We start from the raw sequence: 132,740 nt of genomic DNA, 5'->3' as shown, positions 1-132,740 counted from the left end.
TCCAAATATGTACTTCATGTGTTCCAACCATTGGCCACCAGAGGGCAGTACGAATCCGCCCAATAAACGGAACCACAGAAAAGACTCGACAGGCGTTCTGCAAAATTTTGCTTGGAGATTCTTTAAATTTTTTTTTTTAAGAGTCACTTCAAAAAGTTTAAGTAATATTTAATAAATTTCAAAATAAGGACATAATTTTTGTAGGTTATAATAAAGGATATAATTTCACATATATTTGAAATGCATATATCCAAAGGCAATAAAATACCATGGCAATTTGATACACATTATCCTCCATTTAAAAACAGTGAGTGGAGGGGAGGGAGGACCCCAGGTGGTTCCCCTCTACCTCTGCCCAGCCTGGTCTTATCCTTGTATTTAATTAATTAAACAATCTCTCTTTTTTTAACCCCTAAAAATTTTACATGGAAAATGCTTTCTTAAGCAATTAGAAAATATATTTTTTTCTATTTTCTTCTTAACTTGTATATAAATTCCACTTCAATCAAAATATATATATACTTGTAGGATTTTCTTCATCATCCTCTGCAACAAAAATTATAAATAAATTGAAATATAGTTTTTAAACATTTTAAGTGACCATAATTATAGTTATTACTAACATACAATTGATCACAATAGTGTAAGTATATTATAAATGTTGATAACTAATTATTAAAACTAAAAAGTAAAAATGAATTTTAAATGTAGATATTAATGAGAAGGATGAGGATATATCCATTTTAGAATAAAATAAATTCAGCATCAGTTTTATTTTTATTATGCTGACAAACTCAATCACATCATTAAGTAGTAGACGGAAAAGGAAAGATTTTTGTTTTGGCAATGTCACAAAGTTATTTGAATCCCCCCAGGTAATGTGAGGAAAGTCACATAGTTACTGATCATTGAAATGTTTTAATGATCTAATAGTTGATGACTGATTTAGGTCTTCCTAATTCGTGGTAAGAAAGAACTGAAAACTATTTGATTTGCTTTTTGCAAATGGTGCAACTAACAAGGGATTAATCTCCAAAATGTACAAACAGCTGGTGCAGCTCTATGTCAAAAAAGCAAACAACTCAACCACCAGATGGACAGAAGATCTAAAGAGACAGTTCTCCACGGAAGACATACAGATGGCCAAAAAGTACATGAAAAGATTCTTAGCCTAATTATTCAGTTCAGTTCAGTCGCTCAGTCGTGTCCGACTCTTTGTGACCCCATGAATCGCAGCACGCCAGGCCTCCCTGTCCATCACCAGCTCCCGGAGTTCACTCAAACTCATGTCCATCGAGTCGGTGATGCCATCCAGCCATCTCATCCTCTGTCGTCCCCTTCTCCTCCTGCCCCCAATCCCTCCCAGCATCAGAGTCTTTTCCAATGAACTCTTTTCCACCTCAACCCTTCTCATGAGGTGGCCAAAGTATTGGAGTTTCAGCTTTAGCATCAGTCCTTCCAAAGAACACCCAGGACTTATCTCCTTCAGAATGGACTGGTTCGACCTCCTTGTAGTCTAAGGGACTCTCAAGAGTCTTCTCCAACACTACAGTTCAAATGCAAATCAAAACTACAATAAGGTATTACCTCACACCAGTCAGAATGGTTACAAAAAGTCTACACATAATAAACATTAGAGAAGGTGTGGAGAAAAGAGAACATTCCTACACTGTCGGTGGAGATGTAAATTGGAACAGCCACTGCTAAGAACAATATGGCAGTTCCTTAAAAACCTTAAAATAGAACTACCAGATGGTCTAGTGATCCCACTCCTGGGGTATACCTAGAGAAAACCATAATCTAAAAGGATACCTGCACCCTGATGGTGGATGCAGCACTATTTACAATAGCCAAGACAGGGAAGCGATCCATCTACAGAAGAATAGATCAGGAAGATGAGGTACATATATATCAGATCAGATCAGTCGCTCAGTCATGTCCAACTCTTTGCGACCCCATGAATTGCAGCACGCCAGGCCTCCATGTCCATCACCAACTCCCAGAGTTCACTGAGACTCACGTCCATCGAGTCAGTGATGCCATCCAGCCATCTCATCCTCCGTCGTCCCCTTCTCCTCCTGCCCCCAATCCCTCCCATCATCAGAGTCTTTTCCAATGAGTCAACTCTTTGCATGATGTGGCCAAAGTACTGGAGTTTCAGCTTTAGCATCATTCCTTCCAAAGAAATCCCAGGACTGATCTCCTTCAGAATGGACTGGTTGGATCTCCTTACAGTCCAAGGGACTCTCAAGAGTCTTCTCCAACACCACAGTTCAAAAGCATCAGTTCTTCGGCGCTCAGCTTTCTTCACAGTCCAACTCTCACATCCATACACGACCACTGGAAAAACCATAGCCTTCACTAGAGGAACCTTTGATGGCAAAGTAATGTCTCTGTTTTTGAATATGCTATCTAGGTTGGTCATAACTTTCCTTCCAAGGAGTAAGCGTCTTTTAATTTCATGGCTGCAATCACCATCTGCAGTGATTTTGGAGCCCCCAAAAATAAAGTCTGACACTGTTTCCACTGTTTCCCCATCTATTTCCCATGAAGTGGTGGGACCAGATGCCATGATCTTCGTTTTCTGAATGTTGAGCTTTAAGCCAACTTTTTCACTCTCCACTTTCACTTTCATCAAGAGGCTTTTGAGTTCCTCTTCACTTTCTGCCATAAGGGTGGTGTCATCTGCATATCTGAGGTTATTGATATTTCTCCCGGCAATCTTGATTCCAGCTTGTGTTTCTTCCAGTCCAGCGTTTCTTATGATGTACTCTGCATATAAGTTAAATAAGCAGGGTGACAATATACAGCCTTGACGAACTCCTTTTCCTATTTGGAACCAGTCTGTTGTTTCATGTCCAGTTCTAACTGTTGCTTCCTGACCTGCATACAGGTTTCTCAACAGGCAGGTCAGGTGGTCTGGTATTCCCAGCTCTTTCAGAATTTTCCACAGTTGATTGTGATCCACACAGTCAAAGGCTTTGGCATAGTCAATAAAGCAGAAATAGATGTTTTTCTGGAACTCTCTTGCTTTTTCGATGATCCAGCGGATGTTGGCAATTTGATCTCTGGTTCCTCTGCGTTTTCTAAAACCAGCTTGAACCTCAGGAAGTTCACGGTTCACATATTGCTGAAGCCTGGCTTGGAGAATTTTGAGCATTACTTTACTAGCGTGTGAGATGAGTGCAATTGTGTGGTAATTTGAGCATTCTTTGGCATTGCCTTTCTTTGGGATTGGAATGAAAACTGACCTTTTCCAGTCCTGTGGCTCACTGCTGAGTTTTCCAAATTTGCTGGCATATTGAGTGCAGCACTTTCACAGCATCATCTTTCAGGATGTGGAATAGCTCAACTGGAATTCTATCACCTTCACTAGCTTTGTTTGTAGTGATGCTTTCTAAGGCCCACTTGACTTCACATTCCAGGATATCTGGCTCTAGGTCAGTGATCACACTATCATGATTATCTGGGTCGTGAAGATCTTTTTTGTACAGTTCTTCTGTGTATTCTTGCCATCTCTTCTTAATATCTTCTGCTTCTGTTAGGTCCATACCATTTCTTCCTTTATGGAGCCCATCTTTGCATGAAATGTTCCTTTGGTATCTCTGATTTTCTTGAAGAGATCCCTGGTCTTTCCCACTCTGTCATTTTCCTCTACTTCTTTGCATTGATCGCTGAAGAAGGCTTTTTTATCTCTTCTTGCTATTCTTTGGAACTCTGCATTCAGATGTTTATATCTTTCCTTTTCTCCTTTGCTTTTCACTTCTCTTCTTTTCACAGCACAATGGACTATTACTCAGCCATAGAAAAGAATGAAATAATGCCATCTGCAGCCACATGGATGGACCCAGAGATTATTAAAGTAGGTAAAGTAAGTCAGACACATGGCATATACACTCATATGTGGACTCTAGTTTAAATGAAAAGATACAAATGAACTCATTTACAAAACAGAAGCAGACTTACAAATACGAAAAACAAAACTTATGGTTACCAAAGGGGAAAGGTGGTGAGAGGAATAAATCAGGAGCTTGGGATGAACACATATACACTACCATATGTAAGAAAGATGACCGACGAGGACCCACTGCAGAGCACACAGAAATCTATCCATGTTCTGCGATAACCTATACAAGAAAAGAGTCAAAAAAAGAATGAGGATATGTATAACTGAATCACTTTGTTGTATACCTGAAACTAATATAACATTGTAAATTCACTATACTCCAGTAAGATTAAAATATTAAACAAAGTTCCATAACAAAAATAAACTATTTGATTTGCAAAATGACTGTTACCTATTCATTAGAGTCATTCACTTGCTTAAGTAATATTTTGAACTATGCCCGGGCTTGACGCTACAGAAGTTTTTCAAATCAGGGCATTGTTTCATGGTAAGACAGGATAGTAGAGGGATATGCATTTCACATGTTAATTGGGAGAAGAATGATTACGAAGAGGCAGTGGGCAAGAAGAAACAACATGATCTCCAGCTTAAGGGAGGGTTTCAGCCAGAATAGTTCCAAGAAATATTACCTATGAAACAAGAGGACCTGGAAATCATGTGTATGTATGTCTTAGAAAGTTTGCATTCATCAGCTGGAAGATTATTGTCCTTACTAACTTAAAGCAAAATAAATCTCACCTCTGGATATTTGCAATCAGTTGAGAGAATGTGATGAAAACTGAGAAGCACACACAAAATCTGATTTTTATCTAAGTGCCTGGTGGGCTGCCGTCTATGGGGTCGCGCAGAGTCGGACATGACTAAAGCGACTTAGTAGCAGCAGCAGCAGCAAACATACTCTTTTAAAGCCCAATGAATAAATTTTTTCTCCAAATCAAAGTGTTTTATTAGTCTATACCTTCTCCTAACTCTTGTTCCTATCATCATAGATATGACTTTGCATTCTCCATTTTATACTGCTTGAAATATACTTTTTTATTAAAATTAAAAACTCAAGCTATAAACACAGAGACACCTCCACAAAGCTTTTATGAAGAAGAACAGTTGGGTCTTACCCACTTCCCTCCAGCATCGTTTAGCTCCCTTTTTAAACTCTTGGTCCATTTTACGATTGTAACTGACATATACCATGGGTATTGCTACTGCTCAATCTTACAGTTGTAGGCATTAACTATCATAATTTTCCACTATGAAAGATGAGAATTCAGTTCGATTTTGCTTCCATCTGTGCCCTGCAGAGTTCCCAATCGTTCCTGAGTAGATACAGCTTTAAAGGGAAGCATGTGAAGTTCCCACATTATGAGAATCATGTAAACAGTCTGAGTCACATAGGCAGTATCCTCTGATGACTCTGGCCTGTACAACATTTTACTTTCCTCAGAATTTTTAATAGCTTTCTACCTACTCCATTCAGTTCCAAACTCCCTGAGTTATATAAATCCTCAGTTAATATGTTCGGACATGTTAGGTTTGAAACAATTTCATCGTCTTGAAGAAATCTCTTGCGAAGCCTTCTCACCTTTCCCATTTGGGGTGGGGCTCCCTCTAGCCTGCTGCATGGCCGCGGCCTCATTTATGAATCCTGTTGGCTTCTTTCCTGCGATAGATCCCCTGGCTCCTGAAACCCCGAGTTCCTCCTGGGTCAATCCCCTTATTCGGGTGGAACATATTCTCCTGTAGCATTCTGAGAAAAAAAATAAATAAGAGTTAAGTTTTTGAGAATGTATTTCTAAAAAAATTTTTTTTTCTTTTTCCAAATCTGCAATGTAATTGATACTGGAGAAGGCTTTAAAAATTTAGGTTTGAACTTAATTTTTCTTTTTTCAAACCAGTGGTTTAGTAGAACGTGTTGCTTTCCAATCCTTATCCATATGTGGAACATCTTCTTGTGCCAGACACTTACAATCTGACCTGGAAATTCTTTAAGGTCATATATGCTTCTACCTTTGGAATGAGAAAAAGCTCAAAAACTTCAAAAATAAATGGAATTTTCTAAGTCATCACTGAGGAAACAGAGAATTTCCCTGTGAATCACCTTTGCAGTCATTTTCCATTTCCCATATCCTAATTTCTCACTCTCAGAAACTGGTCTACTCACCACCCCCAAACTTACCTTATTTTCCATACGTTTGCATGTATATTTTCTGGGCCCTGAAATATATCTATTAGCAGTCTTACTTGTCCTTCAATTCTCACTTTATTTCCGATTTTCTTTGAGACATTTTCACCATTTACTTGTTAAAAAAAAAATACTTATTCCATTTCGAACATTTTATGCAACCTAACAGTGGCTGTGGGCCACTTTATATGCAAAGTTTAGCCACTAATTTTCAGGCAGATCAAAAGGCAAGAATTTATCACCCTTTATAAAAGGGGAACAATACTGAAGACATTAATTATCGTTGCTTCAGACCATGGGGGACAATGACGGCATGTGCAGTCTTCACAAAGCAGCACAGTGAGGCTCCATATCCGGGGTGTTTCTCCTCTTGATCTCTATTTTAATTGAATTAGAAAACCACATTCATGTATCATTAAGAATGGGAGAAACTATTTGATAATAATCAGTTTTCCATGTTTGTGTTTGCATATAAACTGAAGTTAGAGAGACTGCTCACTGAAAATGACTTTCATCACTTTGCTGGCCTGCAAATGAGTTATCACGCGGAAAACAACAACAGCAACAATGAAAACCTATAAAGCTGACGGCTTCGACATAAAAAGGTGAGCCTGTAGGTTTCACTTAGCTCTGGGACATTTCTTCAAGCTCTGTCTTGGCATTTAGGTGGAGACAGGTTTACACTATAATAGCTCATTAATTTCATTCTCTGAAGGATGAAAAAAAAGTCAAGTGCTTGCAAAGAGTCAAATTCAGCAAAGCAGTGATTTGAACAAAAATTTTGTCTTAGGAAAATTTATCTTCAACATTATTTTCATTCAAATGCCTATTTCAACCTTAAAACTTGTGCAATTTTGGTCTTGACTTATTAGATTCTGGCTATTCACTAGAGTAAAAATACAACATGAAAGTAAAATACCACCATTATTGGTATTTTCATGGTCACGATGAAGTGTCTTCACCTCTTCTTTAAAAAACTCATGAGAGCAACTTTTCTTTCAAAAGCCAGTTTACTGTGATATGTAAAAGCTGAATCATCTGCTTATTATTTCGTCACATAACGTGAAGAAAGCAGTTATAGTCATCACCACATTTAATTACATTAACAGTTTTCAGAGCTTCATTTAGTGTGAATCATGACTGCATGTCGTATTTTCTACATAACTGCTCTCTATAAATAAAGCGGTGTGTAAATTGGCATTAATGTATAAATTATTTGCGATTTATGTGTCTTCCCTCCTGCATATCAATTGGAGTGTTTTGAGATACATTTATAGTCAATGTATGGCAACCTTTTCCTATAAATGTCCAGAGAGAAAATATTTTAGGTTTTGCAGGCCTAAATGTAGCATCAAAGTAACATTCACAATATAAAGATGAAAGTGCCCATGTTAAAAAAAAAGTTCTATTTATGAACACTGAAATTTTAATTTCACATAACTTTCATATCAAGAAATTTACTCTTAAGTTTTTGTTTTCATTTCACATATCAGGAAATTTACTGTTAAGTTTTTATTTTCCCATGTAAAAATATAAAAGCTACTGTTGGCTGGAGGCTAACAGGTGAAGACGAGTCAGACTTGGCCTGATAGTATGCTAACACCTGGCCCATATCACAGCTCAAAGAGAAACCAATTAACAAAACAAAAAGTCAGTTCTTCCATAGCCTGGGTTTTCAGTAAAAAGTAAATAAACAGTAAATCATCAAATACTTCTACCTTATAAGTTCTGCATCGAAGCCTAAATCTATGGTCATATTTTGACCACTGGCGATTAACAATGAAGCAAATGATCAGCTAGCGCACAGATGAAAATGGCTGCTCTCCCGCATTATACGCCATTTATATTACATAACATCTAACAGCGTCGTCTGAATAAGGAATTTTACCAGTAGCCATTTGTTCACTGGTGGGCACATAACAACATTCAGTTGTTCGTGTTCAGGTTTCATAATACATTTATTACACACTTGTATTCTTTTGGAACAAATTGTAGCCAAACATAACTGCTCTTTAAGAAAAGTGTGTATTAGTGAGAATTCAAGAGAGGGTGTGCCTTGATTTAAGTCTTGATTCACTTCTTTCGTCAGTTTTAGAAAATCTTCAGCCATTATCTCTTTGAATATATCAAACATTTCCTCTAGAACTGGGTTTTACATATGATGGCCCTCATAGTCTATCAGCCATGCCTCTCTCTTAAGCATTCTTTAATCTGTTTGTTTTTTTTTTTACTATAAACTATTTTAAGCATAAAATAGAGAAATGATAGAAAACAATATAACTTACACCAGTAAGTCAATTTTGTCAGACCACAGCATTTTGCCATACATGCTTAAGTTATATATATTGAAAGATAAACTATTATAGCTATAACTGAAAACTCCTGAATACTTTCCCAGAATCTTTCCCTTCATTCCTCTCCCAAGTTAATAATTAATCATTTTTTAATATTTTTGTACACATATATGTTCTAAAATTTTCTATCAAAATTAAATAGTTCAGATGTATCAATCTTTTTTCGTGTAATTTGCTTCTTGTGCTTTTAGTATATGGTTTAAGAAATTCTTAACTTAAGGTTGTGAATCAATCTATATTTTCTTCTCAAATTTAAAAAGTTTTTTCTTTTGACATTTATGTCTTTAAATCATCTGGAATTTATTTTTGTCTAGAATGATGTAGATGAAAATAAATTCCAGAATGAGGACTTTTCTGGTGGCAGTGGTAAAGAATCTGCCTGCCAACGCAGGAGACATGGGTTCAATCCCCTAGAGAAGCAAACAGCAACCTACCCCAGTATTCTTGCCTGGGAAATTCCATGGACAGAGGAGCCTGGTGGGTTACAGTCCATGGATTTGCAAAAGAGTCAGACACAATTTAGCACTAAATGACAACAAAGAATTAGGTAAGATTACAGTGTCTTCTTTTGATATGAATAAGCAGTAGTTTAAACACATTTTATCAAGTATTTCATTCCTTTCCCACTGATTTGAACGATAAAGTCCACTATATATCAACTTCCTATTTATGCTTGGGTCAATTTCTGGCCTCTATTCTGTTTTCCTTGCTTATTTTTCTCATTCTGAGGCAGTTTCACACTGTTTTGTTTAGTGTTATATAGAGATACCTAGTGATCAGGCTGTTTGAACATATTTTTCTTCAAAATTATTCTGCTTTCTTCCCAATAAAGCACACAACATTGACCTTTTTTTGGTTTTAAAGTCTTCGTAGCAATAAAGGGAAAGAGATATATAAACATGAACAAATATCAGTCTGTCACATTGGTCATTTATCTGCCCTTAGGAAAAAAAATCCAGCAGTTTATGTAATGAATAGTATTCTTTTGCATAGCTCTGTAAAACTGTGATTGATTTTACAAGCACCGTCATCGTGCCAGAAAACCTCTAGGGCTATACGTCACTATCGACAAGTGTTTTAACAGGTAAAGCACTGGGACTGGCGGCAGTGAATCAATTTTCCAATAAAGTCCATTTATCTCATATTCATCATCACACTTAATCACGCGCTCCTTAATTGGCTGCTTGTGCAAAATCATCACACGTTTAATTCCCCCTACTCTAACCCCTGCAAATTCACATCCTGTATTTACCCTGGAGTTCTGTTCCCTGTCTACATTTCCACTTTTGTTCTTACTTGCAGTGTGCACACTACATTTTCATCACTCTTTTTTAATGATCTATTTTTAAGCTATGGATATACTTTTTTTGAATTAGAGTAACAGCAATAAAAAATGCAAATTTAACAAATTTAAGTAGTGATACTTAATTGACTTGAACCGCTGTGAGCACTGAGATAATATTTCAGTTTCGCTGAATGTCAAGCAAGAGTTTTTAATCAAAGAGTCCATATAGCATACGTACAACCTCTAAAAGTTTAGAAATCATTAGAACGTAATGAGATTTTAGCAAAAATTATGATTAATATTACATTTCAAATTTATAAAATATACGCAAACAGTTGGACTGTGTTTCGGAGAAGTGGAACTTTAACAATTTGAAGATAATGAACCCAGATACCAATAAGATCCCAGGTCTCCACTCAAAAACTGGCTCAGAGGGATAGCTTAGGATCCCCCAGGCCTTTCTCGATACCTGGTTTCTCTATTTCTGAACCTTTCAGACGTGCTGCTGGTCTAACCAAGGAGCTTCCCACTGGTATCTGCCTTTATCTTTATCTCCACTGGGTGTCTTCACTCTGGTAGGTGACAGTCCCTCTGTTCACTGATGACTTGGGCTTCCCAGATGGCTCAGCGGTAAAGAATATGCCTGCAATGCAGAAGACACAGGAGACCTGCATCCGCTAGGTTTAGAAAAAATAGATTTATCTTAGTATCATCAAGAACTGTGCTTCTGTTTCTTTTCTGTTCTCATTTTTGGGCTGATTTTAAAGTGGATAACAGAAAGATTTTTTTTTTGCCATTTTCTACCTGGGAATGAGATTAGTCTTCAGTTCAGTTCAGTTGCTCAGTCGTGTCCCACTCTTTTCGACGCCATGAATCGCAGCATGCCAGGCCTCCCTGTCCATCACCAACTCCCGGAGTTCACTCAGACTCACGTCCATCGAGTCAGTGATGCCATCCAGCCATCTCATCCTCTGTCGTCCCTTCTCCTCCTGCCCTCAATCCCTCCCAGCATCAGAGTCTTTTCCAGTGAATCAGCTCTTCGCATGAGGTGGCCAAAGTACTGGAGTTTCAGCTTCAGCATCATTCCCTCCAAAGAAATCCCAGGGCTGATCTCCTTCAGAATGGACTGGTTGGATCTCCTTGCAGTCCAAGGGACTCTCAAGAGTCTTCTCCAACATCACAGTTCAAAAGCATCAATTCTTCAGGCTCAGCCTTCTTCACAGTCCAACTCTCACAACCATACATGACCACTGGAAAAACCATAGCCTTCACTAGACGAACCTTTGTTGGCAAAGTAATGTCTCTGCTTTTCAATATGCTATCTAGGTTGGTCATAACTTTCCTTCCAAGGAGCAAATGTCTTTTAATTTCATGGCTGCAATCACCATCTGCAGTGATTTTGGAGCCCAAAAAAATAAAGTCTGACACTGTTTCCACTGTTTCCCCATCTATTTCCCATGAAGTGATGGAACCGGATGCCATGATCTTAGTTTTCTGAATGTTGAACTTTAAGCCAACTTTTTCATTCTCCACTTTCACTTTCATCAAGAGGCTTTTGAGTTCCTCTTCACTTTCTGCCATAAGGGTGGTGTCATCTGCATATCTGAGGTTATTGATATTTCTCCCGGCAATCTTGATTCCAGCTTGTGTTTCTTCCAGTCCAGCGTTTCTCATGACGTACTCTGCATGTAAGTTAAATAACCAGGGTGACAATACACAGCCTTGAGATTAGTCTTATCTGAGATGATAAAGCCTCTTTCAGCCTCTACACTGTCCAGAGCCAAATGCAAGGGTGCGTATCAACCCAGCACTGCCCTTGGGGAGTAAAGGACTCACTCAGGTTTATTTAGCTAGTCAACCCGGATGCCCATGATTTTCAATAATTCAAGAAACAATTTACAGCACACTGCACTAAACACCTCAAAAAGAATCCCTGAAACAATCATGGAGAAGCCATTCCTCAGTTCTCAGGACTCTTGGAGACTTGGGTTACTTATTCTCAGGCAGTGCACAGCACTATTAACCAATAAGATGTATGACTGAGGCCATTCACCAGGGCCGGCATGAACTACAGCCTGCTAAATAAAGAGGTGGGAAACATGCCCCACAGAAGGCCAGGAGGAAGGTGTGCCAGGGAGCGTCAGATCACCAGTGATTTCCCACCCAGGTTTAGCTGTCAGTGGCCTGGTTAGATCATAGTGTGTCTTAAGAACCTGAAGAATCCCATAAACACTTTCAAATCACTTTAATGTAAGTATATACATTTCTATGTCTGGTATATCTGACCCTACTGGGAAATAAAGATGAGCATTTAAGTAAATGTTCCAGTTAATTTTATGAGGTAATTGTTTATGGATTGCAATATATTTTCTTATTTTCCATAAAGACTTTCTGTAGATTAAGAGATACATATGATAGGGAATCTCTCAGTGCCAGCTTTTAATGATCTGTAAATGGATAGTGCATGCATAATTATGAGAAAGAAGTGAGTTAATATTTGTAAAGGGCTTAGAATAGCATCCAGCACACGGTGACTTCTGTACAAGCTTAAAAAAAAAATAAAACAAACGATAGGCTCAGTTGGTAAGAATCTGCCTGCAATGTGGGAGACCTGGTTTCAATCCCTGGGTTGGGAAGATCCCCTGGAGAAGGGAAAGGCTACCCACTCCAGTATTCTGGCCTGGAGAATTCCATGGACTGTATAGTCTATGGGGTCGCAAAGAGTCGGACATGACTGAGCAACTTTCACTTTTAGAGCAAGAAGATATACATTCAAAATGAGTGGGATGGGTGAGGCAAGTGGAAAACAAAAGGTACAGAATCAGAACACAGGGTGCAAAATAACGCCCTTCAAGTCCCTTCAGTGATGAGAAGTGGATCACAGTCTTAGCTTGTGCCTCCAGGTACCAAGGCAAAGGCAAGTTCTATGACTCACAAAGCCTAGAACTTAACAAGAGACAGCCTTATTCTCTACATTAAGAACAGAGACAATGCGTCCCCAGGTCTGAATATCTGTTGTTTCCACTAAGTGTCTCCCAGTTAATGAAGCCACAGGTTTCAGACAGATCACACGGTTCCCTGAGAGCCGTCTGGGGCTGCAGCGAACCTTCAGGAGAAAGAGCACTGGGGTGGTGACTCCCTATCTTTATGGCCTGGCTTAATCTAGGAGTAACTTTGAGAAGGTCATTAGGATTGAGCAGATTGCTTATCTTCCAGGCTGCAGTTATCTAAATTAAAAAAAAAGAAAAAGCAGGGGATGAAAGCCTCCTTGGCACATGGTAAACAGTTGATGTCTATTTCATAAAGGAATGAATGAAATCCTTTATTTTAGCTATTTTCATTGGAAAACTTTATGTGATGGGCAATACACATTCTGCCTTCTTATCTGGAATTCAAAATAATAGTTTAACCTTTTCCGGATGACTCAGTTCCACTGGGAAGTATGGCAGTGCTGCCTAAGGGGATGTTGTGAGTCTCTCACACTATGATGTATAGTGATGGCTCCTACATTCTGTTGTACATTTTTGAAGTTCTCACTTTTGCATCCAAAGCAGTTGTCAGGTTTTTTTTTTTTTTTTCCTGGTTACTGCCAGTGTACCTGTTTTCCAGCCATCTTTCTCCGCTCTGCATATTTGCTGCTTTTCTTGTGATGCTACACAGGAAGTTGGTTGAATGGCATGTCCGACTTGTATGTAAAGTGGGAGTAACTAAGCCCTGAGTTGGAGATTCTTCTCTGAGCAAAATGAGCAAGATTTTGTGTACACATTCTGTTAGTTTCCCTTAGTGGCTCATTGACTTTTTATCTTCCCATTTATTCTGGCCTGTGTTCGGAATAGTTGAGTTTGCCAGATCACTGATCTTGGGACAGATGCAACATTCATCTATATAGGAAACAATATTACGCTGACTAAGGTGTCAAAGGGAGAGCTGACTTGCAAACACCTTTGTGAGAAAGAGATTGCAGAAGTGTTGCTCGGAAAGCCATCTGCTGATACGTAATAGATTAGTTAAGCAAGAGCGGCATGTGAACAGAGACCAGACAAACCGGACTGTAACAGTGAGTTAGTCAAGCACAGGAGACAGAGGCGTTGAAGGCCCAGGGCTTGAAACTTGAATGTCCCAAACACTCATCTGTGTCCATCTGCAACTTCACCTGCCTGTCCCTGGAGCAAGAGGGTGGGCTTAGTCAATGCCTCTCTTGGTCACTTTCTTACTCCCTGGGTAGAGCGAAAAGAACACTCCTTTCTTATCCGAGATTTGAGCAAGTTGCATCTAATTTTCATTTAGTGGTTTTATTATCTACCCTAAACATTTGGGAGTGGTACAACAAAGTACATGGATAATGTAACACAACACAATCTTCAGTCACTCGGTCGTGTCCAACTCTTTTCGACCCCATGAACCGCAGCACGCCAGGCCTCCCTGTATATCACCAATTCCCAGAGTCCACCCAAACCCATGTCCATCGAGTCAATGATCAAGTCAATGATGCCATCCAACCATCTCATCCTCTGTCATCCCCTTCTCCTCCCACCCTCAATCTTTCCCAGCATCAGGGTCTTTTCCAATGAGCCAATGAGTTAGTTCTTCGCATTAGGTGGCCAAAGTATTGGAGTTTCAGCTTCAACATCAGTCCTTCCAGTGAATATTCAGGACTGATTTCCTTTAGGATGGACTGGTTGGATCTCCTTGCAGTCCAAGGGACTCTCAAGAGTCTTCTCCAACACCATAGTTCAAAAGCATCAATTCTTCGGCACTCAGCTTTCTTTATAGTCCAACTCTCACATATATATGTGACTACTGGAAAAACCATACAATCTTAGGAAGTCTATTTTTAGTAGCATGAACAAGGATATGGGAGGTCTATTTAGTATTTTTTTTTTTTTTTTGACCACTCAAACTACACCCTCTCCCTCTTACTCTCCAAAAGGAAGAGAAGAACGATTATCAGTGGCTAATAGCTGCAGAAGCAACACCGAGCCGGCTTCACACTCGGGAGAGAAAGCTGCATCTCCTTCTCATGGTTTCTGGTGCTCTGCAGGTTCAGAGAAACTTCTCCAGTAACGAACTATAGAAATGATCCCTGAACATATAGTTTATTTTTACTTTTTTTTTAGTAGATCAGTGTAATTCACAAGAGAACAAGGGGGTGTATAATCTGTGAAGAATAAGCACATCCTTGAGATTTTTTTTTTTTCTGGCAAAATGTTACTCAACATACTACTGATACCATCAGAAAAGAATGCATTGGGAGTATTTTAAATCTTATAAAATGTATTATACCTACTTGGGCATATTCTTCTTGCCATTTTAATCAGATAATCATTTACTAGCAATTGAGTTTGTTGATACCATTGCCAACTTGATTAATGAAATGGAGTGTCTGGAACATTGACCTATTTATTCCTCTAAAACACAAACCATTTATCTTTGTTTCTGAAAATGTCTTCCCACACATCCACCACCACCTTGGTCCCTATCCAGATCTTTCCAAAGACTTAATGCATCTTTTTTCCTGTAAAAAAAAAAAATGGGCTTCATAGTTGGTGATCACTGCATTGTCAATTGGCTTGTTCAATTCACTTTAAATTCAGGTTAAAATGACATGGTTCCAAGTATAAATAAATTGCTTAAATTGAGATCAAAGGCAGCTCAGGGAAGTAAACCTTCTTCACTGAGCCACCTGAGCCCACTCCCAGAATTCACTGACCTACCCTCACAACACGTGTCTGCAGTCGAGTCAAAGTGCTCTCTAGTGAACCAGGCTCCTGAGACTCCGTAGCCTCATCATTCAGAGAAGCTGGGGACCATCGGGACTATCCCTACTGATGAGTGCAATTTATTCTGGTAGCCATTTGGGGTGGGGACGGCGGTGGGGGGAAGAGCCAAAAGAGAAAAACACACGATAACAAAGGACACATCAGCTGCTGCTGAGACTAATCATGAAGAAGGGACAACATTTCCCTGCCCTTTGGCGTAAGTTGTAAATTCCAGGAAGACGTGGTTTCTGGATTATAAGCTTTTACACAGCCTAAAACACTTAACAGTATCATATAGATAATTTCAATAGATTAACGTCTGCTTGAATTGATGAAGAGCTGAAAGGACATGACACTCATAGATAAGCATTTTGATCTGTTATCACTGAAGACTGTCTGGATTTATTATCTTGCCCTGGATATTAAACACATGTTTCTGTGCTACATGGGGTGTGGGGGGTGTGTGGTGTGTCTGTTAGAGCCGAACTAGTACTCGACTCAGCATTAGAGCGGCATTCTTTCCCCAAATGTGGCATTTCCTTCTTTCCCTGAGGAAAGTGCAGACGGAAATAACCTTGCTTGCCAGATAGATATGATGATTTACTGCATTTGAAAGTTTTAATGCTTGGTTACAGAAATTTGAAACGAAACATTGCTCAAAACAATGGCTTTTCTCTCCGTGGCAGATGATGCTTTCCATAACTCTAATCCCACATTATCTTCTGCAATGTGGTTGTGATGTCCCTCATCCAGAGATGGTTTATTTCTCTATGTTCCTGAGTTTCGGCAGGTCCTGTGACTGCTTTGACTTGTGAAATACAGCAGAAGTTAACGCTGTGCTCGTCATTCCTGGTGCAGCCCTTAGTTGTTCTTGATTTATCGTAGCTGCTTTTGCATTATGTTCCCTCTCTCCGTGTTCCCTCTTAGAGCCGCCATCAGTTTAGTTCAGTTCAGTTCAGTTCAGTTCAGTTCAGTCTCTCAGTCGTGTCTGACTCTTTGCGACCCCGTGGACTGCAGCACGCCAGGCCTCCCTGTCCATGAGTAACTCCTGGAGTTTACCCAAACTCATTGAGTCAGTGATGCCATCCAACCATCTCATCCTCTGTTGTCCCCTTCTCCTCCTGCCCTCAATCCCTCCCAGCATCAGGGTCTTTTCCAGTGAGTCAGCTCTTCGCATGAGGTGGCCAAAGTACTGGAGTTTCAGCTTCAACATCAGTCCTTCCAGTGAACATTCAGGCTGTGCATGAAAAACCTGAGTCAAAGCCACGTGGAAGGCCCTGTGTAGGTGTTTAGTGCCTGGCCCAGCTCACCTCCCGCATCTTGGATGTCCAGCCCAGCTGAGCTTTTTGATCACTGCCCCTTTAACCTTTTTCCTAATTTGATTTATCAAAAAAACACTTTTTCTCAGGATAGTTTTTTTTTTTTTTTTTTTAATTGTAGCACAGTACCATGGCTTCCTTAATGACTTACTGGTAAAAAAAAAAAAAAATCCACCTGACACAGGTTTGATCCCTGGGTTGCGAAGATTCCCCCGGAGAAGGAAATGACAACCCACTCCATTATTCTTGCCTGGGAAATCCCATGGACAGAGTGGCCTGGCAGGCTACAGCCACGGGGTCTCAAAAGAGTCAGACGCGACTCAGTGACTGACCATGCATGCGCCGCCCGAAGACCTCTCACCACCACTGCATGGGAGATCCAGGGAAGAACCACCCAGCTGAACCCAGCAAGTCTGTAGAGCCATGAGAGAAAGTACTTTATTGAAACTGTTGGTTGATACTATAGAAAGAAATTGCACTTGCTGTATGAAAAACATATTAGCCCTTAAGACTTTCATTTAAAGTTGAGCACTGAGCGACATGATTGATCACAGTCCTGCCTGAAACCTTTACTGTAGCTTTGTGAGATCCTAAGCAAAGAACTAAGCTTTAATCCTAAGCTTCCCTGGTTGCTCAGAGGGTAAAGCGTCTGCCTGCAAGGTGGGAGACCTGGGTTCAATCCCTGGGTCGGGAAGATCCCCTGGAGAAGGAAATGGCAACCCACTCCTGTACTCTTGCCTGGAGAATCCCATGGACGGAGGAGCCTGGTGCATGGGGTCTACAAAGAGTAGGATATGACTGAGTGATTTCACTTTCACTTTTTTACTTTCAAGCAGAGGACACAATTAAGCCATGCCTAGACTCCTGGTCCACAGAAAATGTGAGAAAATAAATGTTGGGTTATGTAGGTTTTTTGTTAACAATCTTATTCACATGTAATACAACTCACCCATTTAAAGTGTGCGATTCAACCGCTTTTATTCTCTTCAGAGCACTGTGAAACTATCACCACAATCAATTTGTAATATTTTCACCACTCCCAAAAGAAAGCCCATATTTTTTAGCAGTGACTCACCATTCTTCTATTTCCCCAGCCGTGGGCTACCATTAACCTACTTTCTGTCTCTATACATTTGTCTGTAGTAGGCATTTCATATAAACGGAATCATACAAAAAAAGTTCAGCACTGAGGGTTTCCCATAATATTCCTTTTTGCTAAACTGTAAGTTCCTCTAGGTAAGGAAATATGAATATCTGGACTTGAATCTCTAGCATTCAACAGTATTTAAAATTTTTTTTAATTGGAGGATAATTGCTTTACAACTGTTGTGCTGGTTTCTGCCATACAACAAGGTGAAGCAGCCGTAAGTATACACGTGTCCCCTCCCTCTTGAGCCTCCCTCTCACTTCCGACCCCATCCCACCCCTCTGGGTTGTTACAGAGCACAAGGCTGAGCTCCCTGTGCTTACAGCAACTTCCCACCAGCTGTTTTACAAATGGTAACATATATGTTTCAATGCTACTCTCTCAATTTGTCCCTCCCTCTCCTTCCCCTGCTGTGTCCAGAAGTCTGTTCTCTATGCCTGTGTCTCTATTCCTGCCCTGCCAATAGGTTCATCAGTATCGTTTTTCTAGATTCCACATATATGTGTTATTGTATGATATTTATTTTTCCTTTTATGCAGTTCAGTTCGGTGGTTGAGTAGTATCTGACTCTTTGTGACTCCATGGCCTGAAGCACGCCAGGCTTCCCTGTCCATGGGACTTAACTTCACCCTGTATAACAGGCTCTAGGTTCATCTACCACACTAGAACTGACTCAGATTGGTTCCTTTTTATGGTGAGTAATATTCCATTATACATACATGCCACCACTTTTTATCCATTCATCTATTGATGGACACCTGCGTTGCTTCCACGGCCTAGCTATTAGGTTGGTACAAAAGTAATTGCGATTTTGGACCATGAATTTTAAATCATTTTAACTAGGCTCAAACACATCTTTATTAATCAAAATAGGAACCATTACAATCAACACATTTTTGCCAACTAGAAATAAGTTCGTTTATTCCTGAAGCATAAAAACCTGTGCTTCAGGATTCGATGAACTCGTAGAAAGCATTTTCTGCCTGCTGCTGGTTGTGGAAGTGTTTTCTCTGAAAAAAGTTGTCGAGATGCTTAAAAGAAGTGGTACTCGGTTGGCAAGAGGTCAGGTAAATATGGTGGATGAGGACTACAAAGAAAGCTGAGTGCCGAAGAATTGATGCTTTTGAACTGTGGTGTTGGAGAAGACTCTTGAGAGTCCCTTGGACAGAAAGGAGATCCAACCAGTCCATCCTTAAGGAGATCAGTCCTGAGTGTTCATTGGAAAGATTGATGTTGAAGCTGAAACTCCAATACTTTGGCCATCTGATGCAAAGAGCTGACTCATTTGAAAAGACCCTGATGCTGGGGAAGATTGAAGGCAGGAGGAGAAGGGGATGACAGAGGATGAGATGTCTGGATGGCATCAGCGAGTCAGTTGATGGACATGAGTTTGAGCAAGCTCTGAGAATTGGTGAAGGACAGGGAGGCCTGGCGTGCTGCAATCTATGGGGTCACAAAGAGTTGGACATGACTGTGTGACTGAACTGAACTGAACTGAGGTAAAACTTCATAGCCTAACTTGCTCATCTTTTGAAGCGTTGGTTGTGCGATGCGTGGTCAGGCATTGTCATGGAGAAGAACTGGGCCCATTGTGTTGACCAATACCAGCTGCAGGCATTGCAGTTTTCAGTGCTTCTCACTGATTTGCTGAACATACTTCTCAGATTTAATGGGATTCAGAAAGCTGTAGTGGATCAGACTGGCAGCAGACCACCAAACAGTAACAGTGACCTTCTTTTGGTGTAAGTTTGGCTTTGGGAAGTGCATTGGAGCTTCTTCTTGGCCCAACCATTGAGCTGATGTCATATATGATGACATCCCTGGTTGTCATATAAAATCCACTTTTTGTTGCAGATCACAATCCAATCAAGAAATGGTTCACTGTTGCAATAGAATAAGAGAAGACACTTCAAAATGACCGCTTTGGTTTTTTTTTGGGGGGGAGGGAGGGTCAGCTCATGAGGCACCCACTTATTGAGCTTTTTCCACCTTTCCAATTTGCTTCAAATGCTGAATGACCATAAAATGGATGACATTGAGTTCTTTGGTGACTTTCTCATGTAGTTTTAAGGGGGTCAGCTTCAGTGATGGCTCTCAGTTGGTTGTTATCAACCTCTGCTGGCTTGCAGCTATGCTCCTCATCTTCAAGGCTCTTGTCTCCTTCAGAAAATTTCTTGAATTGTAGCAGAGTACCATGAATCACCACTTCTTCAATCACCACTACACTACATTTGCTAGCCGTTCCTGGGCCAAATGTGTTGATGATGTTGCGAGTTGTCTCTGCAACTTTACAACCCATTTTGAGCTCGAATAAAAAAAATCACTCGAATTTGCTTTTTGTTTAACATAATTTCTATAGTTTAAAATAAATATAAACAGCAAGTAATAATTCATTAGCAAAAAACATAAAGCAAGAAATGTACATTAAAATGATGTATAAAATAACCACATTTCTTTAAGAATGTATTCCAACATCAAACGGCAAATTTCAACAATGCAAAACCACAATTATTTTTGCACCAACCTAATACTTCAACAGCATTTTGCATTTAGTAGATACTCAGTATACATTTGTTAAATGAATAGCTCTTCCTTTTCATACTGCACTCAGTCCAATTTTCCTTCTCATTAAGATTCCTCTTCAATGACAGTGAGTTATTTTACAAATTGAATTCATAATCCTATCCTAGAACTGCCAAGGAATGTGGTTCTGATGAGATGACAAGTTTTGGCACTTTTTCATGAGGTGATTAGTAATGTTAAAACTTATATAAGGTTTTATCAATGTTATACACATACATATGTGTTTATATAGGTATTTACACCTAAAACATACAAAGCATTCTTTAATTTTTGATCCCACTGATTCAAATAAGGATGATAAACTTCATTTTTGTAATAATTAAGTGAAATGTTTGATAAATAAGGTTATAGAGATACTGTTTACCTTCTTATGACAATATTCTCAAATATCTTAGGTGCCTCATCATTAGCAAACAATTAAAATAGTAATTTTTAGTAGTTTGTTGTTGGTTAGTTGCTCAGTTGTGCCAGACTCTGTGACCTCCTGGACTGTAGCCTGCTAGGTTCCTCTGTCCATTGGGTTTTCCAGGCAAGAATACTGGAGTGGGTAGCCATTCCCTTCTCCAGGGGATCTTCCTGACTCAGGGATCGAACCCAGGTCTCCTGCATTGCAGGCAGGTTTTTTTTACTGCTGAGCCACCTGGGAAGACACATAATTTGTAGTATTTCTATTCATAAATGAAAGTGTGAGTTACTCAGTCATGTCTCACTCTTTGCAACTCCATGGACTATAGCCCACCAGGTTCCTCTGTCCATGGAATTCTCCAGGCAACAAACAATACTGGAGTACATTGCCATTCCCGTCTCCAGGGGGTCTTCCAGACCCAGGATGGAACCCTAGTCTCCTGCGTTGCAGGTGGATTCTTTACTGTCTGAGCCACCTTCGCTATTCATAAAAGAACGTTTGTTTAATAGACTATTTAACCTGATGTTGTGAGCATTTCCCTTCAAGCAGGTACTATAACTGAGTGTAAACCATAGAGATTACATACAGAGGGCTTCCCAGGTGATGCTAGTGGTAAAGAACCCGCTTGCCAATGCAGGAGATGTAAGAGATGCAGGTTCGATCCCTGGGTCGGGAAGATCCCCTGGAAGATGGCATGGCAACCCACTCTAGGATTCTTGCCTGGAGAATCCCATGGACAGAGGAGCCTGGGGGTGAACAGTCCATAGGATCACAGAGTCGGACACGACTGAAGTGACTTAGCACAAACCATACAGTAACAGTTTAAGATTATTGGGCTCATCTCACTGGCAAGCATGGGCTTTCTGGTCCCAGGGAGCCTGGCTGCTAATCAGCTCCACCTCTCATGGCTTGGTGATCACAGTCTAACAGCTCAACCTCTCTCCTCAGTTTTCTCACGTCTCATAGAGTTTGCAAGGTGCCTGCCTTGTGTGGGGTCATAACAAACGATCAACAACCTCTAGACCTCTGTGGGACACAGGATAAGTCCAGTTCTAGAACTAGCTCCTCCCCTTTCACATGGCCTCCATCTCAATACTCCTAATAGATGTGTCAGGAAATGGTTACCATCTGCTTGAGGTCTTGCTGATTATAACAATCTTGTCTTTCAGCTTGTTCTCAACTCACCCATTTTTTATCTCTTCTAATTCCAGTCCTAGCTCTCCTCTTGAGGGATCATAATGTTGAATTTCAGCTTGTCTTCTCTCCTCCTTCCCTCTCTTCCTTCCTCCCTTCCTTCCACAGATATTCTATTAATATGTGCTGGGCACCATGGTCTTCTCTAGGGACAAAATAGTAAATAGGAAACAAACAAACAAACAAAAAAACACCTCTGTCCTTATGGAGTTTACATCCTAGCAGGGGAAGCACAATTAACACTTAAACACGAAACGCAGTATACTGTAAGACAGGGAAGAAACAAACCACGCAGAGTCTGGGAGCAGAGAATGAGGGAGGGGGGATCATTGTAGATAGGACAGTCATGTGTCCAGAATAAAGCGGGCCACACCACTGATACCCTAGAGCTCCCAAGTGCCAAAACTGCAGAAGGCTGGGTAGCCGCGAAGGAGATCTCTGTGGCCATCCTGTGTTATGCTTGCTTACCTGGCCTAAGTCAGGCCAAAGAGATCCCCCAGGAACATGAGCTCTATGCAGGTGGGTAACTCAGTTGTCCCACCAGGAGTTCCTGTAAAGTAGAGGAACCAGCATGCAGAGTGAGACAGAAGAAAGCTCATTTAGAGTCAGAAGCAGAGATGAGATTTCAACAGCTTTCCAGACTGTTTCCAGCCTTGTGGGCCAGGTGCCATTTCTGCCCCAGATCCATTGTGTGAAAGTTCAGTTGCTCAGTCGTGTGCAACTCTTTGTGACCCCATGGACTGCAGCACGCCAGGCCTCCCTGTCCATCACCAGCTCCCAGAGTTTACTCAAACTCACGTGCATCGAGTCGGTGATGCCCTCCAACCATCTCATCCTGTCATCCCCTTCTCCTCCTGCCTTAAATCTTTCCCAGCATCAGGGTCTTTTCCAATGAGTCAGCTCTTCACATGAGGTGGCCAAAATATTGGAGTTTCAGCTTCAGCATCAGTCCTTCCAATGAACACCCAGGACTGATCTCCTTTAGGATGGACTGGTTGGATCTCCTTGCAGTCCAAGGGACTCTCAAGACTCTTTTCAAACACCACAGTTCAAAAGCATCAATTCTTTAGTGCTCATCAAGTCTTCTTTCTTTATGGTCTATAAGATGTACTATAACTTAAAACAAGGCCCTCCTTTCTGCTTTTGTGCTTCGTAGTTTGAATTAGCTTTTGTTGATGAAATCAGACTCTTGATTCCATGTTAGTCCTTCCAATGCCTGAGGGATATATAACAAAATGTATAAGCAAATATATAACAGAAGGATGTGAAGGTTAATTTTATATGCCAATTTGATTGGGCTAAGGCATGCCCAGACATGATTTCTGGGTACGTCTGTGAACGTGTATCTGGAAGAGATTAGTGTTTGGTTCAGGAGACTGAGTAAAGGGACCATCTTCAGCAGTGTGGGCAGGCGTCAGCCAACTGGGGGCCTGAAGGGAACAAACGGGGGAAGTAGGCAGATTCTCTCTTCTTGAGCTGGGACAGCCAGCTCCTCCTGCCCTTGAATGCTGGAGCTCTTGGTTCTCAAGCCTCCAGACTCTGGGACTGCTCTGGGACTTACACCAGAGGTCCCTGCCAAGCCTTTGCACTCAGACTGAATTACAGTCAGGCTTTCCTGGTTCTCCAGCTTGTGCACAGCAGGTGGTGAGACTTCTCAGCCTCCACAACTGCAGAAGGCAGTTCCTGTAACAAATCTCTTCATGTGTCTGTTTTACTGGCTCTGTTTCTCTGGAGAACTAACTACATGGGGATATCCGATTCCTCCATGCTTTTCTTCAAAAATGCCTCAAGCACTTTGGTATCTCTAGTCTGTGTTTTATTCGCTGTCTACGAGTCTTCTCAATCACCCCTGCTTCACCCTTTGCTTCTTTTGTCGCGTGTTTCATTTCTCTTTCCTGTTTCTATTGCTTTTGCAGTTGTTTCCCACACATTTGTCATTAACTTTTTCTCCAGTGTTGTCTTTTTATTGAATGTCTGCACACACTTTCTGGCAATTCCTCTCCTCTTCTTAACATGTGAAAAAAGTCCTCACATCAGTAGGACTGGCTCAAAGTTCGCCAGCCACCACCGTGGCCTCCCCCTTTTGCTGTCTCCATGTTCCTCTACAAGCGATTCTGAGAAGACAGCCATTGTTGTCAACAAGCTGGCTTAGTCTGCACAACTAGAAGAGATGGATGGGTTAGAGTTAAGTTACTGAAGGTCCTGCTGCTCAGCCTTCTACATGCAACTGGACCTAGGACGACACTTCAGAATGTCCTTCTCCAAAGGTGGGTGCTATCTCCGTTGGGACTCCTACTTGCTAAGGTGTATATATATATGTATATATATATATATATATATATATATATATAGGACCAGAAATCTCCAGCAGTTATTTTATTGGTGGCAGAGTTCTTCCGGTCCCCAGGTCACTCTTAAGCCCTGAACTTCTGTCCAGGGCAAATGGTTGCTTACAAGTCAGGATTACTCTAGTGACTTCACTTTCACTTTTCACTTTCATCCATTGGAGAGGGAAATGGCAACCCACTCCAGTGTTCTTGCCTTGAGAATCCCAGGGACGGGGGAGCCTGGTGGGTTGCCGTCTATGGGGTCGCACAGAGTTGGACATGACTGAAGCAACTTAGCAGCAGCAGAATCCTTCAAGAATTGGCACTGAGATCTGAGTGGGGGGCAGGGGGTGCAGTGAGGAGGCATCTGGTATGCAAGGCTTTTGCTTTTGGTCTCACCCATTCCCCTAGTGAGAGACTTTATTTTGGGGGCTCCAAAGTCAGTGCAGATGGTGACTGCAGCCATGAAATTAAAAGATGCTTGTTCCTTGGAAGAAAAGCTATCACCAACCTAGACAGCATATTAAAAAGCAGAGACATTACTTTACCAACAAAGGTCCACCTAGTCAAAGCTGTGTTTTTTCCAGTAGTCATGTATGGATGTGATAGTTGGATTATAAAGAAAGCTGAGCGCCGAAGAATTGATGCTTTTGAACTGTGGTGTTGGAGAAGACTCTTGAGAGTCCCTTGGACTGCAAGGAGATCCAACCAGTCCATACTAAAGGAAATTAGTCCTGAATACTCATTGGAAGGACTGATGCTGAAGCTGAAACTCCAATACTTTGGCCACCTGATGCGAAGATCAGGTGGGAAGATCCCCTGGAGAAGCCTGGTGGGCCATAGTCCATGGAGTCGCAAGACAGTCACACACGACTTAGCAGCTAAACAACAACAATAGTAAACACACAGTTCTCCACCTCAGGTACATTTCTGTGTAATGTATGTTGAGGGGTGGGTCTGTACTAGGTGCTGTGCTGAGAACTTGCGATGTGGTAACATATTTACCTCTCACAGTGAATGTCTGAGATGTGAATTTCTATTGGGATCTTCATTTTAAAAATGAGGCCGTGGCTTGGGGTGTCTGAGGCTGAACGTCTAGTACAGCGTATAGATTTGTACTCAGAACTGGGTGACTCCAGCATCCGTAATCTTGACCAGCGGGCTATGCTCTCTCCTCTAAGGAAGAGGATATAAAACCCACACCGACACACGAATGAACCCTTAGGACTGGTTCTTGGCCACACATGCAGTCAGTATGCCCTCCATATTCATCCTTCTGGTTTGTGAGCTCCATCAGTTCTGTTACTGCCCTCCCTTTCCAGGCCCGCAGATAAAACTTTCACGTCTTACCCAGCCTCTAAATATCATCCAAATGTCCATCTTGACAGGACACTGAGGATCTTATATTTTGTGCTGCTGCTGCTGCTGCTAAGTCACTTCAGTCGTGTCCGACTCTATGCGACCCCAGAGACGGCAGCCCACCAGGCTCCCCCATCCCTGGGATTCTCCAGGTCCCAGGTTATTTCACCATTCTCTTCTTCCCAAGAAGGAAGACGAACATTCACACAGTGACTCTGGCCCTGAATCTTACCCTGAGAGCGAGCCCATCGATAGTTCTCCACGGACCTCACCACACTGAGGGCCAACAAAGCATTAATGGGACTGCTACTTGGCAGCTCCAGAGAGGGTCTTGCGAGAAAATGAATTTACTGTCCCTGTCAATCCTCCCCTTCAGTGACTCCTATCTTACTGCTTCCTGTTAGAAGCTCTGGAAGCCCTTTATGCCATCCAATAGCATCCTTTCCCTTGGCAGGGCTACATTATTGATTGAGAGAATCTGGGTTTTTAAAATGTCATTTAAGGTAGGTGCAATTCATACTTGGTTAATTTGTATGTGGTTTGGTCACCACTTCCCTGGTGGCTCAGACGGTAAAGCGTCTGCCTACGATGCAGGAGACCCGGATTCCATCCCTGGGTCGGGAAGATCCCCTGGAGAAGGAAATGGCAACCCACTCCAGTATTCTTGCCTGGAAAATCCCATGGACGGAGGAGCCTGGTAGGCTGCAGTCCATGGGGTTGCAGAGTTGGACACAACTGAGCGATTTCACTTCACTTTTTTGGTCTATATCCACTCTGGTAGCAGAATGTTTCCTCTGTTTTTCATTCTTCTTCTGGAGTTTTCATTATTAAACTAAAAATGGCCCTAGAACTGTCACGCATCAAGAACCTTCAGTTAAAAAACATTGCCTGGTTGCTTTCTTCTGGTTGGAGTTTTTGTTTTTTTTTTTTAATATAATTTTATTTATTATTTTTGGCTGTGCTGGGTATTCCCTGCCATCCAGGCTTTCTCTAGTTGCAGAGAGTGGGGCTACTTCTTAGTTGGGGTGCTCAGGCTTCTCATCGCAGTGGCTTCTCTTGCCGTGGAACACGGGCTCTGGGATGCGAGGGCTTCAGTAGTCGCAGCACCGGCTTCCTGGGGGTCGAGCTGCAGTTCCCAGGGTCTAGAGAACAAGGCTCAACAGCTGTGGTGCGCCAGCTTAGTTGCTGTGTGGCACGTGGGATCTTCCTGGACCAGGGATCGAACCCATGTCTCCTGCAGTGGATGGCAGATTCTTTACCAGTGAGCCATTAGGGAAGCCCTGGTTGGCGTTTGATGGACCTACTTTAACATTTTAGTTGACAAGGCTGGTCTGTTCAACTGGTTAGAATGTCATTTTAACGAGGCCAGTGGCATATGTAGGATCTGTTAGTGTATCCTCCTGGAGTCTGGATGCCCAGACTCTTTATAAACCCACACAATGCTCGCAAGGAAGAAGGGACACAAAGACAGCCCCTCTCCAAGCACACAGTCCAGACATCACATTTAGGGCACAAGGGACTGTGTGTTCTATTACTGAGTTGATAGTGTTAAGCATCGTGCTTACTAGAGGTACTCGGGTACCTCTTACTAGAGTACCTCTAGAAGAACAGTAAATTCAAAAGAAAATACCATCGAAATGAAAACGTGAATGTGACTCATCCAATTCAAAGACACGCTGAAAATGGATGCAGGCAGAAACAATATGGTAGGCTAGGGGGTGAGATAGCAAAGAACTGGGGCCTGCTCCCTGCTTCTTGAATGGCTGGGTTACATTCTCTATGGGGGAGATGTTCCTTGGTTCACGTACAAACAGATCACTGTTTGTGGGAACGGGAAAAACTGAGGAGAAAGTATCTTGGCCCAGAAGGGACGGCAGAAATCCCTGTGCTTTATTCCAGATTACAGGCATTAGGATGCTGCTAAATGCTGTGGCTATGAAAACAGAGAGAGAGAGAGAGAGAGAAACTGAGATAACAGGATTCTTAAAATCTGTTAGTCACCACTTGCTCTTCAAGAGCAAGCTTCTTTTTAAGGCTTTGGACAGCTGCTCAAATTTCCATCCCTGAAAAGCTGGAGGTCTGGATGTGAATACAGTGAAAAATGTTTTTCCTCTTAAGCACAGATTTCACGGTGACATAGATTATTTCTTAGTGTTCGTCAGTACAGACATAAGCACTCAGCGGCTGGAACACTGGCATCTTACTTTGTGTGGGTGGCTCAGTTGGCATCATTTTCCTTTTTTATTTGTTCTGAAAGGCCACACATAAACACCGCATGTAAGGGTTAACTTTCTCTTTTAAGAAATGACTATGTATGTCTCCCCAATCAGAATTCGCTCCATTTAGTATTCTACCCAGTGGCGTGAACAGTGCGTTTCTGTGTCTTCAGTTTGGGTTTAATTCTCTCAAGATTTTCTACCCTTTGGCATGTTTCTTGAACAAAGACCAAATTGTGATCTTGTGATGTCTCTTTCTAGAACACCCAAGAAGTGAGAATTTAAAAAAGTTTACCAGTCCAGAAAATCCTGCCCCAATATCCTCCCCACCAGGACTAACGAAGTTGCTACCATCCAAGCTGCCTTCAAAGAACCAAATGCAGGTTCCATGCTTGCAGGAGACAAAAACCAACACTAAAAAAAGACCTTTGGTATGATACCAGTGGACTAATCTCACAGATTCTGACTTATTTCCAATTGCCTAGAAATTAAAAAAGGAAAAACTATAGTAGTGATATAGTTCAGAAAATAAGTGAGTTTGTGGACAGGTTGAACGACTCACTGTCAGTAACCATGTAGGATTTTGTACACACACCCCCTCACTCCCTTTCTCCTGCTATTTCTCCACTCTTCCAGCAGGTGGCACTACAGTCACAGAACAAACATTCCACAGAAGGGTATGTAACTTTATTTTTCTACCATAATAATTTAAAGTATTTACACACTGCACACTCACTGTTTTACACAGATACTTATTCATATACCTATGAACCACATCTAAAGGTTTCTTTGTAAAGACTCGACACACTGTGGGGGTTTCCGAGCGTAACAAAGAGAAGGGAAGGACAAAAAAACAGTTTTGAGTCTTCAGACAGCCATGTGGTGCATCTGTGAAAACCAGTGTGTTCCCACAAGATTAAGCTCCCCCAGAAGACGTCCTACCTAACGTGTGAGTATGACCCAAAACGCTTCTGGTTAAGGGGGGGATTTCAAAAACCAACATGTGCAAGGAACATTTTTCTTTTTCCTCCCCAGACATTCTATCAAAGAAACAGAAGAAAATAAACCAGGCCCTTCTCTAGAGAAACACCTGTATTTCTGAAACAGTTATCCATGGGGAAGACTTCAGAGTCATAGAGAGACACTGACTGCAAAGGGAAAACAGCCAAATCCACTGGTACTAAGAGACGTGATGCAACCTTTCCAGGTAAATGATGCAGCAAAAAAAACCCAGTTTCCTCTTCCCAGGTATTTGGAGAGGCAGTTGTTTTGCTTTTGCTGAAAAGGACACAGGTATGTTACATCATGTACACACTAAACCCAGACATCGTAGAAAACCTCTACCGCTTTCCACTTTTAGACTATTTGCACAAAAATAGTGGTTAGAGGTACCCTAAATATTTTTCCTCCTGCATTCTACTCGGTTACATAACAGAAGTACTAGCTAACTACAGCTTCTGACCTGGGCACGTGATTCCATAAGGGAACAAGAGCAGTCACCGTTCAGAGCTGATGGCAGGCAGGCCCCCCTTCGGCTTTGATACAAGGATAACAGGTTTGGGTTCAGCTCTCTGGCGCTGCATCTTTGCCCAGTAAGAGGCAGGATGCCTCTGGGATTTTCCCAGACTGGCCAAGATCATTCTCTCGTACATTGGAAGATGGGCTAGAGAGAAGCTTTGCCACCTCTGGTGAGTCGACAGCTCCATGCTGTGACCAACAGATCAGTTCACAAAGAAACAGAACTTTCACGAAGCGACATCCTCTTTGCTACCAGTCTGGTAGTGCCACTCATCAAAAGGAAGAAATTAACCCGGCCAACTAAAACTACGCACAACCTTGACCCAAATCTCTGTGGCCTTTCAAGTTCACCGTCTGTTTGCATTTACGTAAATGACTCAAGTACAAACTCTACCACTAATTCTTAGAACCAGATATTTACATTTTAGGTATAATAGAAACCTACCTATCCTGGAGTTCATGTTCTCAGCTACTGCTCTTGCCTTTGGGTGGTGGTGGTTTCCTTTTTTCAAGAGGTGCCAACAACGATGGAATGGAAGAAGGAAGGAGCTGCTCGTGTAGCTCAGTGAAATCACTATCAAGTTACACGAGCAACTAATAGTCAACCTATGCATATTAAGAGGGAAAGTGACTACATGGAGAGGCCACGTGGGGAGCCTGGCCAGTGGGAATGACCAACCAGCACCCAGTCAAGCTGCATACAGGGTCAGGCCAAGGAAAAACGTCTGTTGTCAGGACCCCAGTCCATCCCATCACACACACAGACGCAAAGTGGGAGACTGGGGAAGACCACGGTGTGGGAGACAAGGAAGAGGAAATCTTTGTGATGGGGTCTGGGTCTTCACATGAAAGAATCTAATACACCCCAGAGCCTGGGCTCCCGGGCTCCAACACTGAGCCTGGGGAGGGCTTACTGGGTGTGGACATGGTGAGTACAAGTCCAGACAGCCAGAGAGGAGGCGGCTGAGAACGCGGGCTTGTACAAATCACAGAGGGAAGAGCGAGGCACGATCGCTGCACTTACAGGTTTGCACTTTCTTTGTTCAATGTAGAATGGAGTTAAAAGAAGGAAAAGTGACAGTTTGAACAGGGAATGAGGGATGACAAAAGTCTGAGAGGGCTCTTGCAAGATGCCTGGTATCTCCTTACCCATTGCCATCTGGAGCCCCTCCTGACCTAGAAAAACAGCAGTTCCATACGTTTAACCTACCACGCTCTAAGTGCTCAGACGCATCAATCCTAGTTAATAAGAACTGTGCTAACATTCTCCCCACCCTCTGAAAACAACTGGCAGCTGTCCAAGAGGGAGAGGGCTTCCCAGAATCAGTGTTTAACAGCCAAAAACACCTGTCGTGGGTGGGGTGGAGCGGTTAACAATCCTTCCACGTGGAGTGAGGGCAGGAGAAGCGGGCAAGGACCTAGTTCCAAGGAACGAGGCAGTGGCACCAGTTGAAAGCTGGGCACGCAGCGATGGCCAAGGCTGAAGGCCGTGAGGGCACCGCCAGCAAGAGCTGCAAACAAGGTCGCCGGTCCTCTTCCAAGGGCGCGCCGCATACGGTGTCTGTGCGCGTGTACTATATACGTACTGACCAGGTACACACATAAATATTTAATATATAAAAAATAAAGTGCTTTCTAACAGGTCCCCGGGCAGGGACGTTATAAAACATTTCACAAAACTGCATAAAAAAAAAAAAAAAGGTAACGGTCCAAGAACACTACTCCAACATTATGTGGAACATAGCCAAACGCGATATGTACAAATCAGGTGGGCATCCCGGGACACACGCATCCTGTCATATACATGGTATATACATATATACTCTTTTTACTCAATATATTATGACAATATATATTTTTTAAAAATTTTGTTATAGACAGGAGAAACGGAACAGAAAAAAAAAAAAAACGAAAAAGATAATCCCCTACAAAAACACAACTAGGATTAAGCATGTGAGTCCCAGACTGACAGACGACAGGGGGCGTCCACGGGGAGCCCCGCGGGCACTGCTCGGGAAAATATGCCAGCGTTCCTTCCTGGGGTGCAGCGCCTCCACGTCCTCCAGGGCGCTGTGCGCGGCGGCCGTGAAGTTGGCGTCGCCGGTGGTGAGCAGGTCAAAGACGCAGGACTGGAAGTAGATGTCCTTCACTGGCATCTGCTCGTGGCACCGTGCGCTGGCCGTCTCCAGCGTGTAGCCGGGCCAGGCCGGGGCCGCGGGGCTGCGGGGCAGGCCAGGCCCCAGGATGGCGGACACCTGGCCCTGCCCGTCGTCGATGCGCTCGCCCAGGGGGCAGCCGGTCACGCACAGCTGCAGGTCCTGGCTCTCCTCGTAGGCCATGGCCAGCGCCTCGGGCATGCGGATGGCCAGCGTCAGGTAGCGGCCCAGCTGCCGCACGAACACCGTGGTCCCCATGTAGCGTGCGTGCATCTCCACTGAGCGGCCGCTCTCTCGCTCCACGATCCGCAAGCTCTTGGGGTCGCCGTCCCCGCCACTGGTGCTGCCGTCCACGAAGGCGGCCGGCAGGTCATCAGTCACGGCTTGGTACACTTTCTGATCCGTACACTCCCGGTGCGCTTTGAAGATGATGGTGATCTGTGGGGGAAGGAAGGCGGACAAAGTTTTAACACAGATGGGAGAGATATGGGCGACAGCATCCTTGGGCCATGAGAGCTGCCCTCCAGTTCTGGAGGCTGAACCAGCTAGAGACAGAATCTCCCAACTCAGACTGTATCTGCTTCTGCCTTGCATGTGAATGGTGTCACTGTTAGGGACAATTTTGAAGACCCTGTGCATTCATTCACTGGAAGGATGGATGCTGAAGCTGAAACTCTAATACTTTGGCCATCTGATGAGAAGAGCTGACTCATCGGAAAAGACCCTGATGCTGGGAAAGATTGAGGGCAGGAGGAGAAGGGGATGACAGAGGATGAGATGGTTGGATGGCATCACCAACTCAATGGACCTGAGTTTGAGTAAACCCTGGGAGTTGGTGATGGACAGGGAGGCCTGGCGTGCTGCAGTCCATGGGGTCGCAAGAGTCAGACAGGACTGAGCCACTGAATTGAACTGATGTATTTTTTCTTGATGTGGACTTTTTTTTTTAAACTTTTTATTTTATATTAGAGAGCAGCTGATTAATAATGTTGCAATAGTTTCCGGTGGACAGCAAGACTCAACCATACATATACGTGTATTCATTCTGATGTGGACCATTTTTTAAAAGTCTTTATTGAATTTGTTATGATATTGTTTCAGTCTTGTGTTTTTGTTTTTTTGGTTTTTTTTTGGCCATGAGGCAGGTGGGATCTTAGCCCTCTCACCAGGGATCGAACCTGCACTCCTCTACACGGGAAGGTGAAGAAGTCTTAACCACTAGACAGCCAGGGGAGTCCCAAAGACCTACGTATTTAGAATGAAAAACTGACACAGATCCAGAGAGTGTGTATCAGCAAAAGAATTTCATTTTCCTAAGACAGAAAAATGTTGTTGTTGGGCTATAGGCAAGTTTTATTGATCATGTGTATCCTGTCTCCTTCCAAAGACAGATGAGTTGTGGTAGATAGCTCTGAGAAAAAAAGAAAGAAGATTCCTTTCTGAGTTATGCAGACGCTCTAAGTGGCTTCATTAATAATAAACCTACCAGAACTGTGATTTCTAAAAAGTTTCTCCCTTGGACTCTAAAACAATATCCTATGACTCATCACTACCAACTGAGCTATACACACACACTCAGGGAAGAGACAGAAAGCTGAAGAGGGGGCCAGCCCAGCAACAGCGATCAACCACGTGCCTCAGGAAAGATTCTCTAAGTCTCTTAATCAAACGTTTCACATGACTGGCTAATCTTTGGGACCGCAAAAGCACTTGGCAAGTGCACTCCCAAGCACTGGCAGGGAATAAATACCCTAAACCTAGTTACAGCAAATGTTTTCCCCAAAGAGCATGCTGGCCCTTCAGCTTCTCAGAAATCTGTTCCCCAGTCAACTCTCAACTCTCCAAATTAAGCAGAAAATTCATGGAGGGAAAAAAAAAATCTACTGATAATATAAAAAGTTCCCTTTAGTGAACTTACTTTCTTTCCTTAATTAGAACAGTACTTAGAAAAAAAAAACAACAACAACTCTGAGCACCTTCACCTCTAACATCCTCGACATCTCTGCTACAGGGGATAGAAAGATGCTAAGACAGATATGGGCTTCTGGATCACACAAGGTGGGAAAATGGTCCCCAAGCGGTGGGGCGGGGGGCGGGGGTGGGAGTGGGGGGGTGGGGAACGACAACATTTTGAGATTTGAGTTATTGTCTGTAAGTGAGGTAATGGCTTATTATGCTTTCTTCTTGAAAAAAAGAAAAAAGTATCAGGTGACTTCAGTCAAGGAGGAAGGGAGACAGGCCAAACACTCTACAAATTACTCTGGATGGAGGCAAACGGCCACCTCCTGCAAGGGGACTAATCAAAACAATAGACCCTTGTTAAAAAGGCCACGAGGGCCTCCCTCCCCACCCTTCTCCCTACAAGCCCTCCCAGCCACCCTCAGGTTTATGTCTGAAGGCTTTCCCCCTGGCTCAGCCAGCATTTGCTCATGCTATTTAATTCCACATGTTCCCACTGGTGTTACTTGACTGGAATTTTCCAGCCATTTCATTTCACTTCAGCCAGTTGTAAAGCCAGATCCGAACCAGCTGTGGCTGCAGCAACTGGTTAAATTCATATCCGTTGTTTGCAGCTGCAACCAAAAGCCAGACAATGCACTGTGAGAATGCCTGGTGTTCTCCCTGCCTAATTACTCTGAGCCACAATTTAATTTCATGACCAGCCTTCTCACATTTCAACACCTTCCTAACAACCTGAAGGAGGTGTACCAGAGATGATTTCAGGAAATTTGCTGTGCATCCAACCATACGACTTTCCAGAGCGAGTGGGATTTTTCGAGCTAGATATCTAATGGGACTATAAAATAGATTTATTTGGTGACTCTAAAGACAGTTTGACAAGTGCTTTTTAGAGGCAAGCTGGGATCTCTTGGAGGTGAAAAGATTAATTCAAGTAAATTCTGCACCTGACTGGACTGCAAGTTAATACAGATGGCTACAGTAAGAGTAACAGACTTCGCATACAGCCGCTGTCCTCATTTTCAACCAGAGCATCCACGCTCAGAGTAACTGAATTCTTCTACAACAGCTAAGCCATTTGTCCTTCCAACCTAACAAACCTCAAATTTAAACCAACTTGGCCTTATTTGTGACAATTTAGGACTTTTCAGTTCGCCTTAGGAAAAACACAGAGGAATTAGTTTTGTTGGGACAACACAGCAGAGAGATCCAATTCCAAACAAGTTTCCAACAAAGGCAAGCAAGGGTCAATATTAACATGAATGGAATAGTTCCCTGTCTCACCAAGTCTCCGCTGTTTTCATTAAAAACACCAATTCCAACTCAGGAGTCATTTCAAATGCCTCTCACCTTACTGTCCGCTGCTCTACCTGTGACACCAACAGGTAACTCCCACACCTCTGGAAGATAGGTGAAACTTAAAGCTTAACCTCTGTGTTACTGTCTACACTCACAAAATATTCCAGTTTACCTAATGCATTTTTGTCTATCTGTCAAATTTCCTAGGAGTGACTTTCTCTACAAGACAAGGAAGTTGATGTTTCTCTAGTTGTTTCTCTTTTAGGTGAGATAATTTGCTCTCAGAGTCTATGTATAGAATCAGCCCTTGAATCAAGATGTTGAGGGTAATGAATGAGAGGTTTCCTGAGTGGTCCTCTGTAGTTTAAGTAGATATTGAAGAGGTACCTAGAGATATAAGCAATGGAAATGTAGAAAACACTAGGAAACAGTCCCTGACAAGTTGTATAAGGTATTTTCATCCCTTATACAATTGCAACCTGAGGTCTTAAAAAGCAAGCACTTAACCAGAAAGGGCCAGAAATTCATTTTCCAATTCTATCCTCCTTTTCAGGAAAATTAAATAAAATTTATTCACTCTCAATAATTCTTCCTTTAAAAAACTCAAATGTTAATGGAAATGTTTGGAAATTCCACACGTTTTCTATTCCCAGCTAGCAGCTATCAGAGGGTCACAATAGGACATTCAAAATTGTATTCTAAAGCTTTTAAACAGATAATTTAAAAACAGCTATGCTCTTTACTTTTCCCCCCTCTACGAACTGATCCATATGCTGTAATAACTCAATTTGGCACATCTGTTCTATGCCACACCATTTATTATTGATGGATGGCATTTCTGTGCATTTAAAACATCAATGCCTTTTGTTAAACCTTCCCCGCCCAGCTCCTCCCAACCCCCACCTCAGACAACACTACTCCAGTCTCCTCATTCATTTTTAATGTTTCACTCCCTGAGATCTTTACCACCTACAGGGTCTCTTAGGAGAAGCAAGACAGCAGCTACAAATCAACCTTTCCACATGAGAAAGGCAAAAAGGATTTAGGGTTTGCTGTGAAATGCCAACACTGAGAGGCACCTGCCTCTCCTTTCCATCAGGAAAAAAAATAAAAATAAAAATGAACTAAATGAAAGAAAGGTCACCCACAGAACCAGGCACTGCCTTGCCAATGCACAGAGCTTCTCCAAGCTCAACAGCCTTGCACAGTGCTGTGAGGAGGTTTTCAAACAGCAGAATTCCCCACAGGCTGTGCCCTGAGCTATTTGTGCTTATCATTCTTTGGAAGAAATGTTTATCGGGGTTTAAATCAGACCATTTGGCACTGCATGTGTGGGACCTTACTGGAATTCTCTTAATACCAGAACTGGGACTTTTATAGACAAGGGGCTCCAGCTCTCGGGTTAAGATGGGCCAGCAAATCAAACTGAAAATCACAGGAAATCAGCCTGGAACACAGGGAAACCCAATGTTGACAGGTATCCAGTTAAAATTCTGCTTGCGTTAAGAAAGCTAAGATTAATTTTATTTCATGTAATTAGGTGATGTGTCTACTTCCTCAGATCCTCTGGGTGCAATTATAGGTTGAAAAAACAGATGACTGTGGGAGAAATCAGAGAACGCTGTGCCCATGGCCTTTGCTCTCACCAGGTCAGGGGCATACAGCCTCTGCTTAGTCCTCAGAGCTGAACACAAAGATCATTCCTACGAGCGCGTGTGTTTCAAAGAAATAAACACACATGCTCTATCACCAGCTCTAAAACACATCATCTTAACTCGAGTGGGCCAATGTTTCTCAATGTTGAGAAGTCCGAGACTAGGAAGCTCTGAAGCACTAAGGAAGGATCTCGGTTAGGCTGAGGAGAACTCTGGCTTTCACTCCTTTTTATGAGGTAGGAAATAAAAGCATATCCGTCTAGAGTAACTTTCTGGAGAGTACATGGACCATACTTAAGGAGGTCAGTAATTGATGTCATTGATCATTTTCCTGAAAAACTAAAAAAAAAAAAAAGAAACAAAAAAAATCTGCCAGGAAGGCATGAACTCAATGAAACAAGTGTAACTTTACCATTGCAACTCAGCCTAGCATCAGCTATCTACCTACAGGAAGTCTGAATTCAACATCTACAAAAGCACAGTTTAAGTCACTTTACTGGGCCAGGACAAGATAGCTAACAGGAAGAAAGTGGTACATGAGTTTCAGAGGAGGGTGGCAGAAGAAATTTCCCTCTAGATTCCTTTTCAGGCTTGAATGAGACTACACAAGTCTACAGCCTCCTAAAGATACCCAAATAGGTTTCTCTGTCCTCTCGAGTTTCTTTCCACCGAGCTCTGCGGTAGCAGCACTCACAGGATTCCAGAGACACAGAATGGATCAGACTTATTTATTCTTAGGGTTGCCCTAGGTAATACATGCAGGAACAAGGGCTGCCTTGGCTGCTGGAGGGGATCTTGGCAGCAGCTGGAGAAAGAAGAAACCAAACCAGAGGAGAAGGACACCCACAGTTGAGGCTGCTAGGGTGGTCCAGGGGGGAGCATTAAGCTCCGTGGCTGGAAACAGCATGCAAGAGAGAGAGAAACAGAGAGAGAGGGAGAAGGGGGGAGAGAGAGAGAGAAGCAGGCCCAGGATGATACATAAAAGCGACAGACAAAAAAAAAAAAGTTGACATCCAAAGAGTGATTTTTGTACATTTAAAACAAGGAAGGCTGGAAGCATAAATAGGCTCAGAGGGAAATGGGCCAGCTTCCTTGTACAGGCCAGAGGCACAAGGTGCAGAGTTTACAGGGAGGAGGGGAGGCCTGGGGTGCCTTGGCCTTCCCGGCACCCGGAGAACTCCAGGGGGACCTTCTTGCTTGTTCCGCTCCGTCTCTGCACTGTGAGGAGGCCCTCGCTAGACTTCTAGATGGGAAGTCAGGCGCGTGGGGACAGTATTTCAGGCCGAGGCTGCCGCTACGCTTTGGAAAAGTGAAAGTGAAGTTGCTCAGTCATGTCCGACTCTTTGTGACCCCATGGACTGGAGTCTACCAGGCTCCTCTGTCCATGGAATTTTCCAGGCAAGAATACCGGAGTGGGTTGACATTTCCTTCTTTAGGGGATATTCCTGACCCAGGGATCGAACCCAGGTCTCCCACATCGCAGGCAGACGCTTTACCCTCTGAGCCACCAGGGAAGCTGCTGCGCTTTGGACCAGAGGCTAAAATTACTGCAGTCACTCAGGGGTAGGAATCTGTCCCGGCAGGTCTGGCTTTCTGGGATCTCCCTCCTAATTGGGTGGAGGTGGGGGGAGGCACACAGATCCCCAGGCTCTCGCAGCACCCCGGGTGAACACTCTGGGCTGAGGTTCAGCACAGCTGTTTCCCAAACCGACCGGGATTATCAGGAAATCACAGCCCCTTTGATCGGTTTTCAGTTGGGGGAGGTAATTTAAAAAGCAAAAGGGCTTAAAGGTCTCAATGCACTCACATTCTGTCACTTCTAGGGTCAGTTTCAGGTTCCCAGGGCTATTAACAAAAAAAAAAAAAAAAAAAGCAAAGCCCAGTCAGGAACAAGGTGGTTAGAGGTGGTGACCATATATTCCAAGAAGCCAGTTAACTGGAAAGTTCCAAAACAATATCCTTCTGTCTTCATTTTCCTGAGGCAGGGAGCGGGGAAGGCATGGACCCCACATAAACACACACGTGTGCTTGTGTGTGTACTCACACCTTTAAAAAGGAAAGAGCAAACACTGACACCCTTTTCAGGGGCACATGCAGAGCAGATGAGAAGTTGGTCTTTAAATGCTGTCACATTAAGCCTATCCAGTGTACACAGTCAGCTCCAGCACTGAGACAACCCCACCAGCAGGAGCTAAGGTTCTCTGGGCTCCGACTCCTAAAAGAACCAGCTCACTTGGACATACTGAGCTCCCCTCTGCACAGACCCAATTTCATCTGAAGTTCTTTCTAGACCCAACAGCAATGGGTTTTCACTGCAAGGCTCCCCCGTTAAATTCTGCATCTTAGATGTGTGCGGCTATTCTTGTTATACTTAGGACAAGCTGAGCAGCTTAAGAAGTCCTGAAGTTACCGCACCCAGGAGAACACAAAATCCAAACCAGTGGAAGAGCAAGTTCTACTTGCAGTCAAAACAAATAAAGACGAAACGGGTAAGGTAGCAGCTTCATTGTTCGACACTGTAGGTATGACTCTTTTTACATGCCACATTCCGCAGGGGCAGAAACTGTTTGGTTAGCATTAATTGAAGCCAACAACCAAAAAAAAAAAAAATACCAACCATCCAATGTTTCCTGCTTGCCCCTTCCTCTCAAAATGTTGACTCAAAGAAAATTTAACAGGGCAGAGAGAGACATTTGGAAATGTGACAGAAAAACAAGTTCTAACGCTCAGCTGTGTATCAGACTTGGCTGGGCGCCTCTGGTTCAAACTATGGAGGACGGTGGGTTTGTTTTAAAGTAGCAAAGGCCCAGAGCACTCGGAGGGAATTCTGGCTGGCTCAGTCAGGCGCTGGGTTACTGTCACTTACACAGGGGGGATTCGGAAGGTCCTTTTCACCCTTCCAAACCACGTCTGGGACGGAGACACTGGCACACGCAGAGATTCGAAATGTAAAACTGACAAGGTATACAGAGACAAATTTTATACATTTTTAGACAGTTTTCACTGACCACCTTATGTATTTCTTCCTTCCAGGGAACAGAGAGAAGACAGAGGCCTACCTACCCAGAGTACATGCAATCTGTACGGACAAAATGAAGGCAGATCTTGTTCAAGTATGGCCTAAAGAATAAGCCAGATAGGCCTGTTTTCATCCCACAAAATGATCATTCACATTAAGGGTACATTATGAAGCTAAGAATGTCGCCCCCTTTTCTTCTGCTTCCTTTGCCCAAATATAATCACCCCCAGGCAGTCTGCTGAAAACTATATGAAGCGAAGGTGAAAGTTTCTGGGCCTAAGACCTTACAATCCAGTACAAACCAGAGCTATGCAGGAAGCAGAAAAGCGCCAACAGGAATACCACCACCTGGAACAACTGTAGCTGGTGTCTGTTCTTCTAGAAACTCTTCTTTTAATATTGTCTCTACAATAAAGAAATTCAGGGAGGATAAGGATTATCCAAGACATGCTTTTATGAGTCTTAAAGATGAGACAGAACCCTGAAAAATCAACTTAACTAAGAACTGGTGATTCTGATGCTCAACTACCCTAGCAAGCTTTTGGGTATTAAAAACAACTACCTTTCAACAACAGCAACCAGGATTCCAGACCCTGCTAGGGTATTTCAGAGGAGTGAGGAAATGTGGGTGTAGGTGAGGGACCACCTTGACGGTGGGATGTGAAAAGGGAGACGGTACCAAGTCCTGGGAGCGAGAACACTGACCAGCGACAGTGGCCGGTGGGCAGGGTTATGTCCAAGGTACAGCCGCCCATCTCTCAGGCCCAGCCTCCTGGTCCTGACCCCCGGAGGCAACTTGCAGCACTTGGAACCAGCCTATAGCATGGGCCCCCAGTGTTCTGAAAAGAAACCCTAAAAACGGCTTTCCCCTACCCCCCGACACAAACCCCACAATTCTCCATGACATGAAGGCAGCAAAGTTTAGTTATGAGCTTAGACTAAGGCAGAGACTACATTCACCTCGGCATCTCCCAGACACGATAGGCCCGTCAATGCTTGAGGTTTCCAATGCAACACTAAACAGTACATTTTATCCGACAAATGAACACAGTATACTGCGCAGGGAGCTATACAACTGCAAACTTCTTTCCCATCTGTTCTACAATATATCTCAACAATATAGCTCAATAGATCTTGCAACTTTTTGTAATTTTTAAGACATTTCTGCAAAACAAGGAGGACCAGGATGAGATGCAAAACTTAAAGATGGCAAGAGTTATCTGTATTAACAGATAATCATAACAAAGAACAATCTCAGATTTTAAGGGTTAGTTACAATGAATCTGCAAGGCAACTTGTGTGCTCCCGGAAGGAATCTATATTCTCAAAGAATAGTGTATTGCCTCTGTAACAGTGTTGCATGCAAGGACAGTGTCCCTGTATTCAAAACCTAATTCTGTACACAAGAGGATGAGGCATCTTCCTTAGTGGACAAAAATAAGAATGATCACCACTGTGCAGCTCACAGAGTCTCCATAAAGATACTAAAAACATAACTGGTTACAAAAACTTAGCTACAAAAAAAATCCACTAGGCTTAGGGTCAAAAGAGGACAGATTCCCAAAGCCTGATCCAGAGATATGCCTAAAAAAAAAAAAAAAGATCCTTGGAAGGCTTTGCAACAGAGGCACATCTGGCTCTGACTTTATAACCAACAGAGAATGACCCAGAACATTGGTTTACATGCCCACATTCTCCTGCTGAACAACAGGGCATGCTAAGGGGCATCAAAAGCAGGAGAGGACCCAACTCGTGCTCCAGGACCCTACAAGAGAAGGACATTTTATCACCAGGGAACACTGTGGGCAGCCAGCGAGAATGGAGCCCAGGAACTCAAGACTTCTTGTATCTCCAGTATCATCAGCCAGTGGTGATTTCCAGGAAAATCTCTCAGCAAGTAGCCACAGCTCCAGAAGTACAGATATTTATGGACTTTGAAAGACAGGCTCTCTTCTCATGCTTTGGATAGGCACAGAGCCCTGCTGCCCATGGGTTACCACAGCGGGTGGCCTGGGGCAGCGGCAAGGACGTACGAAGCACCTGAGTGTCCACTCGCCTGGCTTGGTTAAGCACAAGGAACACACCTCCTCCCCAAAACCAAACTGCCTGAAGGTAAACCACCTTCTCTCATTAACAGATGCAGTATAGAAGGGTCTGAAGATCTATAAAGGACTGGCTGTCATCTCAATATCCCCTCCTACTTGCAATGTTGTTTCCTTGACTTTGAAGAATAGGATAAGCAAGCTAGAATGTTGAAGAAAGGATATGATTACATTGAAAGGAAAGGTTTGAAAGACAAAGCAAAAGTACACAAGTTATTTGTATAAAATAATTGTTAAAAGTACTGCCACTGTTTGGTGGTTTAGTTGCTTAGTCATGTCCGACTCTTGCGACCCCATGGACTGTAGCTCGTCAGGCTCCTCTGTCCATGGGATTCTCTAGGCAAGAACACTGGAATAGGTTGCCATTTCCTTCTCCAGGGGATCTTCCCGACCCAGGGATCAAACCCTGGTCTCTTGCATTGCAGGCAGATTCTCTACCAACTGAGCTACAAGGAAAGACCCTTGTTTAGATGTGTAATAAATGCATCCTTGAAATTTTAGGGAAACCATTTTAAATGCACCTGAGAGATTGGAGATTTTCATACATGCTACTAGGACTCCATTTGGGAAGGGCAAAATCTTTTTATGAAATAATTCACACCAAAATTGCCTTCTGCAATCATGGCATATGCAATTCCTTCTTAGATCCACATAAACAGGGATACATAGTTACACAACATGAAGCTGAGACTGAGGGGTGGGCAAAGAGAACGTGGAAGACAAGGTACGCTGCCCAGCACCCTCCACGGATGATCTGCTTGTTTATCTGTGTGAGGATCAGGAGAGAAGACAGCACTGTATCCCCCTGGAGCCCCAAACACATAAACAGTGCTCCTTCCCACAGAACCAACCCTGCCCGTTCTCAGCCCATCCCCTCTCTCATATCTTTTCTGCAGAGCATTTGCAGGTCTGAAGCTGCCCGCCTCTTGTAGACAAAGATGGGGAAGGTGGCCCAGAGTGGACAAGCATCTTAGCAGAGATGTGTGCAGGTGTGCCAAGGAGCCCTGGCAGCCCCCGGGGTGGGGAGGGGGGGGAAAACAGCCCTGGTGTCCCCTTTAGGAACGCATCGAGCTAGCCAGGTGGCCAAGCACACAGACTCTGGGGAAGGGAGGGAACCAGACAGGCTGGCGCAGGGCACAGCCCGGAGCCTTGGCCCTGAGAAGGTGTACCTGTGCACAGCTGGGAAGGGGGAGAGGACGTGGACCAGGGGAGATGAGACCACACCATCAAGCACTGCAGGCCTGGTGAAGAAAGGCTTAGCTAGCAGGAGGAGAAGTGGACGACAGAGGATGAGATGGCTGGGTGGCATCCCCGACTCAATGGACATGAGTTTGAGTAGACTCCAGGAGTGGGTGATGGACAGGGAGGCCTGGTGTGCTGTGGTCCGTGGGGTTGCAAAGAGTCAGACATGACTGAGTAACTGAACTGAACTGAACTGACCAGAGATGACTTCGTTTTCTTTCCCTCTGTTGTTTAGATTTCTTTCCCCCCTAAGCTTTGTCTTTCTGTGATGAGGGAAACCTGGGTGTTCAGGGGGCAGGCAGAGCTCACAAAGGCAGCCTTGAAGATGATGGCCTGCTCAGGAAGCCCACGGTCCCAGGACTGAGTTGCCTGAGCCAAATACCTGAGTCCAGTGCTTTACTTTTGTGCTGAGGATGGTGGAATGAATGGCTGTTTAGACACAATAGTTTCAGCATCGCATTTTTTTCATGGTGTGTGTGTGTGTGTTAGCCACTCAATCATGTCCGAGTCTATGGGACCCCATAGACAGTAACCCACCAGGTTTCTCTGTCCATGGGATTCTCCAGGCGTGAGTACTGGAGTGGATTGTTTTCACTGCTTAGAAATTTTTAAAAAAGTTTTATTTTGGTCCTGAGTACAGCAGAAGGAATTGCAGTGCAAGATTTTAGGTCTTTGTTTGGCTTCACCAGCAGAGGCCATACCAACACGGAGACAGGCCCTCAAACAGTAATCTTCACACGCTTTTGGGCGGCTTTGGAGAGAGTTACAAAAAGAGAAAAGAAAAAAAAAAAAAAAAAAAAACAAGCACTGGAGGTCATGAAGCCATAGAGTAATTTGTTGCTGAACAGCATGGTCACCAGATGTGGGGGGAATACTTTCCCATAGGGCAATTAAAGACCAAACATTCTCATTGTCTGCTTGAATTTATGTTAAAAGATAGATAACTTTTCCCTCCTTTCTAGAAAGGGTAAAACCTTTGATCCTCACCAAAGTGAGGGAGAAAACAAATTGTACTTACGTTATTTGCTAAAAACTATGATAGGTTCAACCACAACTGAAATAGAATGATCTAAAGTACTTCAATGTCAACTGTCGCATTCATATACTATGCGTACTCATAAGGCAACCAGCTGTCCCCAGATATTTTCAACACGATCAGTAAAAAGTACATTTTTGAAAGGCTGAACACCAAATAGAAGTGACATGTGACTGGATAGAAGGCTTGGAAAATAAAACTCTGGGCTTGTGAAAGAAACAATATAGCTGACCCCTGAACAACAGGGGAGTTAGTTGCAATGACCCCTGGGCAGTTGAAAATCCACATATAACGTTATAGCTAACCCTCTGTATACAGGGTTCTGTACCCGATTCACCCAAGCAGGGATCACGTAGTACTGTAGCATTTACTACTGAAAAAAATCCACATATGTGGACTGGCTGGGTTCAAACCCACGTTGTCCAAGGGTCAACTGTAAATTTTCCCATGCACACAGCACTTATGAATCTCAAAAGTATCGTGTGAAAGCTACCCTTCCAAGCCCTCAATTATCTGCAAAATTGATGATTTTCTGCATTTTCAATGGAATTGCCTTCTTGAATTTTCAGTGCCATGTCTTTTCAAAAACTATTACCAGGTTTTATGCCCTTTGAGTCTGCAATGATGAATTGTTGCTCATTGCTTACCTTATGACTTTGCAGCTATCAACTTTATAACATATAGCAAATACATATTGTAATATAGAGACAGGAAAAATTATCTACTTGCAAAATCCAGAGGAAGAAAAGTTTATTTGAGACATAAGGTTTGGAAAGGCAACCTTGGGTTTTATTGGGAATTGAAGTGTAAATAGTTTTAAGTTCCCCTAAGATGTCTAGACCAATGTATAGTCTCCCTTGTTCAGGGTGATGACTTCTAATCTTAGATTTGTGACACCCCAGGGTGTCTCCATACAGTCTCTGGAAGTGTGCTAAAATTCCCTCCACAAAATGCCAAGTTAAATAATTTAAATTCACTTAAAAAACTATGCTACATATGTTTGGAGGCAAGGCCTGGAATCAAGAGAACAGTCCTTAAGTATTATAAAAGCGTGCTAGCTGTCAATTACATTTTAATCTAACCCAACTGATGAAAAGCTACAATAAACAAAATGAAATGATACAAAATAAGAAAACCTGTATGTGCGATTTTATAGTTGGAGAAGACAGCCAAGGAGCTGGTTCCTTGTTGTTACACTTTTTTTAACACTAGAAACATTTGAGAAAATTTGTTTATGGGTCTTCCTTGCTATCTGCAGGCCTTCTCCAGATGCCCAGAGTGGGGGGTGGTCATCTCCAGCTGTGAGGCCTCTCATTGTGGTGGCTTCTCTTGCTGGGGGACACGGGCTCTAGAGCTCTGACTCAGTAGATATGGTGCATGAGCTTAGTAGTCTGGAGGCATGTGGGATCTTCCTGGACCAGGGACTGAGCCCGTGTCCCGTGCACTGGCAGGTGGGTTCTTCTTCACCACTGAGCCACCAGGGAAGCCCCTGGGACACCACTTCTGTGGAAAACCCTTTTGGACCTCTTTGTTTACTAACGCCTGAATCAGTTTGGCCTGACAACTGGAAACCCAGTCACAGCTCCTCGCCACCTGTTTGCACTAAGACTCTGGTGCCTTAATGCTGGCTTTGAGGCTCCCTCATCAGTATCAGTTTCTTTAAAATGAACAAACACCAACCACAGACAATGGCAGCTAGACCCGGTAAGCTTAATTTTGTCAGTTTTCCCCTCTGGTTGACTTAAATTTTATCCTGAGGTTACAGAGAATTAGGTATTACTGCTCTGCAAAATCCACTTCTTAACTTCCCTGGTCACCACATTTTACTATAGCTTCCAAGTTTCCAATAAGGTTTCCTGATGAGTCGCTCTCTTAGGTTTCACGGCGTTCTTTGTTCAGAACACCCACTGCAGTCATCTGATAAATCTGAACGTGGATTTCTTCAAGAGCCACACACATCTGCACTCAAAAATGACATCACTGGAAAAAAAGAACTTTTTTTTTTCATTAAACAGGCCTGCCTTTTCCCTAGAGAACCCAACTTCACTGTTTCCTTTTTATTTTTCATATCATTGCCTATTTAAACTTAGACCTACAAGAATTCCAGTGAGAAAATTTTTTACCAAGTAACTTTCATTTAATCCTTTATCCACCTTCTGTGCCGAGCTGGCCAACAGAAGTTCCAGTCGTCTGAAGAATCAAACATCTGAAAGTTACAGAAGGAAAGAAGAAGGAAAAGAAAAGTACACTTGCCTTATTTGTCGCAGTAGCACTAGATCCAGGGACCACGGGCACGTTCGTCACTTGAACTGAAAGATAATTATTGTCTATGAGTGGCCAAGCACCTTCCACTTTGCATGTCTGGAAGTGATCCTTGAAAGTTCTAAGGTGAGGGTCTCCGAACAAGCCACAGAAAAGGTAATTGGGAGGGTTCTGGTCCCCGCCCCTGTGTTCTCTGGCTCCCGCGTGGCTGTGATAGTTACAAGGGTCATGGGTCACTTCTGGGTTGGTAGATGATGTGGGTCCATCCTTGGAACAGTTTCTCTGGCTCATGAGGTCGCTGATACCCAGCACAGCAGAATGGTACACTAGGTTACCACGGCAGGCTTTGGAAGTCCGCTGGGTGCAGCCAGCATAGGCGCGCAGAGCCTTGCAGAACTCAGAGTCAAAGCCATCGACGGCGGAGTTCAGGTGTGAGGTCAGGGACACAAAGTCCGTGGTGCATTTCTGGATTCGACACTGGGCTGGCTGCTGGCAGTCACCTAGGAGAAAGACGATTAAGACCAAATGTTTTTAAAAGGCTTCACAACTTTCTGAGCTGCATGAGAAAAGGACATTCTCCCCTGGGAACTGTTTGTTCTATTTCCTATACTCCTATTTTAAGAAGGCCTTCAGAAATAGGGTTGCATTGTGGCTTCTTGGTCTCTCACAAAGTAAGCCACGGGAAGAACCACTGCATGCAGCTGGTTAACTTAACAACTAAAGCGCGGGCCACTGCGAGTGAACAGGAGTTTAGTCAGGTGTTCTTAGGCTAAACTACAAGGGAACAATAAAGGAAATATTTTATCAACTTTGCTCTTGTTTACAGATTTTGAGAAAGATCCCTTTGCTCTAAGGCCAAGTCAAAGATGTGAACTTTGTTTTGATTTTGAAAACTGCATAAGTAATTTGCTTTGAAAAGCACAGTCTGTACACAAAATCATGAGTAAAGCCTGCACACTTCAGGGAGGGGAAACTCCTAAATTATAGCGTGATTAGTTAAAACACCTTTACCTGATTCTACTCTAGTACAGGGCAAGAATATCAGGAAAAAATCCAGGTACTAAGTTATTCTGTCTTTCTTGAGAAATATTTACCAACAAATTGCATATAGATTAACACACATAATCCCTTGGTTTCTACAAAGTGTAAATGATCATTTAAAAAAATAGAGTGACTGATTTGACCAAGCTAGGTATTCACTATCCCATAACATCAATCCCCCAGGATTCTAGCTCCTCAACAGTTCACAGTAAAAGTATGCTAACTCAAAATGTACACAACACTGACAGGTGATCCCACCAACTATGTTTTTTTCTAGAAACAGAACCAGAGACAGAATTCTTTGAGTATATATAAAACTACTTTTCCCCCTTAAATCAATGATTCACATAAACTTAATGATTTAAGCAAAGCTAACATAAAGTAATGAAAAATCACACGATTACTGCCCTACTATTTAAACAGTAAGTTTTCAAATTATGGTTTGCCCCTAGCTTTTTATACAAAAGTTTGTAAAATCTCTCAAAGCACAAAACCCACAATGAACTGCCAATACTAGGTCAGTGTGTATACTAATCAGTTTAATATTGTATTCCTTAAAAGGAGAACACCAGACACACGGAAAAGAAAAACAATTTTCTTTATTGTCCACCTCAAATTTTATAGAAATGAACTGTAACACGTTATTTGTGTTACCTGCACATTCTTTATAGGTACCTCAACTATGGAGGAGCCTCAATCTCAAGTCAGGTTCCTCATCTGAGAAATGAATAGGTTGTTCGAAAGTAAATTCTGTGATCTTTTCTAGGCATGAAATATCCGAGGGGGTGCATCAGTCAGTAGAGTATTATTAAATGTGTAATTATTCAAGATTTAGGCATAACAAAACTTCTGGATGATATCAAGATTTAGGACATTATCTGATAAAGACTTAAAACTAACTCTAATAATCATCGTAGAAAGATATTTTAGTCTTTTCAGTAGTAAACTGCTTTTAAATGAGTGAAATAGCCTGTAATCTTTGTTCCTGGCATCAGCTGGGGAAACGAGGAGTCGATGACAACCTCGTAAGGCACTCCCCCAACCATCCCTAAGTTTCCAAAACCAAAAAGGGAAAATGTAGTCAAGACTGGATATCTGACTTAACACAAGGAAAAGAGAAGATTAAAATATTTTAATATTTTGGAGCTGTGAATTTACAGCTGTTAAAGGCACTAAATAAAAATCACAGATGCATCTTTATGCATTTGGCCTCTTTCATGTTTTCTCATTCCAAAGTTGACAAAAGCAGCTCTAGTATTTATAGAATTCCTCTCTACAAAGTAGATCAAATCATCTTTCAACTGTTTTTACTCAAAAAGGCAAAAGTGGAAACAAAAAAATAAAACCAGCCAACAACCCCCAAAGTGGTATTAAAGCCATTTTACAGATGGGAAAATCAAGACAAAGGGACACTAAAGGGCTTGACCTGGCTGGACTGTAAACTGCCAGCATGAAGCCCAGGACATGTGCCTTTCCTCAAATCTCATTTTCATTCCCCCAACAAAATTTCTGATTCTCAAGACAGTACTTGATAGCTTAAAAAAAAAAAGAACACACACACACACACACACACACACACACTTCAGGAACAGCAACATCTTTTCTCTTTTTCTTTTAAAATCAGATTCATAGCAAGCAGTAAGCAAGAAAATAAATATATGAGCCAAGGCTCATTCAGTAACGAACAGCTTTTGGACAACACATAAATGACAACACAAGAACTTTCCGCTAAACTTGCAGGGCCTATTCTGTTCTTTTTATGGTCTATAAAATGTAGCCGAGCGTACACTTACTTATAATTATTTCAAATAGTCATAAAAATATCAAAAGTAAGACCAGCATGGAAATGCAGATGCAACTGTTTAGAAAGAAAAAGCAGAATCTAGACTCCCAGATTCTTTTTTGTTCCCTTCCTCCCTTCCCCACACCCTTTTTCATAGCAGGTAGGTGCTGATTCCTTTGAGAAATCTCACACAAAACACAGTTCCTTGGATTCCTTTGTTTTGGATGAGGTTTCTAACAGACTTTTTGAATAGAGACGGTGGGATGTCGGAGGGCTAACCAGAGAGAAAGTGCATGTGGGTCAGCAGTTTCAGCCCCATCACAGGCTCCTGTATATAATGACTAATTTGCAGCATACACCCAGAAATATCCAGGCTTCATGAATTTATAATGACAATGCACACTTTGCCTGTAAGAGGCGGTAAAGTAAGCCTCCTGTCAAAATGCCAAGACAATGCAGAGCAGAAGCAATTTCAAGGATGCAGCCAAGAAAACCATGAAGTATATGAGTAAGCAAGGAACTCCCATATTGGATCTCCATTCAGGAAGTGTAGAGGTTTGCTTAAGAAAAAAAAAAAAAAGAATAAAAGTATCCTTTTCATTTCCCAAGGGCAGAATTCAAAATCTGCAGCTACAGATCTATTTTTTCAAATCATACCATCTATGATGTGACCGTATTTTCATCCCAGTAAATGAAATTTACTAAAGGATTTGTCAGTCTAGAGCTCTCATGAATGATGCAGACATAAAGACCTCACCATTCAAGGCGGTTTCCGCAATGTCAGGCCTGCACGAGTGAATCTGCAGCCCAATCATCAGATTATAATAAAAGAAATGAGATATGCTGAAATGAATTAAGTGCAACGCAGAGCCATCTGGGGTGTGGAAGCAAATTATAAGGATCCGGGCATAAAACATATGGTGGCCCATCTGTAAAGAGCATGAGGTGAGGCTGGCTGCTCTGAGGAGACACAACCCCTGCATTTCAATAGCACCATTCTTCAAAGAACTCTCTCCAAAGGAGCCCTCTTTCCTAAAACCAGATTAATTGCTTCATTCCAACAATCTAGCCACAGATATCACTCACTACAGCAACTCTGGGTCGAATCTAATGGGGACTTCAGTGTGACCACATTAGGATACTGAGAGGAGTTTCACATTCCAAGTTCTTGAACTCAGGCACCTTAATTTTCTAAACCTTTAAACCAACTTCTTAGGCCTTTCAGAGGCCATCGAAGAAAGCTTCAAGGACCACATTCCAATCCTGTTACAGGACCCTATGGCAACTAAAGGAAACAACATCTAAGCAGTCAAGAGGGTCACAGTCCTGCCCACCAGCTCAATTTCCATTTCAAGAAATCTACACTTTGACATTATGGACACTTTTTTTTTTCCCACACAAAACACTCCTGAATATATTTTTTGACACGTCATAAAAAGTTTTCCACGCAACCGTGAGCAGACTGACTTTATTTTCTAAGGTTCTAAAATCACTAATTAAAAACCTTCATCATTGTAAAACTTGCTATTTACACTCTCTATTAAGACTTCAGTCTGTTTCCACAAGAGACAGTGTTAAAATGCAGCTGTTACATCACAATGCAAAGTTACGCAAAACTAAATTTAGTCGTCTGCTCAAATGTCACATTTTTTCCCCATTACTTAAAAGACCTCCCGGATTTTTAACACCGCTGGTATGACTTAATAAATAAATAAAAATTAACTCTGGCACAGTTGGGTGGCATTACAGTTCAGTATTCTCCAGATCAGAGTGTTGTGGTTGCTGTCCCACAAATACAGGACAAAAAGATCTCAAAGGATAACGTATCTAATGCTCTAGGTGCTCTCAAACTAAAAGATAGATTGTCTTTTTCAATTTGGCACTGAAAAAACTTTTTGTCTAGATATGCTGCTAGGAATGGTACTTATTTATAAAGGGCGTTCTAGATTTCCGCCCCCCCGGCTTTCTTGAGATATAACTGACATACATCATTGTGTTCATGAAAAGATATTAAAAAGAAAAACAGGCAAAACACGCAAGAAGGCTCATCGTCGCTAAGACAAAAAGATTTTTCTTCGCTAAGAACAGATTCCTCACTGCTGCTTCCACCGGGGAAGTTCCCGAAGGCAAGAGATCGGTCACACTCTCCTGGAACCCCCCAAAACACGCGGCTAGCCACAAAGCACCAAGTTTTTCCAAAGAGGGGGTGAAAGCTGAAATTAAAAGGGGCTTTCGCAAATATGAAAGTGATCCCAGTTTAAAGAAGTCTTAAGTGACTTCGAGATGAACCCCCAGGTTTTCAAACGGGTAGAATTATCTTCCCATCGGGTGCCATTTCTTCGCCTCGACGCCACCCCCAACTCCAGGGCGGCAGCAGCAACCAGGCTCCTGGTCTCCCCAGCCTAGGAGGCGGCGGCGGCGGCGGCGGAAACCTGATCCCAGCCCGACTTTCAGTAAAAACACCCATGCAGAGAGCAATAGAGCATCCGGAACGTTTGTCTCGGGAGCGCAGCCCCCCCCGCCCGCGCGCTACATCTTTGATAAGTGGCTGCGAGAGGAGAGATCCATCCACGGTCCGAGCAGAAGGCGGGGACGGCGGGCGGGCTGGCGGGAGGCAGGGCGAAAGGCCGCTCCCGTGTGCCCTGGGCGCGCCGCTCGGTTGGCGGGTGTGTTCCTGCCGCCGCGCCGCCAGCCCGGCCACAGTGCGGGTCAGGAGCTGGGGAGGCCTTTCCCGCCCCGGCCAGCGCCTTCTGCCCCCCGGGGGTGGGGGGATAGGGGAACCCAGCCCCCCGACCCTAGAGGCGGCTCCCCCACCGCCAACCCGCGCGCTTGCCCCCCATACCTGCATGAAGCAGCCCGAGGCTGAGCAGCAACAGCAGCAGCAGCGCCAGGGGCGGCGGGCCGAGCCCGGGGCGGCGGCGGGGGCGGCGGCGCGGCTCAGCCCCGGCGGCAGCGGCGGCGGAGGCTGGGGCGGCGGCGGCGCAGGAGGGCGATGCTGCTCTCAAGCCCATGCCCGTCCATGCAGCTCTCGTGGGCTCCGGCGAGGGCGGCGGCGCGGGCGCCGTGGCGGGTCCCGGGCCGGGGCGGCGGCATGGGCCGGAGGGAGCGCCCCGCTTCCTCTTCTTCTTCCTTCAGCCCCGCGTCGGACGCGGGCCGCCGCCGCCGCCGCCGCAGGAGCAGCAGAAGCGAGCCGAGCGCCGCGGGCGGAGCGCGTCGGCGGCGTCGGCCGCGGGGAGCGGAGGCATCGTGGCGGCCGGAGTCGGCGGGCGGAGGGCGGGAGGAGAGAGCGGAGGGCGGGGAAGGAAAAGACACAAAGACGGTGAGCGAGTGCGAAGCCCGGCCGGCAGCGCGCGCGCGGGGCGTCCCCGGGCCAGCGTGGGCTCGGCGGGCGCGGAAACGCACCGAACGGAGCCCCGAGCGGCGGCCCGCAGCCGCCGGCTGCCGAGATCACTCTGTGCCGCGGGGCCCCCCACGCTCGATCAATCTCAGCCCCGCACTGCCGCCCCGCCCCTCCCGATGCCCCGCCAATCCGCGCCGGCCCCGCCCCGCCACTCCCCGCCCCCTCTAGCTCCATTGGCAGGGAGGCGGGAGCTGTGGACGCAGTCGTCCACTCATAGGGCCCCAAGCGCCCGCCCCGCCCTCCGGACCCGCCCCTCCAGGCCCCCGCCCCCTGCTCCCAGCCTCCCCGGGGTTATTCGAGTTCCGCGTCCCGCCCTCCACCGGTCCGGTCGGCGGCGCTGCGGCCCAGCCTCCCTATTGCTGGTTGCGGCCTCCGCGCTCCCCTCCACCCTCTCCTGCAATGTACTATCGTCCCACGCCCAGTGGAGACGGGCGACGGCAGCTCCGTCGTTACAAAGAAGCCGGCCTTTGGCCTTTCCAAGAAGGAAAGTGATCGGGTTCAACGTCCCTCTCCGTAACGCATTTATTTAGATCACCAGCCCCCGACCCTGTCCCTGCCCTACAGCCCTGGATCCTCGGAGGAAACGGGCGCGTTTATGCCTAGCGCCCGGCGGTAGATCCCTTCGAGGCCAATCGCATTTGCTGAGCCGCGTTCTGAGCCCGCTGTGGACTTTTTTTTTTTTAAAGTAAGTTCCGTTCAGTTCAGTCGCTCAGTCGTGTCCGACTCTTTGCGACCCCGTGGACCGCAGCACGCCAGGCCTCCCTGTCAATCACCAGCTCCCGGAGTTTACTCAAACCCACGTCCATCGAGTCGGTGATGCCATCCAACCATCTCATCTTGTGTCGGCCCCTTCTTCTCCCGCCTTCAATCTTTCCCAGCATCAGGGTGTTTTCAAATGAGTCTTTTTATTTTTTTGGTAAAGCCACCGCCTTCTGAGCCGATTCGGGACTTTTGGTAAAGCCAGTCGCGTTGGAAATGCGAATGTGACCCGTGGTCCGGAACGAATCGGATGGCCTGGGAAGGTAGCCACCAGCTCCCTGGTGGAGTTCGCGGGCAGCTGGTGTTCCTGTCACTCTGACATTTTTCCCTTCCTGAAAGCAGTTGGGGAGGGGGTTCTGAGAGTAGGGGGAACGTCTACGTGTTCTGTTACACTGTAGTTAGATCCATGAGGATAGTGAGTTTTAATGCAGTGTAATTTTACACCATGATCTGTTGTTGTTCCGTGGCTTTTCCACAAATGTTCATCGTCTATTAGCAAATTAATTCAATAGCAGGTCCATTTCTACTTTTGCGATGGGATGGCTCCAAAAATGAGAGGGAAACCAATTGCTGGCGGGAAAGGAGACTTCCAGAGATACAGGAAAGCATGTTTTATGAGGTCGATGATAGGTTCCAATTTGTTATCAGCAGGTGTGAAGTGGTATCTAATCTCAAGAACGGCCTCAAAGGCCAGGAGCCACTTCATACTGTCCTGTCTTTGCCTTTCTCCAACACTCAGGTGTTCTTGCCTGGAGAATCCCCTGGACAGAAGAGCCTGGCGGAGCTACAGTCCGTAGGGTCGCAAAGAGTCCGACACGACTGAGCGATTTGGCACAGCACCGCAGCACCGCAAACGGCAGTGGGCTGTCATTTTAAATGAACTTATATCCAAGTCGCAGTCTGCAACTCTACCTGCTACATTACTCAGAATCCCTAATTTAGGAATTTTCGTATCAACCACGGACATGTTAGTATTCCACATGTTAAAAAGTGCCAGTCAACGGACCAGGATAATTGAGGGCAAACCTTCCATCACTCCAGCTTCCTCATTACACACGTTCTGAATTATACAAACCACTAGCTCCCTAATGAAGGATGCCTATCTATTTTTACTGCAACTTTTCATTACTTACTTATTACATACTATGATGACTCAAGTGGTAAACATACCTTTCACTGCCCACGATATAACCCAAGTCTTGTGTGTATCCATGATATGCTTAATAGTAGCTTCAGAGTTGCCTGGAGAAATGACTTTTGGGGGGGAGTTATGTGATATGATTTTTAGGTGATACTGTGAAGTAAATACTGTTAAGCCCCAAATTGATTTTCTTGCAATTACTACATATTACTAATGAAATGAAGTCAATGAAACCCTGGTAAACCTCTTTTTCAAAGTAATCAAATGTAAACAGCATCTTTCAAAGCATTTTGCTAACAGACTAATGTTTCCTCTTCCTTAACCCAAGATTTAATTCGACTCCTATGAAAGAAGAATCCCACTTTATTGACCATACTTTAAAACATATAACCAAGAGTTAAGGATCAAATTCAGGAGTTTTTTCACTCCTGATTTTCTATAATTTTCCTCCCTTTCCTCTTCTCCCTCCTATATCTTGTTCCTTAAGTACATGGTTGCTCTAGATTTTACCAACAGAGGGCACCCCCGAGTCATTGCACGTCCTAGCGTCCTGAAATGGAACTATTGTTCTTTAGAGGAAAAACTTCATTTCTTTTGAGGTGCTTTATTGCTCCTCTGTTGTAAACATTTGACAAGCCCAAGATTTATACGCCTAAGAATTCATTTTTTAATTGCTGCATAAGTGTTCAGTATGCTAGAGGAAAATGTTAATTTTCACAATTAAACCGCAAGGTGGTTCTTATTTTCAGGACATTAGGTTAGTTGACACATTCGCCGGGTACATGCGGACTGTTAACAAGATCCGAAGTCAGCTTGGGAAGCAAGAGCGTGGTGAATGGTCAATTATAGCGTACCTACTTCCCCAGCTAGTATGCCGCAAGTTAAGGAGTCTTTTAAGACTCTACGAAGAAAAATCTGGAGAGGGAGCTAGAACATAAACATAAAATCGATGACTTACAAAAGTTTTATATTTTAATAAAAAATAAAACCGTGACGTGACAGCTTGCACAATTCAAACAAATCCACCCCGTTTCTTGCCCCTTGTATTCTTCCTTCCTTCCTTTTTATTTTCAGGAAGAAAAGAGGAAACCAGAACAGTACAATTAGGGGACACAGGAAAGCATCTCATAGTATGAACGTGCCAAATGAGTAGAAATAAAACACACGCCAGCAACATTAATGGATTCTAAACAGACGTGGTTTCTTTTCGGGAACCTTTACATGATGTCTAAACTGTTCCCCTGTTAATATACAGAATCTCCATTTCCAGAAATCTACCAGGACCCTCTTCTAACAGACCACCCCGGGACAGAGGAGCCAGGAATCGGACCCAGGGCTGCGATGTGTGCCACCCATTTTAGAGGAAAGGTTCCCCACTGTTCCCCAGCAAAGCCGGGGAGAAGAAGCCCGGAGTCCTACAGCCCGGCGGCTAGCGGCTTGTGTATCGTACTTACATCATTCTTAACCCTTCCGCTCCTGGAGGGGGCTTGGCGGGATCGGGGGACCCCTGAGCTCCGGAACACGCAGCACCTGGGTGTGACAGAGGATTTCCAGGGCCGGGGGTAAGAGCTGCGCCCCCGGAAGGAGAGGGCCCAGGGCGTGCGTGGGGCTCATCACCCGCTCGAACCCGACTGGCCCCCGCGATCCCTGCGGGCTCAGCCGCGGCTCGCGCTGCTCAGAGCGGCAGGTGCAAAAAGCATTTGGGAGTCGCTTGCCAGCGCGCGGAGGTAATGCGCTTCCTGTCCATTTATCTCAGGAAACCAGCGCAGCCTTCCCTTCCAAACAGAATTAACCTCTCATTAGCCAGCCACTCATTCCCGAGCAGGCCTTAAAAGCTTTACCAGCCCGCTAATGTATTTAAGGCTTTTCTTCCAGGCAAACGCAGCCGTTGCCGCGTCTGCCATCAGCCCCTGGTGGCGGGGAGGTGAGGGGAGGGGGGTTCCTCTGGGCTCCCCCGGGAGCCAACCGCTTACCTTCTCCCTTCCTCCCCCCCGGCTTCAAGTCAGGGAAACTCTGGCCAACCCAGATCCCCAGACTGTAATCACGGGCAGACCCGACACCGCTGAACCGACTTGCTGCGGGAAACAGCCCCAACAAGTCCCCACTGATATCGCGAGCGCCCGTCGCATCAAAGCCTCCAGCTCTGTGAGCCTCACGGAACCAGCGGGGGTACACGGGAAGGAACTTCGACGGCCAGCTGGGCCCGGGTCGCGGGTGCTGACTCCCCTTTTGGGGCGCCAGCCCCGTTCTCAGCACTGAGCAAGGTTGGGGGTGGGGTGGGGGGGCAGTTTCGCCGGGATCTGGCGGATCCAGCCGACGCCGGGAGTGGGGAATCCAGTGCGGTTCTAGGTCTGCACGTGGCAAGAAGGGGCCTTTGCAGAGCTGGGCTTTTCTCACCCTGGCTCCCCGCCGCCCCGAGGCGGGCAGATTTATACCACACAGGTGGACGGAGACCTAAACAAAACAGTCCCGGTCGCTGCCTGCCGCTCGCCATCCCCCCAACCCCGGCCCTCTGGCCCACCACAAACTTCAACAAAATAAACAACTCACCACAGGCATTCCCTTGTCTGCAGCACGACGCTTGCCAGCTGGGAAAATAAGCCGCAAGCCACGCGGCCGGGGCGCTGAGCGAGGCAGCGCGGCGCCCGATTCTCTTTCCCCGGTGGGGGCGGCGGGAACCAGGGGGCTCCAGGGGGGCTCCGCCCCGGGATAGGGTTGGGGGCTCGCCCTCCCGGTTCCCCGACTGTGAGAGAGCGCCCGGTGAGGCGCTGCGCCCTTGCTGCCGCCGCGATCTCTCCGGCTCCCTAGGGGAGGCGGGCGGGAGGCAAAAAGCCCTTAGCTGCGTTCTCGCTTTCTCCAAGCTGCTGTCTCTTTCCTTTCGTTATCAAAGACCAAATCTAGGGGGTCTCCACCCCACCCCTCCACGTCTCCCCCTGCCGGCGCGCACCGGATCTGTGCAGTGCGGCAGCTGAGGGGCGCGCAGCGGCGGGCCAGGACCCCCAGCCTCCAGGTTTGCTCGCCCGCGTTCCCCTCACCCCTCGGGCCGGCACAAAGAGCCTTTCACTCGGCCAAAGCCACCCTCCTCGCCGGCTGCATTGCATTTTGCACCAACCCGCACCAACCTATTCCCGGTCGGTGGCTGTGCCAGCTGTCGCCAGGGCAGGGCGGCTGGGAACGTGGGCACGTGGTTCCTACTCTGCGCTTTGCCGCACAGACGCGGATGCCCAGCTTTCCACCCCTTTCTCTCGCTGCCCACCAGCGGCGTCTAAATGCCTTCCTCCCTTTCCATACACGACCTCTGAGTGTCTTCCTAATACGTCTAAACTAGGCGGGGGGGGGGGGGGGGGGGCAGTATTGGTCCTCTGGAGTTCCGCTGAAATAAGGAATCCAGCCATTTGTCCCGTCCCTCTAAAAGGGGTTTGAGTTTATAGCTTAAGACAAACCTAGGACAACGATTTGGGAATCACGAGGGGAGAGAGGGGATTCGCTGGTAGCACAGTTGGTAAAGAATCTGTCTGCAATGCAGGAGGCCTGGATCCGATCCCTGGGTTGGGAAGATTCCGGTGGAGAAGGAAATGGCAACCCACTCCAGTATTCTTGGCCTGGAGAATCCCATGGACAGAGGAGCATAGCGGGCTACAGTCCATGGGGGCTCAAAGAGTCGGACACGACTTAGCGACTAAACCACCACCACCACCAGGGGAGAGAGACACCTAAGACACAGGCGAGGAAGTGTGTTAGTTATAAAGAACAAGCCCAAGCGCACGCAATGCTCAAGGGAAGACAGTCCCTTGGGTAAGAGCAGAAGGCGGGATGGGGGGCTGGGGGCTAGAGGGAAGGGACTAGCTGACTTTCCAAAGTTGAAAATAAGCATCACTGTTATTCAGCAGTAGCTATGATTACTCTGTGCGATCAAGGCCTGAGACAAGCAGGCTGCGTCTCCTCGTTTGGGCAAATAGTCCAGCGTCTTGACCTAGGCACTTCACTTTTTGTCTCCTTAGAAGTTTCTCCGACCCTCTCTAGCTTTTCTTCGCCTTCTGCTGTTTCCTCTCTGGTGCTGCTCCGTCTGTCGCTAGAGGCAGCATAGAGCAGGGCAAAGAGGGCGGGGTGGGAATCCAGGTAGCGGGGTCCTTTAGGGACTTTCTGAAGAGGAGTCAGGCAACTGATGTCTTTGGCTCCTGGGTCACTATGGAGAAAGGGTGGGTTAGGGGCAGTGGCCGGGTTCCTTCTGGTTCTGAAATCCTATGATGAGACACGCCCCCTGGCACCCTCTCTGTAGGTTCCTTTTCCCCTTTTAAAGCATTTATCCACTTGGCTTTATCTTCTCCAAGTGCCAATCAAATTGGAAAAAAAAGAAAACCAAAAACTGGGGATGTTTCATGATAAACGTAAGATATATTGGAAAATGCTCTTTTTGCTACTGAGAATTAAAAAAAAATAATAACCCTCAGCTCCTGGTCCATAGAAACAAGGAATTTTAATGTCCTCACTTTGAAAAGCCACTCCAACAATCAGTAGAGCAGAGCTTTGATTTAAAACCTAAAGGCAAGCCTCCTGTGTTTTTCTTTTCCCTTCCACCAACACAAAGACAAGCTGCAACATAAAATAATGATGAACAAGAGTTCAAAGCAAGCCCAGGGAGCCAGCCCAGAGGACTTCTGCAATGCAGCCGGAGTCCTTCACCACAGCCCCTGCTAAAGCTGGCTTTGGACAGCACATAAATAGTAGGCAGGAGCTGCCAGAACCCCTTTCCCTTCACCCCTTCCCATAAATATTGGTCAGTGGAACCTGTATGCTAACTTGTCAGCTATCATGTAAATGCATTAATCAAATCAATACACTAAACTTTCCCTTTTCCTCATGGGAAAGCCCAATAGCTTCCCTGGTGGCTCAGAGGGTTAAGTGTCTGCCTGCAATGTGGGAGACCAGGGTTCGATCCCTGGGTCAGGAAGATCCCCTGGAGGAGGAAATGGCAACCCTCTCCAGTATTCTTAGCCTGGAGAATCCCATGGATGGAGGAGCCTGGTACAGGCTACAGTCCCTGGGTTGCAAAGAGTCGGACACACCTGAGAGATTTCACTTTCACTTTCTTTCATAATTCTTTCCAGAATTTTTGATTCACTACTCACTTTGGAATCTTTAGCCTTATTTCTCCCTCTGGAAAAACCTGACTGTTTTCTGTTAATCTTTTCTGAAACCAAGACAATAAAAGGTGAAATTTTATAATGAAGTATTAATTTTTAAACCATAAATCTCTTGCTTCTTCGGCTTCAACAAAAGAATTTTAGAACTGCTTAGCTTTCACACCAATGCACACTTAAAAATTATATATTGAAGAGAATTCTTAAGTATACTTTCATTGGGAAATATAAGTTATTGTTTAAATAATAGTGATGGAGGAACATTTTGAGCTTGTCTAATTCTGTTCATTTCTATCTGTCACACTACCATCATGACTGTCCCATTCATATATGCTAAAAATGGTTATATTTCTAATTAAATACCACACGGTAGGTTTCATTAGTAAAAGAACATGACTTATTTCCCATCCACCCCCACCCCCCAATTTTTTTTTTTTTTTTGGACTGGCGATTCGTTTCATATATGATATTATACATGTTTCAATGCCATTCTCCCAAATCTTACTCAATGCTCCATAACTTTTTTCTCTTATTTCATTTTAATCTCTTTTTCCTCATACCAGCCAGAATAAACCAAAGATGGGAATAGAAAAGAGACAGAAAAATAGCTTTCAGTGTTTGACTTAGTGTTTCTATATTGACTGCAAAGAAACCTTCTAATGACTCAATGTGCATTTGTACCAGCCTCTGAATTTCCACTTACACGTGCTAGAACTTCAGCATTTAAAATGTTCAGCTAATGTACACATTCAGCTCTCCAGCTGTCAAATTCATAGTTTGTTTACGTTTGATATTCCTAAGTTTTTCCTTTTGCAAATTGAAAGAGTAACCTCAATGATCAAGCACCAAATGAATCCAGTTTTCAGATTCTCTTGTTTTCCTTTCCTTTCTTTAAAAGGCTGCGCTGGTCTTTGTTGCTGCACACCGGCTTGCTCTAGTCGCAGTGAGTGGGGGCTACTCTTTGTCTTGCCCTTTGCAGACTTCTCACTGAAGTGGCTGCTTCTGTCCTGGGGCATGGGCTCTAGGCCCAGCAGGCTCAGGAGCTGTGGCCCAAGGGCTTTGTTGCTCTGAGTCATGTGGGATCTCCCCGGACCAGGGGTTGAACACATGTCCTTTGCATTGGCAAGTGGATTCGTAGCCACGGGACCACCAGAGAAGTCCTGTTTCCCTTTGCTTGCATGTGCTGTTGTAATTCTTCTCTAGTTTCAGATTAATGCTCAGATCTATTTACTCATAAAGTTTGAGAATTATTGTTATTGCTAATAAATCATGCTATTTTAAATATTAATAACACCAGTAATAAGATTGGTAAGGAACAGAATATTTATATAGTAATGCTGGGAGAAAATGCTACTTTTTATGAGTGATTAATAAAAATATTTTACTTAGTTAAATGTTACTGAAGTTTCTCAAGATCTTTTTTACTTTACAGGATCAATGTTTAAATTGAGTGACATCATAAAGGATCTAAGACCTACTTCTACTTGTAAAAGGGTGAGCATTTGCTTTGCTTTTATCCCCTCCATACAAAGATGTAAGAAAACTGTTCTGAGCCATCAGTTCACATGATGGTTGAGGTAAAGAATTCTGGTAAATTAGAAATTTTAAAATAAAACCCCTGAACACACAGCTAATGAGCAAAGAAAATTTAAAAAGAAAAAAATCCTTCAGAAGGTGAAAACTATTACAGTTTATCAGCAAGCCTGATTTTCTGGAGAAATCCTGCAATTCTAAAGTATTCCTACAGGATTTCCCTGGTGGTTCAGTGACTAAGGCCCTGAACTTTCAGAGCAGGGAGTGTGGGTTCAATCCCTGGTTGAGGAACTAACACCCTACATACTGCAAGGAGTGAGCAAAAAAACCCCAAATAAACAGTTTGAAGAGTAATCTAATTAAAAAAATAGAAGTATTCTCACATATGTACACAATCAAGTAGATATATAAATGCATATTGAGTTAATAAAGTTAATATTCTTGACAACATATGTGATAAGAAAGTAGACAATGATCTCCTTTAAGTGCTAAGAAAAGATGCTACAATTTTTTGCGGACTTGCTATTAGAAAAGCTCTTATCATGCATCTTTCAGCCGTTCAGCCCAGTGTAAGACAGTAGAACAAGGAACACGGACTGACCTTCTCTTTATTGTATTTATAAATGTTTTTCAATTGTACTCATTATAAACGCATGCACATTAAATTTTCTAGATTTCCTAATCTATCTTTTAAATTGTTTTTAAAATTTTATGCAATTTTAAAGGTTATTTTCCACTTAGAATTATTATAAAGTCTTGGCTATAGTCCTCATATTGTACAGCCTTTCTTACACCCAGCAGTTTGTACCTCCTACTCCCTTACCTCTGTGTTGCTCCTTCTCCCTCAACCCCACTGGTAACCACAAGTTTGATCTCTATATCTGTGAGTCTGCTTCTTTTTTGTTCTATGCTTGATTTCATCTTTCTTTGTCTGACTTGATTTCACGTAGCATAATGCCTTCCAAGTTCATCTCAGTTCAATTCAGTCTCTCAGTCGTGTCTGACTCTTTGCGACCCCATGGACCGCAGCATGCCAGGCCTTCCTGTCTATCAACAACTCCTGGAGTTTACCTAAACTCAAGTCCATTGAGTCGATGATGCCAGCCAACCATCTCATCCTCTGTCGTCCCCTTCTCCTCCTGCCTTCAATCTTTCCCAGCATCAGGGTCTTTTCAAATGAGTCAGAACTTCGCATCAGGTGGCCAAAGTGTTGGAATTTCAGCTTCAACATCAGTCCTTCCAGTGAACACCCGGGACTGATCTCCTTTAGGATGGACTGGCTGGATCTCCTTGCAGTCCAAGGGACTCTCAAGAGTCTTCTATGCTGCTGCAAATAGCAACACTGTGTTCTTGTTTATGGCTTTGAGTGGTACTTTGCTGTATGTATATTTGTATCTTCTCTATCCATTCATCTATTGAGGGACACATGTTGTTTCTTTATCTTAGCTATTGCAAATAATGCTGCTATGAACTTGGGGTATATGTTTTTGTTTTTTTTTTAATTTGTGTGTGTGTGTGTGTGTTTTTCTGGACATATATTCAGCAGTGGAATTACTGGGTCAGATGGTAGTTCTGTTTTTAGTTTTTTGAGAAAACTCCATCAGTGCCTGCACCAGTTTACATTCCTACCAACAGTGTACGAAGATTTTCTTTTCTCTATACCCTTGTCAATATTCATTATTTGTGTTCTTTTTGATGACAGCCTTTCTGGCTGGTGTGAAGTGATATCTCATTGTGGTTTTGATTTGGGTTTCTCTGATGATTAGTGATGTTGAACACCTTTTCATGTGTTTATTGGCCATCTGTGTTTCCTCTGTCAAAAATATGTTTGGTTCTTCTGCCTATTTTAATTTTTTTTTTAAATGTTGAGTTGTATGAGCTGTTTATATATTTTGGATATTACCCCCATCAGTCATATCACTGGTAAACATTTCCCCCCAAGCAGTAGGTTTTCTTTTTGTTTTGTTGACAAATTTCCTTTGCTGTGCAAAAGTTTTTAGGCTTAATTAGATCCCACTTATTTTATTATTGCTGTTTAGTCTCTAAGTCATGTCTGACTCTTTGTGACCCCATGAACTCTAGCTTGTCACTCCTCTGTCCATGGGATTTCCCAGGCAAGAATACTGGAGTGGGTTGCCATTTCCTGGACCCACTTGTTTGTTGTAATTAAATCTTAAGAGGCAACATATACATCCCCCAAATATTCACTTTCTTTTACATTACATTTGCTCTGTAAAAGGTAAAGCTCAAGAAATTGTAAAATAATCTTTTTAGAGAGGTAAAAAATTGTGAAGTTACTCTCCTGTAAACCAATTTAGACCTACCATGGTAACTCATAACTTCTTACAGAGGTGTAATCTCTTCCCACACTCACCTGTATACACAATGGTAGGAACGTTATAAAAATATGACACCATGGAAGATATGAAAATCCTTAAAATGCCATGAAACCTAAGACATTTGAGAAATTGGATAACCTCAATTCTAATAGCCAACATTACCAGTTAAGAGTTTAAATAATAATAAAAAAGTGTTCTCTAATATACAAATGATATGTTTATACCTACAGATAGGAGAGAAAATTCCAAGGAGATATATTTTAATCCAACTTTATACATTGAAAAAAACCATGGGGCCAAAGGAATCAATGTCAAATAATCACAAATGCAAAAAAACAGTATTTCCTTTTTTTCCCTCATATTTCATCATGCCATCATTTCAAGTTGTCTAACCACACAGAGAGACTCAGGCCGTGTTACTCCATGCCAGAAGGTTCAAGCCTGAGGATGAACCTAGAGATGGATGAAAACAGTGCATGTTCATCAGAAGTTTGAATGAAGTAAATCTGCCTGAATTCAAGAGTGGGGCTCATTTCAAATGAAGACTAGGAGAGGATTCTCAGAGGTCAGGCTCTTGCTGCTGAGTTGTTAATGTGCTCTTCAGCTGTCCCAGCTGGGGCTGTCCATCAACTAAGAATGTGAGGAATGCATGACTGGTGCGGGGATCTGTGTGAAATAGATGACGTTTCCCTTGCCCCTGCCCCCTGGAGGGGGTGCCACAAGGGAGATGGGCGATACACACCCCTAGGCCCCCTGAAGCAGACAGCATCCAGGACACTCGGCCTTTGTTAAAGAAAGGATCATGCACAAATGTAATTCCTTTCTCTTAATCCTTCCATTAAGCAAATACTTTTTAAGCACCCACCAATGAGCCTGGCAAGCTTCAAAATTTGTGGATATTGCTCAAAATAATTCAGACAGGGCTCTGAATGTACATTCTGATGGTGGGAACACAAACAAGTAAACAAGCCAATAAACAAAATAATTTTAATAATGCTATCGAGTTTAAGAAGTAGGCTTTTGTTAGTAACGAGGGTGAGAAGGAGTCACCATTAACAGAAAGGGCTTTCTGAGATATCATGGAAAGGCCTGGAATAATGTGGAGGGGAAAGGGTTCCAGGCAGAGGTCAGTGTCTCGAGGTATGAACAATCCTGTAGTGTTCAAGGAAGAAAAAAAATCTATGTCTAAAAAGTACCTTATGTGGGAGAATTTTAAGCAATCTAAGGTAGAGTTCTTTAATTCCCAGTTGGAATTTGAATGAGGGAGATGTCCTGGTTGTTCCCAAGCCTTAGGAAGGTAAGAAACAGAAGGAACATTTATTTAATTATTATTAGGAGTGACCACCCTGTGTCTGACTCAGAGGTGGGGGTGGGTGAGCTCTAACTGCCTCGTAACCTCTCTCTAAGCACAGATTATTGTTCATCTTTTGTAAATGAGAAAATTCAGATGGACAGATTGAAAAACCTGTCCAAAGGTACGTGACACGTGGTTGGTACAGGATTTGAACCAAGTCTTTCTGCTTCTAAAGTCCAGTTTTGTTTCTGCTAGACTTCACTGCTCTGTGTTATTTAGGGGTAGTCCTGGGGTTAGAGTGCACAGAGAGCGTTATAAGATTTTTGTGTCATCAACATATTAAATGAGTGTAATTAATAGAATTAAAAAGTGAGCTTATTGAGAAAAAACATTAAGAATTATTTCTAGAAATTTAAAATTAAACCTGTAGTCCTCATCTAGCCCACTCAAGAATCTCTCCTCAACTGTGCAAAGACCTGAAGATTTTCTCCACTCATCTGTCACTCTGTACAGCTCTCGTCAAGACATGAGTGAACAGTCTTCACTTGATAAAATGTCCAATAAGTAGCCTATGGCTTGATCATGGGACTGCGTGGCCGGATGCTCACTCCTACAGTGGGATGCCTGTATGTTTCTAGTGAATTCACAAACAGAATTATCTTATGGACATAATTGTGCCCATTTCACAACATAGCTTGTGCCATTTTCTTAGTAAGGTCTGTGTGATTATGGCAATGCTTGTGTGGTGTCCATGGTGCCAGATACACAGTAATATTAGTGGCTTCCTACCACACTCAGAACCTGGAAGGAGCACTAGAGGTAATTTTGTGGAAAAAGTCTGGTCGAATCACAATGGAAAAGAATCTGAGTTATTGGTGCACAGCTTCATTACTGTACTCATTATTGTTTTATCCCTATTTCATTCATTTCAGTCAGTTAGCTATTCGGCCCATCTGTCTTTCTACAAACATTTACTGAACTACCTACTATGTGCCATTATTCTTCTAGGCGTGCATGCTCAGTCACTCAGTCGTGTCCAACTCTTTGCGACCCCATGGACTTTGACCCACCAGGCTCCTGTTTCTATCGAATTTTCCAGGCAAGAATACTGGAGTGGGTTACCGTTTACTACTCCAAGGGATCTGCCTGACCCAAGGATTGAACCTGCTTCTCCTGCTTGGCAGGTGGATTCTTTACCACTGAGCTACCTGGGAAGTCCTTTTCTAGGCACTAGGGATATACCAATGAAAGAAAAAAAAAAAGACTTAGGAACTGAGACATACATTAATGCATGAATCATAAAAGTCCTCGCTGCTAGAGGGAGAGAGAGAAAATACACATAAACTTGCAGACAGTGTAGAGTATATTAAAAGGAGTAACATGCTCTGGGAAAAATAGAACCTGATAGTGAGGTGGAATTCTGATTTCTAGGTAAAGTTCTTAAAAGGGTGGTGAAGGTGGGCTTAGCTGAGAAAGTGACATCTGAGCAAAGACTTGGAGGATTTGACTGAGTGACCCAGGCAGCTATCTGAAGCAAGGGAGTTCAAGGCAATAGCCCGTGCAATGATTCTGAGGTGGGAGCGTGCCTGGCATTTTTGAGAAAGAGAAAAGAGGCCAGTTTGCTCAGAACAGAGTGAGCAAGGGAGACTTATGAGTTCAGATGTATTATGGGGCCCCAGATCTTTAAGGCCATTGTAAGGAGTCTGGAGTCTAACTGAATTTTTAGGAGAAATTTGAGCAGAGGAATAAAGAGTGATTTGATTTAAATTTTAGGAATTCATTCATGTTGTTTGGTTGAGAATTCACGATGACCAGGCCAGGGTGGAAGCTGAGAGTCCAGTGGGATGATTATTTCAATAAACTGTGTAAGAGATGATAGTGGCTTGGACCAGTAGGGCTGGCAAAGGAATTGTTTAGAAGTGTTTTGATTCTGGATATATTTTGATGTTTGAATCAAGAGAATTTCTTGATAGATCAAATGGAAGTGTTAGAAAGACTGGAGTCAAGGAATGCTCTCAGGATTTTGGCCTGAGGCACCGTCAGGATGTACTGCTATCAGCTGAGCTGAGTTGGAACAAGTTTTGGGTATGAAAAACAAAATGCACCAGTTAAGGAAATGATTTTATTCAGTCCGTTGCAATAAGGAGAAAGTTCATTAACGGGGGCCATCTCAAAGAAAAGGAAAGGACCTTGAGAGAGAGGCAGACACAAAATGGAGTCATCAGGTCATCTCATGGGAGTCATGAGGAAGGACGGGGCGGGCTTTTTCCCATCTGAGTCCTTTGAGGAAGAATGGAAGTGAGTTATCTTCAAATATTCAAGGGAAGGGTGGTGATTTTTGGTTAGCCAGTTCTTCAGACACAAAAGAGTGGGAGCAGAGGGCGCAGGTAAAGTTAAATATTTTCTGTGAGGAAAAGCAGAACTTTAGTTTTAGACTTATCAGCTTTAAGATTTCTGTTAGATTTCATAGTGAAAAATCCCTTCAACATTTCCTTGCCTGACATCGAGATGAGTGTTGTATCAAGCCCTGAATTCTCATGCTGCATGTAAAAATGTGCAATTTGAATAATCAATTTTATTTCATTTCAGTAAGCAGATGAAGTCTCGGAATTATTTTTCTCTTGTATAAATATTTTTGTTTTTAACAGCCTTCATATTAGTAAAATTACTTTAATGAAATTGGAACCAAATTTTCCTTCATCTGACACTTCAGATGTTTCACTTTTCAGTGATAGGATTCATGGATCATGAAAGATTGCAGGGTGCTGGTTATGACTGATTTCGTATTCATACCTATCTATGTGTATCTTATGTTCTGTCTCTTGTAGATACCCAGATGACCAGTAAATTTAAAAAAACATACCTATCTTTAGTAAATTTGCCTAAAGATACACAAAACCCTTTTTGATAATGATATACGATAAAATACATAAAATGATGCATTTGGTTATAGTGTTAGAGGTTAATAATCTAGGTTTTTCTCACATGTCCTGCCAACACCTAGAGTATCTCATATTTCATATGAAATTCAGGACAGCCACTTTGATCAAAGCAGCCAGAGAAGTGATAGGAAATGTAGGCCTTTTTGGAAAAAGACTGAAAAAAGTAGATTGGAAATCATGAATGTGGAATGAGCAAAGATGAGTACAGAGCGGTTTTAGGCAGGAAAGAACATGTTGAGTTTAGAAATCTTATCTTAGAAGTTAAAATTTAAGGAACAAAAGGTAATAAGGGTGAGAACAAAGTATAGTTTTGTCTAAAGACAAAAGTCACTCTTGAAATATAACAAAGTATTATGAACAAGCTTTGTTTGCACATTTGGGAATATGATTTAGACTATTGCCTTTATTTTGGGAAAAAAAAACTAGATTTAAAAATAATCCATAGTTGAGACCTGTTTTGTATTACTCGTTTTTGGCTTTAGAAAGGCATAATTGTAACTAAATTATCTTAATTAATGTAGGAAATTAGCTCAGAAACCAATGTAAACTACTGTGTTATCTCATTAAGTTCTCATAACAACCCTCCAATCTGTTACCATTATTTTCTGCATTGTACAGATAAGGAAATTAAAAGGTGAAGTCATGCTTGGTAGTTGAGGAGGTAGGATTCGAACATGTGTCTATAAGAGACTTCAGAGTCTGAAGAGCTAGTTGAACAGTATAGCTAATATCTGTGGAGAAGGAGATAATTAAAAATCACTGACTGACATGTCTCTTATAGAGTTGCCTCGTGATCCAGCAACCCCACTCCTGGGAATATACCCAGACAAAACTATAATTCAAAAAGATACATGTGTCCCAGTGTTCACAGCAACACTATTTACAATAGCCAAGATACAGAAACAATTTAAATCTCCATCTACAGGATGAAGGGATACAGAAGATGTGGTACATATATACAATGGAGTACTACTCAGGAATTAAAAAAATGAAATAATATGCAATTGGCAGCAACATGGATTGACTTAGAGATGATTGTACTAAGTGAAGTCAGAAAGAGAAGGATTAGGAACACATCACTTATACGTGGAATCCAAAATATGAAACAAATGAATCTATCTACAAAATAGAAACCGACTCACAGACACAGAGAACACACTCGGGGTTGCCACTGGGAATTGGGTGGAATTGGGCTGGATTGGGAGTTTGGGGTTAGCAGATGCAAGCTCTCATATACAGAATGGGTAAACAACAAGGTACTGTATCGTACAGGGAACGATATTCACCATCCTGTGCTGAACTATAGTGGAAAAGAATGTAAGAAAGAATGCATACGTAGGCGTAACTGAATCACTTTGCTGTACAGCAAAACCAACAACCCTGTAGATCAACTCTACCTCAATTAAAAAAAAAATAAAATCCCTTAAACGTTATCCCTAGTAGTATTTTCCATTTATATATTATACAAGAGTTCTATCTTTTTTGCTTTGTCTTCTTTTTCTTTCTGGAATAAAACATTTCTATCACTTTTGCATTGAAGTAATTTCTTTATTGACCTTTTAGTAATTCTTCTGTTTTCTTCTGAATGAAAGAATTTGTATCTCTTTTATTATGTAATACTCCCCAAGTGAATTTCACTTGTACTAAAACAAAGCATTCCAAGTGAAACTCACTCAGTTGTGTTAAATACTATATTTAATGAAGGATAAAGTGCATTCCACTACTCTTGCCTGGAAAATCCCATGGACGGGGGAGCCTGGTAGGCTGCAGTCCATGGGGTCGCTGAGAGTCGGACACGACTGATAGGCTTCACTTTCACTTTTCACTTTCATGCATTGGAGAAGGAAATGGCAATCCACTCCAGTGTTCTTGCCTGGAGAATCCCAGGGACGGCGGGGCCTGGTGGGCTGCCGTCTATGGGGTCGCACAGAGTTGGACACGACTGAAGTGACTTAGCAGCAGCAAAGTGCATTAAAGAATTTTTGTCTTAGTGACACATTATTGATATTTTTCATTTTTCTTTTGTTCTTTGTGTTCTGTTCTCATTAGTGTTTTACACTACTCACTGCTTTCTATGTGAATAACTTCACATTTTTCTTTACCAAATGAACTATTTTTATTTTTAACCCATTTTACCAGCTTTCAGGTTCATATTCTATTCTAATTCTAATTTTCTAAAAATATTGTTATATATATATTCTCCTAGTCATTTATAAATTTGATGAGTATTAAAATCTCCACTCCAAGCTTTTAATGAAAATATTGAAGATACTGGCTTCTAAAGGACTACTATAGAACTGTAAGTAGCAGTTTCTCCCAATCAGTTCAGTTGGAGTATCTTATATTTGCATATAATTACTTTCTGGGCTTGTTTTTTTTTGGTCAAATGGCATTTGTTTTTGGGCTTTTGTTGTTGTTTGTTTGTTTAGCAATATTTTCTAACCAACAATTTGATTTTAGTTTCTCCCATCTCTGGTTACGGAAGAAATTACACACATTTAGTATTGGCTTGAATAATAATTCCTAGAAAAGGAGTATGACAAGGCTGTATATTGTCACCTTGTTTATCTAACTTGTATGCATAGTACATCATGAGAAATGCCAGACTGGATGAATCGCAAGCTGGAATCAACATTGCTGAGAGAAATAGCAACAACCTCGGATATGCAGATAATACCACTCTAATGGCAGAAAGTGAAGAGGAACTAAAGAGCCCCTTGATGAGGGTGAAAGAGGAGAGTGAAAAAGCTAGCTTGAAGCTTAACATTAAAAAAAACTGAGATCATGGTATCTGATCCCATCATTTCATGGCAAATAGAAAGGGAAAAAGTCAAAGCAGTAACAAATTTTATTTTCTTGGTCTCCAAAATCACCGCAGACAATAACTGCATCTATGAAATTAAAAGACACTTGTTCCTTGGAAGAAAAGCTAAGACTAACCTAAACAGTGTATTGAAAAGCAAAGACATCAGTTTGCCAACAAAAGTCCGTCTAGTCAAAGCTATGGTTTTTCCAGTATGGATGTGACAGTTGGACCGTAAAGAAGGCTGAATGCTGAAGAATTGATGCTTTTAAATTGTGGTGTTGTAGAAGACTCTCAAGGGTCCCTTGGACTGCAAGGAGATCCAACCAGTCCATTCTAAAGGAAATTAACTCTGAATATTCACTGGACTGATGCTAAGCTTAAGCTCCAATACTTTGGCCACCTGATGCAAAAAATTGACTCATTGGAAAAGACCCTGATTCTGGGAAAGATTGAAGGTAAAAGGAGAAGGGGGCGCCAGAGGATGAGATTGTTGGTTAGCATCAGCAACTCAATGGACATGAGTCTGAGCAAATTCTAGGAGATAGTGAAGAACAGGGGAGCCTGGCATGCTGCCATCCATGGGTTGCAGAGTCTGAAATGACTTAGCAACTGAACAACAATGACGACAGGTACAGCTCTTTTGGCTGTCCATGCTTTTGGTCATCTTTCCCTCCAGCTGCCAAAATGCTCATGTTTCAAGGGTTGCTTACAAGGGCTGCTGCTGCTGCTGAGTCACTTCAGTCGTATTCAACTCTGTGCGACCCCATAGACGGCAGCCCACCAGGCTGCCCTGTCCCTGGGATTCTCCAGGCAGGAACACTGGAGTGGGCTCTTACAAGGGCTAACTCACTTAAAAAGCACACATCAGTCTATGTGCATTGGCAATACTCATAACCATGGCATGGTTTCACCCATGGATCCTGGAGCTAATCAACACTGGGTAATCCAGTAAGGGAGTGGTTAAAGAAATTACAGAGCTGGTTGAGAGGTGTAACTAAACTCTATGAGAAAGAGGTAAATAAAAATTTAACTTATCATTGAATTCACTGTCTGACATCTACCTAATACTTATCACAAGGAATCTGAGTTCCAGGGTATCCCTTAGCTTTTCTATACTTCTTTGCAAGGCCCTCCACGTTAACTCACTGATTTCTTAAACTGTCAAGGCTGATGTTAAACAAGATGCCCATCAAATCCCCCCCCCCTTTTTTTTTTCAATGTGAAACGTCTAGTTTCTGTTTGGGTTTCTGCTGGAATAGCTTTATTATTATATAAGTCCTCAAGTGAATCTTTCTCTTTTATTTTCTTGAAGATAACTCAATAAAATATACCTTGATGGGAATTTTTTTTTCTTTTCCTTTCTGTTATCCTTTATAGATGTTTCTAATCAGGAGGGTTAAAAGAAGTAAAATAATTTGACATTTTAAATTGAATAGGAGACCATACTCACCCTCTGGGACAGCCCACACTCTGTCTGTGAAGTGTGTTTCTCTGAATAAATTCACTTCTTACCACTTTATCTCTCACCAAATTCTTTCTGCGATGAGACATCAAGAACCTGAGCTTCACTAGGTCCTGAAATGAGGTCTATGATCTCTGTTGGAAGACTGTGGGGTTCCGGGCCCAGCCATGTGGGTTCGAGTCCCAAACTGGCTGTTGGCTGGGATCAGTCCTGAACACGTGGGTTCAAGTCCCAATCTGAGGTGAACGATTTCAGCTGGACATGGCAAGCCTGTGGTCTTTGGCAAAGTGAAAGATGTGAATACGGTGGAAGTGCTGCAGTCCAAGAAAGGCAAGACCAGCAGAAGATCACAATTGCTGACTGTGGACAAATCTAATAAATCTGACTTGTGGTTTATCTTAACCAAGAGACCATTCCCTCTGTAGCTCAGGAGAGCACCCTGTCACCCCCATAAATCAATAAACAAATTGAATAGGAGACAGAATTCCATTATGTACTTTTTATTACTGTCCTTTGTTCTGAGAATAAGCATCAAAACTGATGCAACACTTGAAGCTTTCCAATCATCTACCCTCCCGTGTCTGGTTTGACAAGTATGCAGTTTGCATGTTCATACTATAACGTACAGCTGTAAGAATTCATGGTATATTGAGGAGAACTGTGCTATAATTGTTTTTGGGCTTTTACAAAAAACTGTATCACAACTGTATGAATTCTTAACTGATTCACAGAAGAGTGCTAAGCTTGGTAGATTTTTTGTATATACGTTATATACCAGGGGTCTCCAACCCCCAGGCCACCGACTAGTCCGTGGCCTGTTAGGAACCAGGCTGCACAGCAGGAGCTGAGTGGCCAGTGTGCTAGCGATGCTTCAGCTATATTTACAGCTGCTCGCCATTGCTTGCATTACCACCGGGGCTCCACCTTCTATCAGATCAGTGGTGGCCTTAGATTCTCATAGGAGTGTGAATACTAACTTTAAAGTCAAGGTGGAATATCCTGAGATTGCCACAAACAGAAATAAAGTGTACAATGAATGTAGTGGGCTTAAATCATCCCGAAACCACCCTTTCCACCCTGGTCCCTGGAAAAATTGTCGTCCATGAAACCAGCCCTTGGTGCCAAAGAGATTGGGGACAGCTGTTATAGCCAGTGGATCATGGTATTATTTTGTAGTTTTTGGACATCAACAAAAAATATGTTGATTAAATATTTTGATAGGGAAAGTAGGCTTTCTGGTTTATTATGTTAAATACATTTTATTAATAAAACAAAATAATCACAGAATGATAGAAAAAGGAAATGAATGATGTCACAGCAGAAATATATATAACAGATGGAATGTAATATCTCTGTCAAATGTTTGGTATGCAGAGGAGCCGGAAGGAAAGATGTTCTTCGGAAAAATACGTGCTGAAAACGCTTGGTGCTGGAAGAGCTATTCACTTTTATTTTCTATTTATGTTTCTCAACTCTTTACACTTCAGTAGTATGTATTTTTATGAGTTTGCATTATGCAGCACGTTCACAAGACAGAAAGATGCATTGAAACAAAGTGATCAAGGAAGTGAATAGGTAGATACACAACAGAGATAAAAGGACTCAGAATATTTGAGGTTTTACTAATTAGGGAAACTGGTTGCATACTGTAGCTAAAATCTATGAGAGATAATTCAAAATTTAGTGTAAGCCTCACTTAGTGATAAAACATATCAAGATTAGCTTCAGTGTCCCAAAGTAACTTCCCTCTCACAAAAGCATATTTGCTAGCCTGCCATGGCCACACTTCTGCTCAAAATAAAATTCCTTTTAGTTGGCATTTTTCTGTGGCAATATACATTAACAGTGTGCCTAGATGGAATTCAGGGGAGAACAAAAAGACCTGAAACATTTTGCAGGTCATGAAAGTCAAACATAAAGTGTGTGCTCCAGACTTCAGAGCCTATAATTCGTGTGTTTCTTCCTCACTGGGTAGCTCAGTGGACCTCAAAGATTGGTCCCTGTACAAGCTATCTTCTGGGAAGTACCCCAGTACCACCTGGGGAGGTGTTAGAGATGGGTCTTGGGTCTCACAGCACCCTGAATCTGCTGAATCAGAATATCTGGGAGTGGGGCCCAATAACCTGTGTTTTAACAAACCCTCCAAGTGATTCTGGTATGTGTTGTGAGAACTTCTGGGCTGGCCCCTTGCTGATTCAATAGTGTGGCTTTTAAGCCAGTAGCAACGGTATCACTTGGAAATCATTGAGAGATTCAGATTCTCAGACTCTGCCCCAGACCCAGGGAATCAGAATATGTATTTTAACTAGATTCTCAGATGATAGCTCTGCACGTTAAGCTTCCCTCTCACAAAAGCATGTTTGCTAGCCTGCCTTTGTCACATTTCTTCTTCTCAAAATAAAATTTGGAACCCATGAGCTAGCCATTCTCTCATGGTTTTCAGCTTTTGGTGCATAATGAAACCACTTGGGAAGTTGAAAAGACTACCTCCAGAGATTCTGATTTACCTGGCCTGGGGTGATGTCTAGACACCATCTTTTTTCAAAGCTTCCCAGTTTGTGCAGGCACGGTTGAGAACCACTGTTTGAGCCCTCAGTGTTCATTTCCTTTTGTTTTTTTTTCAAAGCTTCCCAGTTGATTCTATTGTGCAGGCACGGTTGAGAACCACTGTTTTGAGCCCTCAAACAGCGTTCATCTACTTTTATTCTTGACAAATGTCTTTATATGAATATTTTCAACCTTGCTGGATGTCTTAATCTTCAGCTACATGGTAGAAGAACATCCCGGGTAAGAGAGGTGACTTTACTCCAGATGATCAGATCGCACCCAAAGCACCACCTTTAGCTCTGGGCTCCCTCCTGGAGAAGAATGTAGAAAAACTAGAGCATGTTTAGAAGGGTTGGACCAAGAGAAGTAATGCAAATCATTCCTGTGAGAAACGGTTACAGGAATTTGTGATGTTTGGGCAGCCGGAATGATCTTTTCAAACGTAAATCAGATTTTATCTCGTTCACACCTGTCACTTGCTTTTGGATTTGGAAGGAAATCTAAGCCTTTTACCAAGTCCCTACACGACATGGTGTTGTGTGCCTCTTCCACCTCATCTCACGCTCCTTGCTTCTCCCATTCCTCACCCTCTCCAGTGGCTGTTGTTTGTCTCCTTTACGTTCCTTGGACACTTTGAGAGTTTCGTTATCAAAGAGTGAATTCATGTTCTGTTCCTTCTGCCTGAACTGCTTCCCCCTTGGCTTTTCCCTTGGTTGGGCATCAACTTTCAGGTCTCTACTTAGAAACGGTGCTTCGTTACGTACTCAGTCTCTTCTAGTGCCTTTCTGGAACAAAACCCATTTAGGTTCTGCCTGATAACTCCTCTGACCTATAATTATCTTATTTTACTTATTCATTTTCTTGATATTATCTCCCTTGCTAGAATGTGAGTTGGATGAGGACAGGGACCTTATTGGACTTATTCATTGGTACATTCCCAGTGTCTAGAGCAGTGCCCCTCATCAAAGAAAGAAAGAAAGTGAAGTTGCTCAGTCGCGTCCGACTCGTTGCGACCCTGTGGACCATAGCTCACCAGGCTCCTCTGTCCATGGGATTTCCCAGGCAAGAATACTGGAGTGGGTTGCTATTTCTTTTTCCAGGGGGTCTACCTGATCCAGAGATGGAACCCACGTCTCCCGCATTGTAGTCAGACGCTTTACCCTCTCAGCCACCAGGGAGGCCCTGCTGCTGCTGCTGCTAAGTTGCTTCAGTCATGTCCGACTCTGTGCGACCCCATAGACAGCAGCCCACCAGGCTCCCCCATCTCTGGAATTCTCCAGGCAAGAATATTGGAGTAGGTTGCCATTTCCTTCTCCAAGGGAAGCCCTAGTAGGGTGTAAATAATGATTCACTGAATGAAAAATGAAGGAAGAGAGAAAACTTTGATAGTTATTTTCAAATATTCAAAAAACTGTAACTAGAAAGTTCAGATTTGAATGGCTATCATTAAAAGCAAAATATGAATATTGTAAGGGGATCAATAGATTAAAAAAAATTCACAAGGCTGAAAGGAGCTATATGCAGCCAGAAGATGAAGTCAGCTGTCCAGGTAGATGGGTCCAGGTTTCAGCTGGATGGCACTTGACAGAGTTGTCAATGAGCTGACACAAACATCTGGAAGGAGATTGGTTTCAGGGATCACTGGTGTCCTATTCAACCTCATGATGCTAAGAGAATGAAAATGAAGGTGGGCAGCCAAGGACAGGTGCACTGTCAGTGTTGAGAAGATGGAGCAGACAGCCTTACTGCCATGAAGAAATGCAGAAACATTTCAAAAGTCAGGTCAAGACCTGAAAAGGACTATATTAGAGCCTGATTGTTGTATGTGTGTTAGAGCAAATAGCACTATACTCATGAGTAGCTCCGAAGGTCACTATATCACCGCACGATATCTTTCACAGTACCGTTTATATTTTCCTTTTTAAAAAGTGTAACATATTCACTGTCATTTTTCACTTTGTAAACATATTGTAACTGTTGAATATTCTATTCATATTCTTTACTATTTCCATGGCTTTTGAGTATACATCAAATAATCATTTCTGAAACCGATCTTATATGAGTATCTTTGAAGTAAAATACTTGTATGTCTTTATGATTATGCTCTAAAGGTAAATTCCTAGTAATGACAATAATAGTTGGAAAGGGTGTTCAAGTATTGAGGCTTTAATAATTGTAATTTATAACAATCAGTTTGAGTCATTAATATTCTTTGTTTAAAGAGACAGGCAAAATTAGTGGTTTATTTTAGAAAAAATTCTACTCAACACAATTAAAAGAGTTTGGGTGCATAAATTATGAAATCAGCTTTCCAAAAAAGTTAACTATCCAGATATATCTTTTCCAAGGGTTCAGTAGCCTAGATGCTACCCTCCTTGTCGAATTTTTTTCTTTTTTGGCCACACTGCATGGCCTGTGGGATCTTAGTTCCCAGACCAGGGATTAAACCTGGGCCATTGCAGTTAAACCACAGAGTCCCAACCATTGGACCTCCAGGGAATTCCCCTGTCTAAATTTGTTACAGAGATTTATATTGCTTGAATAGAAGTGTGCTTAATACTACAGATAATATACATATAATCTCTTTGACCTTTTTGGTACTGTCCACTCCATCAATGGAAATGCACTGTCAAAATTAAGTTGAACTCTTTTCTAAGTAAGGAAAAAGAGGTTATTGGGCTAAATTATTTCATTTACTGATCTGTACTGTATCCATATACTGAATAGATGTTTCAGCCTTCGCTTCATTTTATTATTTAGACATTCCTCATGTTTCCAGTTGGCAAATCTCATCAAAAGGGTTCAGTGGACATTCCAAGAAGGCCTGGTACCAACCAAATATTGAGATTGTCTTTAAAGGGTAGCTTTACCTCACTTTGGATATTCAGCTGTTTCTTTTTTGCTGTTGCCATATGCTATGTGTTATCATTAAATTGTTTATCAATGAGCTCAATGCTTACAACTTAATTTGGGCAATTAGTTACTGGAATGGCTGATGGAGGCCCTAACAGAGAATTAGAGTCTGACTAATAAACATGTTCACAGCAGTTAAATTATAGTTTACCGCTGCAACTGCCAATTACATTGTTGGAACTTTGGAGGAGGATTTGTCAATCAGCAATAACATGGTCTGTGCTTTTTTTCTCCCTCCCTGCATCATGATGAAATCATCAGTGGTCTCTCAGTACTCACAGCTTCTAGATTACATTCAATTACATGTTTGTTTGTTCGTTTTTTTCAGTGCTTCACCAAAATTTGTTGTTTTACTTTATATTATCTCCTAAACTTGGTCTTCTTTTTTTCCTATAACTGTAGTTCTCTATCACATTCTCATTACCACTTGCTTGAATTATCAATTAATATAATGTTTACTGGGAATGGAGTTGGAAAAAACCAATAATTACTGAGGACTTTCTGTAAGCTAGGGATCATAGAGACATGTTTCAAGCAGTATCTAACTTTTACCACAAACTGTGAAAGTTATTCTTCCCATTTTACATATGGGGAAACTGAGGTACCAAGATGCTCTGTGTCTGGGCATGTGTGTTGGTCACTCAGTGGTGTCTGACTCTTTGTGACCCCATGGACTGTGGCCTGCTAGGCTCCTCTTCATGGATTCTCCAGGCAAGAATACTGGAGTGGGTTGCTATGTCCTCTTGTGGGGATCTTCCCGACCCAGGGATCCAGCTCAAGTCTCCTGCACTGCAGGCAGATTCTTTACTGTCTGAGCCCCAGGGAAGCCCTAAGATGCTCTATACTGTAGACAATATCTAGTTTAAATCTAGTTGTGCTTGCTTTACAAGTCTCTCCACAATGCCACACACACTATCTCTACAATTAGTTTGAGTGCCTACTATGTTCCAGAAGTTAAATTGTGTAAGATCTGTGAAAAGAATAAGATTATAATCCTTTTCCTGGGTGAGCATATTTTAGAAGGTAAACAGTCCTACACACACATAAGACCATTCTGAAACACAGGTACATTTGGGGAGGGGCAGAATGAGCGGGCTCACAGAAAACAAAAAGGATGGTTGTGAGGATCAGAAATCATTTATTGAAGACTGAAGAAAAGAGAAAGAGGTCCTTTTTCTTTGATGAAGCCTGGGTTTCAAAGTAGCAACTGACTGGCAGACATATGGTCCAGCTGGATATAGGGACTCAATCAATGCCAGCTGGGACTGGGATTTCTCTCTCTCTCATCTCTACATTGTCCTAGTCAACTTTGACCTCAGGAGGGTCCTCCCTCATGATCAGCAGCAGTTTTTAACCTTTTGTGGTCTAGTCTTCAAATGCCATGCAAAAAAGCTTGCAAATCTTTGTCCTTGAATTGCAAGAAGCATCTCTTGTTTCTCGTTGGATCAGGGGCTCATCACTGGTCAGTCAGCCTGGTCCAGGGTAATGTGCCATGCTGGTCGGTTTAGGCCTGTGTCTCACACCATCCCCAAGCTATCTGGGGTAGCTCACCTGGAACCTACATGTTGAGAGGAGGGAGAACTAGCATCAGGGCTCTGTGCCAAGAGAAACATGGGTGGGTCCTGGGTGGTAAAAACAGCCATTCACTGTCACTGTTCTCCACACCTGTTGGCTTTTCTAGTGGTCCTTTTTCACCTCAGATCCAGTTAAATGCATGCAAAAGACACAGATCCTATTTTCAGGAAGATCATATATAAGAAAACATCTAATCTCTCTTATCTCTCAACAGCTAACATGTATTTCCTTGTATTTTATTGACATAGTTAACTATGGCTCAGATCATGAACTCCTTATTGCCAAATTCAGACTTAAATTGAAGAAAGTAGGGAAAACCACAAGACCATTTCGGTCTGACCTAAATCAAATCTCTTATGATTATACAGTGCAAGTGACAAATAGATTCAAGGGATTGGATTTGGTAGACAGAGTGCCTGAAGAACTATGGACAGAGGTTTGTAACATTGTACAGGAGACAGTGATCAAAACCATCCCCAAGAAAAAGAAATGCAAAATGGCTGTCTGAGGAGACCTTCTAAATAGCTGAGAAAAGAAGAGAAGCAAGTAGACACCTATAGAAGCAAAGGCAAAGGAGAAAAGGAAAGATATATCCATCTGAACGCAGGGTTCCAAAGAATAGCAAGGAGAGATAAAAAAGCCTTCCTCAGTGATCAAAGCAAAGAAATAGAGAAAAACAATAGAATGGGAAAGACTAGAGATCTCTTCAAGAAAATTAGAGATACCAAAGGCACATTTCATGCAAAGATGGGCACAATAAAAGACAGAAATGGTATGGACCTAACAGAAGCAGAAGGTATTAATAAGAGGTGGCAAGAATACACGGAAGTACTGTACAAAAAAGATCTTCACGACCCAGATAACCACAATGGTGTGACCACTTACCTAGAGCCAGACATTCGTGAAGTCAAGAGGGTCTTAGGAAGCATCACTATGAACAAAGCTAGTGGAGATGATGGAATTCCAGTTGAACTATTTCAAATCCTAAAAGATGATGCTGTGAAAGTGCCGCACACAATATGCCAGCAAATTTGGCAAATTCAGCAGTGGCCACAGGACTGGAAAAGGTCAGTTTTAATTCCATTCTCTAAGAAAGGCAACGCCAAAGAATGCTCAAACGACCACACAGTTGCATTCATCTCACATGCCAGTGAAGTAATGCTCAAAATTCTCCAAGCCAGGCTTCAACAGTATGTAAACCATGAACTTCCAGATGTTCAAGCTGGATTTAGAAAAAGCAGAGGAACCAGGGATCAAATGTCAACATCCGTTGGATCATCCAGAACGCAAGAGAGTTCCAGGAAAACATCCATTTCTGCTTTATTGACTACATCAAAGCCTTTGACTGTGTGGATCACAACAAACTGTGGGAAATTCTTAAGGAGCTGGGAATACCAGACCACCTGACCTGCCTCCTGAGAAATCTGTATGCAGATCAAGAAGCAACGGTTAGAACTGGACATGGAACAGCAGACTAGTTCCAAATTGGAAAAAGAGTATATCAAGGCTATATATTGTCACCCTGCTTATTTAACTTCTGTGCAGAGTACATCATGTGAAATGCCAGATGAAACACAAGCTGGAATCAAGATTGCCCAGAGAAACATCAATAACCTCAGATATGGAGATGATACCACCCTTATGGAAGAAAGCAAAGAGGAACTAAAGAGCCTCTTGATGAAAGAGAAAGAGGAGAGTGAAAAAGCTGGCTTAAAACTCAACATTCAAAAAATGAAGATATGGCATCTGGTCCCATCACTTTATGGCAAATAGATGGGGAAACAATGGAAACAGACAGACTTTATTTTCTTGGGCTCCAAAGTCACTGCAGATGGTGATTGCAGGCTTCAAATTAAAAGATGCTTGCCCCTTGGAAAAAAAAGCTATGACAAACCTAGACAGTATATTAAAAAGCAGAGACATTACTTTGCCAACAAAAGTCCATCTAGTCAAGGCTATCAATAACCTCAGATATGCAGATGACACCACCCTTATGGCAGAAAGTAAAGAGGAACTAAAAAGCCTCTTGATGAAAGTGAAAGTGGAGAGTGAAAAAGTTAGCTTAAAGCTCAACATTCAGAAAATGAAAAAAAAAAAGAAAGAAAGAAAATGAAGATCATGGCATCCGGTCCCATCACTTCATGGGAAATAGATGGGGAAACAGTGGAAACAGTGTCAGACTTTATTTTTCTGGACTCCAAAATCACTGCAGATGGTGACTGCAGCCATGAAATTAAGAGACGCTTACTCCTTGGAAGGAAAGTTATGACCAACCTACATAGCATATTCAAAAGCAGAGACATTACTTTGCCAACAAAGGTTTGTCTAGTCAAGGCTATGGTTTTTCCTGTGGTCATGTATGGATATTAGAGTTGGACTGTGAAGAAGGCTGAGCGCCGAAGTATTGATGCTTTTGAACTGTGGTGTTGGAGAAGACTCTTGAGAATCTCTTGGACTGTGAGAAGATCCAACCAGTCCATTCTGAAGGAGATCAGCCCTGGGATTTCTTTGGAAGGAATGATGCTAAAGCTGAAACTCCAGTACTTTGGCCACTTGATGCGAAGAGTTGACTCATTGGAAAAGACTCTGATGCTGGGAGGCATTGAGGGTAAGAGGAGAAGGGGACGACAGAGGATGAGATGGCTGGATGGCATCCCTAACTCGATGGACGTGAGTCTGAGTGAACTCTGGGAGTTGGCAATGGACAGGGAGGCCTGGAATGCTGTAATTCATGGGGTCGCAAAGAGTCGGACACGACTGAGTGACTGATGTGATCTGATCTGATGATTTTTCCAGTGGCCATTATGGATGTGAGAGTTGGATCATAAAGGAAGGTGAGTGCTATAGAATTGATGCTTTTGATCTGTGGTGTTGGAGAAGACTCTTGAGAGTCCCTTGGACTGCAAGGAGATCAAACCAGTCTATCCTAAAGAAAATCAGCCCTGAATATTCATTGAAAGGACTGATGCTGAAGATGAAGCTCCATTAGTTTGGCCACCTGATGTGAAGAACTGAATTTGCTTATTTTAAGTGCATGCTACTAGATGCATACAAATTCATGAGTATGAATAATGCTATGATTCTACTTACACATAAGCATATATGTGCCTTTTCGTATTGTCCAACAGGTCCCTAAAATTCTAATCTCTTAAAAAAATTTTTAGAAGATTTTTCTGTTCTTCAGATTGCATTATTTCTATTGAACAAACTTCAAGTTCATTGGCTAGCTACTATCACTTTCATTCTATTAAACTATCCAAATATATATTTTTTAAAACATAAGTTTTTCAGTTCTAGAATTTCCAGCTTTTAAATTTGTTTATTGTGTACGTATTTTCCTTTATGTATTTGAGCATAGTTATAATAGCTGCTTTAAAAAACCTTGTCTGCTCTTTTCAATTTATGACCATCAAGGATTTGTCTCTGTTTATTAAATTTTTCTCTTGAAAATGGATCATATTTTCCATTGAGTAATTTTGGATGTTATCCTAGATATTGTGAAATGTTATGTTGTGCAAAGTCTGTTATATTCCTCCAAAGAGTGTTGATTTCTGTATTTTAGCAGACATCAACTTGGTTGCACTCAAATTGCAAACTCAGACTCCTGGGAAATAGTTCAAATCTTAGACCGGGTTCTTTTTTCTTTAGTGGAGTCTGTCCAACACATGCATGGTTCAGGGATTAACCAGAGATTTGTGCAGAGTCTAAACACAGAATTTGGGACTTTCCTTCTCTGTTTTCTTTTTTTGTTCTAGAATTCCCCTCTTTCCCACTTTCCGGTGTTTGTGGTTACTCTGAACTCTGTCCTCTGATTCTTGAGGCAAGACTGTGGTTTTTCTACTGAAGTTTTAGCCACCTTGTGCAATGTTAGCTTCCAGTTGCCCTTAGGCCAAAAGCTGTAAAAAAATGAGAACCTCAACCCTTGCTTGGTTTACTCTCTGATGCTTTCAGGTTGTTGCTTTTGGTATTTTGTTGAGAGTTTACGGTTGTTATATGCAGGGGAGTCAGATGTGGTAACAGTATACACCCACATCATAAAGGAAACTCTGATTAACTCCTCTTTATATGAGCTTAATCTTATATCCTTTGTGCATCATTTGGTGTCATGGTGTCTTGTTATTTCTGTGTGGATATTGCACCCTTATTTCTCTTTGAAATTCTCCAAATGCTATTTCAAACTCATTTTTATGTTGTATGAAATAAATTCCCTTCAAGTATAATTTATGTCCTCCACTGCTTCTTTTCCTCTTCTCATTTTTTTAAAATTTGTTTTAGAATTTGGAGATTTACTTTGAGTGCATTTGGTTTTGTTTTCTCTATCCCCTGTACTGTTGGTACGTTATGTTTTGTTTGTGTTTTGGCCACACAAGAAGGCTTGTGGTATCTTAGTTCCCCGACCAGGGATTGAACCTATGCCATGGCAGTGAAAGCTCTGAGGCCTAACAGCTGGACTGCTCAGGAACTCCCTGTTTTATGGTGGACTCCACTTAGCTTTCTGGCCCTCAGTCAAAAACTAGGATTTATTATCATACTTCAATAATATATGAGAATGTGGAAAACCTAGTAAGCAGTTTAGCTGAGCTTCTAGTAGCAAGGTTATGCTTTTCCTTGGGCTCAGAGCTACTGATAAGCTATAGCCCCTGCCAACAGATCTGCCATGTTTGTCTCACACATGAGAGAACTCACGTCAGGCCCTGATTTCAAGTAGTGACACAACTATCCCCCTCTTACACAAAGTACTTTCCTCTTCCTCCACAAGAATCAAATTCCCAATGGCTGTTCCTCTCTTTTGACCTAGATGGGAACCCCCATCTAGCCTTTGGGTAGCCTGGATATTATCTTTTCTACAAATCTGAGTATGTCTTTTTGGGTCTATCTTAATAGTTCACCTATTATTGCTATGGTTTGGAGTAGACCGTTTATAAAGCATGACCTCATTGCAACGTTTGACTCTGAAGTCAAGACAAGCGTTTCTATCTTGTCTACTATATACAACAATGCTTCTATGCCTTCTTTTGCTTCTCCATTTTGTGTTTACCAGAAAATACATTTAGTTTTCTTTTCCATTTTGTCCTGAAGCAGGTAGATGTAATCATATTTGAGTAAAGCAGGACTCCTGATTTTTAGAATTAAGGTCAGGAAGGTGGAGTTATTGAGTATTTACATGTGAGGTGGGATATCAAAAGCAGGAAGGAATGGTATTTTTGAAAAGGAAACATCGTAACTTGGGGGTTAAGATAATAGGATATGGCCAAGATGCAGTAGGAAGATCCTGTGCTCATTTCTTTATTTACATGCATTACCAAAATAATTATTTATAGAGTAACTGTTGATGAGACTGACCTGAAGATGAACAGAAAGGATTTTCTACAACAAAAGGTATAAAGAAGGAACCATAATGAGATGGGTAGGAGGGGCACAATATGGCCCAGGTAAAGTATTAGTCGCTCAGTTGTGTCTGACTCTTTTGTGACCCTATGGACTGTAGCCTGCCAGGCTCCTCTGTTCATAGAATTCTCCAGGCAAGAATACTGGAGTGGGCAGCCATTCCCTTCTCCAGGGGATCTTCTAGATCCAGGGATTGAATGCAGGTCTCTTGTATTGAAGGCAGATTCTTTACCATCTGAGCCATGAGGGAAGATCCAGGTAGGCAATCCACAAATAGGAGGTTAATCACCATGGCAGAGATCCTCCCCAAGGAGTGAGGGGTCCATTGGGCCCCCTAGGCCTGGTGCTTCTGCCTCAGGAAGATGAGACCCAAGAATGTCCAGTGGTGCTTGCATACAGGAGAGCTGAACAGTTCCAGAAAACAGAGAGCATGTGCCTTGCTCTTAAAGGGCACATGCAACATCTCACATATTCCAAGACCAAGGGCAGAAGCAGTCATTTCAAATTAGATCAAATCCACCTGCTGATCTTGGTTGTGTTGTTGTTTAATGGCTAAGTCACATCCAACTCTTTGTGACCCCCATGGGCTGTAGCCCACTAGCTTCCTCTGTCCATGGGATTTTCTAGGCAAGAATACTGGCATGGGTTGCCATTTCCTCCTTCAGGAGATCTTCCATACCCAGGGATTGAACCAGCGTCTCCTGCATTGGCAGGTGGATTCTTTACTGCTGAGCCACCAGGGAAGCCCCCCAGAAGGCAGGAGGTAACAGGGACTCCTCTAGGGACATAGACCCAGGTGGAATCACTTTGGGGCGCTCATTCTATCATGAAGATACTGGTGCTGGTAAGCCCCATTTTGGCACCCTCCTTCTAGTCCACTAGCACTGGAGGCTTGTCTATGTACCAGCCACTCAGCAGCAGTCCTGAGGCCCCTTCCCCCAGCCCTGGCCCTGCAGTAGTAGCTGCCCTGGGACTTGCTCCCCACCAGCAGGGGGCACTCTGGGCCCCAGTGCCAGCTGTGCCAGGATTTAGACTCACCCACCAGAGGGCTGGCAGCCTCCATACAATGCAGGACTGGCCACCAGCTGGACTGGGGCTAGAAATGCGTACCAGTGCACACACAGTAGCTGGCCTGCCATAACAGAGGGGTGAGCTCAGTTCATGAAGCCCTTATTGCAAAATTCAAGCTTGAATTGAAGAAAGTAGGGAAAACCACTAGACCATTCAGGTATGACTTAAATCAAATCCCTTATGATTACACAGTGGAAGTGACAAATAGATTCAACGGATTAGATCTGATAGACAGAGTGCCTGAAGAACTATGGATGGAGGTTCATGACACTATACAGGAGGCAAGGATCAGGACCACTCCCAAGAAGAAGAAATGCAAAAAGGCAAAATGGTTGTCTGAGGAGGCCTTACAAATAGCTGAAAAAAGAAGAGAAGCTAAAGGCAAAGGAGAAAAGGAAAGATATACCCATCTGAATGCAGAGTTCCAAAGAATAGCAAGGAGAGATGAGAAAGCCTTCCTTAGTGATCAATGCAAAGAAATAGAGAAAAATAATAGAATGGGAAAGACTAGAGATCTCTTCGAGAAAATTGGAGATACCAAGGGAACATTTCATGCAAAGATGGGCACAATAAAGGACAGAAATGGTATGGACCTAATAGAAGCAGAAGATATTAAGAAGAGGTGGCAAGAAAACAGAACTATACAAAAAAGATCTTCATGACCCAGATAACCACAGTGGTGTGATCACTCATCTAGAGCCAGACATTTTGGAATGTGAAGTCAAGTGGCCTTAGGAAGCATTACTATGAACAATGCTAGTGGAGATGATGGAACTCCAGTTGAACTATTTCAAATCCTAAAAGATTTTTGCTTTTATTTCCAATATTCTGGGAGGTGGGTCATAGAAGATCCTGCTGTGATGTATGTCGGAGAGTGTTTTGCCTATGTTCTCCTTTACGAGTTTTATAGTTTCTGGTCTTATGTTTAGATCTTTAATCCACTTTGAGTTTTTTTTTGTGTGTGTGTATGGTGTTAGAAAGTGCTCTAGTTTCATTCTTTTACAAGTGGTTGACCAGTTTTCTCACCACGACTTGTTAAAGAGATTGTCTTTTCTCCATTGTGTATTCTTGCCTCTTTTGTCAAAGATAACGTATCCATAGGTGCATGGGTTTATCTTTGGGCTTTCTATTTTATTCCATTGATCTACACTTCTGTCTTTGTGCCAGTACCATACTGTCTTGATGACTGTGGCTTTGTAGTAGAGCCTGAAGTCAGGCAGGTTAATTCCTCCAGTTCCATTCTTCTTTCTCAAGATTGCTTTGGCTATTCGAGGTTTTTTGTATTTCCATAAAAGTTGTGAAATTATTTGTTCTAGCTCTGTGAAAAATGCCATTGATAGCTTGATAGGGATTGCATTGAATCTATGGATTGCTTTGGATAGTATACTCATTTTCACTATATTTCGATCCATGAACATGGTATATTTCTCCATCTATTAGTGTCCTCTTTGATTTCTTTCACCAGTGTTTTATAGTTTTCTATATATAGGTCTTTAGTTTCTTTAGATAGATATATTCCTAAGTATTTTATTCTTTTCGTTGCAATGGTGAATGGAATTGTTTCCTTAATTTCTCTTTCTATTTTCTCATTATTAGTGTATAGGAATGCAAGGGATTTTTGGGTGTTGATTTTATATCCTGCAACTTTACTATATTCATTGATTAGCTCTAGTAATTTTCTGGTGGAGTCTTTAGGGTTTTGTATGTAGAGGATCATGTCATCTGCAAACAGTGAGAGTTTTACTTCTTCTTTTCCAATTTGGATTCCTTTTATTTCTTTTTCTGCTCTGATTGCTGTGGCCAAAACTTCCAAAACTATGTTGAATAGTAGTGGTGAGAGTGGGCACCCTTGTCTTGTTCCTGTCTGTAGGGGAAATGCTTTCAATATTTCACCATTGAGGATAATGTTTGCTGTGGGTTTGTCATATATAGCTTTTATTATGTTGAGGTATGTTCCTTCTATTTTTGCTTTCTGGAGAGCTTTTATCATAAATGGATGTTGAATTTTATCAAAGGCTTTCTCTGCATCTATTGAGATAGTCATATGGCTTTTATTTTTCAATTTGTTAATGTGGTGTATTACATTGATTGATTTGCAGATATTGAAGAATCCTTGCATCCTTGTGATAAAGCCCACTTGGTCATGGTGTATGTATCTTTTTAATGTGTTGTTGGATTCTGATTGCTAGAATTTTATTAAGGATTTTTGCGTCTGTGTTCATCAGTGATATTGGCCTGTAGTTTTCTTTTTTTGTGACATCTTTGTCAGGTTTTGGTATTAGGGTGATGGTGGCCTCATAGAATGAGTTTGGAAGTTTACCTTTCTCTGCAATTTTCTGGAAGAGTTTGAGTAGGATAGGTGTCAGCTCTTTTCTAAATTTTTGGTAGAATTCAGCTGTGAAGCCGTCTGGACCTGGGCTTTTGTTTGCTGGAAGATTTTTGATTACAGTTTCAATTTCCGTGCTTGTGATGGGTCTGTTAAGATTTTCTATTTCTTCCTGGTTTAGTTTTGGAAAGTTGTACTGTTCTAAGAATTTATCCATTTCTTCCACGTTGTCCGTTTTATTGGCATATAATTGCTGATAGTAGTCTCTTATAATCCTTTGTATTTCTGTGTTGTCTGTTGTGATCTCTCCATTTTCATTTCTAATTTTATTGATTTGATTTTTCTCCCTTTGTTTCTTGATGAGTCTGGCTAATGGTTTGCCAATTTTATTTATCCTTTCAAAGAACCAGCTTTTGGCTTTGTTGATTTTTGCTATGGTCTCTTTTGTTTCTTTTGTATTTATTTCTGCCCTAATTTTTAAGATTTCTTTCCTTCTATTAACCCTGGGGTTCTTCATTTCTTCCTTTTCTAGTTGCTTTAGGTGTAGAGTTAGGTTATTTATTTGACTTTTTTCTCGTTTCTTGAGGTATGCCTGTATTGCTATGAACTTTCCCCTTAGCACTGCTTTTACAGTGTCCCACAGGTTTTGGGTTGTGTTTTCATTTTCCTTCATTTCTACGCATATTTTGATTTCTTTTTTGATTTCTTCTGTGATTTGTTGGTTATTCAGAAGAGTGTTGTTCAGCCTCCATATGTTGGAATTTTTAACAGATTTTCTCCTGTAATTGAGATCTAATCTTACTGCATTATGGTCAGAAAAGATGCTTGGAATGATTTCAATTTTTTGAATTTACCAAGGCTAGATTTATGGCCCAGGATATGATCTTTCCTGGAGAAGCTTCTGTGTGTGCTTGAGAAACAGGTGAAATTCATTGTTTTGGGGTGAAATGTCCTATAGATATCAATTAGGTCAAACTGGTCTATTGTATCATTTAAAGTTTGTGTCTCTTTGTTAATTTTCTGTTTAGTGGATCTATCCATAGGTGTGAGTGGGGTATTAAAGTCTCCCACTATTATTGGGTTATTGTTAATTTCCCCTTTCATACTTGTTAGCATTTTCCTTACATATTGTGGTGCTCCTATGTTGGGTGCATATATATTTATAATTGTTATATCTTCTTCTTGGATTGCTCCTCTGATCGTTATGTAGTGTCCTTCTTTGTCTCTTTTTACAGCCTTTGTTTTAAAGTCTATTTTATCTGATATAAGTATCGCTACTCCTGCATTCTTTTGATCTCTATTTGCATGGAATATCTTTTTCCAGCCCTTCACTTTCAGTCTGTATGTGTCCCCTGTTTTGAGCTGGGTCTCTTGTAGACAATATATATAAGGGTCTTGTTTTTGTATCCATTCAGCCAGTCTTTGTCTTTTGGTTGGGGCATTCAACCCATTTACATTTAAGGTAATTATTGATAAGTATGATCCCATTGTCATTTACTTTATTGTTTTGGGTTTGAGTTTATACACCATTTTTGTGTCTCCTGTCTAGAGAAGATCTTTTAGCATTTGACGGAGAGCTGGTTTGGTGGTGCTAAATTCTCTCAGCTTTTGCTTGTCTGTAAAGCTTTTGATTTCTCCTTCATATTTGAATGAGATCCTTGCTGGGTACAGTAATCTGGGCTGTAGGTTATTTTCTTTCATCACTTTAAGTATGTCTTGCCATTCCCCCCTGGCCTGAAGAGTTTCTATTGAAAGATCAGCTGTTATCCTTATGGGAATCCACATGTGTGTTATTTGTTGTTAGAAATTATACACAAGGTGAAAAGACAGCCTTCAGAATGGGAGAAAATAATAGTAAATGAAGCAACTGACAAACAACTAATCTCAAAAATATACAAGCAACTCCTGCAGCTCAACTCCAGAAAAATAAACGACCCAATCAAAAAACGGGCCAAAGAACTAAATAGACATTTCTCCAAAGAAGACATACAGATGGCTAACAAACACATGAAAAGATGCTCAACATCACTCATTATCAGAGAAATGCAAATCAAAATCACAATGAGGTACCATTTCATGTCAGTCAGAATGGCTGCGATCAAAAAGTCTACAAGCAATAAGTGCTGGAGAGGATGTGGAGAAAAGGGAACCCTCTTACACTGTTGGTGGGAATGCAGACTAGTACAGCCACTATGGAGAACAGTGTGGAGATTCCTTAAAAAACTGGAAATAGAACTGCTATACGACCCAGCAATCCCACTGCTGGGCATACACACTGAGGAAACCAGAATTGAGAGACACGTGTACCCCAGTGTTCATCACAGCACTGTTTATAATAGCCAGGACATGGAAGCAACCTAGATGTCCATCAGCAGATGAATGGATAAGAAAGCTGTGATACATATACACAATGGAGTATTACTCAGCCATTTAAAAGAATACATTTCAGTCAGTTATAATTAGTTGAATGAAACTGGAGCCAATTATACAGAGTGAAGTAAGCCAGAAAGAAAAACACCAATACAGTATACTAACGCATATATATGGAATTTATAAAGATGGTAATGACAACCCTGTATGTGAGACAGCAAAAGAAACACTGATGTATAGAACAGTCTTTTGGACTCTGTGGGAGAGGGAAGGTGGGGATGATTTGGGAGAATGGCATTAAAACGTGTATAATATCATATAAGAAATGAATCACCAGTCCAGGTTCGATGCAGGATACAGGAAGCTTGGGGCTGGTGTACTGGGATGACCCAGAGGGATGGTATGGGGAGGGAGGGGGGAGAGGGGATCAGGATGGGGAATATGTGTACACCCGTGGTGGATGCATGTTGATGTATGGCAAAACCAATACAATATTGTAAAGTAAAAAATAATAATAATAAAAAAAAAATCCTAAAAGATGATGCTGTTAAAGTCCTGCACTAAATAAGCCAGCAAATTTGGAAAACTCAGCAGTGGCCACAGGACTGGAAAAGGTCAGTTTTCATTCCAATCCCAAAGAAAGGCAATGCCAAAGAATTTCAAACTACCACACACTTGCATTCATCTCACATGCTAGTAAAGTAATGCTCAAAATTCTCCAAGCCAGACTTCAACAGTACATGAACTGTGAACTTCCAGATGTTCAAGCTGGTTTTAGAAAAGGCAGAGGAGCCAGAGATCAAATTGCCAACATCCACTGGATCATCGAAAAAACAAGAGAGTTCCAAAAAAATGTCTACTTTTGCTTTATTGACTATGCCAAAGTCTTTGACTGTGTTGACCACAACAAACTGTGGGAAATTCTTCAAGAGATGGGAATACCAGACCACCTGACCTGCCTCCTGAGAAATCTATATGCAGGTCAAAAAGCAACAGTTAGAACTGGACATGAAACAACAGACTGGTTCCAAATAGGAAAAGGTGTACGTCAAGGATGCACATTGTCACCCTGCTTATTTAACTTCTGTGTAGAGTACATCATATGAAATGCCAGGCTGAATGAAACAGAAGCCTGAATCAAGATTGTCCGGAGAAATATCAATAACCTCAGATATGCAGATGATACCATTCTTTTGGCAGAAGGCAAATAAAAACTAAAGAGCCTCTTGATGAAATTGAAAGAGGAGAGGGAAAAAGTTGTCTTAAAGCTCAACATTCAGAAAACTAAGATTATGGCATTTGGTCCCATCAGTTCATGGCAAATACATGGGGAAACAATGGAAACAGTGACAGACTGTGTTTTCTCAGGCTCCAAAATCACTGCTGATGGTGACTGCAGGCATGAAATTAAAAGACACTTGCTCCTTGGAAGAAAAGCTAAGATCAACCTAGAAAACATATTAAAAAGCAGAGAGATTACTTTGCCAACAAAGGTCCATCTAGTCAAGGCTATGGTTTTTCAATAGTCATGTACGGATGTGAAAGTTGGACTATAAAGAAAGCTAAGTGCTGAAAAATTGATGCTTTTGAACCGTGGTGTTGGAGAAGACTCTTGAGAGTCCCTTGAACTGCAAGGAGATCCAACCAGTCCATCCTAAAGGAGATCAGTCCTGAATATTCACTGGAAGGACTGATGCTCAAGTTGAAGCTCTAATATTTTGGTAAACTGATGTGAAAAGCTAACTCATTTGAAAAGATCCTGATGCTGGGAAAGATTAAAGGCAGGAGAAGGGGACGACAGATGATGAGATGGTTGGATGGCATCACTGACTCAGTAGACATGAGTTTGAGTAAGCTCTGAGAGTTGGTAATGGAAGGGAAGCCTGGTGTGCTGCAGTCCATGGGGTCACAAAGAGTTGGACACGACTGAGCAACTGAACTGAACTGAATAGCCAAAAACTTCTCTCACTGGGGAAAGGAAACAATCATCCTGGTCCAGGAAGAACAGAGAGTCCTATACAAGAGGAACCTAAAGAGATCCAGACTAAGACACATTGTAATTAAAATGAAAAAAATTAAAGAAGGAATCTCAAAAGCATCAAGGGAAATACAACTCCATGGAAATCACAAACCAAAAATCTATAATAGATACACAAACAAAAGAAAAAAGAATCTAAACATAACACTAAATATAGTCATCAAATCACAAGGAAAGAAAGACAAAAGAAGGGAAAGAAAAAAAAGAGAATACAAAACCAGCCAGAAAACAATCAGCAAAATGATGATAAGTATGTACCAATCGGGACTTCCCATGTGGCATAGTGGTGAAGAATCCATCTACCAATGCAGGAGACAAAGAGATGAGAGTTCAATCCCTATGTCAGTAAGATGCCCTGGAGTAGGAAATGGCAACTCATTCCAGTGTTCTTGCCTGGAAAATTAGACCCCCTGGAGTAGGAAATGGCAATTCATTCCAATATTCTTTCCTGGAAAATTCCAGGGACAGAAGAGCCTGGAGGGCTACAGCTCATGGGGTCACAAAGAATTGGACACAACTGAGCACACAGCACATATATCAATCAGTAATTACTTTAAATGTAAATCGAATAAATATTGCAATCAAAAGACAGAGTGGCTGAATGGATAAAAACAAGGCCCATCTATGTGCTGTTTCTGAGGCTCACTTCAGATCTTATTAAAGGTAGATAAATAAGTGCATAGTGCATAGATTAAAAGTGAGGGGATGGAAAAAATGCAAATAGAAACTCAAAGAAAGCTGGGATAAAGTACCTCTATCAGATAAAATAGACTTTAAAATAAAGACTGTATCAAGAGACAGAGAAGAGCATTACATAATGGTAAAGGAATCAGTAGAACAAGAAGATATAACAACTGTAAATATATGTACACCCAACATAGAAGCACCTAAATACATAAAGCATATATGAACAAACATAAATGGAGAAATTGATAGTAACACAATAATAGTAGGAGACTTATACCCCTTACATCAACGGACAGATCATCCAGAAAGAAAAATCACTAAGGAAACACTGGCTTTGAAACACATTAGACCAGATGGATAGCTATATATCTTTACCTATCTATATCTATAATGTATATCACTATGTATTCCAGCAAGTCCACCTCTGGGTATGTTTCTGAAGAAAACAAGAATACCAATTTAAAAAAAATATATATGTACCTCTATAAAAGTAAAGAGTCTGCCTGCAATGCAGTAGACCCGGGTTTGATCCCTAGGTTGGGAAGATCCCCTGGAGAAAGGAATAGCAATCTACTCCAGTATTCTTGCCTGAAGAATTCCATGGACAGAGGAGCCTGGTGGGTTATAGTCCCTGGGGTTGCAAAGAGTCAGACACGAATGAGCAGCTAATACACACACATGTTTATCACAGCATATTTTACAGCCAAGATATGGAAGCAACCTAAGTCCATCAAAAGATGAATGGATAAAGATGTGGAATATATATCTACAATAGAATATCACTCAGCCATAAAGAAGAATGAAACTTTGCCATTTGTAACAACACAGGTGGACCTAAAGAGTATTATACTAAATGAAATGTCAGACAAAGACAAACAGTACATAATTGCATTTATATACGGAATCTAAAAAACAAAAGCAAAGGACCAAACCTAACACAACAGAAGCATAGTCATAGATGCAGAGAACTGACTGTTGTCAGAAGGGAGTGGAAGTTTTTCAGTGATAGTGTGGCTGTAAGATATCGTAAGAATAAGAATGCACAGCATTCATTGTAATGTGGGTTGTTTACCTGAATTATGATTTTTGTCCTGTTTCCATAGGCCCCACACTTCAGGTGATAACACTCAACTTGTCCCTGGCTTATATGAAATTTATATGTATTTTCTAAAAAATTTTATTTTATTTTATTTTTTTAATTTTATTTTATTTTTAAACTTTACAAATTATATTAGTTTTGCCAAATATCAAAATGAATCCGCCACAGGTATACATGTGTTCCCCATCCTGAACCCTCCTTCCTCCTCCCTCCCCATACCATCCCTCTGGGTCGTCCCAGTGCACTAGCCCCAAGCATCCAGTATCGTGCATCGAACCTGGACTGGCAACTCGTTTCATACATGATATTATACATGTTTCAATGCCATTCTCCCAAATCTTCCCACCCTCTCCCTCTGCAACAGAGTCCATAAGACTATATGTATTTAAAATTTAGAGTGAGGCAGTCCATAGACTGAATAACATCATCAGAACCAGTAGAATGAATCAGAGGTGAGAAGAAACCATATAATCCTTGAGTATTTGTATCAATCCCAAGAGGGATTTCAGATGTCTATAGGGATTTGAGCTTGTTATATTAACTAGGAGATCTCAAGTTAAAACGTTATAGAAATGAGGTAGGGGTGGAAGGTAAGGTGATCAAAGCTCTGGATTGAGTGAGAGGTAGTAAAAGATCCACTGAGGGCAGCTATGCGATCACATGAAGTGCGACTTGATGGTGTTCCCATCACCTGATCATCTGCAGACAAATTCTGACCACAAGTATTTACAGAAGATTCTGGGTTTTTGCAGTGGCTTCCCCATTGGCTCAGCGGTAAAGAATCTGCCTGCAATGCAGGAGATATGGGTTTAATCCCTGGGTCATCAAGATCCCCTGGAAAAGGAAATAGCCACCCACTCCAGTATTCTTGCTTGGGAAATCCCATGGACAGAGGAGCCTGGCGAGCTACAGTCTGTGGGGTCGCAAAGAGTCTGACTTGACTTAGTGACTAAACAACAATAACAGCCACAACTGTTCTCTAAAGTTGCTACAAACCCTGAATTAATATGGATACTGATCTAGGGGAAAACAAGGTTATGTCCCTATGAGACTCTGGTTACAACATTGACCTGTGTCGTGACTGACTGATACATAATCTTTTATGGGAGTTTCTGTTTAAAGACACCTTATTTAATATACATTACTGATTCATTAACATTGAACTCATGGCCACCAGTACTATAACTTGGCCTGAAAGATGCTTGTCTAGTATATGCATTTTCTCTTTAAGAGATATTAAGCCTTTTCGTGCTCAGTAACACTAGACAGAGCTTTATTATTTCGCTCAAGGATATTTCACATAGTGAAATGACCAAGAAAAAGCACAAAAATGTGAAAAATGTGGCCCTGCATAGACCACAAAAAGGACACTTGTTTATAGTACTGAAATGGGAAGGCAGAATGTTGCCTTGTCCAGCCTCAGCTGGGATGTGGCCATTGGATGACTCAGTTTTTTTGCTTCTCCGCAGGTGTCTGTGAACAGCCCTCAAGAGCTCAGCGGGTATTGATTTTGGGGTTATGAATAACTTTTAGTAAGTAGGTAAATTCACAAACACAGACTCTATAAATAATGATGATTGACTGCATATTTATTTTGATAGGTGTCAGCACATGCTTAGGACTTGGCAGCCACAAGTAGAATCTTCAATTCTACTTTTAATATTCCAAGTAAAAAGAAAAAATAGAACATGAGCTTTAATTATATATTTTCATTCCTCTACATAGTCAGAGAAAATATGACTTGTCTGGCAACTCTTGTAGAGGCTGTGCTTTTGTGCAAAATGTGCATCTACCCCAGAAAATTGATGGAATAAGTTCCTAAAAAGTTAAAGCTCGTAAGTTTATTGCCTTATGTGTTTTTTTCTAACTGCACAAAAAATTGTAGAAAAATTTAGAGTAATTTGACACATTAAAATCAATTTTACTCTGCATTCCCAGAAGTCCCAATTGCTTTTGAAATTTGAGTACATAAAAGCATTTATGAAACTACAGTAATTACTAACAGAGTATATAAAAATTTGCAGTTACTAAAGATTCTCCCTTCACATTCTCAGCTTCAAACTCAACAATTCAGATTACATCGATGACATCAAAATTATAACATTTTCATAAAAAGCAATTTAAACATATTAGTGATAAAAAATATAGTATTAGGTACCTTACTTCTGAGAAAGAATCGTATTTTTTAAACTTTGGCAACCATCATCTGTCAACTGTTCTGGTGTCTGTGTCTTTCCTTCCCTTTTATTATTCTTGAGCAGCCAAGGTTCACTCAATATACAAGTTATTTACAGCAATGGGAAACCTTTGATTTTTTTAAAGAAACAGTATTTATATGAGGTATTCATTAGGGTAAGCTGGAAGGAAGGGAGTCAGCTTCTATTCATAGAAGGTGTCAGCATAAGAATAAGCAAGACTGCTGAGCACAAGGTAATTGAATAGTGATTGTTTTTTAAGGGTTAGAAGTGAAACTCCTAAATCCTGCCATATGGACTGCTTTTAATTTGACTAAAGTTTTAAAAAACTCAGAATTGTAGACACCTAATGTAGGGTCAGAATTTCTCTATCAGGTGGAAAAGAGAGTGGGTAGATGGCTTGTGTCTTTCCTTTAGAGGCCAGTAGCTCACCCTGAGGGTTTTGTCTAATGGACCTATAATCTCTTGCTTGTTCTTCTTTTTCTCCAAGGAGTGTATGTGTTTAATTGTGTAGTTCTAGGATTAAGAAAGCACTGTGTGACTAGATAATAGATCTGTATTAACTGAATGATACGGGAGCTGGATTTTACAAATGTGGCCTCTCTGGCCCCATACTTGACCTAAATAAACTAAATGTAGCATCTAATATTCTTGTCTGCTCATGGTAAGAAATGGAAGTATTAAGTGTTTAATGATATTAATTAAAGTGGACACAATACCTGGATTGAAAAAGCATAACCTATATACATATATATCTTTGCCTGTTTACCACTATTTGGATTATTAGATACTAGAGTGTGCGACAAATGAAGGGCATTAATTACATAAACAGGTTAGATACTAATTGATTTAGGACTTTTGGCCTGGTGAGAGACAGGATCATATAGTACAGAACATTTGGAGGCTCCTTTGATGATCCCATTTTATAGACGGAGATAGAAATAAATGTACAAACTATGTGACATGTCTATGAGAATTGAGCTTAATCAGAGACAGAAATTTATATGAAATGTACAAATCATAAACTCCTTTACCTTGTTATTTACCTGGCTCCTTTGTTTCTAGTCCAGGAAGTAGCTTTTTGTGTGATTTTAAGGATTCTGGTTGGAGCTTGTTAAAACCAACTGGACCAAAAGCCCTAGGGGCTGTTAACAAATAGTAAAATCCACGCTTTGACTTGGTTAGTAATTGCTTGGAACATTAATCATGCTCATCATTTGACTAAATTGTCTACCCCCTGCTTTATCTCAATTTCCACTCAGTTGTCAATAGAGAGAAAACATTTTGCAGTACGGTTTATTTTCTACTTGTCTGACTTCTCTTAATGCAGTCTGCTTTGTCTTTGAGAGATAAGTACAGAAATATACAATGATTTAAAGGAAGAGAGGAACTTCCTGATCAGATTCTATCCTTTCCTTTGTGACCGAGAAAGAGGGTAAACTCACAAAGGCAGGATTTAATATCCTAACAAATACCAGAGTTACCAATGCAGTTGATATTGTAAGCAGTCCATTTACTCACATAGTAGGCACTTCTCCTACCTTAGGACTCTCACATACACATGGCAAGAGCAGTTTAACTTTCTTACTGTGATCAGATATGACCTACCTTTCCTGATCATGCTCAGCATTGATTTATAGTTTCTTTTCTTTTTTTTTTTTTTTTGCCCCATAGTTCCAGTTATCTGAAGAAAGGTGAAATGAAGAGCAAGGAAAGGGAGGGACATAACATATTACTGAGTACTTATGTGATAGATCATATGCTGGAATATTTTAAGTATATTACCTTTTTTGATCCTCCTAAAACCCATGGAAGTAAATACTGCTCATATTTTTATGGTGAAATATTAAAATTAAAAAAATTAATTATTTGCCAAAAATGATATGGTTAGTAAGGGGAGATAGTTGCTAAATCTTGGCTCAAAACCAAAGAAAAGATGGCATAAAGAGGGCCTAGAAAAAGAAGCAGAAGGTGTAACATAAAGATTCAAACCTGCCTGGGGTCCTTGTAGAAAGCTTAGTCTTTCTTATCAGAATGTTCTGTCTTGATTCTTTTCCAGAATCAGGCGCATAACACAGTAATCTATATCCCTGTTCTTTTGACTAAATTCATTCCCTTCTCACAACATTGGAATTTTTTGTTCATTTAAAGGTCATGTTTTTAGAGCTATTGACCCAGAGTTGTCATCACATTCTTCCTACTTCAAATAGTCTGAGTAAGATAAACATATTCTCTATCATTTTACTGCTAACCAGATTGACTCTTCAAACAAAGAGGAAGAGATAACCATACATAATATGTCATAATACACTTGCCTCTATGATGGAAACTCTCTCCCTGAAATGTACATGGATTGGAGTATCCTCACTCTGGAGTAAAAGTAGTCCATAGGAGAAGGTGGGAAATCTAAAACCAGGGAAAAAAAGAGTTAAGAATGTTGAATACCATGGGTAAGGAGAAAAGGCATAAGGCAGCTGGGTCCAGGAGAGGGAATGGGGTGAAAAGAAGTAGAAAATTCCCCCGGGGACATTTTCAAGACATGCTAGAGGCACAGGGGCCCAGCAGAGAGGGCTTCTCTAAGTGAGGAGCCATTTAACCCACAAGGTTGGTCTTTCTGTTTCATGTTTCTCACGGTCAAGTTTCACGCTACAGGGCTCACACTTCTAGACTGTATGGTCAGCTGGGCAGGACCACTCAGGGAGCCAGTCACTGAAGATATAGCATGGCATATTATGCAAAAGTGTAGAGGATCATAATATGTAGCATGTGTAGGCCATGAGGGTCATGTGGGAAGCCTGGGGATTCTCCTGGGTCTCCATCCAGCTTGGAGAACCCATCAACTGTGTCAGTAAAGGCAGTTGCAGGATGGCCCAGGCAGTGATAGGTCTTTGGAAAGAACGAGACAGTAACACATTCTGAGAAGGTGCACAGGTTTGTGTTCATTAAGCAGGGCTGTCATCGTCTCCCCAAGGGTCATCTCCTTTCTAGCCAGACAGGAGAAGAAAGAACATAGATGAACGGATCTGGGGAGTTTTCATGAGATAGTCCTCCAAGGCATACGTCACTTCTGCACACATTTCAGTGACAACAATTCATCCACGTGGCCACCTTGACTTGCAAGGGAGGCTGGGAAATGTAGTCTAGTTGTGTACATAGAAAGAAGAGGAAAATGGGCATATGAAGGGCCCCTGGCATATCTGCCACATAAATAACAAAGTAAGGTCTAGAGGTGACATGAATGCCTGGCTAAAAGTTCACTTCAGTTCAGTTCAGTTGCTCAGTCGTGTCTGACTTTTTGCGACCCCATGGACTGCAGCACACCAGGCCTCCCTGTCCATCACCAACTCCCGGAGTTTATTCAAACTCATGTTCATTGAGTCAGTGATGCCATCCAACCATCTCATCCTCTGTTGTCCTCTTCTCTTCCTGCCTTAAATCTTTCCCAGCATCAGGGTCTTTTCCAATGAGTCAGTTCTTCACATCAGTTGGCCAAAGTATTGAAGTTTCAGGTTCAACATCAGTCCTTCCAATGAATATTCAGGACTGATTTCCTTTAGGATGGACTGATTTGATCTCCTTGCAGTCCAAGGGACTCTCAAGAGTCTTCTCCAACACCACAGTTCAAAAGCATCAATTCTTCGGCGCTCAGCTTTCTTTGTAGTCCAACTCTTATATCCATACATGACTACTGGAAAAACCATAGCCTTGACTAGATGGACCTTTGTTGACAAAGTGATGTATCTGCTTTTGAATATGCTATCTAGGTTGGTCATAACTTTCCTTCCAAGGAGTAAGCGTCTTTTAATTTCATGGTTGCAATCACCATCTGCCCCCCAAAATAAAGTCAGCCACTGTTTCCATTGTTTCCCCATCTATTTGCCATGAAGTGATGGGACCAGATGCTGTGATCTTAGTTTTCTGTATGTTGAGCTTTAAGCCAACTTTTTCACTTTCCTCTTTCACTTTTATCAAGAGGCTCTTTAGTTCTTCACTTTCTGCCATAAGGGTGGTGTCATCTCATAGACTTCACCATATTTTACCTCCTTTGGTATTTTAAAATATGTGATTATGGCAGAAGATATAATTTATATCACATTATAATTGAAGTTAGCAAGAATTGGTTATTTTAATTAATAAATAAAGAGAACTTCTTGCTTGACATTTCATTGAACCATTAAACCAAAAGGCTCAAATCATGGTCCCTCTGTGAGAATAAAGTTTAGGTAGGTACTTTACTTCTCTCAATCTTTGAAGAAAAACCAGGCATTCTAGTTTAGCCAGTATGAGTTAGACCAACACAAAATATGTAGCCACAAACAAATGTTTTAAGCAAAAATTTTCAAATATTATATAAGATAAATAGGAGTGATCTTTATAGTTCAGAATATGGACTAAACCTCAAAGTTGAAGCCAATGGACGATAAGTGGTTTATCATCTAAACGGATGTGCTGGGTACATCTTTGAGGCATACACCAAGCAGCTGACATATAGATCTGCAACCACCAGACAACTTTAATCCATATAAGAGGAGGGTAGAGATTAACCAAGTAAGTTACTGGAAATTTTTTAGGAGTAGAGAATACTATAGCATTTTTCTTCTCACATGAAAGAAGAGGAAGGGGAGAGTACGGGAGAGTAGTTCATTTCTTGTGTCTTAAGTCAAGTGCGTGCTCAGTCACTCAGTCATGTCCGACTCTTTGTGACTCCATGGACTGTAGCCCGCCAGGCTCCTCTGTCCATGGAATTCTCCAGGCAAGAATGTTGGAATGGGTTGCTATCACCTTCTCCATAAGCCAAGTGAGGGGGACTCAAAAGAATTATCTAGAACATGACACCTGTATGGAAAAGGAGGAGACTTGTGCTTATGCTTCCCTGGAAAACACTGAAGGCACAAATCAGACTGGTCTGTTTCCTCTGCTAGTGAGGCAAGGATTGGGGAGCCAGCGGTTGGTCAAGTTGTACTCTGCAATTTTGTGGGAGTCAAACATTTAAGAATCTTCTGTGGGTCAAGTGAGCACATGAAAGAGATGGATAGGCTTGAGTTTTCTCAGGACCCAGCCCAAACAGACTGAGTGTGTGTCAAGAGAAGCTGGAAGAAGGGCCTCAATTAGGAGGGTGTACTAGGCCTTGGATATATCTGAAGGACCCACCAACATACCCCGTGGAGATGGGTGGCGTCAGATAACACCCCCCACTTCTTGGAGGACGTCCTGGGGTTCTAGATTCTCTTCTGCTGAGCCTTCGTTCCTGGCAGCTCCCACACACCTCTCTCTTTCCTCTTGTCTCTCTGCCTTTCTTCCTTTGTCTGTGGGGGTAAATGTAGAGGTCAAAATTTAGGAATTCTTCCAAGAAACTCTGGTGCTTTCTAATTGCCATACCACAGATGACCTTCACAGAAGGCTTTCTAATTTGTTTTCATTTTAGATTATTAAAATCTTAGTGTCTTTGTTTTTCCCTTTTTTTTTAATTCAACTTTGCTAAGAATTTGCAGTGGGATACAAATTTGGGAGGGAAGTCACTACATAGGTCTCGCTTGCTTTTTTTAATGAGAGAAAAACGGATAATTTAGGGAGTTCTTTTGACTTCTGGTGTGTTATAATCTCTTTACTGTGAGGGAAGGGGTTTCAAGTCTACAAAGACATTCTTCATCCTTCGCCTTGTCATGGTTTCCTCCTCAGTAGAAAATATCCGTCAGACTGGAGGTTATCAGTGAGAGACGTATATGACTTCCTTCTTCTCAGTACTGCCTGAGGGAACAGGAAAAGGAGATGTATCACTCCCAGGATCCTTCACTTCCTTGAATACATTAGGGAATGTTCATTAAGATAGTCATTTTTAGATTTATAATAGCACCTGTTAATAGCTGACCCACATTTAGTTTGATTGCAAACTAAATCAATAAAAATTCAATCATTTTCTTGACCTTTAAGATTAGTAGGTGTGAATAGAACCATTTAACTCTGAGATGATTTAACTTGAATTAAAATGGACACTTTACATAATAACATGTGAAGACTATTCACAGAATTAAAATGTTCTTTTCAGAAAATGCAATTAGTACGTTAGCATGCTAAAAGTAAAGAAGATTCTTGTTGAGCTCTGGTAAATATACTAGCTGAAAAACAAAACAAACTAAACATCTTTTCTTCTTTTTGAAATGTTATCCTTGGTAAGAAAAAGTAGATACTTAAGATTTTCTCCCTCTTTAGTTCTTTTAATAATATCAATTCAGTTCAGTTCAGTCCCTCAGTCGTGTCTGACTCTGCGACCCTGTGGACTATAGCACGCCAGGCTTCCCTGTCCATCACCAACTCATGGAACTTGCTCAAACTCATGTACATCAAGTTGGTGATACGAACCAACCACCTCATCCTCTGTTGTCCCCTTCTCCCCCTGCCTTCAATCTTTCCCAGCATCAGAGTCTTTTCCAATGAATCAGCTCTTTGCATCAGGTGGCCAAAGATTTAGAGCTTCAGCTTCAGCATCAGTTCTTCCAATGAATATTCAGGACCGATCTCCTTTAGGACGGACTGGTTTGATCTCCTTGCAGTCCAAGGGACTCTCAAGAATCTTCTGCAACACCACAGTTCAAAAGCATCAATTCTTCAGTGCTCAGCTTTCTTTATAGTCCAACTCTCACATCCATACATGTCTACTGAAAAAACCATAGCTTTGACAAGATGGGCCTTTGTTGGCAAAGGAATGTCTCTGCTTTTTAATATGCTGTCTAGGTTTGTAATAGCTTTTCTTCTAAGGAGCAAGCATATTTTACTTTCATGGCTGCAGTCACCATCTGCAGTGATTTTGGAGCCCAAGAAAATAAAATCTGTCACTGTTTCTGTTGTTTCTCCATCTATTTGCCATGAAGTGATGGGACTGGATGCCATGATCTTAGTTTTTTGAATGAGTTTTAAGCCAACTTTTTCACTCTCCTCTTTCACCTTCATCAAGAGGCTCTTTAGTTCCTCTTTGCTTTCTGCCATAAGGGTGGTGTCATCTGCATATCTGAGGTTATTGATATCATGAAAGAATATGGAAATTGTATTCTGTTCAACTTGAAAATAAAAGAGTGATTGAAGGACTTCCCTGGTGGTCCAGTGGTTAAGACTCTGCCTTTCAATGCAGGGGGTGCAGGTTCAATCAATCCCTGATCAGGGAACTTAGATCCTACATGTCATGGGGTAAGGCCGAAAAGTAAAAATAAAGTAAAATAAAATACAAGAGTGATTTATGCACCTCATTGAGAAGAATAGTAGGAGGATGTTTGAGAAGGGAGATTCAGTGTTGTCAGATTTTTAAACTCTCTACACTTGTACGGACATACAGAATGGAACAACTGCGTTTCACATCTGGAGGCACCGTTCACATCTCAGTTTGTGTGAACGTTGTCCCATGTGGTTATGTGGTGTGCAGTCTAAGCCTCATGGCTGCGCATGGAGGTCATGCCTTAGAGTCTCTTTTATATTACCTTAACAATAATGATAATGATGAAAGGATAATTCTTCTCTGGTCCAGTAGATTTTAGCTTATTCTCAGTGAGGTATAAACAAATTAGGTAGGAAATCTCTAAAGGACTGCACCCCAGACACGGCAGGGAAAGCTGTTGGAAGGGCTGGTGGCTTGTAAAAATAACTGAGGGAGGCAAAGGAGATGTGTGGGCCTGGACGGAGAAGAAACAATACTGCCTGTGCCAAAATAGCGACAGCTGTGGCATTCCAGGGGTTTTTGCGATGGATGAGAGTACTCAAAACCAGGCTAGTTCAGTATCTTCAATTATGGGTGGGGGGAGGCCTTAATGATTAGCTGCCGGTCCTTCTTGACCAGATCAACAGATACACATTGTTCACTAATTATTTTTAGATCTATTCTCCCCCAACCCTTCTCCACAATTCTGACATTTCATATTGAAACACGGGCGAGAATAAATTCATTTACCTATAGTCGGCTAGATTGGTTTTTCCTACTCAGCTTTCAGCTTTGGTATGAAGATGAGGGAAGAAAAAAAGCTTAAACAGATTTGCTTTGATGTTTATGCAATGATGGCAGTGTAAATTCAAGATGTAAAATATCAACCTTAAATAAGCAACTTAAAATGTAACATAATGTAGAATTTTCCGTTTGCAAAATGTCCAAGACTAGCAGACTCTGGTTTATGAAAATTTTGTTTGTCTTATTTTTCTTCTGTGGTTCAGACTAAGTCCCTGCTAATGGTTTAGTTTTTTTTAAAAGATCTTGCTACTGGAACCTGTTCAGTAATGTCAATTCCAATGGCTTTTCTTCCCCCATACAATGTTCCCACAAAGACTACTGAGGGAAACACGTTCAGAATGCAGGTGTAGGGTCACATTTCATGTGTAGTGGGGTCAGATTATTGCAGGTCTTAGCTGTATTTCTTCATATAAAAGTTATATCATACAAAATCCTATTTATTTTGCTTGATGATACATGTAAGATGGACCTTTTGGTTACTGTAGATTTAAACTACCCAATACATGTATTTCAGTTGCTTTCCCAGGGAAGATGATGCTTTTTTATAGGACAGACCACATTTACTCTTTAGTTCTATTTGCTGTTCTGTTACCAGGATGATATGTGTGTGAGACAGCAGGGTTCATGTGAGTCTAGAATTCCTGGCATTACTCTCAGTATCATTCCGTTTGACAGATGACCTCAATTCCCTTTGGCTCTACGACTTTTAGAACTTTGGGTTTCACCTAACTGCTATTCTAGCTCAGTGGTTCCTTCACTTTGAACTTAAGACATCTGTAATACTTGGCTACATGTATTCTTGGATACACTATCCATCACTGTCTGTCTCATGGTTTTATGTTATTCTCTGTCACTTCTTTTTTCTATTCATAGGCCCCGCCCTAGCCTGTGCTTAGATTTCTTTGTTAGAGTTTAAGATTTCACATATTGAGAAATTTATCAGGATATAATTTTAATGGCAGTTAGGGTCAGGGAACTAGCCCAATTCTTTCCCGTCTAATCTGTGTTTCTGAAAAGAAAAGTAACTGCTCTCCTTAGCTGGAGCTTTCTTACTACTTGAAATAAGTGTAATAACAATGCAGACTATGCTCTGCACACCTCCGGCAACACACACGCATCCAACTCACTCTTATTAGTTCTCTAGATGGGGAATAATACTAAACATCCTATAAGAGATGACCAGAAAATCATTAGAAATGACCATTTAGAAAATAAATCAGACAGAAACAGTGGCAACAGGGACTCAGGGAGCCAGGAAAAGTGGAGAAGGAGGACCATATTTTGGCCCCAAAGAAAGCAAAATGATGTCATAGACAAATAGGAATGTTTTCTCTTTGTCTGATGTTTTCTTCTAAGAGAAGTTCAAAACAGTTTATGGGTATATATTAATAATTAGTTCTCTGCACATCCCTGTTGTTTGAACACTTAAATTGAGGCAGATGGATAATGACTGACTTATTCCAAGCACTCAGCATGTCAGTGGTTGGATTTTGTTGAGATTCCTCATTCACCATAGACCACACTGCTTCTATGTATAATTCATCTCAGCTTCATCCAAATTAGGAGCTGACATTTTTTGGTAACACAAATCATAGCTTCTTGTCAATAAAAGAACTCCACTGTGGGAAACTCAGACTGCTAGGAGGCTCAGTGTGTTGCTAACTGTTGTTTTTGTACAGGTTTAGAGAATCTAATAGTTTGCCACCTTTATGTTGGCACATGGAAACATATGTTTATTGATGAGGTTGAATTTTCTTCAACCCAGGTATTTCCTGGGCAGGCAGGAAAGGAGATCATTTTGAGGCTTTTCTCCTAGGTGACTCAACATGAATTAGCAATAAAAAGGCATTAAAAATGCTTTTGGTTCAATACTTTTTCAGTAATGATCTTAGAATGGTAACGATGAACCTAGTCAACAGAACCAGGCTGTTTTATTGCAAATTTTTAAACATATTTTTGGAATTTTAAAAATCTTTTCTCTCTGAGAGTTGTCTGACCCCTCTTTCTCTTTTAATCTCCTCCTGTTTTAAGAGTGAATACCAATGATCAAAGGTTCAGTTCTGCTTCCTTAGTATGCAGAAGTCATTGATTTCAAGACAATTTCAGATCCAGCTGAGACAGGCAGAGGTGAAGGGAAAACAAGATCCAGAGAGGACCAAGTGATTGAAAATGTATATGAACTTTGATTCCAAACATTAACCAAGGATTTCCCTTTATACAACATAAAAAGCAAATGTATCACATTTTGACATGGGTAGAAACTGCACAAGTCCTGAATACTGAAAATTCTAGCTAGACATGGTCCAGATGCCATATAACTTTGCTGCATTATATTTTCTACTACGTATAATCTCTAAAGAAATTTGGCTGGTTCATTACTAACAATATTAATGATTTTTTTCCCCCACAGAATAGCTTTTTATGTTATAGCCTGAGAAATATATATGGATGAGTTTTATTTAAATTTAGGAGTCTTTATAGACCCTGCTAATACTTATACTTGTTTTAATTTATTAAAAAATCATTTCAGTAAAATGGAACTAAAATAGTGATGGTTTAATAATGTTTGGAGTTTTAATAAGACACAGACTTTAGTCAGAATTCTTAATGAATGGGAGTTTTAAAATATCTTCCTGGAAAGAATCAAATCAACAAAACTGCTATTAAGAAGTAATATTTTAAAAACCAACTTACAAGACAAAAATCAAGATGCTTGTCTTGATCAGCACACATCCAGTACTTGTCTTCCGAATCTTCTACATCTGTCATTCTCTCTAAAATCATTGATGTTGACAAACATAACTCTGAAGGCCTGGAACATACAAAATCAAAAGAAAGATTAGATGATACATATATTCTACTGACTAAAGCAATATGAATATTAATATGCTTTTTAAAGACTTCAAATAAAATTGTTGAAAAAAAGAGAGGGGTTTAGGTTAAGACTAAGATAATCAGAGAATTCAGCAGCTATCATCATCCATGACATCAGCTCAGTTCAGTTCAGTTGCTCAGTCGTGTCCTACTCTTTTCAACCCCATGGACTACCAGGCCATGGGCCTGGCCTCCCTGTCCATCACCAACTCCTGGAGTTCACTCAAACTCATGTCCATCAAGTCAGTGATGCCATCCAACCATCTCATCCTCTGTCGTCCCCTTCTCCTTCTGCCTTCAATCTTTCCCAGCCTCAGGGTCTTTTCAAATAAGTCAGCTCTTCGCATCAGGGGGCCAAAGTATTGGAGTTTCAGGTTCAACATCAGTCCTTCCAATGAACACCCAGGACTGATCTCCTTTAGGATGGACTGGTTGGATTTTCTTGCAGTCCAAGGGACTCTCAAGAGTCTTCTCCAACACCACAGTTCAAAAGCATCAATTCTTTGGTGCTCAGCTTTCTTCATAGTCCAACTCTCACATCCATACATGACCACTGGAAAAACCATAGCCTTGACTAGACGGACCTTTATTGGCAAAGTAATGTCTCTGCTTTTGAATATGCTATCTAGGTTGGTCATAACTTTCCTTCCAAGGAGTAAGCGTCTTTTAATCTCATGGTTGCAGTCACCATCTGCAGTGATTTTGGAACCCCCAAAAATAAAGTCAGTCACTGTTTCCCCATCTATTTCCCATGAAGTGATGGGACCAGATGCCATCATAATTTTCTGAATGTTGACCTAAACAGAAGGACAAACTGAGGTATAGCATTTTCCAAAATTATTTTTTGACTCTCTAATTTATTATACTTATAGTTATGACAAATCAATAAAATGGACTTGTCTATTTCTTGTAGTATTATACAAGTGTTCCAAAATGGTACCAGCTAACAGCAATAAAAAAAAAATTCACTTGGGGTCATCTGTTATATTACTAATAGAGTGAAATTAACATTCAAAATCTATCTTTGTTAGAACCTTTTCCCAGAGCCATTGGGAACGCCCTCATTCTAACATCTAAATATATATTAAAGACCATATGTCAAAGAGTCAAGGTCTAATGCTATATATTATTTATTACACTGGAATTTTACTATTGCTGAATTGAGAAGTTTGGGACTTGAATATATTTGTTGGTGGTGCAGAAGTTATTGTTGAATTCACATCAAAATTATAGTGAAAACATCTAATTACTCACAGATAAAGGTTAAATGGCTCACATATTTTCAGAGATGACTGATAAATATAATCCATCTAACCATCCACAATTTTATCCATCTATTCAGTACTGAGAGTTTACTTTCTATATACTTCAATATTGATATGTACATTCTAATATCAAGAGGATTATAAGTGCTATGATAAACATTCAATGTTATTTTACCAAATTTGCTTTATGCTCACTTTGATGTGAAGAGCTGACTCATTTGAAAAGACTCTGATGCTGGGAAAGATTGAAGGAAGGAGGAGAAGGGGATGACAGAGGATGAGATGGTTGGATGGCATCACCGACTCGATGGACATGAGTTTGGGTAAACTCCGGGAATTGGTGATGGACAGGGAGGCCTGGTGCTGCAGTCCATGGGGTAGCAAAGAGTCGGACACGACTGAGTGACTGAACTGAACTGAACTGTGCTAGGCACTGGACTTAGAATTAGGCGTGTAATAAGAAGCAAACAAAAACAGACAAATAAAAGGCAAAAAACTTCAAATTCACCTTTGAGGAAGTACTAACAGAGATCTGAAGCAAGAGATTATCTGCAGTGGGCCATGACATGAGTTATTCATCCAAATACATGTATGATTTTTTCTATTAATTAGATAAAACATAAATTATTCTACTTTGTACAGTTGAGGAGAAGTCCTCAAAACAACGTCATGATTTAAGAATTGTTTCTGTGGCCTTCAATCAGTTCAATTCAGTTCTGTAGCTCAGTCATGTCTGATTATTTGCAGCCCCACTGACTGCACCACCCCAGGCTTCCTTGTCCATCACCAACTCCTGGAGCTTGCTCAAACTCATGTCTATCGAGTTGGTGATGCCATCCAACCATCTCATCCTCTGTTGTCCCCTTCTCCCCCTGCCTTCAATCTTTCCCAGCATCAGAGTCTTTTCAAATGAGTCCACTCTTCGCATTGGGTGGCCAAAGTATTAGAGCTTCAGCTTCAGCATCAGTCCTTCCAATGAATATTCAGGACTGATTTCCTTTAGGATTGACTGCTTTGATCTCCTTGCAGCCCAATGGACTCTCTAAAGTCTTCTCCAACACCACAGGTCAAAAGCATCAATTCTTCAGTGCTCAGCTTTCTTTATGGTCCAACTCTCACATCCATATGTGACTACTGGAAAAACCATAGCTTGACTAGAGGAAACTTTGTCGGCAGAGTAATGTCTCTGCTTTTTAATATGTTGTCTAGGTTTGTCATAGCTTTTCTTCCAAGGAGCAAGTGTTTTTTAATTTCATGGCTGCAGTCACCATCTGCAGTGATTTTGGAGCCCAAGAAAATAAAGTCTCTCACTGTTTCCACTGTTTCCCCACCTATTTGCCATGAAATGATGGGACTGGATGTCGCGATCTTAGTTTTTTGAATGTTGAGTTTTAAGCCAACTTTTTCACTCTCTTCTTTCACTTTCACTTTTCTGTGGCCTTAATTAAGCAAAATAATTTTGGTAGTTTGGTAGATACAGAGGAAATCCTCCATAAATTGACTGTTTCCACAATTTTATTAAGCACTCCATGGGGAAAGAGATGAGAAGGTGTGTAGGCAGAGAGATGAGTATCAGTTACATCTCAAAATGCCTAACGAAGCAGCATTTTAGCCAGATAATAGCTGATGACTCTCTTTTCCAAGATGTTTTACATTGCTAAAATATGACTTCGTTGTTAACATTGATTTTAAATTACACAGGACAATATGATACATTAATATCAAAGGGAAAGTACTGGTAATTATTTTTGTGGGTCTTCTTTACACTCATAATTAAAGATTTATGAGTTGTAATTAAAGTAAAATATAAAATTGTTTACTGGTAGGTCAAGTTGTCATTGCCTTTTGTATTTTACCACAAAGTATATTGATCATTTCATAAAATATTTAAAAGCTGAAAGCTTCAAATAATTTTTATTTTGCCAGCATGAGCAAATATGATATCAACCTTGAAGTTATAATCATAGTTTTACAAGTTAAACAGGCAAATCAAATTAATAAATATGTGTATAAAAGCATTTTGTATATAAACAATCTAATCTGTATACTAAGCACAAGTCAGTATAAATTTTTTTTATATTGACAAAGGATTTTCAAGTGGCCATGGATCCAAGATCAATAAAATTTTGTTTTATTATGGTGCTCTTCTCTTTGCTATTTATCTATGAGGTGTAGCTACCATCAAAATGGGAAGTTCAGTTCAGTTCAGTTGCTCAGTTGTGTCCGACTCTTTGTGACCCCATGAATTGCAGCACGCCAGGCCTCCCTGTCCATCACCAACTCCCAGAGTTCACTCAGACTCACGTCCATTGAGTCAGTGATGCCATCCAGCCATCTCATCCTCTGTCGTCCCCTTCTTCTCCTGCCCCCAATCCCTCCAAGCATCAGAGTCTTTGCCAATGAGTCAGTTCTTCGCATGAGGTGGCCAAAGTACTGGAGTTTCAGCTTTAGCATCATTCCTTCCAAAGAAATCCCGGGGCTGATCTCCTTCAGAATGGACTGCTTGGATCCCCTTGCATTCCAAGGGACTCTCAAGAGTCTTCTCCAACACCACAATTCAAAAGCATCAATTCTTTGTCATTCAGCTTTCTTCACAGTCCAACTCTCACATCCATACATGACCACTGGAGAAACCATAGCCTTGACTAGACGGACCTTTGTTGGCAAAGTTATGTCTCTGCTTTTGAATATGCTATCTAGGTTGGTCATAACTTTCCTTCCAAGGAGTAAGCGTCTCTTAATTTCATGGCTGCAGTCACCATCTGCAGTGATTTTGGAGCCCCCCCAAAATAAAGTGTGACACTGTTTCCACTGTTTCCCCATCTATTTCCCATGAAGTGATGGGACCAGATGCCATGATCTTCGTTTTCTGAATGTTGAGCTTTAAGCCAACTTTTTCACTATCCTCTTTCACCTTGATCAAGAGGCTTTTTAGTTCCTCTTCACTTTCTGCCATAAGGGTAGTGTCATCTGCATATTTGAGGTTATTGATATTTCTCCCGGCAATCTTGATTCCAGCTTGTGTTTCTTCCAGCCCAGCGTTTCTCATGATGTACTCTGCATATAAGTTAAATAAGCAGGGTGACAATATACAGCCTTGACGTACTCCTTTTCCTATTTGGAACCAGTCTGTTGTTCCATGTCCAGTTCTAACTGTTGCTTCCTGACCTGCAAACAGATTTCTCAGGAGGCAGGTCAAGTGGTCTGGTATTCCCATCTCTTTCAGAATTTTCCACAGTTTATTGTGATCCTCACAGTCAAAGGCTTTGGCATAGTCAGTAAAGCAGAAATAGATGTTTTTCTGGAACTCTCTTGCTTTTTCCATGATCCAGCGGATGTTGGCAATTTGATCTCTGATTCCTCTGCCTTTTCTAAAACCAGCTTGAACAACTGGAAGTTCACGGTTCACGTATTGCTGAAGCCTGGCTTGGAGAATTTTGAGCATTACTTTACTAGTGTGTGAGATGAGTGCAATTGTGCGGTAGTTTGAGCATTCTTTGGCATTGCCTTTCTTTGGGATTGGAATGAAAACTGACCTTTTCCAGTCCTGTGGCCACTGCTGAGTTTTCCAAATTTGCTGGCAAATTGAACGCAGCACTTTCACAGCATCATCTTTCAGAATTTGAAATAGCTCAACTGGAATTCCATCACCTCCACTAGCTTTGTTTGTAGTGATGCTTTCTAAGGCCCACTTGACTTCACATTCCAGGATGTCTGGCTCTAGGTCAGTGATCACACCATCATGATTATCTGGATCATGAAGATCTTTTTTGTATAGTTCTTCTGTGTATTCTTGCCACCTCTTCTTAATATCTTCTGCTTCTGTTAGGTCCATACCATTTCTGTTCTTTATCGAGCCCATCTTTGCATGAAATGGGAAGACTAACATGTAAATCTTGAAAATAATGCATACAAAATTAATATGAAACCAAGTATATCATGCAGTGGAAAAAATAGTGGGTTCATTTACACTTGGTACTAAATGATTATTGTGATGGTAAAACTTGCCCTCAGTTTCTCTATTTGTAAAATAAGGAGTTTATAATATCCTATGTCTGTTTGATAAATGTTATCTTGCAAATATGGCATAAAATCAGGAATATAACTGTAGGATTATAAGGTCTACCTAAATTTCTTTTATTTGGTCTTAACCCATAAATGATGACTATTAAACTTTTGTCCAAAATTTTCTACATATGCTTTTATAGCAGCCTAAGCAACATAGATCATCTTATTAGACTTTACTTGGAAATACAAACATTTCTTGAAAGGACTAGATGTATGTATAGCAAGTATTCTGTAAGAAAAAATTACCCCTGACATTCCGTAGTTTTGTCTGAATGCTTGGTGGACACTGTATTCAATAAAATCATAATTAAGCAGCTGCAGCATAAAAGCAGAGGGAAGAATTTTGTCATTTATGATTATTCCTGGTGCTACTCATGTCAATTGCTTTTTCATATAAAGAGGCATCTGTGGAATGGATGTATCTAAGACCCAATCTATCAGAAGTTCTTGAACATTTTGTGAAGTGCTAATTTTTATTTCCATGAAGATTTGAAATCTTTTTTCAGAGGAATAAGAAGGGAGGCAGGTAAGAAAGTCTTGAGTAGAAAGGTGTACAAGGTGTCCTCGTGGGTTATCTCTCTGTCTACTGGTAAATGACACCAAGAATGGCATCTGACTGGAGATCAGCCCAATAAGTCTTCAAGATCTTCCAGGAGAATGCGATTACTTGTTGGAAACTCTTGTCCCATGCAATGGCTGTACCATATTTTTGGCAATAATACTTTATTTCTAATGTGATATATATAAGGTCTTTGTTGAACACATTTTGTTAAATACATATTAAACAATACAAATCTGGAAAATTCACCTTTTCTTCCTCCCTCCCGTCCTTCCTTCATTCCTTCCTTTCTTCTACTATCATTTACTGAGACCCTATCATGTCCAAGAAATACTGAGTTATAAAGCATTCAGAAAGATCTAGCAGACACAGTTCTTGTCTTGAAGGGGGTATGGGTATGCAAATACCCGTGGCATGAAGCAGGCCATTCATTTCCACTAAATTAGTGCAAAGCACCATGAGGATTCAAAAGTTAGCCTCTAACCATTAGAGGGATCCTTTCTAATTGTAGTCAGCATGAATTAGTTCTCCAAGGAGTCCTTATTCCCTTTAGTGGACCAAGGCATTTAGAAAACAAGATTTGATATGGGATGCTGCTGCTTATTCCTGGTACCCTTCAGTGGCAAGGGTTAGGGAATATATGTATGAATATAAATAGATATTTTATATGTATATATATATGCTCATTAACATAGTTTCATCTCTATTTTTAAATCTATGTATGTAGGTATATATCAGTTTATACCAATACCTCTAATTCAAATTCAAACTATAGGCTTCATTCTAGATTTCTCACTTTTCTTGTAACTTCTTCCCCTAACACTGAGGAACCTGGCTCCCATTATCTATTAATATTATTACATTGGTTCCCCTTACTTGTAACTGTTCTCCCTTTGAGAGTCCTGGCCCCTTCCACTCACAGAGGTTTTCTTCATCTTTCTTCACCACGCCCTGACATTCTGTACCAGCTATCCTATCCCATGATGTATCCCTACTCACCCTGGTCAGACCACAATACCCTGCATCATCTAGTCAGCTGCCTATGTAGGTTGCTCAGTAAATATCTGATTGACTACTGTATCTCCATAGCACAATGTTTGGGGTTTTCACAGAACAGTGTATTGTCAAGGAACAAAAATGCTAACAACATTAGGCTTTACCTCTGTGTTAAAATTGCATTATGTTAGTGTGAAACTCAAGTCCAGTTATTTCATTCCAGATAGTAGAAATGAAGTCTGCAAATATATTTTGGATGATGAGGTTTGAAAGGGCTCAAAATCAATGAAGAAGGAAAAGGATTTTTCTGCTGACATTTTAAACTAATTCATTTAATGATTTAATTCTCCCTGGCTTGTAAAAGAAAAATAGATGCAGTGTTTGAAGATACAATGTAGAAGCACGCAAAGGACACAGAGAGAAGAGATTGAAAAAATTCTATGGTATTTCCTGGCCATAACTCCACATACAAGTAGAAAGGGGCAATAAATGAGAAACATTTTCATCTTAATTAATCTTGTAGAGTTTAAGCATGGGCAAAAGTGCTCTGCTACAAAAAAGATAGGAAATTAAGGTGTATGAAAAATATTTGTATATGACATATTTATTTAACTAAATTATAACTTGGAAGATAAGACCTAACTTAGGTTGCAATCACATACTAATAGCAATTAACCAGCAACTGTAAACCAGAGTAAGATCAGGCAGTTTATGTTATTGGTGGAATACCAATGACTTGGTAATGGCCAATAGATTCATGACAACTCATGTGGGTAAGGGATTCTAGAATTGCAGTTCTTTCATGGGTGTGTCCATTTTGCCTTCTTCCTTTCTCTGACAGTTTACATGGAGCATGATTATTAGTAACATCCTTTTTGATTTTGGAGTGTTCCAGCTTGAATGATTAATTGTATGGTCATCCTAACTTCAGACTGATTTGGAGAGTTCATCAAAGTCGAAGAATCTCAACTCTTATTTGTTATTCTGAAGGAAAGAAGGCAATTTTAAATAAATTCAAAGCCATATAGGGCTAGCTCCTCTCTGGACTACATATGAATGCAAATTGGACCAATCAGTGGCATTTTACACCAGCTGTAACTTCTGGGTGGTCTTCAAAGAAAACCCCATTTAGAGTGTATTTCAATGATGCAAGGGAAATTTCACAAACTGCTAAAATGAGGCTGGGAGGTCTGCATTTGAAAGAAGGGGTTTCAATTACTATATTATGGACAGCAGGAGAAAAGCTTTGCTATAGCTGTCACCGGAAACTTCAGCCACTAGTTACTTCATCAATATGCTTTGTTCATAGCATTCTACTACTTCCCCATAATATCTAGATGAATTCTGAATACCATGTTATTCAAGGTGGTGTCATGGATTAAAAATGTAATTTAGAACTCCTTCTCCCCAGTGTTCTATGTTAACAAAATATGCTGTCAATGCTGTCTTTTGTGAAATGAAGGGAAAATAAGCATTAACAGGATTTCATACTTCAGTTGTGTGATTCAATACTAATACGGTATGTTCAGGTGTAAAATTATTAGTAATATAATACTTTCACATTGAGTATTAAGATAGGAATGGGATTTATGTCTGTCAAGATTAATTGAAAAATTCAAGACTTGATTGTGAAATTAAAAGTTTTAAAGACCACCTTGTTTGCACACATTCTCCAAGAGAAAAAATCCAATGTTTATGAACACAGATGCCACACACATACAACACTTGATCATAAAGACACTGAGAAATCTTTAATCCATCTTGGATGAGGTGATGGAAAACATGATGCTGTGTCAAGATATGGAGAATAAAAATTAGTACAAAAGACTAGAGAAAGAAAAATAAAACCAGGAAGAAAGAAAATATTGTGGTTGCAAGTCTCCAAAGATGAAATAAAAAAGAAGGAAGCCACCAAGAAATCCAAAGGCCACTCCTCCAATAAAATGGTAATACAAAATTTACATTTTCTGATTTACAGAGAACTAACTTCTCAAGAGAGAGCTTTGGAAATAGGCTTTAGGCTCCCACCTCCATTTTGATCATTCCTTTGGGATATAGAGAAATAGGCGATGGGTTGATAGTCATCAAGGGTTACACGATACAAGCTTTGCCTACTACCTAAAACTTGTCAGTTCTTTCAGCAAGTTGGAGTTTTAGAGACAAATAGAATGACTGGTTTGGATATTGCTTGACTCTATTTCTTTTTTTTTTTTTTTTTACCAAAAATAAGTCATTTTGCTAAATACTAAACAGAACTTTTAAACTAGACACTTGTTTACGTCTTGGCAAACCACAAATAAGAGCTGGTAATACCCTCATTAAACACATCATGTCTTTCTGTCCCATGCGTTTGGACTCTAGCAGTGAATTACTCTCAGAAGTTATCCTGTAAGATGGGAGTGTCTTTGTTTACATCCCCTGTTCACAGAGTTTAGAATCACAGGATTTTAGAGGAGAGGATTGCTAAAATACCCCTAGTCCAGAAGTATTTGCCCACATAGTATTCATTCCATGGCTTCATGGATCCACAGTCTCCCACGGTTTGAGAAAACATGGAAGCCTTATTAACTTGGCTTGTGAGACAGACTGAAGGGTAGTGGAATATGCTACTTCCAAATCTGCCTCTTTAATAAATTTAATAAATCTGCCCCATATAAATTCTTTTGAGGCAAAGGCAGATGTAGGAAACCGTCCAAAAACCCAAATTTCCCTTTTATAAAGGACATTTCCATCTGTAAAGGTATCTATCTCCCTCTTCTATACCAGGAAGAGGACTCTTAGCAACTCTTATCAATGGAGAAGGCACTAATTTAAATTTGTAGAAGAAAACTTTATTAAACAATCCTTGCTACCATACTTTTTCTAGATTCCTTCCCTTAGCTTGCTTTCCCTGTCCAAAAGCTTAAACCTTTTTCCTTTGTTCAGCTGGAGATAGAGTACAAACCCAAGTTCTAACCAGCCCTTTGGTTTACTCATCACTGGGTGTCTTTGTAATTTGTGAATCATACTTGGATGCACCGATTGATAAACTTGTTTGTTTTTCTCTATCTTTTGACAGCCTAATTTATAGGATCTTGACTGGAGAACCTTAGAGGGTAGAGGAAAAAGTGGGTAGAGGAAAAAAATATTTTTCCTTTTCTACAAGGTTACTATTATTTACTTCTCCGTACATACCTAACAAAGTATCAGCAAAAGCTAATGATATCTTCCCACCCAAAGAACAAACTATTTTGTTTGGCAGCAAAATCAAGCTCTTTGCTACATAATAGTTATTCTGGCAGCTCTGTGAAGATTATAGGCCTGGTAGTAGTATAGGTAAGAGGTGATATATAGATATGGTAATATTATTTTTTAATTGAAGTATAGTTGAGTTATAATATTACATTAATTTCAAGTATAACACAGTGGAAATAATATTTAAAAATTCCATTTCCCTTCAAATACTGATAGGCTTAAAAACACCTTATTTTGAATGATTAAAGTACATAATTATAAGCCCAAACTGGTATTTCAAAGAAAGGACAGAAAAACTAAGCAATTTCAGCATATTTTTTTTCTTTGATTAAATCTACAAACCAAAGTAACAATATTTATATACAAATATATATCCTGTTTGTTTACTCTCTTAATGCTGAATAATCACTGGGGACTATCAGAGACCAAGAAGTGTATGAAGATAAAATGAAACAAGCAGTTTGATCATTGATGGCTTCCTTCTTTCTCTCCTCATCCTTTAACCACTAGTTCTTAAAATGTTAACAAATTAGAGATACCAAGGAAATATTTCATGCAAAGATGGGGACAATAAAGGACAGAAATGGTATGGACCTAACAGAAGCAGAAGATATTAAGAAGAGGTGGCAAGAATACACAGAAGAACTGTACAAAAAAGATCTTCACAACCCAGATAATCACAATGGTGTGATGACTGACATAGAGCCAGACATCCTGGAATGCAAAGTCAATGGGCCTTCAGTTCAGTTCAGTTCAGTCAGTCAGTCATGTCTGATGTTTTGTGACCCCATGGTCTACAGCACGCTAGGCCTCCCTGTCTATCACCAACTCCTGGAGTTTACCCTGACTCATGTCCATAAGTAGGTGATGCCATCCAACCATCTCATCCTCTGTCATCCCCTTCTTCTCCTGCCCTCAATCTTTCCCAGCATCAGGGCCTTTTCAAATGAGTCAGCTCCTTGCATCAGGTGGCCAAAGTACTGGAGTTTCAGCTTCAACATCAGTCCTTCCAATGAACACCCAGGACTGATCTTTAGGATGGACTGGTTGGATCTCCTTGCAGTCCAAGGGACTCTCAAGAGTCTTCTCCAACACCACAGTTCAAAAGCATCAATTCTTCTGTGCTCAGCTTTCTTCACAGTTCAACTCCCACATCCATACATGACCACTGGAAAAACCATAGCCTAGATGGACCTTTGTTGGCAAAGTAATGTCTCTGCTTTTGAATATGCTGTCTAGGTTGGTCATAACTTTTCTTCCAAGGAATAAGCGTCTTTTAATTTCATGGCTGCAGTCACCATCTGCAGTGATTTTGGAGCCCAGAAAAATAAAGTCAGCCGCTGTTTCCACTGTTCCCCATCTATTTGCCATGAAGTGATGGGACCGGATGCCATGATCTTAGTTTTCTATATGCTGAGTTTTAAGCCAACTTTTTCACTCTCCTCTTTCACTTTCATCAAGAGGCTCTTTAGTATTTCTTCACTTTCTGCCATAAGGGTGGGGTTATCTGCATATCTGAGGTTATTGATATTTCTCCCGGCAATCTTGATTTCAGCTTGTGCTTCCTCCAGCCCAGCGTTTCCCATGACGTACTCTGCATATAAGTTAAATAAGCAGGGTGACAATATACAGCCTTGACATACTCCTTTTCCTATTTGGAACCAGTCTGTTGGGCCTTAGGAAGCATCATTATGAAAAAAGCTCGAGGAGGGGATGGAATTCCAGCTGAGCTATATCAAATCTTAAAAGATGATGGTGTGAGAGTGCTGCACTCAAACTGCCAGCAAATCTGGAAAACTCAGCAGTGACCACAGGGCTGGAAAAGGTCAGTTTTCATTCCAATCCCAAAGAAAGGCAATGCCAAAAATATTCAAACTACTGCACAACAGCACTCATCTCACACAATAGCAAAGAAATGCTCAAAATTCTCCAAACTAGGCTTCAGTCGTTCATGAACTGAGAACTTTCAGGAATTCAAGCTAGATTTAGTAAAGGCAGAGATCAAATTGCCAACATCCATTGGATCATAGAAAATGCAAGAGAAGTCCAGAAACATATTGACTTATCCTTTATTGACTACACTAAAGCCTTTGAAAAGATTGAGGGCAGGAGGAGAAGGGGATGACAGAGGATGAGGTGGTTGGATGGCATCACCGACTCAATGGACATGAGTTTGGGTAAACTCTGGGAGCTGGTGATGGACAGGGAGGCCTGGCATGCTGCGTGCGGTTCATGGGGTCGCAAAGAGTTGGACATGACTGAGCAACTGAACTGAACTGAAAGCCTTTGAGTGTGTGGATCACAACAGACTGTGGAAAATTCTTAAAGAGATGGAAATACCAGACCACCTTACCTGCCTCTTGAGAAATCTGTATGCAGGTCAAAAAGCAACAGTTAGAACTGGACGTGGAACAATGGACTGGTTCCGAATTGGAAAAGTTCACTTGAGTTGCTCAGTTGTGTCTGACTGTTTGCAACCCCATGGACTGCAGCCTGCCAGGCCTCCCTGTCCATCACCAACTCCTGGAGCTTGCTCAAACTAGTGTCCGGCAAGTCCGTGATGCCATCCAAACATCTCATCCTCTGTCGTCCCCTTCTCCTCCTGCCTTCAATCTTTCCCAGCATCAGGGTCTGTTCCAATGAGTCAGTTATTCACATCAGGTGGCCAAATATTGGAGTTTCAGCTTCAGCATCATTCCTTCCAATGAATATTCAGGACTGAGTTCCTTTAGGATGGACTGGCTGGATCTCCTTGCTGTCCAAGGGACTTTCAAAAGTCTTCAACACCACAGTTCAAAAGCATCAGTTCTTCAGCGATCAGCCTTCTTATGGTCCAACTCTCACATCCATACAAGACTACTGGAAAAACCATAGCTTTGACTAGACAGGCATTTGTTGGTTATGTCTCTGCTTTTTAATACGCTGTCTAGGATTGTCAGAGCTTTTCTTCCAAAGAGCAAACAACTTTTAATTTCAAGCCTGCAGTCACCATCTGCAGTGATTTTGGAGCCCCCGAAAATAAAGTCTCTCACTGTTTCCATTGTTTCCCCATCTATTTGCCATGAAGTAATGGGACCGGACGTCATGATCTTAGTTTTTTTAATGTTGAGTTTTAAGCCAACTTTTTCACTCTCCTCTTTCACTTTCATCAAGAGGTTCTTTTGTTACTCTTCTCTTTCTGCCATAAAAGTGGTGTCATCTGCATATCTGAGGTTATTGAAGTTTCACCCTGCAATCTTGATTTCAGCTTGTGCTTCATCCAGCCTGGCATCTTGCATGATATATTCTGAATATAAGTTAAGTAAGCAAAGTTACAATATACAGCCTTGACGTACTTCTTTCCCAAGAAGAAGTTGATGTTGGGATGTTGATTGATTTCATTTTTTCTTGAACTTTAATTTATATTTAAAACATGACACTTAAAGATCATCTCTTATCATATAAGAAGGACAAATATGCATAGAATTTGTTTTCACAAGAGGTTTTAGTACTTTGTCCTAATTTATGTGTGTTCAAATATATCATGAGTCCATAATGTCCCCCAAGCATAACTTATAATCAAAGCCTCTTATCATATCTTCAGCCTGTTCTAGGCATATTAATTCTATTTACCCCACACACATTCAGCATTAATAAAATCATTAAGCTAAATTAATTAATTGCCCAGATTTGACGTCCCACCCTGCCCCTTTCCATGAGGTAAAGGGGGGAACTCAGGCTCCTGGTGCCACCTACTAGACCCCTCTAGCTGATTTTAGGATAAAATACAAATCATAAGATAAAATAGAAGTTAGGTAATATACAGGCTAAAGTGTATCATGTATGTAATATATTATTAATAAATTAAATAAAAACTTAAAAGTCAGGAAAACAATAGTACCTTTTAGGAAATAGTGCCAAATCTATTGATTTTATTCCAAATACGTGATAGGATCCACTGTTCTCTTCACCTCATTCAATTTTAATTGGGGTCTATATTGTACAAAATATCATATCAAGTGCTTAGAAAAAGTACCAGGGGAATTACAAATGCTTGGTAAAGCCAATATTAAATAATTCTCTGACACATAATAGGTGGCTAAGAAACAGTAGTTGAATGAATGACTGAGTTTCAAGATTTTTTCAATCTTAACTTACTTTTAAAACTTCATTTTACCCGCTTGCCTCACCTATATGCCTTCTGAGATAAGCAGGAAAGGAGCAAGTGGAAACAAAACACTCTGATTTCCTGACATAATGAGTTATATTTTACCTCATTAGAATAATTATAAAAGATATTGCTTTTTTTTCTAAATATAGAGGAATTTTCTACTTTTCAAGACCAGTTTTGCCTTAAAACTAATTGGACTTGCCAACCAACAAAACTAGACTACATAAATAAATTGGCCATGATATTCAGCGCTCTTTTATATTCCTGTCAAACTTGTTCATGCTATTTATGCAGCAATGTTGACTCCTCTGAGACCTCTCTGGTCACCCCATTTAAATAAGTCCCTTACCCTGCTTCCACTGATATCCTCAAACACCTCATTATGATTTATTTTTCTTCACAAATATTTATAAAGAATTGACTTTACAAGTGTATTATAAGCATACTTGTTTGTTGTACATAGTTGCATATTTCAATAAAATATTGACTCCAGAAAGGCGGGGAGAATTTGTCTACCTATATCTCCAATACCTAACAGTTGTGGCGCATGGTAGGTGCTCAATAAATTGTCGTTAATATACGACTCTACGTTATAGAATTTTAAAATGTTCTATAAAAATGTTATTAAATATAAGATGCTTTAAAATACACTTGAGGTTTAGAGGTCTAATCAACCATACCTTATGTTCCACCACAAAGGGTGGGAATTAACTGAGTAAAGTTTTTAGATATGTTTGATAGAGCTTTGTTTTATAAATTCAATTAGGTGTGCATATTAAACTGCTTCAACTCAAGGAGGTATCAATACAACAAATTGTAATTCTTCTCCTTTTCCCCAATCCTTTTGTGGCATGCTCTGTTGAGTTTCTCCCTCTCTTGGGCAGATCTCACAGCTTTCTGGTAACTTTCAATAGTTAAGACGCCCCAGTCTAGTCAGTTTAAACCTGTGATCCCCTCTCTCACCTTTACTGTTACTCAAGTAGGACCTGTCTTTCATATTTCCACATTCTCTTTCCTTCACACCTCAGAGTAATGGGTAAAACCATTTCTTTTACTTCCTCTCTTTGCTCTCTTCCAATTCTTCTTTTGCCTGTAATTGGATTTGATAAAGAGATGGTGGGGTTAGCTCATGTAGAAATGGATTTTCCTTCCTTAGTGTGGCTATGCCCGCTTCAGTCGGGTCCAACTCTGTGTGACCCTATGGACTGTAGCCCGCCTCCTCTGTCCATGGGATTCTCCAGGCAAGAATACTGGAGTGGGTTGCCATGCCTTCCTCCAGGGGATCTTCCTGACCCAGGGATGGAAAGCACGGCATCTCCCTGTGACTTCTGAGTTGCAGACAGATTCTTTAACACTGAACCACCTGGGAAACCCTAGCTGTGGCTACTCTTGGGAGGCACTGATTGGCAATGAAAATGTTGGCCATCTCTTGAAGCATGCGTGTGAGTTCTTTAGGGAAGTCTGTGGTCTTGCTTCGATTTTCCCTAATAGTTGTAAAAGAGTTATTTGAAATCTTCAGCCACAGGAAAAATAATTTCAACATACATGACAAAAGGTTGCTTTCCCTTATGTTTAAACAATTCTTATTAATTGATTGAAAAAATGTATCTAAATAAAAACTTTAAAAATGGGCAAAGAACTTAAAAAATTCAAAAAGATGAAATACAAATGCATACAAACATTTGGAAATATGTAAACATATAATAGTGTTGAAAAAAAAAGTTTTTGTTTGGCCTATCAGGTTGACAGAAGTTTAAAAAAACTTGTGTATAAAATGTTTTTGAAACAACTATTCTCACACTGCTCGATGGTTCAGTGTTTCTGAGGATAAACTGGCAACTGCATTCAAAGGCCCAATGAATATGTACAGCATCTGACTGAGAAACTCAAATCCTGTAAATTTATCCCCTTCTGAAATAGTCAGAAATATGTGAAAAAATTTATATACATGAATATTAATTACGACATTTTCAATAGCAAAAATTTGCAAAAGACGAATGATAGAAGCTTTATCAAATAAACTATAGAGTATGCAATGGAATATTATGAAACTGTAAAAGTGGTAATTGATGTTTACTGAACATGTGTTGTTGCCAGGCATTCTTGAAAATTTTTAATGTATGTCGACTCATTTAATTCTTGTAACCGTCCTGTAATGTAGGTACTATTATGAAAACCATTCTATAAAAGAGGAGAATGAGTGTTAAGGAGTTTAATTATCTGGCACAAGATTGCATAGCTCAGTCAATAAGACAGGTGTTCATATCTAAATAGTCCAATTTCAGAGCTTAAATATTATGAAGTACAACTTCTTCAATGTAAATAATAAAGTAATTGCCTATCTACCCGTTGACACAGATACACATATATTTAAGATATAAAGCTGAATAAAGGCAGAGGAACCAGAGATCAAATTGCCAACATCCGCTGGATCATGGAAAAAGCAAGAAAGTTCCAGAAAAACATCTATTTCTGCTTTATTGACTATGCCAAAGCCTTTGACTGTGTGGATCACAATCAACTGTGGAAAATTCTGAAAGAGTGGGAATACCAGACCACCTGATCTGCCTCTTGAGAAATCTGTATGCAGGTCAGGAAGCAACAGTTAGAACTGGACATGGAACAACAGACTGCTTCCAAATAGGAAAAGGAGTATGTCAAGGCTGTATATTGTCACCCTGCTTATTTAACTTATATGCAGAGTAAATCATGAGAAACGCTGGACTGGAAGAAGCACAAGCTGGAATCAAGATTGCCGGGAGAAATATCAATAACCTCAGATATGCAGATGACACCACCCTTATGGCAGAAAGTGAAGAGGAACTCAAAAGCCTCTTGGTGAAAGTGAAAGTGGAGAGTGAAAAAGTTGGCTTAAAGCTCAATATTCAGAAAACTAAGATCATGGCATCTGGTCCCATCACTTCATGGGAAATAGATGGGGAAACAGTGGAAACAGTGCCAGGCTTTATTTTTTTGGGATCCAAAATCACTGCAGATGGTGACTGCAGCCATGAAATTAAGAGACGCTTACTCCTTGGAAGGAAAGTTATGACCAACCTAGATAGCATATTCAAAAGCAGAGACATAACTTTGCCAACAAAGGTCCGTCTAGTCAAGGCTATGGTTTTTCCTGTGGTCACGTATGGATGTGAGAGTTGGACTGTGAAGAAGGCTGAGCGCTGAAGAATTGATGCTTTTGAACTGTGGTGTTGGAGAAGACTCTTGAGAGTCCCTTGGACTGCAAGGAGATCCAACGAGTCCATTCTGAAGGAGATCAGCCCTGGGATTTCTTTGGAGAGAATGATGCTGAAGCTGAAACTCCAGTACTTTGGACACTTGATGCGAAGAGTTGACTCATTGGCAAAGACTCTGATGCTGGGAAGGATTGGGGGCAGGAGGAGAAGGGGACAACAGAGAATGAGATAGCTGGATGGCATCACTGACTTGATGGATCTGAGTCTGAGTGAACTCTGGGAGTTGGTGATGGACACGGAGGCCTGGCGTGCTGCTATTCATGGGGTCGTGAAAAGTCGAACATGACTGAGCGACTGAACTGAACTGAACTGATAATATGTGTTAAATAAAACAAGTTGTGAAAAATATACATACAAAATGTATATGTGACATACACATAAACATATGATGATGATGATCTAGTTGCTAAATCGTATCTGACTCTTGTGACCCCTTGGACTGTAGCCTGCCAGGCTCCTCTGTCCATGGGACTCTCCAGGCAAGAATCCTGGAGTAGGTTGCCATTTCCTTCTCCAACATAAACATATATGCATGTGTATATACACATATATTGACAAAAAAATATTCTTGAATGTATTGGAGTTCTATAGCTCAGAATGTTAATCAGGGGTTATCTCTGGGTAATAGAGAACTGATTTGGGGTGATTATTTTTTCTTTTATTTCTCTACACACATGCAATTCTTGGGCTCATTTTCATGAACATGAAATACTTGAGCAATAAAATAACATAACACAAACCAGTGGAGTCTCTGGTCATCTCTGTGTGACATGTGGAAGGTGCTTTTCTTTCTTGCTGTCTGTTATGGCCCTGGCAGCAGTGGCCCTCCTGCTGTAATGGGAGCTGAGGTCTTGCAGGAATTGAGTAGAAGCTGGAGGAAGAGACCTGGGCCAATGGTGAGCCATGCATGCACCCAGGGTCCTACTATGAATACACGGTAGCCCTAAGCAATTTCATCAGGCTTCTGCTTTCCTGAAAATACACAAATAATAAACTGTAGAACCAGTACTTCCCCCCCTTTTTTTAACTGGGCGAAAATGAACCTTTCCTATGCCTGTTGGTAAGTTGTTTTAGGTGCGGAGATAAATGATGATAAATATACAACAATCTGTAGTATCAGTTAAAAATTACAGATTTACCAATTTTATATGCCATATAAACTAATTCAAGTTAGACTTCCTTATACTCTTGAGACATTTTTGGGGGAAAGAAAACATCAGGAAGTCATAATCTTGTAACAGTGTTCCAACTATTTTCTAGATAGATTTTAATGTTATGATGCAAAGGTTCAAGATTAAGAGTTTTCTTGATTATACAGTGATTAAAAAAATCTATGAATCTGCTTGCAATGTGGGAGACCTGGGTTTGATCCTTGGGATGGGAAGATCCCCTGGAGAAGGGAAAGGCTACCCACTCCAGTATTTTGGCCTGAAGAATTCCATGGACAGTATAATCAATCCATGGGGTCGCAAAGAGTTGGACATGACTGAGCAACTTTCACTCAAAAAGATCTATTGTTCCAAGTCATCTTAAAAGGGGCAAACTTTCCATTAAGCATATTGAGAATCCTCTTAATGTTGCGATGGTGACTAATTTGCTGTTATTGTTGTTTAGTCTCTAAGTTGTGTCCAACTCTTTTGTGACTCCATAGGCTGTAACCGGCCAGTCTCCTCTGTCTATGGAATTTCCAGGCAAGAGTATGGACTGGGTTGCCATTTCCTGCTCCAGGAGATCTTTCCAATCCAGGGATCGAACCCACATCTCCTGCATTACAGGCAGATTCTTTACCACTGAGCTACCTGGGAAGCCTGGTGACTAATTTACTTTCAAAATAATGACTAATTTACTTTCAAAATAATGACTGATTTAAGAAGAGACTGTAAGAGCTGGCATTGCTATCGGTAAAGGATCTTAGTCAGTGCTGTGTCATCACGAATGGCATTCAGATCGGTCCATTATTGATGCTGGAGTGCTGGCCTCCCTGCAGTGGTCTTTTCAATTGCCCATTTCTCACATAATCAAAAGGCATTACACAAATTTCTCTAACCACAACTGTGCTTAGAAACAGTAAAGGTGCTCTAATTTAAAGGTATGGTACTCATTTGAGTTGAAGAAACTGCAATTGTAAGTTATTTTGAACTTATTTGGCACCTTGGTAGGTCTTAACTGCAGTTTGCTCTTTTATTTTTCCATTTTCAAAATAATAGGAATGAAGACAATGCCACTCAAGCCATGGAAATAAAAGGAAAAATCTCTATCATGTCCTGCAAAGACCTCTTGTTCAGGAAAGTAGGAAATCTTCCAGCCTGGGGAGCAAATAATCGATGCCCACAGGAGGCTACAAAACAAGAGAAGGGAAAGTGTATTCAATAAGAATGGACTCAAGGGTCTTGAATTTTCACTCCCTGGTGTGCGATCCACAGTTCTTTCCGTCAGGGGCTCCTTTTAACATTCTTCCTCTTCCTTGCTGAGTTTACAGCATTCCCACTCCTATACAAACCCTCCAGTGAGCAATTGTTCAGTTTTATCAGCCTGTGAGGCCCCAGGATGTGAGCAAACAACACTGAGGAAAGATGTTCCACGCCTTCCAGTTCCTAAGCCTCTGTTTTTATATAAAGCCAATGTATTGTGTATGCCTCACGCTTTTTCATGAACAGTGCAAGTACCCTGGCACCACCTTATCAGAATTTCCCAAAATCCTCGTCTAGGGAAACAGTTATCCGTTATCACTGGAACAAGAGTAAATTTATTTTAGTTGCAGAAAAAGGGAAAAAAAAAACCATTCAACGTAAAGGATTAACAGATATTAAAATAATATTTGTGTAAGGTTAAGCCTTACATAAGACTGGCAAACAGTGAGCTCTCTTGAACATTAGTAATCTAGAGATAATACCTGTTATACTTCAAAGGATTAAAAGGCGGCCTCTCAGTAGCATGTGAATTAATATGGATGATCAAGAATTCATCTTAGAGTCCCAATTTTTAGCTGAATAATCAGAGACCAATGTCCAGTCACTGTCCATTTTTTTAGCAATTTGAAAATCAGTAACCCCAAAACTTCCTTTAAAGGCAAACTTCCACTTAAGTCGCTCAGCTGGAATAAGGAGCACGTCATATTTAATTTCATAAAGTTGGTCATCCAAAATAAAGAACTCTTTGATGAAATTATTGGAAGGCATAAGGATGAAGTTCATTATATAACCATTACAAATCACGCACTGCATTATGCCTTATTTCAAAGCATCTGTCAAACAATATTCAAGATAGTAATGCACAGGACTGGCAAAAATAATCTGTAAGAAATGGGTAGGAGGAGCCTTAGAGGAAAGGTAGGATCTTAGCTTGAGTCATTAGTCATGAGAAAACCCTTGAGCTAGAGACCAGTGCTTGTTTATTTAGGGAGGTGATCCAGGGAAGTAAGAGTGTAGGACAGGGGAGGATGGAACAGGGAAAACAGAAAGCCAGCTCAGAGTGGTGTGTTCTTTATGAATAATAGCATAAATATTACTTTATATTAATCTTAATATAATAATTTATATATTATTTAAATAGAATAGATATATATTATATTATAATAACATAGGGAGAGGGCAATGGCAGCCCACTCCAGTACTCTTGCCTGGGAAGCCCCTGGATGGAGGGGCCTGGTGGGCTGCAGCCCACGGGGTCGTGAAGAGTCCGCCACGACTGAGTGACTTCACTTTCACTTTTCACTTTCATGCACTGGAGAAGGAAATGGCAACCCACTCCAGTGTTCTTGCCTGGAGAATCCCAGGGATGGGGGAGCCTGGTGGGCTGCCATCGATGGGGTCACACAGAGTTGGACGCAACTGATGTGACTTAGCAGCAGCAGCATAATAGCATAAATAATTATTCTTGATAAATGCTGTTTGGCTTGACCTTCTGGGAATCTTCCAAGGAGCTATATGGACTGTGTCACAGACTTTCTCCCTTGCTTCTCTGCACCTTTCTCCACTGGGTACAGAAAATAGCAGATATTGTCGACAAGCTAACTTTCTTCCTTTATCGAAAAAGCATTGTCCTATGGGGTATTCATTCCTTTGTATATGTATATGATGGTCAGTGGTCCCACATGACAGGTTCCATATCACAGAGCTAGAGAAGATTCCACAAGACTCTGTCAGTGATCTGTAAGTGCTTGCATGCTGGTGCTGGTGGGGAGGCCCTGCACACAGGGAACTTACACCCATATGTGGAGTAGATGTCATTTCTATTAAAGATAAGGCTCTGCCTTCTTCAGGATAGAAGGGTCCAACGGAATAAACCTGTCAATCAGTAGAGCCAACTGCAGCATCCATTCATCATAACAGCCTTTTTATTTCCTCCAAAACACTTTTCACATTCTGAATTTATTTCTTTTGTTTGTTAATCCCAATAAGAATGCAAACTCCTTCAAGTTAGAAATGTTTCTCTCCTATTGTCTTATGTATTCAGGAGGTCGGCCATGTAGTACACCCAGACTGTGTATACATTCCTCTTTGGATTCTGAATTGGCACTTCGTCTTTGGTAATTTACTTCCTCTGGACGCCAGTCAGAAGGGAACTTGTGCTTATTGAATTCTTTCAATGCCAGAAATTCGTATACATTATCTATGATGTAGGTGATGTAATTCTTGCCATTGTGTATTTGAGGAAGAGCTGACCGTAAGCTTGCCTAGTTATACAACTATTCAGCCAGGTTTCTGGATCTAAATTCAGGGTTGAAATTACCGTGGCTCATGAGATGACTATTTGTCACCAATTCCTTGTTATCCCCTTTTGTGATGATGTGTCAGACTTCTGATAGATGTTCCTGACATGGCCCCAAATGAATGGACCATCATTTCCAACAATCATTTCCAGCCAGGTAAATGGCACTATTCTCAATTCAGTAGGTGTAGTCAGGTAACCAGGAGTGACCTCTAACTTCTTCCTCTTGTTCACCTACTCTCTAGTCTTTCTTTTAATGGCTGCATTTGTTTAAACAGGGCTTCCCTGATAACTCAGTTGGGAAAGAATCCTCCTAAAATGTAGAAGACCCTGGTTCGATTCCTTGGTCAGGAAGATCTGCTAGAGAAGAGATAGGCTACCCACTCCAGTATTCTTGGGCTTCCCTTGTGGCTCAGCTGGTAAACAATCTGCCTGCAATGTGGGAAACCTGGGTTTGATCCTTGGGGTTGGGAAGATTCCCCTGGAAAAGGGAAAGGCTACCCAGTCCAGTATTCTGGCCTGGAGAAGTCCATGGACTGTAAAGTCCATGGGGTCACAAAGAGTCAGACATGACTGAGCAACTTTCACTCACTTTGTTTAAACAAAATGCCAACTGCATCTACATTTTTGTGATGAATGCATTTCATTTGGTGGTTTAGTCAATAAGTCGTGTCTGACTCTTGCAACCCCATGGACTGTAGCCTGCCAGGCTCCTCTGTCCATGGGATTCTCCAGGCAAGAATTTTGGAATGGGTTGCCATTTAGGTTTCTGCCATTTACACATTTTCTATTCCTGACAGAAAATCCAAACACCATGCCCTCTAGTTCAGAACTGGGTACCTACAGTTCTATTGGCCACTTGCCAAGTCCTATCAATTTTGTTCACCAAGTGTCTCCCAGTTCTGTTCTTTTCGTTAACCAACAATTCCACAAGTTAATTCATGCTCTTGTTGCTTTCCACTTAGCTACTAAACCATGGTGGACATTTGCTATTTTTGTCCATTCAAAATCTCTTCTCACTTTTTCCTTATAGTACGCCCACCTTCCTTTGGGTAATAAAGCCTCCCTCACACACTGTTTTTCCAGGTGTTTTGGGACTTGGCTATCACAGGCTTCTGCCCCAGTGGCCATGGAGCTGAGTGCCCAGTCTTCATCAGCTAGTGTTCCATCTTCCTGGCTAGAATGCTTGGTGAAAGGTGCATAGATTCCATCCGGGCTATCATTCATTGCCTGTGGAGTTCTCTTAATCTCTCTTCATTCATTACTTTCCACACTCAAAAGATACGATCCTGTGAGTGTCAAGTTCCTCACTACACAAAGGAACCTAACAAGGTGAGTCCAACAACAGATAGATGTCAAAGGAGATGGAATGAGTCCCGATGACATGTTTTGAGGCCATTTATTCAATCAAGTGTAAATCCCATTTTATCCATGTCCCTCCCAGTTACAACTATCAGTAAATTAGGTATTTATTTTTTTGTTTAAAATGGGCTATTTTGAGTTCATTGAATTGTAATTTAAAGTATCTAGTAATGAACTTATTTTCTTGTCCTACCCTTGGAAGGCCCATATACCCTCCCCTGGCATAACTTTTCTTATGGTTTAACCCATTAATTCATTCTCCATGCATGTATGCACGCATGCATGAGTGCATATGTGCTGAGAGAGGGGGGAATTTTTCCTCTAAAGATGACACATGTGTCTCATATCTTCATGTTATACCCCTTTAAATGGACTGACTCCCTCTGTATGTATCTATTTTGTCCCTAGATCTCTCCACTCCAGTGGAGAGATTTCACTTCTTCATACCCTACAATACTAAGAATTTTTTTTGTTGTTATTTATGCAAAGCATCCAGCTTTATTTGCAATTCCTTTTCCGAGTGTCGTCTGAATCCTGATGACACATGTCAAAGTTTCCAAGAAGTATTTTCTCACAAATATCTTCTGTATTTGGAGAATGCAGCATCTTACTCCAGTATCCTAGGCTGATTGCTTTCTTACTTTCATTCATGTTTTGCTTTTTCCATTCAAACAGCTCTCAAATTGGATTTAGCTTTCTCATAAAGCACAGAGATTTTTCATTTTTGCCCTGAACTTCATTCTTCAGCACGTGTTGAACAGAATCCTTATCATCATCGGAAAACATTTCTGCAAACTTCATCTCCCCATAGCTTGTGAATCCTTCACTCCTAATACACTCATTCCCTTCATGTACCAGTCCATTGCCATCATTTAAGACAGTAATTTATAATTAGCATCTCTACAATTTATGGTTCAATTTCTCTGTTCCAATGCAGATTGGAGAAGGCATTTTTATTTTTGTCTGTATCTACCTCAAAAGAATAAAATCTACTAGCCTTTTTTAACATTGAAAATATAAAGATGCTTTGAATTTGTGTTTGTTTTATATTTAGGAAGATTGTAGTTCTTTATCATGCTCTCCAAAATTATACTGCATCTTGTATAGAGGGAAAAGGATGAGAAATATTTCCTTTTATCTCCATAAATGTGTTTCCAGTGCTTACAAAGAAGCCTGGACTAACATAGAGAATGGAGTTTTCACTCTATTTGAGGTTTTGTTGGCTTCCAGACTAGAACCTCATCTAGCAGACAGCATCTATATTTCATCACATGCAACCCTCTATTTAATAAGGCAAGCTCTTTAAGCAAATTTCTTCCCAAATAGCATTCTCTTTTTGCATTTTCACATCATAGAATGATCACATTCTTAGTTCTTCTTGCTGTTCAAAGAGGGCACAAACAAGTTGTCCCTGGGGACTAGTTGGGATGGACAAAGCATCAGCTCCCATCTATCAAAGCCCAGACAAGATTCTAAAAATTGTTTTGGAAATTAACTTTTTCATTTGATCATAAAAATAAATTCAAGAAACATAAAATTGAAGTTAATAAAGAATAGTTACTTAGAAGTTTTATGTGTTATTATTTGTTGCTGGGGGTTGTTATGAAAGTATAACATTCAAGGATTTCTCCTTGTTTGGAGAAGGAAGGATGGTTAGATTAAGGCCAAATGTAGCCAGGAGCACTTTCATAAAAGCATTGTTTTCCCCTGTTTTTATATTCTTAGAATAGGAAGGTAGCCATTGATATTGGAACATTGTCTCCAATAATTAGGGTTTCTTAAGCACTCACTATGTGTGTGTCTAAGTTGCTTCAGTTGTGTCAGACTCTTTGTGACCTCATGAACTGTAGCCCGCCAGGCTCCTCACTTCAAAGTTCTCCACTCAAGAATACTGGAGTGAGTTGTCATTCCATTCTCCAGGGGATCTTCCTGACCCAGGGATTAAACCCACATCTTTTTATATCTTCTGCATTGGCAGGCAGGTTCTTTATCTCTAGTGTAACCTATGAGGCTTATTATCTTTCTTGTCTTTAGTTAACAGATACTTTCAAGAAAGGCTTCCCAGGTGGGGCAGTGCTAAAGAATCTTCCAGCAACGCAGGAGACTTGAGTTCAATCCCTGGGTCCAGAAGATTCCCTGGAAGAG

At 41.3% G+C, this 132,740-nt stretch overlaps 1 protein-coding gene, 1 non-coding gene and 1 pseudogene across 2 annotated transcripts; all 3 read right to left on the bottom strand.

Annotated features, from left to right (window-relative positions):
- Positions 1–14,615: 14,615 nt before the first annotated feature.
- LOC112447644 (small nucleolar RNA U3) lies at positions 14,616–14,829 on the bottom strand. Its single transcript, XR_003035826.1, has one exon. It is a non-coding gene; the product is annotated as a small nucleolar RNA U3 (small nucleolar RNA).
- A 3,981-nt stretch (positions 14,830–18,810) lies between these two features.
- LOC132345849 (histone-lysine N-methyltransferase SETMAR-like) lies at positions 18,811–31,107 on the bottom strand (annotated as a pseudogene).
- RGMB (repulsive guidance molecule BMP co-receptor b) lies at positions 28,701–57,658 on the bottom strand. Its single transcript, XM_024995333.2, has 6 exons — positions 57,530–57,658; positions 56,958–57,211; positions 55,862–55,937; positions 51,950–52,236; positions 46,275–46,783; positions 28,701–32,147 (listed from the first exon to the last, which is right to left on the bottom strand). The coding sequence occupies exons 3-6, from the start codon at positions 55,864–55,866 to the stop codon at positions 31,479–31,481; spliced, it is 1,470 nt and encodes a 489-aa protein (XP_024851101.1). The 5' UTR covers positions 55,867–55,937; positions 56,958–57,211; positions 57,530–57,658; the 3' UTR covers positions 28,701–31,478.
- Between the last annotated feature and the right edge of the window lie 75,082 nt (positions 57,659–132,740).

Source organism: Bos taurus, chromosome 7, assembly GCF_002263795.3.
Source record: "Bos taurus isolate L1 Dominette 01449 registration number 42190680 breed Hereford chromosome 7, ARS-UCD2.0, whole genome shotgun sequence".
Classification (NCBI taxonomy): Eukaryota; Metazoa; Chordata; class Mammalia; order Artiodactyla; family Bovidae; genus Bos; species Bos taurus.
The sequence above is the reverse complement of the archived record's forward strand: the minus strand, read 5'-3'. Positions and strand labels throughout refer to the sequence as shown.

Bases quoted from the DNA above. Each gene is read 5' to 3' on its own strand.
- RGMB (XM_024995333.2), bottom strand. The intron at 46,784-51,949 runs GTATGGGGGGCA...TCTTTCTCCTAG, and splicing joins CCTCGGGCTGCTTCATGCAG to GTGACTGCCAGCAGCCAGCC. The intron at 32,148-46,274 runs GCAAGTGTACTT...CTTCCCCCACAG, and splicing joins GTGCTACTGCGACAAATAAG to ATCACCATCATCTTCAAAGC.